This window comes from Pseudonaja textilis, chromosome 3 (assembly GCF_049901715.1).
Source record: "Pseudonaja textilis isolate UNSWEBS1 chromosome 3, rPseTex1.2, whole genome shotgun sequence".
Lineage (NCBI taxonomy): Eukaryota > Metazoa > Chordata > Lepidosauria > Squamata > Elapidae > Pseudonaja > Pseudonaja textilis.
The window spans coordinates 96289693-96433871 of NC_141992.1; the positions used below are offsets into that span (position 1 = coordinate 96289693).

The 144179-nt window shown below is 38.8% G+C and overlaps 4 protein-coding genes and 1 long non-coding RNA gene across 9 annotated transcripts in view; 2 read left to right on the plus strand and 3 right to left on the minus strand.

Annotated features, from left to right (window-relative positions):
* LAMC1 (laminin subunit gamma 1) overlaps positions 1-8617 on the minus strand; it is a 156947-nt gene extending 148330 nt beyond the window's left edge. The window contains exon 1 of the mRNA XM_026703271.2: positions 8242-8617. Within this exon, the coding sequence (XP_026559056.1) occupies positions 8242-8617 (376 nt within the window). The remainder of the gene's footprint in view (positions 1-8241) is intronic.
* LOC148126220 (uncharacterized) lies at positions 8330-14838 on the plus strand. The gene is made up of 2 exons (XR_015742998.1): positions 8330-9164; positions 11637-14838. It is a non-coding gene; the product is annotated as an uncharacterized LOC148126220 (long non-coding RNA).
* A 27420-nt stretch (positions 14839-42258) lies between these two features.
* On the plus strand, positions 42259-59049 carry SHCBP1L (SHC binding and spindle associated 1 like). Of its 2 annotated transcripts, XM_026703206.2 has the most exons (10): positions 42259-42704; positions 43843-43992; positions 44929-45143; positions 46551-46637; positions 47451-47669; positions 49241-49346; positions 52047-52200; positions 53084-53334; positions 55190-55312; positions 58588-59049. In XM_026703206.2, the coding sequence occupies exons 1-10, from the start codon at positions 42444-42446 to the stop codon at positions 58819-58821; spliced, it is 1800 nt and encodes a 599-aa protein (XP_026558991.1). In that variant the 5' UTR covers positions 42259-42443; the 3' UTR covers positions 58822-59049. The 2 variants fall into 2 exon arrangements, with proteins under 2 accessions (XP_026558991.1, XP_087786564.1); XM_087930438.1 differs by lacking the exon at positions 55190-55312.
* Positions 59050-61935: 2886 nt separating this feature from the next.
* Positions 61936-95339, minus strand: DHX9 (DExH-box helicase 9). 3 transcript variants are annotated; one of them, XM_026703274.2, is made up of 28 exons: positions 95214-95339; positions 94167-94305; positions 93388-93528; positions 92632-92746; positions 91451-91572; positions 90794-90942; positions 83871-83917; positions 82495-82631; positions 80302-80391; positions 80053-80214; positions 79823-79900; positions 78193-78384; positions 77495-77636; positions 76814-76896; positions 73763-73919; positions 73180-73280; positions 72488-72701; positions 72155-72249; positions 71498-71571; positions 70578-70730; positions 70071-70231; positions 68805-68916; positions 68374-68535; positions 68140-68267; positions 66574-66803; positions 63930-64045; positions 63338-63541; positions 61936-62770 (listed from the first exon to the last, which is right to left on the minus strand). In XM_026703274.2, exons 2-28 carry the CDS (start codon positions 94275-94277, stop codon positions 62494-62496), a joined length of 3753 nt encoding a protein of 1250 aa, XP_026559059.1. In that variant the 5' UTR covers positions 94278-94305; positions 95214-95339; the 3' UTR covers positions 61936-62493. The 3 variants fall into 3 exon arrangements, with proteins under 3 accessions (XP_026559059.1, XP_087786566.1, XP_026559060.1); XM_087930440.1 differs by lacking the exon at positions 95214-95339 and adding an exon at positions 94807-95036; XM_026703275.2 differs by lacking the exons at positions 90794-90942; positions 91451-91572; positions 92632-92746; ... (1 more) ...; positions 94167-94305; positions 95214-95339 and adding an exon at positions 86216-86347.
* Positions 95340-98667: 3328 nt separating this feature from the next.
* On the minus strand, positions 98668-118785 carry NPL (N-acetylneuraminate pyruvate lyase). Of its 2 annotated transcripts, XR_015742999.1 has the most exons (13): positions 118658-118785; positions 116779-116877; positions 115161-115234; positions 113540-113627; positions 112942-112999; positions 112283-112358; positions 110177-110269; positions 109109-109257; positions 108621-108667; positions 105518-105602; positions 102842-102881; positions 101851-101921; positions 98668-100785 (listed from the first exon to the last, which is right to left on the minus strand). XR_015742999.1 is itself a non-coding variant. In XM_087930441.1 (12 exons), the coding sequence occupies exons 2-12, from the start codon at positions 116841-116843 to the stop codon at positions 100619-100621; spliced, it is 942 nt and encodes a 313-aa protein (XP_087786567.1). In that variant the 5' UTR covers positions 116844-116877; positions 118658-118785; the 3' UTR covers positions 98668-100618. The 2 variants fall into 2 exon arrangements, 1 of the variants encoding a protein (XP_087786567.1); XM_087930441.1 differs by lacking the exon at positions 101851-101921.
* Between the last annotated feature and the right edge of the window lie 25394 nt (positions 118786-144179).

Genomic DNA, 144179 nt, shown 5'->3' on the forward strand with positions numbered 1-144179 from the left:
CAATAACCCTGTTGTTAAGTGAATCTGGCTTCCTCACTGGCTTTGTTTGTCAGATGGTCGCAAAAGGGGATCACATGACCCCCGGGACACTGCAATGGTCATAAATACAAACTAGTTGCCAAGCACCTGAATTTTGATCACATGATCATGGGGATGCTGCAAAGGTTGTAGCAGTGAAAAATGATCATAAGTAACATTTTTCAATGCCGTTGTAACTTTGAACGGTCACTAAATGAAGAGCTGTAAGTCGAGGACTACCCGTACAGCAAAGCAGAATCACAGCAGTTCAATGGAGAACATTTAGGGAGCAACTTCCTCACTGCAGACTAACAAAACAATCTTTTATATTACAGCTTTTCTCTAAGGAGGAGACTAGAAATGGAGTATATTTGAATGAGAGCTACAAATTCAGAAACTATGAGAAACACTAACACCTTCAACAAGGCAGCCGGGGTAGCATAGAGGTTAAAGTGATGGATTAGGTCCATGATGGCGAACCTATGGCACACATGCCACAGGTGGCACCCAGAGGCATTTGTGCCGGCACGCGAGCCACAGGGAAACTTACCTCACTGCACATATGCGCTCCTCACAGCTGATTTTCAGCTTCCCAGAGGCTTGTGGAAAGCCTTTGCAGGCCGAAAAATAAGCCCGTTTCATCACTTCCTGTATTTCCGGAAATACCAAAAGTGACTAATGGGCCCATTTTTCAGCCTGCAAAGGCTGCAGAAGCCTTCCTCAAGCCTCTGGGAGGCTGAAAAAGGCCTCAAACAGGCCGAAAATCAGCTGGGAGGCACAGTGCAGGTAAGGGGGCGGCGGGGGGGGGTGGATTGTGCATGCATGCGCAGGGGGCATGGGTATGTGTGTGTGTATATTGCCTTCTGGGGGCTGGCACGCAAGCACACGTGTGCAAGCTCATACACCATTTTTGGCACAGGAGCCCAAAAAGGTTAGCCACCACTGGATTAGGAATAGGCAGAGCCAGGTTCAAAGTTCATCCTCAACTATAAAAGTTCACTAGATGATTTTGAGTAGTTGTACTCTCTCAGCCCAACCTGCTTCATAAAGTTGTTGAGAGGACAGTAAAGCAGAGGAGGGAGTGCTATGTCTGCTGCCTTGAGTTTCTGGAAAAAAGACGGGATATAAATCTAATAAAAGACATAAGGGAACCTTTGACCTCTCACACCATATCTGAGAGTTCACAGAAAAAACCTTCACGTAAAGGCAGAATATGCTGTTCACAGTGCTAATGTAACCCATCAATAATGCTGCCATACTGTGAAAAGAATCAAACAAGACGCCACACTTTTCCGCCTTACCTGCAGCTTGAGCACGATAACGGTGCAGGCTATGGTAAAGCAATTACTGGCTTTCCTTCCTACTGACCACAGCTCTCATACCATGGATTGTTCTGCCCAAAAGATTGGCTACAATTTCTTGCTCTTGAAATAAGCCAGTGGGGATGGGGAAGAGTGGGTCATGCTCCAAGAAGAGCAAATAAGGGTCAAAAGGTATCATTCGTAAGTGTAATTATAATGGAGAATTCTTGCTTACCATGTCATAGCATCTACTGAATTTTAAAAAGAAACAAACACACCTTTGTCAAACTAACATCTATAATGAAAAAGATTCTTTTTCCTTTTTAATTTTCCCCAACTGTAATAAATTCAGACCCAGCCACACCACTCCTTCCAGACTTGTAATAAATTAATCCAACGAGAATGGCTAAAGAGAGAGATATAACGTGTTGGACTATGGAAAAAGTTTTAATGCTGTCAGTGTCAACAGGTCTCTTTGTATGTCTTTTCTCTACCCACAACTGGGTCATTATCTACATACATATATGCTGACTCTGTAAACTGGTTAGAGAGGGCTGTAAAGCACTATAAAACGGTATATAAGTCTAAGTGCTATTGCTATAAGACACACACACTCCTCTGGAGTCTACTAGAACCTTGGCAACAAAGAAGAGAAAATGGAAGTGAAGCAAGAAGGGGAAAAATAGGTAATGAAACAGACTTCTTATGAGCAATGGGATGGTCCTCACTTAACCATCACTTGGCCAGAGACTATTCAAACTTACCACAGCTCTTGGATGAATGGTATTTAAAAGTGGCCCTCAAAATTCGAGCTGTTGCAGCATCCTTGCAGTCATGTGATCACTATTTGCCACCTGCTTTGTTGGCTTCCTACAAGCAAAGCCAGCGAGGAAGCGGGCAAAAGGATGGCAAACAGAGATCACGTGACCTTCTTGCTTAACAACCCACAAAGATTCACTTAGCAACCAGAAGTGTCAGAATTTCTGACATTAAGCAGTCAGGTAACATCATGCTTTTTGACCATGTTGTTTAACAAAGGAAATTCCGGTCCCAATTACCATTGTTAAATGAGGGCTACCTGAAGTAGTTGGGTGATTTAAATCAGAGGTCTCCAACCTTGGCAACTTTAAGACTTGTGGACTTCAACTCCCAGAATTCTCAACACAATTCTCAACTCAACAAGTTGCCAAGGTTGGAGAGCCCTGAATTAAATTGTCTTTCTTTTTAATCTGGCTTTATAATTACGCTGATAGAAAGCTATTTCCAAACACCACTAAGCTGATTTAAGGCAAATTTACTTTCTCTGCATTTTAACTACAAAAAGATTCATCTGATATACATAGGGCTGTGTTATTTTTGCTCTGATTGTTTATTTAAAGAAAATGAATAAGACTTGCTAATACCGTATATGGCAAATACGACCAAAACACAAAACAGCTCAGTGTTGATGTACTATTTCATTGCTAAAACCAATCCTCATTTATATATCCTTCCATCTTCAATAAAGACAACTTGTCTTGTTTCACTTAATAGGCATGTATAGAAAATACCAAGATCCCTAAACATAATTGCGGAATATTTTTATTAACTTTCTTTTTCTTTTCCAATATCAAAGGTGATGCATAGGACAGGGGGGGAAAGCATGCAAAAAACACATGGAAAATTAAAGTAATAAATAAGGATAACAACATCAATCCATCTGAAGTAGTAAGAACATGTTTTTAATCAGTAAAAATCTCAAGAATTGATAGCTCAATCTTTACTGCCACAAATGACAGAAACTGATGGAATTTGGAATATGGCCTCTCCCTAAGCTGATGCCTTCCAGATATGATGACACAACAATTCTAACAATTCCCAGCCAACACATCAGTAATTATAAGCTGTACAAACAAAAGCTGTGCAGCTATCTGCAACTATATTCATGGTCTCAACTGCATTATTAATATAACTGAAATTTTAAAAATGGAATTGTATGTACTTCAAACCAGTGCTTCACTCCTTTCTTCTGCATGCATTTTAATTACCTGCAGAGCACTTGAAGAGATTACAGGTAGTCCTTGATTTATGATCACAATTGGGACCAGAAGTTGTTACTAAGCAATTACAGCCATTAAATGAGTTATCACATGACTGAGTCTAATTTTACAACATTTTTTTGCTGTGGCCATTATGTGAATCATGCAGCTGTTTAGGAAATCTGGCTTCTCCCACTGACATTGCTTGACAGAAGCCAGCTGGGAAGGTTGCAAAAGGCGTTCTCATGATCCAGGGATGCTGCAACTATCCTAAATACATCCAAGCACCACAGTTGCAATCATGTGACCATGGGGATGTTGCAATGAATCGGTTACAAGTCACTCTTTTCAGTATTGCCATAACGTTGAACAGTTGCAAAACAAATAGTTTTTAAGTCTAGGACTACCTATATAAGAAGATCTCTAGGTTGTGAACTAGACTTTCCGATCCACAAGAAAGCAACAGCAAACCACTATCATATGGTTGCCAAGAAAACTTCTATGTGAATATTCTTGGGGGGGGGGTTCCTTATCAATAGTCCTAGCTTAGTGACAACAACTGGGAATGGCAACTTGGTTGCTAAGTGGCACAGCTGCTAAGTGTCAAATCATCACCAATTTCCTCTTTTCTTATTTCTTCTCTTTTAATTCTGCTTGTCATAAGTTGGCTGCAAAGTCCACAAGTGGCGACCATATGACTGCAGGAAACTGCAACATTCATAAATGTGAGAACTGCAAAGCTACTTTTACACTGTGTAACTTGAAGCTGTTGTTAAAGGCAATCAAGTCAGTAAGCGAGGAATATCTGTACCCCCTTCACTAAGAGCCAGTTTGGTATAGCAGTTAAAGCATTAAGCTAGCAACCAAGCCACTGTGAGTTCAAGTCCTGCCTTATGTACAAATCTAGCTGGCTGATCTTTGGCCAGTCACTTTCTTCAACCCTAGGAAGCAGGCAATGGCAAACAACTTGAAGTCTTGCCAAGAAAACTGCAGAAACTTATGCAGACCACCAACACTGATTCAAAGGTACAAGAAAAAAAACTATTATCTTTTAATTAAAACTCATTAGAGCATTTCTAACTCATGTATTCATTTTATATTGATGGACAAATTCAGAAATATGTTAAGTAGCATTCCAGAGTACATTTCTTTAGGTGTCTGCAAATTTTGTGAGTCAGAAATAACCAATTCTCTCTTAATATTAGAAACGTTTTAGTAATATTGACATTTTAAACAAGTTTTACAATTAACCCAATGCCATCGTTAAACCTGCCCTGAGAAATGGCAACAAAGCAGAAAATAATTTTTAATATAGTCAAATGAATAAGTCACTTTTCCATTCCCCACCGCCCTATTTACCATCCAGATAACAGAAACTCAAACATCCTCCTTCAAAACGTGAAATACATGCAGGCAAAATTCAGGGTAATTGCTAAATGAACAATTGTTCTGTTTTGTTTCTTTCTTCTGGTCATAATATTTTGAATAAAGTCCCTCCAAGAACACTTACTGCACACAGGTGTGCAAACATTGAAATGTTTGCAGTCAGGAAGTGTCAAAAGCATCCTTCCGAAATGATTACTTTGTCGTTAAAAAAAATATATTCATTTTTTAAAGCCTACATTCAAGACTTCAAAATCTTTCTCCACCACACACATTGTTCAAAGCAAATCCAAGAAAGGGTAAATCCAGAATGGAATAAACTGCTAAGATATTGCCTCAACAATTTATTATTTCTTTCAGACAACTCATTTCCTTTGTATTTTGCCTACGATGGGATAAACTGTAGAACTGCTTTGTTACCTATTTTAAATTCCATTTGTGTGCCACAAAGCTACGATTTAACCTTTGAGACAGAACACTGCTTTGAAGTATTTAGTCTATCCAGATGTACAAAGGTGACATAGAAGTGTTCCCCTCCACCAATTTCCCTAAAGCAACAACTCTTTGTGTGGTGATTGTTTTAACTTTTCTACATTTATGTTGCTGCCTCGAGTCAATCTTTAACCTGAAAAATCTCCCCTTACCCCAAATTATCTTCCCAAGGAAGACAGATTTGTAAAACTGTACAAGTAACCATCCAGTATTTTCAAGAAAGCAGAAAGGAATTAGGTTAAGGGACAGGGAATAGCAAGGAATGATGGCGGAAGAGTTAAGAAAAGGAAATTGAGTCCTTGTACAGGAAAATGAAGAATGCGTGTACAACCAGCACAGGAAATGAGAAAAGGAGGAAACTGCCACTTTATAAAAGATACAGGAAAATAAATAAATCTGCCTTCAGACAAAAGTGCTTAGGACTGATGGGAAAGAAACTGTTAGTTAGAAATAATAAATGAGAGGGCAAAAGCTAAAGTAGTTTGTGTAGTTAGGGGAATCCACAATGTCAAAGTTTAGCAACTAAGGTCCAGCTAGCTACATATGGATACAGAACCGCAAAAGAAATCTTGCCAATTGTTTGTCTTTTAGCCAGAGAAAGATGCAAGACTAGTGAGGCCCATTAATGCCTCCCTTCCCGAAGTGAAAGAAAAGACCACAAGTTTCAGAAAGGAATTGATAAAATGACAGAGGGTTAGAGTTCAGAAGGACTATAATGATACACAGCGAGAGTCCCCAGGCAAAAATCGATGGGACACCTGCCTGGCTAGACGTCAGATGTCAGCTTATTTATTTTCAGAATCTTTTAATTAAAATCAATTAAATCCAATATACGCAGAGGACGCCAGGTTGGGAGAGTTCACAGAATTAAATTAAATTCATTAGGATTAGCAGAAGGGAGCACCAATGAAATCACAGAACAGTGGGTCTAACAATAGGTGCTGAATTACTAGTGCTGACTGTCCATGAAATTCACTGGCTAAGGACAAATCGGTAACCAGGTTCAGGTATCATACTCAGCAAAGTGTAGCTTTATTTTTAGCATATTCCACCAAACTGTGATTTAACAAACAATAGTTTGCTAAACATTTGTGTAGACAGAGGTTCCCTGAGGATGGGCTCCAGCGCGAATCCGAAAGCTCAAAAGACTCTGGTCTGGGTGACCAACCCAGATTGGATCTTGGAAGCCATAGTTTAGCTAAATTGTAAACCAAGCTCTGTCTAAGTCCATCCTTCTTTGCAGTTATAAGGATATGATGGGAAAGTTCTTGTGCATGCATTTGACCATGAATCCAGTGGAGAAAGAGTGGGACATCAATATGAATAATAGGGAAGCATCACGGTGTGCCCAACATGCCATCTCAAATGCCAGTGAAGCTCATTTTCAAGTTTCAAGCAAACTTTCTCAATCTGGTATCCCTCATACTTCTGAATCTCAACTGCTTTTTCCTAGCTAGGGTAATGTACTGGAATGCACAAGGCTGGAGAAGACTTAGATGAACAAACAGCAATAATGGAAATTACACTCTAATGCTCATATTAAAGTATAGTAAAGAATGCTCATATTCATGCCTTTAAAAAAACACCTACAAATGGCTTATGACAAGTAACTATTACTTGTGGTACTCCTTCAAATTATATAATTGCTCCCATTCTGAAAGGTATCCAGCAGTTGTGCTTTTCCATAGGTTCCCTCTGCTACTGCCCAAGGCATGGAAATCTAGCAACTTAAAAGTATATTAATTATAAACTATATAATTAGTATGTAAACTATAGCTACTGACTTATACCTGGTAGTTTTCCAGATCTGGCAGTGAACACAATGGCTATTTGCACTACTAATTGCCACCAATGGACAAAACAAGTGAAAGTATATGCCTCTCTTGGGTGTGGCTGCTATTTCAGTACACTTGGATGTCTCTAATTTGTAAAATGAAGTTTCTTTGTCTTCTACACACCTTGTTTTAGTAAGCAACAACCAAGCACAGACTTTCCTTCCATCACCCTTTCGTAAAAAAAAAAAAAAATCCATAAAGAAATCAAGAAAGATGCTGTGCAGACATTCACTCAACAGATGTAATTCGAAAAGTATGCCAAACAACTTCTACACACAATGCACCCAGAGCCCTTATTTTGTGGAAATTCATTTTTTACAGCTGTACTGGGAAAAGCAGAGACACCCCCTCTCCAAAATTAAGATATTTTGGCAGGCTACTGAAAAGAAATAATGTACATGGTTAGAAGAAACTGCCAATTGTGCTATTTGACTCTCTTTCCCACAATATTACTCTGGGCAAGGTGCAGTACAGAGATCCTGCATTTATTCTTTTTTTTCCACTTCATGCTTAAAATCCCATCACAACTTCCTGGTGGCTCAGATATCAAGAAGCAACGGAAGCCGCTCCCCCAAGTCACCCTAAGTTACAAATGGGATCTAAACTATAAATCAGTTAAGAGAGTGGGAGCAGAAAGTCATTTCATTTCCTGTTCCACTGAAAAAAAGAAATCCACCACATCGCAGATCAAAGAGGAAACTATCTTCCAACATCTGCTTACTAAAATCCTTCATAAAACTTCAACAGAGTTCATACAGGATGATCGCTGTTCAGAGGCCTAACCCTTCCCAAATTCCTGCCCAGAAGATGCTACAGAATCCAAGAGTCGAGACATCAAAAAAGAAAGAAAGAAAGAGAGACAGAGAAAGAAAGAAAGAGAGACAGAGAAGAGAGAAAGAAAGAAAGAGAGAGAAAGAAAGAAAGAGAGAAAGAAAGAGAAAGAGAGAGAGAGAAAGAGAGAGAGAGAAAGAGAAAGAGAGAAAGCAAGAGAGAGAGAAAGAAAGAAAGAGACAGAAAGAAAGAAAGAAAGAAAGAAAGAAAGAAAGAAAGAAAGAAAGAAAGAAAGAAAAGGATACCGATGCCTTGCCGACCTTGGTAGCCTGCAATGCGGCAGCTACATTGGCTGGATCAGGAGAAGGGCTCCTCCGAGAGCCTCTAGTCTACCCCGACCCCCACCCGGCGGGTGCCACTCACCGAGATGGAGAGTCAGATTAATGGTGTTGGGGTACTGGACGCCGGCCAGCATGGTCTGGCTCTGCCACCAGGTGGTGTCGGCCTGGTTGTTGTAGTCGGTGAGGAAGGCAGCGCCGTGCTGCAGGTGAGGCTGGGAGGCGTCGCACAGGTGGCAGGACTTGGTGACCCCGGTGACGCCGGTCTGCACGCAGTATTCCTCGGCCGGGCTGCCGCACGTGTTGGTGGCCACCACAGTGGCGTTAAAAGCAGCGTTGACGAACTCGGGCATGCAGCGTTGGGGTCGCCCGCTCTGCTCATCCGCGCACTCGTCCATGGCGCCGCCGCACGGCCCGATCAGCAGCAGCAAGAGCAGCCCAAGGTTCAAGCGGACGTCCATCCCCGCGGTTTTCCCTTCCTTCTCCCAGAAGCCCGCAAAAGCGGCTCGCCTGCCCGCCTGCCCGCCCGCCTGCCCGCCTGCCCGGCCCTTGCTCTCCGCTGTCTCCCGAGGAAAGAGGGGCCCGGCTCGCTCTGCAGCAGCGCTCACATCCACCGAGCCTGCATAGAAAGCTCGTAGCGCCCACACACACACACATACACACGCACGCAGCCTCCCTCCGCTCTCTTGGCTAAAGGGTGGGGGCACCGCGTTGCACGCTGGGATACGCAGCCCTCCAGCAGAGGCGGAGGGTGAGAGGGGAGGCGAAGCTTGGGGGGCGGGGGGGGGGGAAAGAAAGGGCTTGACCGGGATCCTTCCAGGCGCGGCCTCATCCCACACCCCCGCCGCCGCCGCCGCCGCCTCTTGGAATGTCCTGAATGGGGAAGGATTCCCGCGTGGGAACTTTTTGCCAAAGAGAGGGGGGGAAAAAAACAAGAGCCCGCAAGGGGAAGAAAGGAAGAGAGAGCAGCAAAGCCTTCAATTTCCTGCCCTTTCCGCGCCAGGCCAGGTTAATTAATTAATTAATTGGTCGATTTATTTTATTATTTATTGCTTTATTTTTACTGTAGTATTTTTATTTATTTATTTATTTATTCTAAGCGAAGCCCAAATTGTGGGAAGCGCTGCAAAGAGCAGCGGGCGACTTGGGTCCCGGCCCCCCCGCGCTGCAGGAAAGTAACTTCTTGCCTTCCTTGCGCGTTTTTACGCGGAAGGAAATCCTGCAGAATCCCGGGAAACTTGATTTCCAAGTAAGGAAAAGAGCAGCGGTTGAAGTTTGTGGTCTAACTTAGGAAGTACAGGACGGGACGGGACGGGTTCAAGTCGCCGCTGCGTTTGCAAACCCCCGCCGGCTCTGATTTCTCAACTGTACGTTGGTTTTATAAACGGCTTTACTAAAAATAAATAAATAGTTGGACGTCTCGGCGGGCGAAGAGAGATACACAACCGCTCTCTGGGAAGATGTGAACTTATTTATTTATTTTTATTTGTCAATTGCTTACATACAAGATAATAGGTATAAGTAAAAACATAGTTATGAATACATGGATACATATAAGGAAAATTATATATATGTATGTATGTATGTATATGTATGTATAAAAGAAACAATAGGACAGGGATACGCACATTAAGACTTGGCGGAAGTTAAAGCAGAAAAATCCTTTTGATTAAATTTGCTCTCTGAGCATTAATAGTCACAACAAGATTTCCAGTGTTTATTCGGATATGAGTTGATTTGACTTCAATCCCATGTCCCTCAAGTCTATCTACATTTAGCCGGTCTCTGTTAGATAGGAACAGGCTCTTGATTACCTAGCACAAATAAATAAAGCATGAGTACATAGTCGCCAATCTTTTCATGCTTGCATTCAGATTTGAAGGTGAAACAGCCAATAGTTGAATCACACTCTAAGTATCTTGGCTGAGTACAGTAATTTAATCATGCTTTCTTAAATGTGAAAGTCATCCTATTGGGGAAAAAACTGAGATAAATCAGTAGTACTCTAAAAACATTTCAAATCATTCATAATTCAGTCATTTGGAGAAATACTCAGGTGACAAAAGTTCCTATGACATGATCTGCCATTTATTCAAACATACACACAACGGTACATCTTTTAAAACGCATGTTCTTACATTTCAATCTTTTGAGATGTAAATGCTCAAGCTATTTTACATGCATATTAAAAGTACACAGTTTATTAGATTTTTAACTCACTTTTATTACTTTATAAGTAGCTCAAATTAGCAAAGATATCTAACAGCCCTCCTATTTTCCCCACAACAACCCTGTGAGGTGGGCTGGGCTGAGAGAGAAAGGTTAGGTTTCATGCCTAAAGCCGGATTAGAACTCACAGTCTCCCGGTTTCTACCCTGTTTCTCCAACAATACGGCCTCCCCCAATAGCAAGTCCCAGCATGTTTTATAGGCATGAAATGAAATTAAGCCCCTCCCCCCAAATTAAGGCCTATATTAAAGCATGCAAAATGGGGGGAATGGTGGGGGGGGGCTTGTCATTAGGAAGTACTTTTGTTGCACACTCAGATATGGTGCTGCCTGCGTTGACCCCAATACGAAGTGCCCCACCAACGCCGAGGTCAACATCCAAGCCGTCGCCGCCCACCCGAAGATGCAAGGGGGGGGAATTAAGTCACCCCCGAAAAGATGGCCTTTTTTTCGGGGCTCAAAAAAAAAGAAGACCCGGCCTTATTATATGAGAAACACGGTAGCCTGATGTCTTAACCGCCATGCCAAACTAGCTCTGATTTGATATAAAGTTTCAAGAGATTTGAAGGTTCTGGGATCACAGTTAATTATTGTGATACTAAAGTGATTATAGCATATAATATAGGTTTTTGGTGTGGTTGATTAAAACCCCCTTCTGGATCATATAGCTATGCATTCATTGCTGTCAAGTTTGTGTCCTTTGTTTTCTGTCATTTTATTTTTAAAATTATTGTTCCATATGTGTTTAACTGTGAATCTCCAAATCACTGGAGTCAGGCAGCATAAACATTTAATTAATAAATAACCCATATGGCCAGATACATTTTGTATTTACATACATTTTGGATATCGCTTATGTACCACTATTCCAATATTTTAAGACGAATCTGAAGATCTTGTCCCAAATAGCCAACTATTTTTATTTCAACACAGGAGAAAGGAAACAAAGGAAGAAAAGAATAGTCTGGCTAATCATGAGTTAAAATGAACACATGTAATTACCTGCAGTTGTGCTTATATTTACAGTAGTTAGGGAAAACCTTAAATTCAGTTTCATACTTCATATGCAACAATTCAAACTGTAAGTCAACGTTGACTTTTCCCGTGCTTTAAACCTAAAAGGGTACCTATCAATTATTTTAAGTGAACCAAAGTGATCACGGAACTGTAGTTCCTTCTGATTCTGTAGTAGGTATGATTTGATGATATGTATTCTTCCAAGTGGAATTAGTGACAGATTTTATTTTCCTAGGGTCCAAGATCACTGCAGATGGGGACTACAGCCAAGAAATTAAAAGACGCTTGCTGGGAGGAAAGCTATGGCAAATCTAGACAGCATACTAAAAAAACAGAGACATCACCCTGCCAACAAAAGTGTGTATAGTCAAGGCTATGGTATAGTCAAGGCTATGCAATGTACGGCTGTGAAAGTTGGACAATAAGGAAGGCTGAGTGCCAAAGAATTGAGGCCTTTGAACTGTGGTGCTGGAGAAGAGTCCCTTGGATTGCAAAGTGATCAAACGAGTCAGTCCTACAGATCATCAACCCTGACTGCTCTTTAGAAGGCCAGATCCTGATGATGAAACTCTAAAAAACTTTGGCCACCTAATGAGAAGGAAGGACTCTTCACTGGAGAAGAGCCTAATGCTGGGAATGATTGAGGGCAAAAGAAGAAGGGGACAACAGAGAATGAGGTGGCTGGGTGGAGTCACTGAAGCAATCGGCATGAACTTAAATGGACTCTGGAGGATGGTAGTGGACAGGAAGGCCTGGAGGAACATTGTCCATGGGGGTCACGATGGGTCGGACATGACTTTGCAAGTAACAACAACATTCTTCCAAGCATTCACCAGTCACATAAGCACTTCTTCTGTTTCAATGAGCCTTTTCAACAGGAGAGAACATTTATGGGGAACATTACATATAATGATTTAACCCAGGGCCATTTTAAAAATGATAACCAATTATTTAAGAATTATACAATCAAGATTTGACAACATAATTTCGAATAGGTAAAATGAGGATCCAGATTACTAGCGGCAATAGGCTGACTCCGTATAGGTAGTCTTTGATTTACAACAGTTCATTTAGCGACCATTCAAAGTTTACAACAGCATTGAAAAAAGTGCTGTATTATTGTTTTTCGCACTTAAGACCATTGCGGCATCCCCATGGTCATGCGATCAAAATTCAGATGCTTAGCAACTGACTCATATTTCTGACCGGTTACAGAGTACATGATCACCTTTTGTGATCCTCTGACAAGCAAAGTCAATGGGGAAGCCAGATTCACCAAACAACCCATAGGACTAACTTAATAAATTCGATAATTTGAATTGGCAATTCATGATACAGCAAATTTATAATATGAATTTAAGAACAAAATTTGAGCACATAACAACAATATATTCCAATCAGAAGGCAAATATTGTTTTATAGTGAATGGTGAAATTACCCAGAGCTTATTTCTAAGAAAAGGAGTTAGACAAGACTGCCCACTGTCTCTTCTGCTTTTTATATTATCACTCAAGACCCTCCTTAGACGAAATAGGCAAAATTCGAAAATAAAAGGATTAAAAGTCAAAAAAGAATATAGATTACAAGCTTTCACGGACGATATGGTCTTTGTTACTGAAGATCCAATAGAAACAGGAAAGGAGCTAATTAACGAATTAAAAAGATACGGGGAAATAGCAGGTCTGAAAATTAATAGAAAACGAAACTCTTGTCTAAAAACTTAACGAAATTACAACAAATAGAAGTAGAATAACTACAAACAATAAAGAAAATTAAATATCTAGGTATATGGCTGACCATGCAATGTAAAACTATAAAGGAGAATAATTATGAAAAATTATTACAACAAACAAAAAAAGATTTGGAATTATGGGCTAAATTGCAATTATCTTTACTAGAAAGAGTAGCAGCTATTAAAATATCAATCTTACCCAAATTTTTATATTTATTTCAAACGATCCCTATTGGACTAGAGAAATCTTTTTTTAATGAACTTAATAAAATTACACTGAAATTTATTTAGCTAAGCAAAAAACCTAGAATAAAGATAAAATCATTACAGGATGTAAAAAGCAGAGGAGGATTGGGTCTTCTGAATTGGGAGTTATATTATAATGCAACAGCATTAACCTGGACGAAGGATTGGATCAATTTAACGAATAAAAGAATACTAAGTCTAGTAGGCCATGACCTACAAAGAAGATGGCACACCTTTTTGTGGGAAACAGGAATGAAGAAACAACAGTATTTTCATAGACACCTAATTAGAGACACCCTGTTACAAAATTGGACTAAAATCAAGAAGAAACACTATATGAAGATACCAATTTGGTTATCTACGATGGAAGCTACGATCCATCCAAACAATTTAGACTTAGCTAAGATGATAAAATATAAAGATGTACTAGATACAAAGGAAATTTGAAATCAATGCAAGATCTACAAAAACAAGGGATACATATTGACTGGTGGGCATTTCTTCAGCTACAAAATAGATTTAAAAAAGATATTAAAGACTTTGGAATATATTTAAGACCACAACAATTAGATAAAATACTAATAGGCCCAGATAAAAAAAAATTACAAAAATTTATAAGTACCTGCTGGAGGTGGAATTAAAGAAAGAGATTGTAAAAGGATGTATGATAGCCTGAGCCCAAAATATAGGGCATGATATAAATTTGACAGAATGGGAAAGCATGTGGACTTGAAATTATAAGTTAACAAAATCAGCCGCATACAAAGAACGTGTACAAGATGTTTTACAGGTGGTATTTGCCTCCTTCGAGATTAGCGAAGATGTATCCTAACATGAATCTGACATGCTGGAAGTGCAAGAAGAAAGGTACATTTTACCATATGTGGTGGTCTTGTCCAGAGACCGAAAAATATTGGCTAAAAATGAAAAAAATAGTTGCAAGAGATTACTAAAACACAAAAAGAAGTAGAACCGAAATTATTTTTATTGGGGATATTTAAGAAAAAATACAGGAGAAATATAAAATATATAATATTACATATTCTGATGGCAGCTAGAATTGCTTTGGTCCAATGCTGGAAACACCCATCTATACCTTCAGATGAATTGGTTATTCAAAAAATAATGACGTGCTGAGATGGACAAACTAACGATGTTAAAAGTGAAAGAGGAGACTGAATACTATAAAATTTGGGGAAAATGGTATGAGTGGATCAAACAAAGATCATTAAAAGATTGATGAATTAAGGATAAACAATACATAAGTTAAATGTTTATAGTCGTATAGATTGTATATATTTGTAAACAACGCACAAAATAGCAGCATAAGAAAATTGCCACAGTTTGTTGAATTATTGAATTGTCGAATTTAAGAGATTTTTACTTTTTACTTGTTCTATTTATTTTTGTCTTTTTTTAAAGCTATAAAAGATCAATAAAGTCTATTTTTCAAAAGAAAGCTTTAAAGAGTGTTGTAAAACACTATGAAGCATTATATAAGTCTAAGTGCTATTAATCAACATATATTAAAAAGTCAGAGAAAAATGAAGCGCATTTATACTACAAGTTGAATTCCTAAAAAAAAAAATATTTGAAAGTCTGCATCCTTGCCTATTTATGGAGAGGGGAAGGAAACTAATTCTAATGTTCATAAACAATATGGGAGGAACTTATTCTGCAAAACAAAATGGTTTAGGCTGATTTGCTAAAGATGCCTAAAAATCCTAGGCCAGAAGAAAATACACATTTCCACCCACCTCCCCAAAAAACTATGACAAAAACAATAGGGCAAATCCTAATTATGTAGGTTCAACTTCCATTTTCTTAAGCTGCATTTCCAAGTTAAAGAATTGGAGAATGCGTGGCTCTTGAGCAAGATATATAAAAAGTCTAGAGGGCATTTTGAAATAAGCAGCAACAAGCAGCAACAATTACGCTAGTCCTTTAGCAAACAGGACATTTACAGGAAACTGATAAAGGTAGAATTTAGTGATACGATCTTGTTTTGTGATCTTATTTAGAGTGTGACTAGGTTGGTTACTATTAAGTTCAACCAATACAAACATACACACAATAGATATTCTTGATATGGAAACTAAACCTTTGATGATTCCAGGCATTATAAGTCAAGCTTCCCAACTGCATTCCAGATTCTTGATCATAGTGAAGTGTGAAGTGTGATAAGGTGTTATCTGATATTTAGGCATTAATTGCATTTATGACAGGTTATTTTTAATGTTTTCTTATTGTTGCACTGCCTCCGGCAGCTTTTCACACACAAAATTCTTAGTTGTTTTTTAAAGCAATCAATAATAGATATTGCTGCTGATATTATCAACCTATAAACATAAGCAGCCAAATGATAGGACATTTCCCTTTCTCTTGTTTCTGTTTAATTTATCCTAGATCAAATCTGATCTAAATGATAATATTGTCATCTCTGTAGTAGATTGGTCCTGCCAGACAGGGCTAAGGACTAGTTCTGATTTATTGTTCCTAAGTCAGAGACAGTTATCACCATGGAATCTCCATAGCTCTTTTAAGATTCAGGAATGCAAACAAAGATTGAATTAGCTGTTGTGCAAGATCTCTGTTTGCTTTTTAAGGAAGACAGGACTAGGTAGGGAAGGCAAGCTGATTTCTATATACTGATTTACTGTAGAACTGAGGTACAAACTGATGGAGAATGGAATGAAATTCAGTTTGTGCATTGTTTTTTAGTTTTCATTATACAACAACCATCATACAGTGTATTAATGGAATGACAGATTTACTAGTTGTAACCCAAAATAAACATTTCAGAATATGATGCTTAAAAATATATATTTTTTTTACAAGTTTATGTTTTAACATCAGCCTGAAAATGGTTTAGCTAATTGTAACTACAAGGAATTTTATTTTTTTATACAACAAACATTTATTGGTTTTTTTGTGTCATAAATATGGAAAGTGGTGTCCCACTGTTGCTGTTGCTTTAATATGCTTTAATATTATTAAACATGCAAGACATTTGATCCATAGAGGAGATTGTAATTATTTTCATAAATAGGGGATGCAAATCAGACAGCAGAGATGTAACAAATGGACTCATTGCTGTCCATTACCTGCAAGATCTTTGCTCACACTCTCCTGAATAGACTTGTCACTGTGTCACAAAGAAACTTTGCAGAGATGCACTGTGACTTTCAGTCAGAATGAAATATAGCAGACATGCTGTTTGCTCTTAGGCAAGTCGAGGAGAAGTGAATTGAACAGAGCAAGACTTTTTACTCTGTCTTCATTGACCCAACAAAGGTATTTGACATTGTAAACAGGGAGGGTCTCTGGATCATCCTGAGACATTATAGATGCTCGAGGAAATTCACAAAGTTGTTTTAGCTACTCCACAATGGAATGACAAGTCAGGTTCTTTACAATGAATGATATATCACCTGCATTTGCCATTTCCAGTGGTGCAAAAAATGGTTTCCTATTCAATCTGTTCTCATTTGCATGTTGTCACAAGCTGTCCAGGGTCTGAATGTAGAGTGTACATCAGGTGCCAACTGAGGAACTTTTGATGACTCTCTTTTTGATCTTTGCTACTTGAACACCTGGGCGAAATGCCTACATACAGTCATTCAAGAAACCTGATGAGTGTGCACTCCTGGTGCACAAAGAACGTGACTTACAATAAATGCAGAACAAATTCTCAGATGCTGCTATGCTTTTCAGCTTGACTATCAGGCTGAACAAGTCTGAAGTACTTTACCAGCCAAATACCAAGTCCATAGAACCAACAATCACTATTGATAACACCCAGCTGACAAATGCAAAAGCTTCAAATACTTGGGAAGCACCATCTTCTTGAGCAATGTGCTTTTGGACAAAGACACTGATTCCAGGATCAGCAAGGCCAGCCAGACACTGAGACAGCTGCATACTAGAGTGCTCAGTCAACACAACATCCATATCTTCTCAAAGCTGAAAGTCTACAGGGGCCGTGGTTATCCCTTCACCCCTATATGGATGTGAGTCTTGGCTCTTGTCCCAAAAGCACATCAAACAATTGAAGAAATTCCAGGTGCACACACACTGCTCCATCCTATGTCTCCAATCTGGAGATCTTGGATGGTGCAGAGTCCACCAGCATGAAGCCCTTGATCAAAGCCCAGCCAACATGAACGGAGCATATAATCAGAATGGATGATTGCTGTAAGCCTTGCCACTTGCTCTCTATTGACCAATCAAGCACCACAAAGACGCTGTAAAAGAAACCCTATACCACTGTGACATCCAGCCAAGAGAACTAGAAGCTGCTGCTACTGCTGATTATACTGCCAATTCTCTGCTACTACTGACAGAACACACTGATGAGCCCTGCAATATGAACTCTACACTGACTTTGAAAACAGATAGAAAACATTAGGGACATCACAGAATAGCACCCACAGTTATTACAACAATGGATTTCCAGTGCTCCCATTGTGCTAGATTCTGCACTTCCAGAATGGGATGGCAAAGCCACAAGTTGCACAACAGTGTGTCCTCTTCAAATAAGAACAATAATTAAATATCTATGACATCACCTTCTTTAGTCTCATGGCAGGAGATGTAAGAATTAAAGGCAAGAATTAAAACATTCATGGTTTGCTACAACATGGTACAACATATTTATTATTTACAACAATGTAAATAATAAAACATCCATAGTACGCATATAAAACAATTTTGTTCAAAATATGATAAATCAGGATTAGTGACGTGAACCCAGCCACTATCTATGAATAGCAGTAACTATAGTTACAGTATCTACTATGCTAAGCCCTTACATGGGTTGTTCATTTTGGCTTAATTTGAATGTGAATCTAACCAGTTATGGTTTGTTCAATAAAACACAGTTAAGCAATTATTTTTCCTGTGCATATATCCAGCCAGAATGCTTTTGTGTACATAATTTATCATTCACATTTTGACCAGGTCAAGAGAGGTAACTGATGTTAACATCAGTCACCCATTCAGCAAGAAAAAAAATGTAGCAAGCCCTGGGTTTTTATGTAGCACAACAGTGCCCCCAAAGGTTTTGATAATTCAACCTTGTGTTGAGAAACCTGCATGGATGGAATTACTACATTCTGTTTTTTCCATTTCTTAATCTAATAATCCTAGAAGAAAAGTTTCTGGTTTCCATTGTAAATCTCTTTTTAAAATGGTCTGAATTACATAGATCAGGGGTGTCAAACTCATGTCGTCACGGCATCGTCACGTGACATATCGGGATTTTTTTCTGCTTCGCTAAACTGGGCATGGCCATGGCCAGCGCATGATGCATCTGGTCCATGGGCCGGGAGTTTGACAGCCCTGACATAGATAGAATTAGTCTTTGGTTTACTCTCAAATTCCATCTGCGATGCAATCTTTTTCTACAACAGTGAAGGTAATAAAAACTAATTTATAACTACAATTCTCTATAGGGAATTTAGAAAACTGAATTTAATCACTAAAAATAGTATTCTAATTTGTTGTCCTAAGTCAATGATGTCAGAGAAGACCATAGTTGGATTGGGCAAAGCAACAGTTGGGCTTCCTGAGGAGACTAAATTTCACCTATCTTGTACATTCTATAAAGGTGAGGAGAGTGCTAAAAAAATAGGTTTAGCAGGTTTAACAGGTGATTTTCATCTAGTTGTACTTTTGGCAATAATCTAAATGTGTACTGGAACTCAAGATCTTATTTAAGGGTGTAGTGTACTTATTTCAGCTAGTCTTTCAGCTTCCCTTTTCAATTATGGCACAAACAGGTCCAAGTAATCATTTTTATATAAGAGGCACAGAAGATGGACAAAGGAGGAGGAGAAAAGAGTGATGTGGGAAGGAGGGTCTCCAAAGTTCCTCTAAATTTTTCCTCCATTTCTGTGACTTGTCATTTGGGCCAGTTCTCAACATGGGTCTTGTGTTGTTGAAGACGAGGCATAGAATGAAGCGGGGGAGGGGGGTGTCTCCCAATGATTTTTCCTTCAGAAGAATACTACAAGCCATGTACAGAAATTAGCTTAACTGGCGCAGATGCAGATTCTGCAATGTCTTAGTTGGGTAACTTGACAGAAAATTAAATTCATTCTAGTTTTCTGATTTGAGGTACATGTAAGCCAAGTAACTGGATCACTGCAAGAAACCTGATGCATGCTTATAGTTTCATCTGTAACCATAAGAAACTGCAAATGTAGATAATAATTTCAAGTGATGAACCAAATTTTACCAGATGCTTGTATTCATCAGGGGAAGCCAAAGAGTGGCAATATTCTATATTTATCTTTAGCATTGCTATTTTTAAGATAGCAATAGCACTTAGACTTATATACCACTTTACAGTGCTTTACAGCCCTCTCTAAGTGATTTACAGAGTCAGCATATTGCCCCCAAAATCAGGGTCCTAGTTTTACTGATCTTGGAAGGATGGAAGGCTGAGTCAGCCTTGAGCCTGGTAAGACTCGAACTGCCAAACTGCTGGCAACCTGCAGTCAGCAGAATTAGCTACAGTACTACATTCTAACCACTGCACCACTATGGCTTAGATGAACCAAGGAGCAAATTATGTGACAAATTTAAGCTCCACAACCTGAGAACTGAAAGCTAAAATTCAAAATTCAAAAAAAAAATCCTGCAGGGCAGGTGGACATTTTTCTGTTTGTAATACAGCCATCTACAATATAAAGTCTAAAAGATGCAAAGGAGAAGATGTACTCTGGCCAAGAAAATAATAATGTGGTTAATACGTCCTATTAACATAAAATATGCTTCATTTTGCCTGAATTACGCTTTATAATATAGTAACCACTTATCTAGGGGATTCAGATTTTCGTGATTTATCTCTACAATATCCCAAAATTGTAGAAAATGCCACTGTATATTGATTACTATTCAGGGCCTCCACTGTAAGGGACAATTAAACAGCCTATAATTCTGATGCATTTTCAAATTACCAGTAAAAGGGGGGAAACAGGACACTATATTAGCTGCAATTACAATATACATACTCAGTAAGCCAACTGTATATATCTCTCCCCAGGTGACCTCCCACTAATGTCTCAGGCTGAGACCCCTCTCACCTGTCTCCCACTACAAGCAGGGGTCCTCACTTCCTCATCTCAACTCTGAGGGAGGCGTCATCAACTTAATGTCACAGGTGGACCTTGTGCAATTGCAACTTTCTACTTCTGATAAAATCTGCCAAGGATCCTGTGGTTAGTCAACAATCAGGGCTGTAGAATGGCTCAGTAGTATAGGATGGAAGTAAAGCTGCTCCCCGTCCAAACTAAGCCATGATCCCCACCTGCCTGCATTGCTAAGTCTTATAAAATAAACCAATTAAAGAATGTCATTTCTTGACCTATATTGATGGATATGAGTCTTCAACTTCCGAATATTGGTTCTTTTTCCTTTCATTATCTTTTCCAACCATCTTGGGACACCACAGAGCAGATATTAAAGAGTTTGCTGGAAGGGAACTCTACCCTAAGCCATCTTATGTTTTATTAAATTCAAGAATTAAGAAGAAGAGAGTAGAGATTTGATCTGTGGGAGGAAGTAGAAGAGAATTTTCATCAAGAAGACTTACTTCAGGAGCCAAAAATTAGACTTTGGCTAACTAAAATATAGCTTTAAAAGAATATGGACTGATGCAGTCTACAAAGAGAAAAGGCAGAGGAATGGTTGGTATTAAGAGAAACACACATCTCTGCAGACTGAAAAATAAACACCTATTGCTGTGAAAACCGTACTGTTTGTTAGCTAGGAATAGGACTGTTATGTGAGGTGGCAGATAAACACTGCCAAAAAAATCATTCAAGAATTCTGGGCTGCTATTTCTTTCTATAACCCCAACTTTTCTGGATTGTCTTGGAATAGAGAACAACAGGTCCAAGTCACCACCTGCTGTGATAACCTGTTATAGCATGCTACAATTTGGAAGGATTTGCTATAACTATTCCCATATGCTGATATGGCTTGGAGCCCTGGGTAGAGCTTGGAAGAAGAGAGGGCAGAGCACTCAACCTTCTTCTTCTTCTTCAATGAATGACAATCATGAGGAGGAGCTCACATGTTCACAAATCCAGCAGTGCCATTCAAATTGCTTTCCATCTTCTTATACACCCTGTGGCACCATCCTAAAATTAAAAATTGCTTCCACCTGGCCAAAGTGTCATCTCCCTCTTTACAGACCTAGGTAGCCAAGGAAGACAACTGGAGGGACTTCTAGTGTGATAGGAATCATGAGAACCATTAAAAGCAAAGTAACTTTTCCATATTTCTCAAAAATCTATGTATGCGTCCATAATGCAAAAAAGAAAGCCATTTACAAATACAAATTCAGTTCCCTCCTGGCCATGCCCCTTCATTAGGGCTTATTTTTGGGGTGGGGCTTATATAGCAATAGCACAGACTTAGCACCACTTTATAGTGCTTTACTGCCCTCTCATATTGGCCACATGCTTAAAAATCAGACTAGGGTTTATTTTCGGGATAGATCTTATTTTTCAGGGAAACACAGTAAGTACTCCTTGGAGAAAGCCATGGGGTGGGGGGAGTACATCATTCTCCTATCTTGTAAGAAACAAAGTTGGGACCAGAAAGAACGGGTTTACTCTATATAACTTAAGAAAAATAGATTCTCTCAGAAGAATACAGATCTCTCTCTCTCTCTCTCTCTCTCACACACACACACACACACACACCCACCCACACACACACACCTTCTGAAAATCCTCTCATTTGGGAATGGAATTGATTTCATTGATTGAAAAGATTTTCAAATAGAATCCTAAGACTAATTAGAATTCAAATCAAACATAGCTTAGACTTGAAATTGCATTTTTCCGCCTGAAGAGCAGAGGCAGAAAAAAACTAGAATAAATCAAGATTTCTTTTTTCTTTCCAGTTGCACTCAGATGATTTAATCTTGGAAGACTAACAGAAGGAGGAGGAGGAAGAGGAAAAGTGCAACCCGGTGGGTTTCATTGCTCCAGAGGATTCCCACTCAGAGAATAACCTGAAGCTTTGGAGGACAAAAGATGAAATTGCCAGGAATCCATCACTGTTTGATGAATGAAGAACTGGAGGAAGCTCTTCAGGCAACTTCACAAAGAAGTGAAGCCAAATAGAGACAGCTTCTTTCTCTGACCAAGATACAGTAGGAGGTTCCATATCTTATCCAAACACAGTTGACTTTGATATGGAAGACAGAGTTTACCACTATGTCCTCAGAGGGAAGTTTAAAGAAAAGGAAACAACAGGTAAAGATCAGTGCTTTCTAGTACTGATCAGGATCCGTGGAGAAGCTGAGATTTTCCATGAGAAGAATATCTCTCTGAGCCCTAGATCGGATACTTGGAATTCCAGTTTTAAACTAAAAGTGCAATTGATGTTGGCTTTGATTCACTTTGCCATGATCACTATACTTGCCTTTTGTCTCCCTTTGGAGTCTGTTTCTATTGCCTGTTGAATTCATCAACATCTTGGATTTATTTTGGACTTTGTGTCTCCCAGGGCAATGCCTGTCTGTGAAACAGAGTTTAGAATTAGTGGTCTATTGTTAATAGGGTTTTCTTGCAGAACCTTTCTGTGCCAAATGGCTGAATAATTGCTACTGTATTCATTGTCATTCCATCTTACCTTTCCAGCTACTGGTCATTCAGTCAAATTTACTGAGCTTGCCAAATGATTCCCCTCAGACTCAGTTTCTATGTTTTACTGGATGCACCACGCTTGAAAGTGAAGTGTGTTTCTGATGATCCTTTGCCTTTCTGAGAAAGAGAATTCTTCAAAAGAATCTCTTTATGAATAAATAAGACCTTAGTAATATCCAGGACTCTGTCAACTCCAGCTTCATCATGTTTTATATCAAACTGCTGCATATTCATTGTTAGTCGGGGATATCGAACTCAAGGCCCACGGGCCGAATCCGGCCCACAGGGTGCTTAAATCCAGCCCACAGGGCCAGCCTGGAAATATCAAGCAACCGGCCTGTGGTACCTCTGATGACTAAAACGATCCGTGTGTACCACCGGTGCCATGCTTTCACTCTCCATGGCCTCCTGCAGCACTCTGCTGGCTGAAACCGGCCTGAAAACCAGGCTTAACACGGGCTGAAAAACAGGCCCAATAGAAACTGACAATGGGCCAAAAAATGAGCTAAGACCAGGCTGAAAACGGATGAAAAATGGCCCCCAAATGGGTCGCTTGACTGGCAGAGTACTGCAGGAGGCCATGGAGGATAAAAACTAGGCACAGGGCGGATGCACATGGACCTCCTACACACCGTTTTGGCTGGCAGGGTGCTGCAGGAGGCCATGGAGAGCAAAAATGAGGTGCAGAAAGGAGATTTATTTAAGGAACTACATTGTGGAGAAAGGGAAAGCCTAGCACCTAATTAACAATATCTTACTAAGAGACGAGTCAGCATGTATTCCATGCTTATGTATCTGGAAACAAAAACAGGAAGATGTGATCTGAGATTAGATATTATAGACAAAGAGCCGATAGACTAACAGGTAAAGGAAACACAGAATGAATTCCTAGTTCTTACCTACATTCCACTGTTTTTTATGAACAACTCATCATGGCAAACTGAAGAATCAGTGCCATTAAAACCACACTTTAACAAGGGGAATGATGTATACTACCCTGAATAAGACACTAATAAATGCTTGAGCTGCTTTGTTTCAATTGCAGGAGAATCCATAGTATCATTCAGAGGAGAAATTATGATCACTGAAGTAAAAGTAAAATACATGGACTAAATAAAGTAGAGTTTGGATAGAATGCAAACTAGCATTCAGAAACAAGAAAAAAGAACATTTCCTTTTAATGAACAGTAAAACCTTTTCTCATACTGATCCTCATCCAAAAGAGAAGTTAAATTCTGAACTTAGCAATAAGCCCCAAACATGCCATCATGTGTGTGTATGTATCTGTTTCTGAGTGTGAGATCCTGACCACTGCAATTTTTAATGGGTGGGTGACCTTTCTTAGCTGGGAATTTAGATCTTACTCAGAATTAGAAGGGTTTAAGGGTGGATTGGGAGCATTTTACCTTCTAAGGGGAACAGCCACTATTATTTTGCCAGTTTCAATTTGCAAGTTGTTGCTGTTAGACTACTGGAGGAGCTATAAACAGGGATGTTGGGCATCCCATTTAGATTTTTTATTATTACCTTTATTGTCAGAGTACGTGTACAATGAGATTGGCTGAGCCTCCCTTCGTGCACCCACCTCCAACACAACTCACAGTGAGGGCAGAAGTCCCTAATCCAGTCCCAATCTTATTATACTTGCTGCACAACGCGCTGCCCCCACAAGTCTATCATACTATGTTGACATGAAGTTATTTTCCATTCAGAAGTCTGACAGCCCATGGGTAGAAACTGTTCTTCAGCCTGTTTGTGTATGAATATGCTATGCTTCTATATCTCCTACCCAATGGTAGGAGAGTAAAGAAGTGCTGACCGGGATGTGAGTCATCCCTGAGAATTTTCCTCACTCTTCTAAGGCAGTGAGCCCTAGAGATGTCATCTAGTGGTATCAGGGAACAACCCACAATGTTTTGTGCTGTGCTCACCACCCTCTGTAATGTCTTTCTATCCGTGGCTGTCAAGCCAGCATACCACACAGTAATGCAATATGTGAGGAAGCTTTCTATTGTGGACGGGTAAAAAGAGGTCATGAATCATTGTTCCACTTTATTCTTTTGCAAGACCCTAAGGAAATGGAGTCTCTGTTGGGCCTTTCTGGCACCTGGGTCGTGTTGATTTTACAGGTAAGATCTTTGCTGAGGTAGACTCCCAGGAATTTAAATGAGGAAACACTCTCCACACAGCCCCACTCGATGTCAACTGGGGTAGGTTCATCTCTCTTCTTCCAGAAGTCTAACACCATCTCCTTTGTCTTGCTGATGTTCAGGTGCAGGTTGTTTTCTAGGCATCATGAGGATAATTTTTGAACCTCCCCTCTGTACATTGTTTCATCTCCACCTGCAATAAGACCCAATACGGTAGTATCATCTGCAAACTTAATGATCACAGTGGATGGGCCAGATGATACACAGTCATGTGTGTACAGTAAGTTCAGGTAGGGACTGAGCACACAGCCCTGTGGGGAGCCAATGCTAAGCTTCAGGGAGGGGGATGTGACAGACCCAGCCCTCACTGTTTGGGGTTTGTCTCTCAGAAAGTCTTTGATCCAGTCGCAAATGGAAGAGGGAAAATCCAAGTCATTCAGCTTTTCAATAAGAATGCTCAGCAGGATAGTATTGAAGGCCGAGCTGTAGTCAACGAAAAGCATCCGGACATAGTTTCCGGGTTTCTCCAGATGGCTCGCTACAGAATGTAAGGCAGTAGCTATTCCATTGTCTGTTGACCTGTCCCCCCTGTAGGCAAACTGGTGTTTGTCAAAGTCTGGTGGGAGGCATGTCCTAAGGTGTTGGAGAGCCAATCTCTTGAATCATTTCGCCTGTGGTTTATGGTGTGATACAATACCCAATCTCAACCATTTTGACAGCAAAAGGCATGGATTGTGATATCTTAGAACTGAAAGCTGTGAGACTATAATATACAAAACTATCCCAGAACTATAGAAAATACTGTTGACACATAGTTATTACTATTCAGAGCCTCACTCTTAAGGTATTATTAAAAGGTATGTGATTTTGATATGCATTTCAAAATAGTGATGAAACGATGGTGAACAGATCCCTATGTAGAGAATTCAACCTCTACATGCCAGATAGGTAAGGATAATGAATCTTGAGGCAAAATTGACTAGAGTGACTACATAGCAGCATTGATGCTATATTTCAAGCATCAGTGTGGAAGCATTTTACTTTTCCCTTAATCCTTTGTGATTGAATCCATGGAGTTTTTCTTGGAAATGCTGTAGAAGTAGTTTGCTATTACTTTAGGATTTTTGATAAAAAGTCAGGAGATACACACACACACACACACACACACACTTTAGAACATTTTAGAATAGCTCAGGGATACGTCCTGTGAACATATACTTCAAGCCTAGAGGATTTTCACTGCTGCATCTGCTTTTTCCTGAGACAGTATGAACTGGTGGTCCTGTTCCAGGGGATTTGCATGTAATACTGATGCATAACAGTTTAATCCTCCCAGAACAGCATTAACAGCAGCCCTACCACAGACGCATTCCTCTCATTCTTCTTTAAATATCAGCATATGCTAAACAACAGATTGCACCATTTGCCCATTTTGAATGGAAAGATGATGGGCTCTTTGATTGATAACCACATGCATGGTGATTCTGTGCATTGACAGTAGACAAGAATAACGCATATGCTAAATTAGATAGTTGCTAACAATCAGATTAGAATCCTGCATTTATATATATATTTAAAAACTGGCAGCACTAAGCATTAGTAAGAATTATATGTATCAAAGCTTTGTGGAACAGCTGAAACCACTACTAGAAATATTAAGGCACCATGTCTTCCTGAAAGAAGGGCTGCATGTCATCTAGGTGTGTAGGATTCTTCTTGGTTGTTAACTAAAACCTTCTGCATATGGAAATTCACACTAAGGTCACTGAAGTGGTCACACACAAATGGGCACCCTGAGATTGCTGTAGAGGCAGGACAGCCTTTGTCAATGGTTGGGATCATATGTGGGGAGCACATTCACACATCATTCAATCAGACATCAATGTTTCTGGGGTATTGGATAAGCTAATGATTCTCACTAAATAATACATACTACACAAGAACATTTTTATGAATCTCCTAGCTTTATTGATTGCAATATGAGGCTTTGCTTACATACATACACGTACCACCTCTTATATTCACCAAAATTTATCGAAGTAACTGATCAAGAAGCCTGAGAAGAATGGAGAAGATAGATTAAGATTCAAGAGCCATGTCATGTGTGTACACGGAATGTCTTCCAGTCAGTTTTCTATCCATCCTTCTCCTTTCGTAGGCTGCCAGCACCAAATTTACTCTGCAGTTCGGTTTTATGCTTGTTGGTTAGCTAGCTAGATTTTATTGACTGATGTACAATTTTCACTTCATGGCCAGCCTTCAATTCCTGGCTTAGTTTCAGCTGGTTCAAGCTTGCTCATTAATCATGTTATAGAAAACGTCTGAAGAACAAACTGAAGTAGACCCATGATGAATTTTGACTGACCAAGGGAAGAAAAGGAAAGGAAAAACAGCTCAGTAACAGCAAAAGAGAACCTGTGTTGTCTGAGACAAGAATAGGAAGCGGCTTGGCAAGGTGTCTGGAAAGGCTTTGCAGCAGATTTTGAAAACAGTTTAACAACAGACTTCAGCAAAGTAGGGGGTGTACCTAGAGGAAAAGCATGTAATAAGTACATGCCACATTGGAAAATTTACAGGAAAAATTAGGTGTGTAAAAAGAAACACAATGGTGTGGGGGTGTAAAATCAAGCTCACTGGAACAATCAGATGTGATCGTCTTCCTCAAGATCCCAGACCAAAGCCTGGTTGTGGTTGTTGGATGTACAGAATTTCTATATGATTATAGAAACTGCTTAAATGATCTGCTTGATTTTGTGTCAATGGTTTCATATCTATGGTTCCCCAAAACCCTAAGCCTAAACCTTTCAAGTCAAATCAAGTCCATTTAATTATGGTCAATGCCCAGCAAAATAAAAGAGAGCAAATTGTCCTCAGAGACCTTTTGGGTCAACCATATCATTGCCAATTGTTTATTTCTGATATTATGAGGCATTTCTGCTATTAATTATTGAACTATTGAGGGAGGTTTTCTAAACTGTCACCCAGAAACGACCCCCCAGGTTGTCCCAAATTTTTATAATAATGTTATTTTTCAATTAATTTGGTCTTTGCACATTTAGCAAGCATTCTACTACTGGGATTTTTTTGCCAGACAATGGTGGAAGATGGAGAAGGAGGGAGCTCTCTATCCTCCACATTACTAAAAAACAAAAACAAAACTACCTTCCCAAAATATTATCCTCCATTTCCATCTCTCCACTGCCAATACTCCAGATTTAATGAGCATATGACCTGTTGAGTAAGATGGTGATAAACTTGTCATAGTGAAAAAGATTAGTAATATAAAGTTTATATAGTCTAGTTTTAAACCTACCTATATTGATTGTATGGATACTGGTCATTTGTGTGAATATTCTAAAAATACTTCCAGTTTGCAAACACTCCTCTTATAGAGAAAAATGCAACCTTGTTGAAGATATGAGAGATAGTTCGTTATTTTTCTATTTGATAAAGTTACAGAGGAAGTTTATTTTTATTTTAAACTTGGATATAGGCACTGCCAAACATTTCAATAACCATATACTATTGTTTAAAATAGACAGTTTCCATTTCAGGTATAAAAATAAACTTGTTTGCTTTTCAAACACTAGCAGTGGTGCAGGGGTGCTGATATGCAAATTATTAAAGTGCAAGATTGCCCATGATGTAAATTCTCTGGTTCCCTAGAACAGCGGCCCCCAACCTTTTGGGCACCAGGGACAAGTTCCATGGAGAGAGGTTTTTTCACAGACTGGAGACGACGTGGTTTTGTGTGCTGCCTGCATCATGTGGATGGGGCTTTGTTTGGGTAACCCGGTTTCTGGCATGCCATAGCGATGGCGACCCGTACCCTAGAAGATCAAGAAGATCTGCACAAAGCAACGCCAGAGACAATAATCAGTTGCATAGCTGAATTGGACATCCAATTTTTGTATATAATTACAAAAGTTTTGTATATAATTACATGGATGGTATATGTTTATTTCTGTCCTGTTCTCATTATAAGCCAAATAACAATAACTAAGAGGCACTCTACAATGGCAGAGCTAGGCCTCTTTGGGAAAAGGAATCAGCAGCTTTTCTAATTTGTTTTATATCTTCTCAAGGGCATTTTCCTGCAGTGCTGGGATACAGAAAATGGCGGAGCAGGTGGCTGTTGACAGAATCCCAAAGAACTCCTGTAACTAAAAGAGATCTAAGAGGCAGTGCTCAAAATTCTGCAGAAAGGGCAATGTACCAGGGACTGGACACTTCACATTTCCCAAAGAAGAAAAAATAAAATTATTATATAGGTTTTTATATAGGTTATTATATAGGTTTGTATCAGTACATCAGTAACTAAGCAGGCACCTATCTTGCCATCCTGATGATAGAGATGCATAGGACAGCTGCCTTGGTATCTTGAAAGGAAGAGGGAATGCAAGCCTAGATCAACTTCGTTTGAACAGAAATAGCACATCTCTAAGTATCAGGCGCTGGTGAGAATAAAGTTCGAAAGTAACTATAAACTTGCTATATGGACTGTATGATTCACTAGTGTGATTCTAAGAGGCATCATCTTGACTTTGATCTGATCCTATGCCAATTCTTGCTCTTTCGAGGACTTCAGAGACAAAAGCAGTCTCCAAATTAAGGAGAAGAGGAGGATCAAGACTTCCTTCCAATGTTTACCGCTAGTAAGTTTTCTGTTGGAAATCAAAACAACGTTGTTGGAAAAAGGAAGGGCTAACTATCCAAAGATATCAGTCTGGCATTGCTAGGATGTAAAAATTCAGGACCAGGTGATCACTGTTAGTACCCCATAATGCTCAATGGCAAGGAGACCTGGAATCTCTTTGAAAATTCCAGGGCTTTTGTGAATTCCAGGGCTTTTGTGAACATCCATTTATCCCTGGGCTTAACTCTCAGTTACACCCTGTCCTCAATGAGTGAACACTTTTTATGTATTTTATTTATTTATTTTTGTCAATTGCTTAAAAGATAATAGGTATAAGTAAAAAACATAGTTATGAATACATGGATACATATAAGAAAAATAAAAAATAAAAGAAACAATAGGACAGGGACGGTAGGCATGTTGGTGCGCTTATGCACGCCCCCTACAGACCTCTTAGGAAAGGGGTGAGGTCAATAGTAGACAGTCTAAGGTTAAAGTTTTTGGGGTTTGGGAAAGAAATCACAGAGTCAGGTATTGACCCGCAGGTATTGACCCCCAGACATTGACCACTCTGTTGCTGAAGTCGTATTTCCTGCAATCAAGTTTGGTGCGATTAACCTTGAGTTTGTATCTATTGTTTGCTCTTGTGTTGTTATGGTTGAACTGAAGTATTCATTGACAGGTAGGACATTGCAATGTATGATTTTATATACTATATTTAGATCGGACTGAAGGCAGCATAGTTCTAGGTTTTCTAAGTCTAGAATTTCAAGTCTGGAGGCATAAGATATTCTGCAACGAGTAGAAGAGTGGAGAACTCTTCTTGTGAAATATTTCTGGACTTTCTCAATTGTATTAATATCAGATACATGATATGGGTTTCAGACTGATGAGCTATATTCGAGTATAGGTCTAGCAAATGTTTTGGATGCTCTAGTTATTAGTGTAATATTACCAGAGAAAAAGCTACGTAAGATTAGGTTAACAACTCTTAATGCCTTTTTGGCAATGTAGTTACAGTGGGCTCTAGCACTTAGATCATTAGAGATGAGTACTCCAAGGTCCTTGACAGAGTTTGGATCGTCAGCAAGGTCTTGACTATTCAGCCTGTATTTTATTTTCTGATTTTTTTTGCCAATATTTGGCAAAAAGAGCATTTATTTGTTGAGATTTGAAGTTGCCATTTGTTTGACCATTCTGATACATAGTCAAGGTCTTTTTGAAGGGTAGCAGTATTGTCTGTGGTGTTGAATAGCTTTACATCATCAGAGAAGAGAGCGCAGTTGCTCTTAATATGATCACAGAGGTCATTTATGTAGAGTATGAAAAGAGTTGGTCCTAGAACACTGCCTTGGGGGACACCACTGTTGACAGGTACAGAATTTGATAGGACGCTCCCAATTTTGACCATTTGTTGTCTGTTTGACAGGAATGCTTCTATCCAGTTACGCAGGTTTCCAGATACCATAAGATTTTAGTTTTAGGAGTAGTTTGTCGTGTACCACTGAATCAAAGGCTTTACAGAAGTCTATGTAGATTGCATCTATTGCTTTGCCCTGATCGAGTTGTGTAGTCCCTATGTTTTTGCAGTGTAAGAGTTGTAGATTACATGATAGTTTTTTCCTGAATCCAAATTGTTTATTAGTGAGTATGTTTCTAAGTGGAGGATAATGGATTGGTTAATAATTGATTCCATGACTTTACAGGTGATGCAGCATAAAGAGATTGGTCTGTAATTTTCAACTAGGCTGGGGTCTCCCTTTTTGAAGATGGGGATGACCATGGCTTGTGACCATAGTTTTGGCAAGGAGCTGGTCCTGAAACATTTTTCAAAGATTATGCTTAGAGGTTCGGCTATGGCAGTGGATAGCTTTTTTAAGAAGTAGGCACATATGCCATCCAGTCCAATAGATAGAGATGGTTTTAGATTGCATAGTGCTTTTTCAACATTGTCTTCTGTAAAATCGATATGTATTAGATCATTGTAGTTGTCTGTGGTTCGACTAGGAAATACTGGGCATGATCCATTGCTGTTTACAAATACTGAGCCAAAGAATGTGTTAAAGAGGTTGGCTTTAATGGTGTCCTCATTGCAGTCTTTACCATTAGGTCCTTTCTGGGGTGGGATGGACCTTGAGTCTTTTAGTCTGTTGTTTACAAAATTGTAGAAAGCGCAGGGGGAATTGGTATGTAGAAGGTTTTCTTCTTGTTTATTTTTATAATTGGTGCATTCAGTCTTTATCTGGTGGCATAAATTTTTGTATCGGCTTTTGAAGTTGGCAACATGACCAGATTTGTTTTTCTGCCAAAGTGATTTCTTTTTGGATTGAAGCTTCCTTATTGTTATGGGTAATTTGTTTTTTTCTGGTTTTGGGAGTTGTTATTTTTACATGTAGTTTGATGACTCTTTTGACTTCAAGTAAAAATATGTTGTAATGGTCTTCTACAGTATTGCATCCAGTGAATAGAAATTGCCAATCAATGGATGAGAAATCGTTGAAAACTCTTTGAAAACTCCAGGGCTTTTGTGAACTCATCCATTTATCCCTGGGCTTAACTCTCAGTTACACCTTGTCCTCAATGAGTGAAAACTTCCCTTTTAAGATGTCAGTTGAATTTCACAAGAGCTGCTGGGCTCTGGACATTTTCATTCCTTATTGATGTTAAAAGACTGGAATGACCATTTTTCCAATTGATAAAGAAATAGTATTCTTAAATTTCTGAATTAGGTTTCTTAAATTGGATATATTAATGTGGCCATGGAACACACAGATCACGAAAAACCAAATCATGGTTAAAACATCAGCTTTACCCCAAAAGTACCATTTTTCCACTTTGGGTTTTCTCCGTCCTAGAGATTTTGTTACAAGATGTTCATACAAGTATGTTCACATGAGTTAAACTGATTCTGAAAAAGACTCTTCAGTACATTCCTTTTCTTAGATGCCTTCTTCTCTGTTTTAGGGTATTTTAAAACTGTTTTTCCTGTTTTGGAAGAAAATCGAGAAAGGCTAGGACCATAAATGTTCAATTGAAGCAAAGTTATTATGGAAAAAATACTTTAGTCCATTCCTTTCCTTAGGTTCCTTCTGATCTCTTCTGGGAATTTTAAAACTGTTTTTCCTGTTTGGGGAGAAAACCAGGGAAGGCTAGGACTATTAAGTATGGGAAATAAGAGGCTGAACCAGGGCTTAGTGCAACAAGGTTTATTTACAAGGACTGAACGTGCTTGCTCAGCCTGGAACTGGCTCGCAGCGAACAGCGAAAGGGCTGGACCCAGCAGCCTGCTTTTATAGCAGGCTGCTGGGGAAACCCAGCCAATGAGAAGGGGCAGCTGCCCCTGCAGCGTGAACGGACCTGGGTGGGAACTTCTTCAAGGTCCAGGGACATAACACCCCTTCCCCCAGATGCGAACACGCATAGTCCTTGAGGTATACGGGAGGTTTGTGCTGACGTCCAGAGCGGCGCAACTCTGGTGTGCTGTTTGGTGGATCAGAGTCCGTCGGTGACTGTTGGCTTGATGATGAGTCCCAGTACCACCCTCGGTCGGAGCAGGTCCGGGGCTAGAAGGGCTGGACGCTGGGAGTGTCCTCACGCCGTCTGGCTCGGATGGGTTGGACGCTAGGTCGCCGCAGTCAGCATTTGGATTCTCTGGTCCGGCTGAAGGTGTTAGCAGGTCATCGGGGTAGATGTTGCTGTGTGGTAGTTGCAGCGGACTCTCACCGGTCTGTGCCCACGAGTCGCGGCTGACGAGGGTGCCCTGGCGTCTCCGAAGCTGGTCCAGATGTCGTCTCCAGACCCGGCCATCTTCCAGCTTAACCCGGTATGATCTGGGTCCTGTGATGGCTACGATTTCTCCCGGGATCCACAATGGGTCGCCAGCGAAGTTTCTCGCGAACACGGGTTCCTGCAAGACAAAATGCCTACTCCCCGATGTGGAAGCGAGAGGAGAGTCAGGGCAGTAATGTGGGTGAAGCCTGTCCAATACAGTTCGCAGGCGTCTGCCCATCAGAAGCTCGGCCGGGGACTTGTTGGTTACCGTGCAAGGGGTTGAATGCTGGCTTAACAGGAAACAGGATAGTTTGTGGTGCCAGTCATCCTTGTTGAACCTGGCCAGGGCTTCTTTAGTGGTCCTAACAGCTCTCTCTGCCAGCCCGTTACTGGCAGGATGAAAGGGGGCCGTGAAGATGTGACGAATGCCCAGGTTGGCCGTAAAACGACTGAATTCGGTTGGCGCGATGGGGACCATTGTTGGAAACAATGGAGTCTGGTAGACCGTGCGTAACGAACAGGCGAGTCAATGCCTTGATGACTGCTTGTGAAGTGGTCGTGGATAGTTGTGCCACATCAATCCACTTTGAGTAAGAGTCTACGACCAGGAGGAACATTTTGCCATGCAATGGGCCCGCAAGATCGATGTGAATCCTGGACCAGGGTGCGTTGGCACTTTCCCACTTGGTGGGGGTGGCAATTGGAGGGATGGACGGGAAACCTGGCAGGGATGGCAGGAGCTTACCCATTTGTTGATGTCCTCGTCGAGGCCGGGCCACCAAATGTAGCTTCGCGCCAACGCCTTCATTCTGACGATGCCGGGTGGCCCTCGTGCAACGCCTCCAGCACTCGGGTACGCAGAGATGTCGGGATGACCACTCGAGTGCCCCACAGCAGGCAGCCCTGTAAGCTCGACAGTTCCTGTAAGCGGGTCTTAAATGGAGTGAATTTAGCTTCAATGTCACTGCCTGGCCACCCCTCCTCACCCAGTCCAGTACCTGGGCGATCGTTTTGTCCGCTTTGGATTTATTGGCAATATCAAGGGCAGTGATTGGGAGGTCCAGTTGGGTGACTTCAAAAATGGCGTTGACCGGGCAGGGTCTTCAGCTGGGGCAGGCAGGGGCAGCGGCTGAGGGCGTCTGCGTGGGACAATGTTTTACCTGGGCGGTGCAGAATCTATACGAGTATGCTGCTAGGAAAAGGGTCCATCTGGTCATTCTGGGGGACAGAATTTGAGGGGTCTGCTTGTCACCTGCTAGTAACCCTAAGAGCGGTTTGTGGTCCGTGACTAGCTCGAAAAAGTGGCCAAAGAGAAATTCGTGAAATTTCTTCACCGCTGCAACAGCTGCCAAGGCTTCTTTATCGATCTGACTGTAATTGCGCTCTGTTGCAGAGAGCGTCCTGGAAAAAAGCGATAGGGGCCTCGGAGCCGTTGGGGAGCCTGTGGCTTAAGACTGCCCCAATTCCGAAGGGAGATGCGTCTGCTGCCAGTACTAATGGAAGGTTGGGGTCAAACTGGATAAGCACTGCCTCTGATGTGAGTAGCGACTTGACTGTGCGGAAAGCGGAGTCTTCTTTGTGTCCCCAATGCCAAACCGTTTTTATCCAGAAGTCTGTGGAGGTTCTGCCACAGAGGCTTTATGGGGCAGGAACGACGCGTAAAAGTTCAAGAGCCCCAAAAAGGCCTGCAGTTCCGCTTTGGAGGTTGGAGTGGGTGCCTCGTGTATTGCCTTAACCTTGGACTCCAGGGGGTGAATGCCTGAGGCGTCAATTTTATAACCCAGAAAGTCCACCTGTCTAGTGGCAATGGCACATTTTTTTTTTTTTTAACTTGAGGCCATGCTGCCTGAACCTCTCTAGGACTGCTCGAACTCTCTGGAAGAGTTGGGGTCTGTTCCTGGCCGAGACTAAGATGTCATCGAAGTAGGGTACTACTCCAGGAAGGCCCTGTAAAATCCGCTCCATGAGGGATTGAAAAATGCCTGGGGCAACACTTACGCCAAACTGGAGACGCTTGCACCGGAAGGCACCCCTGTGGGTGACAATGGTCTGAAGTTCTGCCGTTTGGTCATCAACAGGGAACTGTTGATATGCTTGAGACATGTCCAATTTGGCAAAGATAGTGCCAGGTTCAAAAGTATGTAATAAATGCTGAATGACGGGTACTGGATAAGCGCTAACTTGCAAGAATTTATTGATTGTGGTCTTGTAGTCTGAGCAAATTCTCAGGCTACCATCTTTTTGAGGGTGTGACGATGGGCGTCTCCCATTTGGCGAAGTCTGTAGGCTCCAGGATCCCTTGTTTTAGTAATTTATCTAATTCAAGGTCTAATTTAGGCCGAATGGCGAATGGAACTCTGCGAGGTTTTAACCGAATTGAGACTGCCTGGGGATCGACTGAAAATGAGATAGGGGTGCCGTTATAACACCCTAACTCATCACTGAATACGTCTGAGTAATCAGCAAACAGGGAGTCCGTGTCAGAGGTTGAGGTAGCATGGACTCCTGTTAGCCCTAAACCGAGGTGGGGAAACCAATCAAGTCCCAAAAGTGTAGGGAGGTTGCCGCTCACTACCACTAGAGGTAGGTGGCCCTTAAAGGTTTTAAAATTAACAAAAAACTTGCCTCTGCCGATTACAGGAATGGTCTTCCCTGGTAGTCCTTTAGGCTAAGCTGGCACTTCTGGAGTCGGTTTCTTGATAGGCTGGGTTGAAGCTCCTTGAGGGTGTTCCAGGAAATAATGGAGAGCGCTGACCCGTGTCAACCTCCATGTTGCAAGGTTTACCTTCTAATAAGACGGAAAGAGAGATTTTACTAATAGAATAGCAAGTGTGATTAGCGCAGAGGTGTGTGCGACAGTTTAATACTTGCCTTTGGGGCCCGGCATGTGCGAATGAAGATGCCCTTTGTGCTACGTTGTGTGAGGCTTGGCATACTCTTGCAATGTGCCCCTTCTTATGGCAGTTGTTGCAAGTGGCTCCTTTGAATTTGCATGTGGTCCTCAGGTGAGGTCCACCACAGGAAAGGCACAGGGTGATGTGCTTGGATGGCCCGGTGTTATCTTGTCTGGTTCCTGCCTGCGGGCGCCTGGCGTTTGTGAGGCGGTGAATGTCGGCCTCGTCACTTGGGTCTTCCTCGTTGACCACCTCTTCTGAGTGGACGGAACTGCTGTTTGCTTGGTGACAGGACCTTGGATCTCGGTGGCTGAATGAGATGCCAGCTCCTCTGCCAGGGCTTCCTCGATGGCTTGAGTGAGGTTAAGGTCTTTTTTGGCGAGCAGCCGTCTTTGTAGGTGCAGGTCCTTGACCCCGCAGACCAGCTGGTCTAGGAGCATGTCATCAAGATAGCTGCCAAACCCACAATGGAGTGCTGCAGTCCTGAGAGCAGCCATGTACTGATTGATGCTCTCTTTGTCCCCCTGCTTCCTCATTCTGAAGGTGAAGCGCCTGGCAATCTGTGAAGGTCTAGGAGAATAGTGGTTAGTAAGGATTTCTAACAGTTCTGTCCAGGGGACATTCTTTAACTCACGTGGAGCCACAAGAGCTGTGGCTGTATCGAAGACGATGGCTCCACAGTAGGTCAGGAAATATGCTTTCTTTCGGTGTTCCCCTGCATCAGCCAATCCAATGGCGTCGATGTAATGATTAAACCGATTCTTGTATGATTCCCACTTCTCCTCATCCGGCTTGAACGCTGGGAAGGCTGGATTGGAGTTCATGTTGTGGGTCTACTGGTTAACCTGTTGGGGAAAATGCTCTCTCTGGGTAGCAGTAGAGGTTTAGTGCCTGTGCTAGGCAAGTGCTCTCTCTCTCTGGGGTAGCAGTAGAGGTTTAGTGCCTGTGCTAGGCAAGTGACTTCAGCTCTGGGGAAATTTCGCAATTCCCTTCTCTCTCTGGGGATCAGAAGGTGTTTAGACTGCAACGTCGTTGGCAGCGTCTTTTGAAATTCGCGCCTGTGTGGGCGTTAGCGATTTCGTAATACAACGCTGTGTTGTATTTGAATGTGCTTCAGCTGACAGCTGTTTGAATTTCGCGCCTAAACGGCACGAGCGGCTGCGGCTCGCAGCGTTACACTTCCTCTGTAGCTTATGCTAACAAGCGGCTACAGGCGCTTCTCACTTTCACTAGCTTGTTTGTTGATCGCTTTCTCTCTGGGTTGCGATCAGCGTTTGCCCTTATTTTGGCTGATCGCTCTCTCTCTGGGCTGCGGATCAGCGTTTTAGTGATTCAGCGTTTGTTCTCATTTCGGGCTGATCGCTCTCTCTGGGTTGCGGTCAGCGTTTGCCCTTATTTTGGCTGACCGCTCTCTCTCTGGGCTGCGGATCAGCGTTTTAGTGATTCAGCGTTGCAGCTTGCCTCTGGTAGCCATCCCATCCTCGTCGCCAGTATTAAGTATGGGAAATAAGAGGCTGAACCAGGGCTTAGTGCAACAAGGTTTATTTACAAGGACTGAACGTGCTTGCTCAGCCTGGAACTGGCTCGCAGCGAATAGCGAAAGGGCTGGACCCAGCAGCCTGCTTTTATAGCAGGCTGCTGGGGAAACCCAGCCAATGAGAAGGGGCAGCTGCCCCTGCAGCGTGAACGGACCTGGGTGGGAACTTCTTCAAGGTCCAGGGACATAACAAGGACCACAAACGATCCAGGAACTGGGTTCAAACTTCTCCAGAAACAACGACATGCCATCAAGAGGACAGTACCAAGTCTCCTCAAAGAAAATAAATGAAATTTATTATTGATATGAACTTTAAAAAAAATGGAGTGGTGCATAAATTTGGGATGGGAGGGAAAGGGAAGGACTTCTCTCAGAGTGGACTTCTCCAGGTAAGGTTATACAGGAGCAAAACGTAATTACCGAACCGGTAGTAACACTGGTTAAATCCCACCCCTGCTTACAATGTGGTCGAAACAGCTCATCTGGTCATGTTTCTGTATCTCTTAAGGGCTGACACAATGACTGGAGGCTGAAGGGCCTGGATTGGGTGCATAGTACCTCTCCTTTATAATATCTTCCCTAAGGTTAGGAGGGCCCCATCCTGTTGGCATTTTGGAAGGCCTTAAAAACTTGGTATGGGCCTGGGTCTAGAGTCCCAAGTGTGTGAAGGACCCCATTTCTTGATTATATGAACAGTTACAGATTGCAATATTAGCTAATTTATGTATGTATTACATGTATGTTTTTCTTTTTATATTGTATTCTTAATTGGTTTATTTTATGATTGTTTGCCACCCAGAGTCACTTGTTTGATATATATACATTGAATAAATAAACAAACTTTGGATTCTATTCCTTCATTTGTTTTCCTAAAGAACCTGTGTTGCTTTTCTATATTTTATTTTTTTTAAATCTGTGTTTGTTTAGTTTTACTATCAGAAAAATAAAACAAAGTTATCCATAAAAAGTAGTGTCAAAGCAAATTTTAAAATTATTTTCACATGGAGCAAAATTAGAAATGTCACATAAAGATGCATAATAGAAGTATTGATGACACAGAGAGCCCCAATCTCAGTGCCAATAGCTACATTATGTGGTATGATACTGCACTGCCATCTAGGGATTAGCTGCAACTGGGCGGAATTCTCTGTTACCTGATTTTAAGCACATTTAGTAAAATAAATAACTGGAGCTTATTTTTATGTGGAATATTCAGGATTTTCCCCTGGAATTTCTCTTTGGTTTGTGGAAAAAATGCATGAAAGGAAAAAATATAAAGCTGTATGATATCAAAGACAATTTGCTTGTCCTTCCTCAGGTGATTTTTGCAAGTCGCAACCTAGATTTTGTGAACTGACATACTGTAGAATATTTGTCAACAACTAGATATAAATTGAATATTGCCCTGCCAGGATGCAGGCTCTGCATGGATCATTTCCTAAAAGCTTTTTATTGGTAATGACTACTTTCTCCCACATTCATTTACTAGCTTGATACTCGTGCTTTGCTATGAAACAATGTAGTCGGGCTTAGTTTTGGGGGAGGAAAATAAGGGAAAAAATTTCTGCCTCTGCCTACCAGCATCAATCGGTATTCATTTGGCTAGCATCCTGTCAGCGTATGAGAGAATTGAGGAAACTGAAACAGTATTTGCTATGTGAGCAAGGAGATAGCAAGGAGCCTGGGTGACTTAGGTCAACTGTTTTGTACTAAAGCTGCCTGGTGCTCTGAAACTGAAACTCCTCTGTGTTTTGCATTTGGAACAGATTTCTTTTCAGGTGGGGAGGTGGAGTAGAACTCCTTAGCATCAGAGCATGTTAATAATAATATATGAAATACTAATGCTCTGATGGTCATTTTGAAAAATCCTTTCTTAGTGAGCACCTAGAAGCCAAGAAGAATAGACGTGCCAAATTTCAAGTTTATAGGCTTTATGGTTCTGAAGATTTAGTGATGATATGTGAGTGGTATTTTGCTTTTATATATATAGATTTTACAATATTTATAAAATATATACATGCTATTTTAAGTACAGTATTTTGGTACTCCTTGAAAAAAATGCAATATAAAAATATCTTTATTTAAGAACTGGTAATTTGAACTCTACAGCTGGACGTATTCAATTTTTTCCAAGGGTTGGGGAGTCATTTTCAGCATCAGAAACTTAAAAAAAACACCATTTGAGTTATTGTACTGAAGTCTACTGAATAATCATAATACTTTAAATGTTATACATAACAGAAGGGTAAGAAATATTTTTAAAAGGTATTACTTTTAAAAAGTTACTTGACTTTCAATACATTTTTATATGTATAAACAAATTTTGTATTTTTATATGTACACAATACATAAACTCTTCAGGCTTATTAAACCCTTCAGACAGTTACTCATGCCCTGCTCACCTCATGACTGGATTATTGAAATGTGCTGTACATGGGATTACCTTTGAAGACCCACTGGAAAATACAGCTGGTTCAAAATGCAACAGGGTGTGTAGTAATAGCAATAGCACTTAGACTTATATACCACTTCACAATGCTTTACAGCCCTCTAAGTGGTTTACAGAGTCAGCATATTGCTCCCAACAATCTGGATCCTCATCTTACCAACCTCAGAAGGATAGAAGGTTGAGTCAACCTTGAGTCTGGTGAGATTCGAATTGCCAAATTGCAGGCAGCCAGCAGTCAGCAGAAGTAGACTGCAGTACTGAATTCTAATCACTGTGCCACCACGGTAATTGTTACCTTAAGTATGCCTATGTCACCACTGCTATTCGAGTGGCATTGGTTGTCAGTTAGCTTCCAAATGCAACTCAAGGTGCTAATTATTGCTTGTCAGATCCTATACATAGAGCCTCGGTATCTCATAGATGACTATTTTCATTCATCTCTGCCTGCCCAGTATATTCTGGCAGTCAGTACCTTTAGGTCCTTTTCATTATACATTTGTCATCTTGTGGGACCGAGAAAATGTGCCTTTTCTATTGCAGATCCCACCCTCTGGAACAGCATCCCTTTAGGATGGTGTCTTTTCTCCTGGAGTTCTAGAAAGCCCTGAAACTTTGGTCCCAGGCCTGGGTTTGATGTTTATTATTTGTGTAGGGCCGTGTTTTGCTTTACTATTTATAAGATTATTTTAAAAATAATGTATTTTATTTAATATCCCACTTTTATTTTTCCAAATAGCTCAGGTGGTGAATATACAGCAACCCTATATGTGTGAAGTTGGGCTTAGAGTGATCAACTGGCCAAAGGTCACCCAACTGGCTTCCACAGTTAAAACAGAACTAGAATTTATGATCTTCTGCTTTCTAGGCAAAAAGTCTTGTTGTTTTAGCTTGGTACCTTAACCACTGGACCAAACTGGATCTCTGTATGAGAATATACATCTCATACTGGCTATAACAAATGGAAAAGAGAATCTCATTGATATTTGTCACCAGAAAAAGATTGTCTAAAATATAAAGGTACTTCAAATTCACGCTGAAAATAAGAACAAAGGACTTTTTATCATGCTTGGTGGACATGTAAAAAAGTTTTTAAAAATGCATTTGTTAATTTAGAAGAATTTAAAGATTTATATTCTGAATCTAGATATATTTATTTTGGGTACTGATTGACAAAAAGTTAGGAAAAAAATACATAGAACTTTAAATGTATACAGTATATGATTAACAGCAGCAAGGTTTTACTTGTGCAACGATGGAAAGATTTGACATTACCCATAATGGAAGAGTAGATGGTAAAAATAATGGAACTTGCCAAGATGGCTTTGATTAGGAAAAAAGGCACAGATTAATTTGGCACTACTTATATTTTTGTCTTTTCTTTTTCTTTTTTTCCTCATCTTTTTTAGTTTCTGTTAATCTTGTTTAAAAAATTAATGGTTATAAAAAACGTAGGTCAGCTCCAGGAAAGACTTGTTAAGGCCTCTGAAAGTTTTCCAAATTGAAACAATATTGGTCAGTTGCTCCATTTTTTTTTTAAATTTCTTTGTTTATATAAGCCTCAACAGTTTCGTTGTATAGCCAGTTTTCAATATGCCTTGCGGATATTCCTTGCAATATCTGGGAAGAAAGACCAAGCTTTTTTCTGGCTTTGATGTTTTTTCCTACTTTTGTAAGTTGCCCAGAATCCACTGGAGTTGGGCAGCGAATAAATTCAAGTTAAAAAGAAATAAATTAAAAGGAATATCCGCTTCGATATGGTGCGGGGAAAGACGGCGGAGCGAATAACCGTTTGTTAGGCAACAGCTAACGGCCCTTCGTGACCGTGGGCACGCGCCTTCCGCCCCTCTGATTGGTTGCGCGCGTCGAAGCGCTTTTGTCCCGCAATAATTAGTTCCCTTCGAGGGAATGGTGTGACATCCTCGTGGCGGTCGCGCGCCCCAAAAGGCGCGAGCCGCTGAAGAAATGGCGTCGAACGTTTTGGATCACCTAGAAAAGGAAAGTGAAGCCAAAGAAGAAAAGGGAGCTGCCGGCACGTCTCCTGACTTTTTGGAGAGCCCACCTCGAAAGGCGAAGAGCCACCGTCTCCTTCGTCTCGGCGGGGAGGAAGACCACGGGGAGGAGGAAGCTGGGCCGCTGCCGAGGGAATTCCCGTCCTACCTGGGAGCGCTGACCGGCCGGGAGAAAGTGGCGCTGTATTGCGACGACCTCTTGAAGGGTTGCAAGGTGGGTCGGAAGCGGTGAGAGCGCGGGCGGTGCCGGTGAAACCCCGGCCTCGTGTGACAGTGCGAGCTTTCTGTGCTTCTTCGAAGGGATCCATTGAAGTGTACACATTATGCTTGCCTACTTTTATCTTACTGTATGTAAGGGATTTTTTTTTTTAATGTTCGTTTTCTGAACGTGTGTGTGAGAGAGAGAAAGAGAGAGAAACCATTGGTTGTGGTGAGGCTTAGAGAGACTGTGTGTGCATTAGATAGGAAGGCAAAAACATCTCTGAATTCATTCCAGAAATTAAATGGGAGATAACATCAGTAATTGGCATGTTTGAAATTAACTGCCTAGTCCCAGTAAAGTTTCTTGCATATTTTTATTGCATATTTTGCAATAAAGTTATGGCTTCTGAATATTAAAACATATCCCGTGTGTTATGGTTAGAATATGGATGCTATAGATAAAACTATTTTTTTCCCAGATAAGACATACCAGATATATCAGTATAAGGTAGTTAAAAAGTGTTCTGTATCAGAGAGTCCCTTAAGCCTTTGGGACATGTTTGAGTCTGATTCTCAAAAAGAGATGCAGTCTACTCCTCTGTCATTACTATATTTAATATATGGAATCAGTAATACCAAACACGAGATGGGCTTATTATCCACAGGATTTTCTCAATGTTAAAAAGTTCTGACTTCAGATTCCAGTAAACTCAGTAGCATGAAATGACTTGCTCCTATTGCCGATCCTTATCCTGGTGACATTGCTTCTGCTCTCACTCACTGCTGACTGATTTTCTATACTCAGTAATTGATAAGGAAAATGATTGGTTTCAGTGCATCAGCAGCTGATGGTAGAAGCATTTACCCATCATGTCACTGATTGGGGCATTTCTGAATGCATCACTTCAACTGTCTTCTTAAGCTCTTACACTTATTCTGGGGTAAGAAAACCATAAGAATATAAAGGACAGAATGATGAAAAGAGCACATAAGTGAAGACTTTGCATCCCTTTCTTTTCTTTGTTTATATAAGCTGCCTTTTGCAACTGACTGATGGTGAATTTGTCAATGCGATGTTCTTTTTAATAAATTTATTTTCTGCCCATCTTGCAGTTTTGAGGCAACTGACAATTATTTCTGTTATTTAAAAGGCAGAGGATGCCAATGAAGCTGTGAGTAAGTATCTTGTAGAAAAATTGAAGATGAAGGAAAATTGGCTTGGAATTTGGAAAACCAACCCAGAACTTTTTTTTGTCAATTCTGAAGAGATTCCCATACCTTTTATTGGAGTGCTTGTTGAGGTAATTAAATGTATTTTAATATTATTTTAAAGCCTTCTAATAAAACTATAGCTATGATCAAAAAGATTGTCAATAGTTTACACCATCATTGGAGGCCATCCAAGCCATAGATATTGACTGGATCTGACATAGTGAATTTTGATTATAGCACATTTTAAAAAGTTTTTGTGGCTTAAATAATTATGTGTAGAATGGCTTAAATGTTATTGAATACCAGTACAATGGGTAGAGCTTTTCCAAGCATAAGACATTCCACCTATAAATTAGATATATTCTCTGGGCTTCACGTCTATTCTGCTAGCTGTATTTCCATTTTTTCTTCCCAGAGAGCCAAGTTGTCTCAGATAAGTTGTTGATTGGATATAAAGGGTTTTCTGGGTCCCATATTGCAATATCCAAACCAATTTATTGATACTAACGAGGCTTTTTAAATAGCAAACTGCAGTATGTAAGGATATTTAAAAGTAACAACCTCTTCCTCTTCTTATGCTTCAGTCTTTTAAAAAAGTTGCTCCTTATGCTTCAGATTAGAAAAATCATTCCTCCTACCCTAAAGATTGATACATGCTGCAGTTACATGCTAAGTGTACAATATTTTTGGCAGTATTGTATACATGTGAATGAGATTTGTTTACGAAAGCAGACCTTGGAAAACTTGGAATAGTGAGCTTCTGTTCCACAGACATGAATTGTTTTCACCCAGGATAAGAGGCCCCAATAAATTCTGTATCCGTGCTATTTTCAGTTATGCATGGGAGAGGTGGGCAGGGCAGATTCATATTTCTTTAGCAGTGATATAAAATAATGAAAGAACTACTACCATATATACTTCAAATATATGAGGTTTCTATATTATACAAATCAAAAATTATGAAGTATAAAAGTTTTAATATCACCTATATTTTATAATTGTTTTATTTGTGTTTTACATTCTAGGTTACTTGTAAACTGCCCAGCAATCCTTCAGCTAATTTCAATGTTTCTGTATCTATAGCTGAACCTTTTTCCTCTAATATTGCAAATATTCCAAAACAGTTAGTTGATGAAATATTAGAAGAAATGGACTATTGTGTGCCTCTTTTAGAAGTATATCCTGTTGAAGGACAGGATAGTGTAGTGTTTGATATAGCCAAGGCTTTAGAAATCGTGAGGTATGTTTTTTTCAAACTGAATTATGAATGTTTGCTTTAACATTTTAATATGTTTCTTACTATATTAAGATGATATTAAGTTGATGTTAATCTGTATTTATAATTAATATGTTGATTATAAATCTAAAATATTTCATTAAGATTCAGATATTTTGAACATTTATTTCATAACTCCTAAAGATGGGGAAGAAATCAGTAACCCCCATAGCGCACATAAAGTTGGCCCTTCCATAATTCTAGTATTGTAGCCCATTTGCCTATTTAGAAACTACATTACACTGTGGTTCATGTTTAACTAGTGATTTTACTAGGACATCCATCTCCCTTTCACATGTGCTGCTTCCAGACCTGGTTTCTCTTCCTATACCTACACTTTACATTTTCATACCTAGATGCAGAACTTCACGTTTCCCAATATCGGCTCTGAAATGTAAATCACACCAAGAAATCACTTCCATACTAAGACTGCCTTTTTAAAGATTGGTTGTGGTAATACAATTGTGCAAGTCTGGTTATGTTTACCCATTCCCTGATATAAATTGGTGTGTGTATATTGTCTGTGTATATACCTGCTTCATTGTTGGATTTAACCAATATTTCCTCTTTCATTGCTTTGGTATTAAGGATTTTCTCTCGCTCTATCCATGGCATTCTCTTTACATTAAAATCCATCCTGTTCATTTCATCCTATTGCTTAGATCTTTTTGAATCATTTCTGATCTAAAATATTAATGCCCCTTTCAGCTTTATGTCATCTGTATACTGTATAAGTATCTCTGAAATATCTTGAAGGTATCTTGAAGGTATCTTGAAGGTATTGATAAAATAAATAAAGTTGAATAGGACAGACCCTTTAGCAATCCACTCAGTTTTGCCTTTCAGCTAAAGTGGAACTTTTAATGAGATCTCTTTGGCTTTGGACATTTGGCCAACTATATGTCTATAGTCATCTCATTTAGACTTTATTTTACCATTTTATTAAACAGGTACGAGGTACTCTAAAAGATTCTGCTGAGGTCCAAATAAACTACAGTGTGTTGATGTTATCTCCCAATTTAAAATAATTAAGAATATTTTAAGAATAATTCAAAACAGAACTTTAGTGTATATATTTATATATAGAGATCCACATTTAGTGAAGTAGCTTGTAAGGTAAAAGAAGAAACTGATTATAAAATGATGATTCAGTTAAATTAATAGAGTAATATGCACCATCTACTATTGCATAAATATTGAGGTAACTGAAAGGGGTCGGTGTATAAATACTGTACTAAAAATATTAAAACAAAGAAAATAAAATATTACAACAAAGACTACTGTCTATATTTTGAAATACCTTTTCACTCCCTGCATCCTTTTTATGGAACATTAAAATATAAATATAGTATCACTATTATTTTTACTTAGATTTTTCTATGACTTTCTTTGGAGAGATTGGGATGATGATGAAAATAGTGAGACCTATGCTGCATTAATGGAAGAGAGAATTAAAATGTAAGTAGAACATGCTTAATTCTCACAACAGGTAATAAAGTATTAAGCCAGAATTTTAACAATCATACTTGAAGTAGTGCTAGAAGCTTTCATATTAAAATGTTTCCCTACCAAAATATACATATTCTCTGACATCCACATTAATGATTAACCTTTTTCAGAGTAAAGCAGCCTGTGTGAACAATGTCTTCAGTTTATTTGTATTTGTTTTCTAAACGTATATGTTACTTCAGTTACTGACAACATTTAGAATTATCCAACATTGATAAATCTGGTTAAAATATAACATTATGATACCAAAGTCAAACTACCTGTACATATATAAACACAGAATCATCAATTTATATTTGACAAATAATCCAAAATGTGAGAGAACATTAAAACATTGGTGGTGTTGCAGTAATTAGAATGTTCATTGCCAGGAGTTCGATTCTGACCAGTTGAAGATTAACTTAGCCTTCCATCTTTCCAAAGTCATTAAAATGATGATCCAGATTGTTGGGGGCAATGTACTGATCTGTAAACCACTCAAAGGTTACTGTAAAGCACCATGAAGCAGTATATAAGTAAGTGCTTTGCTATTGCTATCCCAACCTGCAGGACCTACTGGAACAACATCCTCTTCAAGTTGAAATTATACAGTTTTCCTCTCAGACACATGGGGTTCAAACTTACACTTGGGGGTTAGACTGGGAATTGCTCTATAGCATTCCAACCCATAGTCATCACCTTATTTGCAGTTATAAGAATAAAAATGGATTTTATGATATGCATTTTCAAAAGTTGAATTTCTGTTTGTCTTGATTTTTTTAGTTGGTGTGATATTCAGAATGGAATTATTCCAGCTCCAATTGCCCATCGCTTTAGAAGAAATTTGGAAAAATACAAGACTATGCATTTGGAATTAATTCAATACCAAAGTAACATCAAAGAGGAGCCCACAGCAGAAGAAGCTGTTGAATGTTGGAAAAAATACTATGAACTAATAATGCTGTGTGGCTTGTTGAAAATATGGGAAGATTTACGTTTAAGGTAATTTCATTTGTTGTGATCTAATTTTTTATTTGATTGTCAACATGATTTTATTTTTATTAGTTATTACATGATGGTTTAGTCATAAATTTACTAATTCTTAAATGTTGTTCTTGACATGTTTTTTTCTTCAAAAATAAGTTCCATTGAATTAAGTGTTTATTATTCCCATTTATGCTAATGGAGGATTGATTCAGTGTATTGTAATTTTCATTTATTTAATGAAATTTCCATTAAAATCAGTCAGAAACACATTTAGGCTTTTCTCAGGAAAGCTTGAGATAAACAGGAATGCAACAATATAAGAACTTCTGATTTATTATAGAAATGCTAAGAGTGTCATTATGAAATAATTCCACTGTAAGCTGTGTATCTAATGCTAGTTCTCTTTTTGCTACATCAATGTTAAATTCTAATCATTTGCATCTCTTCTTTGTTTGATAAAGATCACACAATGTCTGCTTGCTTTTGTCCATTTGAGAACTAGTTTGACAAAATAAATTAAAAAGAAACAAAAAAACCCCAAATAGCTCCCATGCTATAAATAAACGTCAGAAAGATGCAACATCCTAACAAACAATGGTATCTGTTAATACACTTTCAAAATACTAGTATTTTCATAAGTAATAAGAGACCATATTTTGATAAGTGCAAATTTAAATGGAATATATTAAAATATTGTTCCAGGAGTTTTTGCCCTTATTTGCTCAAATTAAGCATTAGAAAATACGAGTCATATAAAATTAAATATATTTAATTCTGCAGATTAAAAAACTATCCTGTTTAATGTTATTCAGTCCTAGTTCAATTTATTTTGTAGAATTTTATTTCCCTGAATTTCACACTGCTTTTTAAGCTGTAAAAATTAAACTCATTTAATATATTAAGCTAATTTAACTTGGAAATTAATAATAGCAGATTCTGTTTTTCATAATTTTTTTAAAAGCAAAGATTTTATACTTAAATGAATTGTGTAAAATTGATTACATATTTTTTTAAAAAACCTCTTGTTAGATGTATCCCCAGTTCAATAATTCATAATTCTGTCAGCTTTCCATTTAAATAATAATAATTTGCCCTTCAGAATATCTTATACAAATAAGGTATTGACTAATAATTTGAAAGGGTTTTAGAATAGTTAAGTGTTTTCAAATATTATTTAAGCCACAGTTTAAATTTTGAGTATTAAAAATACATATTTTATTTCTTCAGAAGAGATATGTCAGGATTTGTGGCTTACTTTTTAATGTGGTCCATTCCTTATTTAAATTATAGGTAAACCCCATCAAATAGCAAAAATCCTAGAAATTTAATTTCTTTACACATATTTGGGATGTGTTTTCTGAAGCAGATTTCTCTGCCTTTCAGTATATCAAAGAATTTCAGATTACAGTCTTTTTTTCCTCAAGTGGGGCATATTTATATTTAAAACATTATCTTATTATATTTATTTAAAAGAGCCAATTAAAGCCTTATTCTGTATTCTACCTGTGCTGTCTAACCCAGGATATGGATGGGTGGGGTCCCACAGGTCTAAAATTAATTGTGATAGAATTCATTGTCAATTTCAGAGCTCATGGACCCCTGGCCCCAAGAATACTGAAGCGTAGAAAAGGGCACAGGCAGGATGGGGAAACTGTAACCTACATTGTTGCAAAAACAGTAACAGCAGAAGTGGTAAGAAATTTTCAAGTGGATGATAGTTATTCGTTAATGCTGCATGCACTAATGTGTGTAAATATGCAAAGAAGTATAATTTGGCATTAAGATGATTCTTTTGGGTCATTGGGAAGACATTTGCTCTGTTTTAATATATTTTTCAGTACCATAATAAAAAGATGATAGTTGCGGACTTGGTGCAGTTATACAAAAATCTGTACAACAGGATTAATGCTATTATATAAATCAGGGGTGTTAAACTCAAAGTTTGACACCCCTGATTTAGATATTTCATGAACCTTAGCAGGAGAGTTCTTGCATGGGAAAACTGTCTTAGTAAAAATTTGCAAGCACTAGTTCAGAATAGTAATTTACATTCTAAAATTGCTAATCAATTAAAATTGTATATGTTTTATAAAAGTCTGTAGAAAATATTTTTATGTTCCATTAAGTTCCATTACATACACTGGGGTTTGTTCCCAGGAACTATTTATATAACTGAAATGTAAGAACTATTGCAACATTATTTGAATTTTGTGTTAAACTTCAACATTTTATACTAAGGTGATTCTAAAAGAGTAAATAGCAATAACAGTAGTACTTATATACTGCTTCATAGAGTTTTACAGCACTCTTAAAGTGGCTTACAGAGTAAGCATATTGGCCCCAACAATCTGGGTCCTCATTTTACCAACCTTGGAAGGATGAATATATATGTGTGTGTGTGTGTGTTTTCATAGATTTTCACGGGTACAGGTATGCAGGTCTAAGTGTGTTCAGGTCTTTTCCCGTGTAAGATTAAGAGTATCTGGGTGATGTTTCGGTGAGGTCCCACTCACCATCCTCAGGCTGGTGCTTTCAGCTTTGTGCCAGTGCAAGCAGTGTGTGATCGGAGCTGCCCTCTCTATAAATACTGGTGGTGGGGGCTGGTGTGCTGGGCTGGTTGCCTGCGCTGCTTGGCTGCGCTGCTGCCTCTTGATTGGTTGATGGAGTTGATGTTGGTATAATGGGCTGTGTGATGGCCTTGTGAGTTTTGTTGTGGAGATATCCTGGGTCTTGTGCTGTAATCTCCTGGGTCATTTGTTTTGTAGTGATCTTTTTTCCATCAGCCTCTCATGTTTTAACAGCTTGGGTAATGGGTTGTGTGATGGGCTTGCAAGTTTTTTTGTTGTGGTATCCTGGGTCCTGTGTTGTAATCTCCTGGGTCGTTTGTGTTTTGATCTCTTTTCCATTAGCCTCCTGTGTTGTAATGGCTTGGGTAATGGGTTGTGTGATGACCTTGTGAGATTTATTGCTGTGGTTTCCTTGGTCTTGTGCTGTGATATCCTGGGTCATTTGAAACTTCTTGAGTTCTTGTGATGTAATTTCCTGAATTTTCTGATGTGATATCCTGAGCTGGTGGCTGTGATGTAGCATTCTGGGTTTTAATCTGGCTTCGAGTTTGGGGTCTGGGTCTGTGTTCTTGGCGTGTGTCAGCTTGTTTGGTTTTGGGGTTGGGGGGTGCGACAGCTGGTGAATTGCCCAGCCCATTGAACAAACCAACAGGAGAATACATGCATGAATTGCAGAACACAAAAACGCAGTCAGAAGAGAAGAAAATACTTCCTCCCTCTTCCAGCAACTTAAAGCCACAGGACATGAAATTAATTTCGAAGGAACCAAATTAATATCCAACACTGAACACTCAAGCAAGAGAATAATCAGGGAAGCCATTGGGATAGAGAAACACCCCCATAACATGAATAGATGGGACGATACCTCCCACCTACCAGACATCTAGAAGCTAGCCCTCACCAACAAACGAGTCCCAGCCACGAAAACCAACACCAGACCCAAAACAACATGGGATACCACCACCAATCCCCCTTATCAGACCCAGGACCAAGCCCATCCTATAAACGAAGGACATCCACTATCCAGAAAACAGACCACGGCTGCTTCGCCAGCTGTCGCACCCCCCGACCCCCAAACCAAACAAGCTGACACACGCCAAGAACACAGACCCAGACCCCAAACTCGAAGCCAGACTAAAACCCACAATGCTACATCACAGCTCAGGACATCACATCAGAAAACTCAGGAAATTACACCACAAGAACTCAAGAAGTTGCAACACAGCAAATGACCCAGGATATCACAGCACAAGACCAAGGATACCACAGCAATAAATCTCACAAGGTCATCACACAACCCCATTACCCAAGCCGTTACTACACAGGAGGCTAATGGAAAAGAGATAAAAACACAAACGACCCAGGAGATTACAGCACAAGATCCAGGATATCTCCAGAACAAAACTCACAAGGCCATCACACAGCCCATTACACCAACATCAACTCCATCAACCAATCAAGAGGCAGCAGCGCAGCCAAGCAGCACAGCCATGCAGCGCAGCACACCAGTCCCCACCCCCAGTATTTATAGAGAGACGGCAGCTCCGATCACACACTGCTTGCACTGATACGAAGCCGAAAGCACCAGCCTGAGGATGGCGAGTGGGACCTCGCCGAAACATTGCCAAGATACGCTTAATCTTACACGGGAAAAGACCCGAACACACTTAGACCTACATACATACATACACACACACACACACACACACACACACACATATGCAATGTTATTTTTCTTTTGTTAGTTAAATAATTTGGTTTTAAAAGACTGATGTTTAAAGATTCACTTAATTCCCAATGTTATTTTTTTTTCTCTTTCATATAGGCTAAAGAATTATCCTCTGATACAGTTGTTCAACAGAATGAGAACCTAAACATAGCTTTGGACCGCTGTTACAGTGGTGATAATGTGCTTATTTTCCCTGGAGAATATAAAGCAGCAAACCTGTCCATGTTAACTGAAGATATTATTATTAAAGGTATTAGTATACTTTCTCTTTTTTTGTGTATTTAAAGTTGCCAAATTGAAAGAACATTGTAATTTTCTGTTGAGGTGAAAGAAAATATTGGACAGAACAATTTCCCTTGGTTTGTATGTCAAGCCCGAAATTAAATTTTTCAGACCTTTAAATATGAAAATTTTAAATATGTAAATTTTTCAGAGACTTGTTTAAATATGAAAACTTTTCTCATTTTAATCTGCTACAGCTTCTTAATACATGCATAAAGTAATTGCGTATATGTGTGTGTGTGTATGTGCGTGCACACACATACACACAATAAAATCATTTGAATAACTAAAATTATTGAGGGAACTATTCTGTCATCCCACAAGTTCAACCTCAACTTCCCCAATATCACTACTTTCAGTCTGGCTTAAATTAGTTTAAAGTGTCATGACTATTCCTGCTGTTTATATTTGATCAGCATATGTGCACCTTGGACTGTTAAATGAGGCAAGCAATTGCCTGTTGGATTAATCTGTGCGTGTTCTCATAAGATTGCATTAATTTTTTTAACTGTACCACTTTAGCACTACCATATACTTCATATTTGGTATTTGTGAAATATGGTATTAGAGTACTTAAAAAACTTAGAAACAGTCCTTAATCCTATCTCTGTCTGTCTGGAAATCTCTCATCTATATCATCTATCCATCTATCATCTATTTGATGGTATTAGATTTCTTTGCTGTCCAATCTTGCCTCAAGGCAACCCTAGACGGCTTACTTATAAAAACTGTAAAACCGTAAAACATATATATTTCTGAAAACAATAAAATAGAATTATAATTTTTCTTTCACTGTTAGATGAATTAAAATATTAAGTTGCTTTCTAATATAGTTTTCTGTTTTTCTTCAGGAGTTGGAAAACCAGAGGAAATTGTGATAGTTTCAGAACCTGCTAATGAGAGTTTTGTAGTATCTAGGGCTAAAAATGTCAAATTCATGAATATTACATTGCTTCAGCAAGGGACTGTTGATGGGATTATTGTAGTTGAATCTGGACACACAGTTGTGGAGAATTGTATATTGAAGTGTGAAGGAACTGGTATTTGTGTACTCATCGGGGCTTCATTGACAATTACAAATAGTGAAATTACTGGAGCACAGGTATATTCTCTTTCAGTTCATTCAAGGTACAGCATGTATGCACGAATGTAAAATTTTTATTTAAGTTGAGTAATAAGTACCTGTACATTAGAAGGGAGACAGGGAAAACACAAACATTTAATTTTTGCTGCCATCTACTAATAATGATTTTTGCAGTCCCAATCTGATAGCCCTGAGATTTCAGTTACTTAACCAGCCAATTTTTTTAATGTAATCTTTTGGCTGTTCTCAAATTCTTTCAAAAACATGGAAGAATGAAGTTAATAAGGTGCAAGTCAGGTTCCAAAGGCAATCTTAACTGATACTTCTTTTCTAGATTTGGTTTAATGTAAATGTTGATTGTTGATTGACCTCCAATTTTCTAATGCAATGAGCTAGTCACTTTATCCCTAATTATTAAATATTTTACTCATCACTAGATGGCAGTAAAAATGATATTATACCTATGTGAACTAAGCATTTTTTCCTTTTTTTTTGTATCTTCTGGTTCCTTTTCCTCTAGGCTGCAATATTTTTTTTCTCTTTTTAAAAAGGAAATCATTTATTTACACTATTGCCAATAAATAATTTGAACAATAGGCAGTAAAATTAATTATATGAGTGGTGATTGAATTCATTCTCTGGGCTGAGCCGTTAGAGCCTATAGAAAGGTAGGCCCATCCATTTATTCAACATCTAAGTTTGTACTCTAGTTTGGAGAATGGCTCTGCGGTATTTCTGCAAAAATTCAAATTGTGGAAATTCTTGCTGTCCCTCTACAGTTTTGCCAACATCCCAGCACAGGGAAATTACATTTCATTTTCCATTATATTCTTATCTTTAGAGATCTTGAAAATGATTATTAGAAAGATGTTTAGCAGTTATATTTCTCCCACTCCTGTTGAGAAGAGAGACATAAATTGGTTCTTAATGCTTAGAAACAGTAGATGCTTCAAGGAAACCCTTATTGTAGATTTGCTGTTGACTGTAGTCCCTAAGAATAGGGGATATACAGCAGTTGAAAACATTTTCAGTCTAGATGTTTAAAGATGGGTAGTCCTTGACTTACAAACACTATTGAGACAGAAAATTATGTCATAAATCACTCCAATTGTAAGTCAAGTTGGATCTTATAACAATTTTTACTGCAGTCATTAAATAAATCAATGGTTGTTAAGTGAATCCAGTTTCCCAGTGGCCATGTTTTGCCACTGGGGAATCATAACCACAAGATTCTGCAGCTGATCAAAAATGTGAGCTGGTTTCCAAGTACCAGAACTGTGGTCAGATGACCATGGCGGCATTTAGTATTTTTTGTACAGAAAAGAGTAGGGCAATAATGAAAGTAGTTGTAATCCTAATACACTTGAGAGCAGACATTTGTGAGTAAGTTTGGAGGTTTTATTTGCTTTTTAAGCAAGGTAAAACTCAGTAGGGATTATGTAATTTGTTACCACATAATGATTGGAAATTGCTACTGATTTTCATTACCTGGGAGTTTAAACCTGAGGGGACATTAAAGGTAATAGGAGTTCTTGTATTTTGCATTGTGGTCTGTAAATAATTAATTATGACATAGGATGATTCAAGTATGATTCAGCCAGCTCTCAAAAAGATATTCGTGAACTAAATATATAAGATAAAGAGCACGAGTTATGGACATTTTGTATCTATGATTTATTTAGTTTCTTTTGCTACTGCAAAAGAAATACCTATTTTGACTTCCTTTTGTTTTACTCATGACTATTTTGGGTTTTATTAAAGGACAAGTTTATCCTCATTTTCTTTCTTCTGACTAACCAGATCTCATTTTCCTTTGCAATGAACTACTAGAATTGTTATTCATCAATGCTACATTAAAAAAAATTATATCTAGGGAGCTGGTGTTGAGTTATATCCAGGAAGTGTGGCTATCTTGGAGGATAACAAAATTCACCATTGCAATAACTTCAGAACGAGTGACTCTTCACGGGGTAGTCTTGGTGGAATTAACATAAAGGTAAATCATTGCTGACAGTGGATTGTCACTCATAAACTGATGCTCGCGTAATAGAATCAGCCATTTATTTAAACTTTTAATTTGCTTTTACTAAAGTTCATTTGCATATTTCAATGTTGAGGGTTTTTCATAGTTGCTTTCTGCCTTAGGCACATTGCTAATGTGAAGAACAAATAAGGCAATTTTTTTTTAGACTTGCGTGAGGTAGCTGGTTTAATGTACCTATTTTCTTCCTTCACACTCCCCCTTGTTCACAAAAATCAGAATAGAGTTGGTAGGGACCTTGGAGGTTTTCTAATCCAATCCCACACCAGGCAGGAGCCTATAATATTCTAGACAAATGGCTGCCCAGTTTCTTAATAACCTCCAATGAGGGAACATCCACAACTTCTGAAGGCAAACTGATTAATTATTCTCATTGTCAGAAAATGTGTCCTTAGTTGGATCTCTCCTTGACTAGTTCCTACCTGTTACCTGTCCTGCTCTCAGGTGCTTTGGAGAATAGGTTGATCCCCTATTCTCTGAGACAACCCCTCAAATATTGGAAGACTGCTGTAATGTCACTTCCGAATTCTTATCTTCGTTAGACTACATATCCAGTGCCTGCAACATTCATTGTAGGTTTTGGCCTCCAGCCTCCTAATCATCTTCGTTCTTCTTTGTACTCTTTCTAGAATCTCAATCTTATTTTTTTAAAAAGTTTTTTATTTTTATAACATACAAAATAACAAATAAAACTATCTTTCAGTTATACAGTGTATCGGTATGGTATATATATCATGTGCACAATATCTATAATCCTTTCCTCTTAACTTTACATTTGTATTATATTCTAAACATTCCATATCATATTATCTCATTATACTATTATTTAAATTTTAATTTCATTTCCAGACTATCTTTAAAATCAAAACTCAATTCTTACTAAATTATATTCATAGTATAACTTATTTAAAAATAATCAATTATAATATATCATTACTATTGCAACATACTTCAGTTTCTTACTCTTCTATCTAGCCATTGATAAAATAAATCCCAAATCTTCTAATATTCTTTTTCTTCTTGTTCTCTAATTGCTAATGTTAGTCATTTCATTTCTGCACATTCCATTATTTTCTTAACCACCTCCTCTTCTATTGGAATTTTCTCATTTTTCCATTTTTGAGCAAATACAATTCTAGCCGCAGTTAAAACATTAATCAAATATGTTATTTCTTTACTATAACCTTCAGATAAAATCCCCAATAAATATATGTCTGGTTTTAAATCTCTATGCTGTTTTATCATTATTCCAACCATGTGTGTATTTTATCTTTTAGCTTGTGCACATGTCCACCACATATGGTAATATGATCCAGGTAGCTGATGACAATTCCAACATTTTGCCAATTTGTCCTTGAACATCTTTACTATTCTTGCCAGGGATAAAGGCCACCATTTCCCCCCCAAAGAAATTGTTTCTTTAACTTGTTCTTCTAATTTCACTCCTATTAAATAACCATAATTTTTTTTAATCATCTTCTCTTCAGTACCTGTTAAAATTTTATCTAATTCAGTCAATTCTTTGTAAAACCTATCTATCTTACTATCTTTTCCATATCTGGAATGTATTTGCATATATGAATACCAATTCATCTTTATCCCTTGTTCATCTAGTTCTTGCTTTGTTTTGCATTCATCCTTTTCATTTAAAATTTCAGTATATTTAACATTATTTTCCATTTTAAATACATTTGGATACGCATATGCTTCTATTGTTGATAACCAAACTGGTATTTTCAAATAATGTTGTTCCCTTGTTTGCTTCCATCTCGAATATGTCTCCGAAAGTATCCATTCACTTTACTTTCCTTATACCATAAAAATGCATGCCACCCTGAATCTCAATTTTTTTGTATCATGACCAAAACTGGACACAGTATTCCAAACAGTGTAAGCACTTTTTATACTAACATTTCACCTGACCTTGATACTCTCATCTGTTGATGCAGCTTAGAACTGCATTTATATATATATATATATATATATATATATATATATATATATATATATATATATATATATGGATCTTTGGTTGTTGGGTTTTCTCCCGCGTAAGATTCAAAGTGTCTAGGCAGCGTTTGATGAAGTCTCATTCATCATCATCAGGCCTCTGTCTTTGGCTCTTGCTTTTCACTTTTCACTTTTTCACTCTGAAAAGCAAGAGCCAAAGACAGAGGCCTGATGATGATGAATGAGACTTCATCAAACGCTGCTCAGACACTTTGAATCTTACGCGAGAAAACCCGAACAACCAAAGATCCACATACAAATACCCGCGAGAACCTCAGAAAACACAATATATATATATTGGCAGCTGTACCACACTGCTGGCTCTATTTAAGTTGTCCACTTGGACTCCTAAATCCCTCTAGGTTGCTGTTGAGCCACATGTCACCTATCCTACACTTGTGCATTTGGCTTTTCTTGGCTAAGTATAAAATCTTTTTTTTTCCTCACCACTGAATTACATTTTGTAATTGTGTTCAAGTCTATCAAAATCCTTCTAGATCTTGAGTTTTCTAAAGTGTTGGCTATTCTCCTCCCCAGCTTAGTGTCATCTGCAAAGTTGAAGAGTTCCTCTTCTATTCCCTCATTTAAATTGTTTATGAAGATATTGAAGAGTACTGTGCCTAAAACAGAACTTTGGGATTTCCCACTGCATACTTGACCTCCATGTAAATGTAGTTCCATTAAAGACTGTACATTGAGTGCAGTTGTTCTGTAAGTTACAAATCTATCTGGTGGTGATGCTGTCTAACCCATATTTATCTATCTTGACAAGTAGTAAGTTATGGTCTATTTTATCAAATGCCTTATTGAGGTCCATGTAAATTATGTCCACAGCATTTTCCTGGTCCAATAATTTAGTCACTTTGCCAAAGAATTTAAAACAAAAGTAAAATGATTGAGTCTGCCTACTTGGGAGGGCACAGGGGTTGTAAAGAGGTTTGCAGCGCCACACTTGAACTGTAAATTAAATTACTCCTGTCCTAAACCATGTGTAATGGTCTACTTTTTGCAATTGGCTGGACTCAAATTACATGCTAAACTAATAGCCTCCCACCACCAAAAAAAGTACATCACAACTAAGCCTAGCTTATGAACTCAGTGGCACTCTGCATCAAATATCAGTGACAGCAACTGGGAAATCTGAAATGATCTCCATGTTTAAATAGACAATTAAGAAAAAGAAAAAAAATGAAATTATTGAAATGTTAATTCCTTAACAGGTCCTCCCTGCTCCTAAAGTAAAGATGAAAAATAACCATATTTACAGTAACAATGGTTACGGAGTGACAATTATGAAGCCTTCTGAACAGCTGGGCACTACAGCAGAAGAAACAATGGAAAGTGCTGCGGCAGGAGATGGAGAAGATTCTGTTTCTAAACTGATGCAGGACCTGACCCTTCAGATAAATGCAAATACACTGGAAGACATTAAAGGCGTCAGCATGGTTAACTGAAGCTGCAGGGTCTCATGGTTAAGCTATGTCCAGTAGCACAAGATAAAAGTTTATATTAAAAAACATTACTGTATAACAAATACTGTTAAAACAGCGGCTTTATAAACATTTCATAGGTAAAGAGAAAGCTGAAAAGTGGTATGAATGCATTTATTTTTTATCTACTAACTTCCTGTATCAGTCATTTAATAAAGGATTGAATTTTATATGTACCCTTCCATCATATTCATATATGTTGTTACTTGTAATCTTTCAAAACTAGGATAGATAGGCTTTAGGAAAAAGTTAAAATTAATTCATCATTGAATCTACTATGCTTATCAATTTTATTTTTACGACATTAGAATTAGCAATATTAGATACCAGGACAAATAGAAATTTTCTTTTACCAGTCTCCATAAAACTTCATATTAATTTTAAAAAATAAGGGAGAAACTACATCATTAGAAATATGCAAATAATTTGTAAAGCTGCAACAAGGCCTTCTCTATATTATAGACTAGGGTATCGTCCATTGTAGATACAAAGGTAGCTCAAAAAATCAGACTTAAAATCTGTCATTTTTTACCAAATTGGAGAGGAATTGAATGGGATCTTATTTTTAATATTATTTTGAAGGAAGAGAGGATGCTTAACAGATTTATAGATGACACAATATTTAGTGGGATAGCTAATGTCTTAGTTCTTAAAAATCTACAATACTGTAACATTAAAAAAAGATTATATATTCTAGTAAATCTTAACTTCCTACACAGCTGCAGTTCTTTGAGCTTTACATAGCAATACTGGTAGGTTTGGAACCATTCTCAGGTATAATAAGGTAGAAGTTGATGGCAATAAATTCAATCTTTGTGCTGTCACATGTTACATCAAATAAATTCAATTTGTGAGGGCCCTAAAGGCCAAACCCTAATAAACATGCAGCAGATGCATTTTACTGTTTTTACTGCTGGATTTTTCTCTACCCATTTTCATTTTTGCTAACCACTCTGAATGCTCATCTGAGAAGAAAACTAATGTATAAATTAAATCTCTACCTACCTCTAATACTTATTAGCCATAGTATGAGTTAATTAGTTCAATCACTTTGCTATAAAAGGGAGATAGAAATCAAATAAATATGGCATGTAATTACATATATAGGATCACAAAATAGTGGCTATTTGAGGAAAAATATGCCATTTTCAGAGATGAGGAAATGAAATTTCGGGAAGTCAGTGGCACTTCAGTGCTACTAGCTGCTGCTGTGGTCACATGATCTTCATTTACAATGTTTCAGGACTTTCCAAACCAGTCTTGCAATCTCATTTCTCCCCACCCCCCAGCAGAAGCCATTCACCTAAGGAAGGGAAGGGGTGGAGGAACAGCGGGAGAAAGAAACTCCATACACCTTTACTGTCTCATTTCCCCCCCGCCATGTTCTAACCCGAGCTCACCATCCGTGTGCTTTCCCCAATACATGCAGCACCTTTTCTGCGCCCCATGCATCCTTCCTGACTTGTGTTGCCCCATACCTGACCCACACCTCTTGCAGGTGTGGGTCCTGCACACTTTCCCCAACCCCTGAAGCTTGGGCACCGTCACATTCTTCCTGACCTGCGCTCCCCCTGCCCAATACCATCCCTGACTTGCACTGCACCTCTTTATACACCCTTCCCAGCCTGCCCACCCACCCCCATACATCAAGAAAAGGGGAAACACCCCAATGGCGCATGGATTATCTAGTCCAGCCTACCACATTGAATAATGATCTGGAATCCTGGAAAACACTTCAAAGACATTCAGCAATTTTTGTTGGTCCACATAGCCACAGACTGATTTAAAGCAGTACTACTATTCTTGAGGCTTCTCACGCTGGCTATTGGAAAGTTTGGATAACCTGTCTAAGGACTTTTTCAATCAGATAGGACTGATTCCATGACAATTTTCACATCATGTCCTATCATTCTATTTAGTAATGGGTATAGTATCAGCAAGTTTCTAATCAATTGGGACCCACTTTTTTTCTATTCTTTTGGGAATAGCCAGTAAATACAATCATTACAGTGCTTGCAAATTAACCATTAAATGACTGGAATTAGGCAAGAATGTAACTAAACTAAGGGTCTTCAGGCTACTTCTGCCGATTGCTGGCAGTTTGCAGTTTGGCAGTTCAAATCTCATCAGGCTCAAGATTGACTCACCCTTCCATCCTTCCGAGGTCGGTTAAACGAGGACCCAGATTGTTGGGGGCAATAGGCTGACTCTGTAAACCACTTGGAGAGGGCTGTAAAGCAGCGTGAAGTGGTATATAAATCTAAATGCTACGGCTGAACAGTAGTAGTATACTCCAAAACCTTACAAAGTGTTTTAGTCGTGCCTATTTGGATGTAGTGGTTAAGGCATCAAGTTAGAAACTAGAAGACTCTGCAAGAGGTGCTGCTTGGGTCTGAAAGGGTGTACAAACGGTCAGTACAAGCGCAGCGGGGCAAGAGGAGGGTGTGCAGGTGTGGGGGCCACATCCCAGTGACTTGTGATCTTCCCGGCCACTTACCCTGTTGACTTTCTGAGGAAACCAGCATGGGAGGTGATCAATGGCAATCAAAGGGTCATAAAGCACTTGGCAGTAGTTATTATAAATGCAAACAGGTCGCCAAGCATCCAGACTGCAATCCCATGACCATGGGGGTACTGGGATGCCAGGAACTCCAAGGGCTGTCATACCCGCCCTTCATTCAGTATTGTAACTTCAGTTGCTGAACAAATGGTCCTAAGCCAAAGAATGTCCGTAGCTGACGCTAAACTCTCCAGTTAGAAAAGGATACATAATTACAGTGGAACCTCAGGTCACAAACGCTTCTGTTTGTGACCAAATTGGGTGGCGATCAAAAATTTGGGGAAATTGTTATTTCTGGTTGTGAACAGATCCTTGGATGGCGATCAAATACACCCACAGCAATTTCCCCTTCCGCACATGCGCAGAATTGTAGGCACATGCGTAGTCAGTCTCACTTCTGTTCACCACCAAATCCTGGAACGGATTATGGTTGTGACCCAAGGTTCCACCGTATATACTGAGTTGGCAGTTTAACTACATGGAAGGTATTCAAAAAATGACATCTATATTTTATGACATTTTTGGATTTGTATTATTTTTATTTTAGAAGTTGCTGTATGTGACAAACATTTGAACAGATAAAGAACTTTAAGCTGGAAATCCTAGTACCAAAGGCATCAATCAATTCAGTTTTTGATGATACAACTAACAAACAAAAATTCAAGCCTATATCTATGACTAATCCATTAAAAATTAACAACTTCATTTGGACCAAAATAAACATACAAAATTAAAGTAATGTGAATACTGCATATAAATATAATTTGAAATTAATATTCCAAAGTATGATGAACTCCTAAATCAGAAAGAGATCTGTATAACAAATAAAGAAATGTATGGAATAAAACAAGTTCATGCATACTTTTATTCTGGAATTACTAACATTTAAGGATGCCTATGTTTTGAATGTAGCCAAAATGATGCTTTAGAGTAGAACAGGCTATTGGCAACACCTTGACCCTAAACTTATTTTCCAGAGATCAGGTGCTTACCATGGAATCCAGGAAGGACTAAACTTCTTTACGCTCCTTTTCAGCTTTAGATTCAATGTGCAACACACCTTCACTAGTATCTTGTCAGTAACCACTCCACCCTCCTCGAAATCCACCACCTCTGTTTCTTCCAGTTTGGTATCCTCCTCCTGAACCTTGAAAACCACTACCTCGAAATCCACCTCCACCCCCTGAATATCCTCTTCCCCCAGAAGCACCACGATAAGAATTATATCCACCACGATATCCGCCTCCATATCCACCTTGGTAGCCCCCCCTGTGGCCAGTTCCACTTCTTCCTCTGTAGCCACCTCCACTGTCATATCGAGCCATTTTAGGTGGACGAGGTCCGTCGCCAAACCTAGGAGTAAAAATTAAAATTCTTTGTGGTTGTCTAGAAAGATGAATAAGTGCAATCCTCCAAATATACCATTGTGTATGTATATTACCAAGAAACACTTACTTTACCTAAATAATTAGAAGTGTGAGAAAACTGCCTGTGTCTTCAAGACATCATTTTGATCATTTTAACTGTCAAAAATTCCTTATACTACTTGTATTTTAAAAAAGATATTTTATCCATGTGTACCTGAATAGTGTCCCATAATCACCCTATTTTAAAATTCACAATAAAGAAAAAAGAAACTAAAGACTGCTGCCAACTTATTTTAAACCCTTTTTGTTACACTTCTTTGTCAAAGCTAATATGGATTCCTGTGGATCCCATGTTTAATCATTATGTATCTGTCTATTTCAATTTTACACTCACTATAAAATGTGTTCAGTTGCAGGATCACAATGTACTTGTAAAATATATATTGTAAAATATATATTGTAAAATTAAAGGAGACTTCTTTCAAACCTCAGGAGAACATTATTAAAAGATAAGCATTCCATTATGATTCTAAGATAACAGCTCGAAACTAACCTCATATTGCCACCTGCTGCAAGGTTAATCCCAGCAGCCAAGGGTTTGGAGATTTCAGAAATTACGTTCAGCATCTGTTTGTTCACATGGTCTAACTCACTGATAATTTCTGGATTTTTTGTTACTTCTACTACAAGAGCTTCCATTGCTGCACGCAAAGAAATAATACAGGCAGCTGCATTGTGTGGCATCCTCAGTTTGATCCTAAAGCAAAGAAAGCAATTTAGCAAATGAAAATTACTTTTCCTATCTACTAAGTATCTTAGACTTCTATAAAGAGAATCCTAAAAGATACATCACAAGAGAACTTGGATGTCTTATACCAAAAACCGCACTACCCTGCATAAACAGTAGTTTCAATTGCAATGAAGAAAGGAAAAGAAACCAGAGCATAGTAGTGTATCTCTTTTTCAAGCAATAAAAAGTACATGTATTTAACAAGAACTACTAAATAAGGTATTATCCTACTTAAAACAAGAAAATTCTGAGTTCATTTTTCCTTATGAATTTCTTTTAAGTTATGAAACCAACTATTAAGTTTTGCAATCCCCACCTTGCCCACTCATAACACCTTTATTATGTAACGTCATACCAGTCATCTAGTGTAATAATCTCTCCATCAGATACCACTTTCTTTGAGCCAAAGAGAAGCAGCTGTAAAGGGCTCACTAAGGTCATTGCTTTGGCCGAGATAGCCCGTGTCCGGATCTGCAGAAAAATGTATACATAATCTATTGTATAATACAAAATATAACAGTTTTCTATTATTTACCCAACTGCTCAGAAGTATTGGACTCCCACACACTGGATGTCCTCAAGTACTTTTAAGTCCACCATCAATGTGATGCTTTAACTTATTTGAATGTGCTGTCCCAGCAGATGATGGCAGTCACATGACCTTCACAGATCTTTAAAAAGTGAAGTTGGCTTGAATCTGCTTAATATCTGAATGGGAGAACTGTACTGTTCCCACTCTTCTGACTTTCCATAATCTATTTAAGATCTGGTTGTTCTCCCAAACACTGGGCTAGAAGGGAGGCCCAAGCTTCTTTGGATGGTTTCTATTTTACTTTCAAGGTTTTAGTCACTGTCTTTTTTTTCCTTGATAAATTTTGTTTTCTTTGAATGTTTAATCTGTAGATCACCCAGAGTAACTATGGAGGAGAGTAATTGAAATATTAAACAAATACATAAGCAGGAAACAAGATCCCAATTTCTTCAAAGTCCATAAAGCACAAGTCAATAAAGTCCATTTCACAAATTTGGAATTATTAAAAAATAATTATTAATAAAAATATGTGCTGATCAAACTGATAGAAAATTAGGTTTTATACAGGTGAAACTCGAAAAATTAGAATATCGTGCAAACGTTCATTTATTTCAGTAATGCAATTTAAAAGGTGAAACTAATATATGAGATAGACTCATTACATGCAAAGCAAGATAGTTCAAGCTGTGATTTGTCATAATTGTGATGATGATGGCTTACAGCTCATGAAAACCCCAAATCCACAATCTCAGAAAATTAGAATATTACATGCAATCAATAAAACAAGGATTGTACATAGAACAATATCGGACCTCTGAAAGGTATAAGCATGCATATCAGTACTTGGTTTGGGCCCCTTTTGCAGCAATTACTACCTCAATGCGGTGTGGCATGGAAGCTATCAGCCTGTGGCACTGCTGAGGTGTTATGGAAGACCAGGATGCTTCAATAGCGGCCTTCAGATCTTCTGTTCGGTCTCATGTCTCTCATCTTTCTCTTGGCAATGCCCCATAGATTCTCTATGGGGTTCACACTAGACTTCAAGCATCTTGCAGTGTGTGCCTCTCCATTCTTCCTCCAGACTCTGGGTCCTTGGTTTCCAAATGAGATGCAAAAGTTGCTCTCATCAGAAAAGGAGGACTTTGGACCATTGACCAACAGACCAGTTCTGTTTTTCTTCAGCCCAGGTAAGACGCTTCTGACATTGTTTGTTGTTCAGGAGTGGCTTGACAAAAGGAATACAACATTTGAAGCCCATGTCCAGGATCCGTCTGTGTGTGGTGGCTCTTGATGCACTGACTCCAGCCTCAGTCTACTCCTTGGGAAAGTCCCCAACACTTTTGAATGGCCTTTTCCTGACAATCCTCTCCAGGCTGCGGTCATCCCTGCTGCTTGTGCACCTTTTTCTTCCACCCTTTTCCCTTTCACATAACTTTCTATTAATGTGCTTTGATACAGCACTTTGGGAACATCCAACTTCTTTTGTGCGATTACCTTTTGAGGCTTTCCCTCCTCATGGAGGGTGTCAATGATGGTTTTCTGCACAACTGTCAGGTCAGCAGTCTTTCCCATGATTGTGCTTCCTACTGAACCAGACTGAGAGACCATTTAAAGGCTCAGGAACCCTTTGCGGGTGTTATGACTTAATTAGCTGATTAGAGTGGGACACTTTGAGCCTAGAATATTGAACCTTTTCACAATATTCTAATTTTCTGAGATTGTGGATTTGGGGTTTTCATGAGCTGTAAGCCATAATCATCTCAATTATGACACATCACAGCTTGAACTATCTTGCTTTGCATATAATGAGTCTATCTCATATATTAGTTTCACCTTTTAAGTTGCATTCCTGAAATAAATGAACTTTTGCATAATATTCTAATTTTTTGAGTTTTACCACTACGCTAATTATAAACAGGAAATCCCCACATGCAGATGGAAACATTTTATTAGGAAAACAAATGAATATCACCAAGAGTGTGAATGATTTGAGAAAAATAAATTGTTTTGAAATCTGTAGCAAACCAGCATGTTCCAGAGGTTCTGCTAATGCATTTCAAAACAGCCAGTTTGACAAAATGTAAATGCTGACTTCTTGTTCTCGGTTCTGAATGAAACAAAATCCAGGTGGGGCAAACCTGTTATATATCTCTCCCTCTCTGGTTAACAATTTCCAATGGAGCATATTCTTCCAATCCTATTTTTGGAGCAGTGTCCCTTCCTTCTCCCTGCACCTTTCCCTCTTCCCCTGATATTTTTTTCTCCTTCCTTCCCTGCCTAGTCCATAAAAAAGAGGTCCATTTTGTTCCACACAAAGTCTAATGCCTGCATATTTAGGCTAGGCACTGATCAGTCAAAACCAGCTGTTCTGCATACAAAATGATTTATGAGTGGCATGTAACCTAATGTTCCAATAGTCAAATAGACATTTGGCAGTCCAAGGGCTCCCTCCCCCATTTTTTTTTACCTTTTCTCCAAAAACAAAGAAAGGAGAAGGATACTTCATATCCTGGCTGCTGAATGGGCAGTTAACAGAGGATTTATGAATGAGAGCATTACGTCCTTCGGTAGTGAGAATCTTCCTCTTTTCTTTGTGAAAGCAGACATTGGGATACAGGCCAAAAGCCAGCAGAGAAATCACAACATCCAGGTTGTTATCTGGTCCAGTGTTGTTGAACACCTGAGTCATTAAACTCTCTAGAAAGAGACAAAAATGGGCTTTTCTCAACATCCTACCAACAATGCATAAAACTAATATAAATTGAATATTATTTCAATGTTTGAAACTTTTCAAGCCATGCCTGTTATTCAGGAATGCATGAACTCAAAGCACATATGTACTCTATTTAATAGTTTGTTTGCAATGAATAAATTAAAGATTAGTTATTATTTTAACACAATGTACACCGTGGAAAGTTTATTTTCTCCTCAGTGACAAAAAACTTCAAATATACTTTGCATAATAGTTAAGGTATGTATTGAACATAAATTCTTCTCATATTCTTCTCACAATCCAGATTGTGTTTATGTAAATTATTTCAAAATGAGATTAAAAGTAACAGGAAAGCAAACGATAGAAATTATTTCTGCAGAGAAATCATAAGACTTTGAACAAGTTATAAAACTATTTACTATCTATGTATCTGTATGCTTATGGGGGGGATACACACACAGATACAGACACACAAACACTTTCTATAGCCTCCACATCCAAAAACCTTAAATATGAAGAATGATCAACTTATGTGTAATAAAAAATACAGCTTAGTCTTATCAGGTTCAGAATATACAAAAGTGCTATCACAAAGAGCTACACGTATTCCAGCAATTCCACTGCTAAACTAAGTGATCATTAACTGGAAGACATGGGCATGCTATACAAACATTTGATACTCTTGAAATCTCTTCCTCTCTGATCTTTCTGCTCTGCAAGGGGAGAGGAGGAGGAAAAAAGTAGCAATCTCTCTTTTGCCTGACCCTTACTGCTGACTTAATTGCATTGCTTTTGATGTATAGAATAGTAAACAACTTATTCTCTTGCAATTCCTTCCTCTCTAATCTCTTTGCCAAGTGATGGGGGTGGGGTGGGGGAAAGGACATTTGTGGAAGGATTAGGCAAAGAAGACTGTCTTACAGAAATTGCTTGCCCTATTTTTTCCTCCCTACCACCCTTGCAGAGTGGAAAGATTGGAGAGAAAGTAACATATTTCTGTAGTGTGCCTCTGGCTCCTAATCCTCAGTTGCTGGCATGATTGCACTGCTTTTGATGTGTAGAAGAGCAATCAGTTTATTCTCCAGAAATCACACTCCATACTTTCTACTCTGCAAGTGAGGGAAAAAAGAAAAAAACCCAAGGCACAGACACAGGACAATGCATACTGATTGTAATGTTGATCACGTAATGGAGGGACACTGCAAAGATCCTGAATGGGCCATAAAGTTATTTTTTCGTATCTTTGAATGGTTGCAAAACTAATGGTCCATAAACAGGGACTTCCCTTATATTCATACCAAGTTTTTCTTTTATTTTTACCTTCTGGGAATCCAGAGTTAACCAGAATTTCTTTCAGCTGTACTTTGGCTTCCCAGGTCATTCTGAGTGTTGCCATATTGAGTCTCTTAAACTCACAGAAACGACTTTCAGCATTTTCTCCACCCATCCTGCAAGGAAAATGGGTAAAAGTCAGCCAAACCACTCCATTTCAGTGTAACATGCTGAGTTTTTTTTTATATAAAGTGTCTTGTGTATTGCCCTAACTCAAATTACCTTGCATTATCCCAGGCTTGGAAGACTGAGAGCAGGGCCACATGATCAGAGAACCGGTTTCCAGCAAAATTCCTATGGACATAACCCAGCCTTTTACCCTCACTAATGAATGGCTCAGGGAAGCAGGTGGCAGCAGAGATAGTACATACAGCATCACCAACACTGAAAGAAAAAGCACAGTAGCTGAGCTACACTGCAATATAACAAATGGCAGCGTCGAGCAGAAGAAATGAATGGCCTTTTTTGTGAACAGAGTGCTATGTAATCGATAACACTCGATTACGTCATGTGACATATTGTGACGTATCAGACTGCTGGTGGAATTCACTTTACTGTTCCTGGGTAAACATGACTTTATCAAAAAAATAATTCTCTTCGTCCTGAGCCCCCTCCTTTTCTCTCCAGTTACTTTTGAAGTTATTATCACTTACTAAAATATACACCCCATTATCATCATTTTGCCCAGTCGAGGTTCAATGGGGAGCCTTGCTAAAATTCTCCCAAGGGGGGTCAGTTCATCATTGGTATCCAGGGCATCAAGCTCTGAAATAAAAGCAAAAGTAAAATCTAATAGAATTTTCAACTGATTTTTTTCCCCCATTATTGCAATTGGTGAATTATTTAAATCATGAAGATGGAAATGAAATGAAGAGCTGATATATTTGCTGCAGTCCTGCTCATTAATTTTTCAAAAGGGAAGGAGGGCCGATTACTGTTGAAATTTTTTTTGCATATTATCTGTGTTCCAATGTGGATCTCTGACTGAAGTTATAATTTATTTATTTATTTTGTCAAGCGATTATAAGATAACAGGTGTAAGTATAAACATAGTTACGAATACATGAAATGGGTACATATAAGAAAAAGAAACAATAGGACAGGAACAGTAGGCACATTGGTGCGCTTATGCATGCCCCCTACAGACCTCTTAGGAAAGGGGTGAGGTCAATAGTAACCTAGTAGATTAGACTTTTAGTTTTGCTACTCTGAAATGGACATAAAACAGCATGAATGAGTGGTTTTCAAATCTATACTTTCAAGTGATTCAACTCTTTCTCTCTTTTCAACTCAAGTTTACTGTGTAGACCAATACAAGCAGTGTCAAGTGATTCAGATAAAGAAAAAATTGTGTTGTTCAATGGATAACAATTTTGGTAATTATAAGATTCAGAGTTGATCAAACCCCTAAGAGAGGATTAGTTAGGAAGAAGAAAACCATCCTGTAGTAGGAATTTTGTTGTGAACAGAGTGCTATGTAATTGGTAACACTCGATCGCGTCATGTGACATTGTGACGTATCAGAACTTTTTTTTTCCCTTTGCAGGACCAGGGTGGGCGTTGCGCCTATGGGCCGCCATTTTGGCAGGCCTCTGCTATGCAATAGCAAAGCCTCAAGCAGACTGAAAAGCACAACTTAAAAGATTTTTGAAAGAGATCTGTGTGAATGTGTGAATGCCACTTCAGAAAGGGACCTAGAAATTACAGGACCTGGGAATACAAAAGGCAACAAAATTTTAAACAAAGGAAGAATTAAATCTGTTCTGGGATTTTGCAAAGATCTTGGCTGCCCAGGTTCTTAACTAGATGGTCAACAATATAAATTCAAAAAATAAATAAACTGGATTTCATTTCACCAATGAATGGGAGCTATGAAAATATACACCATATTTTCATTGACAAAACAATTCAACAGATACCTCGGAGTGTATGCTCTGCTTCAATCACTGCATCCAAAGGGGGCGGCTCTATAGCTTTGGCCAGAAATTGTCCAATCCCACCTAATCTTAGCAGCTTGATGCTCAAAGCAATTTCATGCAGTGGTGTTCGAAACATTTCAGGGGTCATATGAGTCTCAAGTCTGGAAGAGAGTGGACATTTTGGATATATTGATCTCTTACAGCTCATTACAATCTAATAATGACCTCCAAATTGCTTTTATATTTATCTTCTCATCCCACAACTCTTCATAAAAACTACTGTTATATCATACAACAAATATATAAACGTGCCTTGTAGGTTATTAATGCTGTAAGAAATCTGTTGTTGGTTCACACAGTATCCATGAATGCATACGTGTGTGTGTGTGCGCGCGCGCGCGCACACACACACACACACAATTCCTATTCTCTAATCTGGTTTTCAATTTGATTTTTCACATCAATTAAAGACCCCAGAATATCTAGAAGTGCAGAATATGAGCCTACCTGTCAAAACGTGCTCTGCTGCAAAGGTGAAAGCAGAATCCAGGACGGACACGACCTGCCCGTCCTTTCCGTTGCTCCAGATTTGTTTTTGAGGCCCACACAGTGGCATAATTGGTCATGTTGTTATGAGCAGTGAATAGTTTAACTTTCTGTCTGTGGGATTGGAAGAAATACCAAATTAACTCCTTAACATTGGAAAAATGTTGTAATGCATGGGATAATACTCTGGAGTGCATGGCAAGATCAATTATGTTAGATACAATTTTGTGAACCCAACTAGCCTTAACAGGTGACAGCACCTAGATGACCATGGTAGATTTGGAAAAAAAAACCTAAGGATGAAATCAATTAGTATGTGGGTAATTCAGAGAATTCTAAGGCTACACTAGGAAGTCCTTCCCTATCCATTCATCCATTTCTTCCCCAGAGGTTAGCAATGGCACTCATGACTGTATTGCAGCCAAGGAAATGGACCTATTTACAGAGGCATGAGAAGTTGAGCTTTTCAAACTGAAATTAAACTTAATCTATTTGATCTTCATTTAAAGGTAATAGAGCTCTGAGGGCTACAATTTCCTCTAAATCCCAACTCTTCTATCTTCTACATTTGCTACTTTACTACAGATCTCCTTCCCCATTTTCAGTGGTTTCTTTTATTTCCTTGTGGAAAGGAAACAGGGGTTCAATTATACAACGAGAAGCCTGAACAAAAAGGAGACGAACCAAATTGATATAAAAAATGTGAGTCTGAACCTTTAGCATAGCCTAAACTTAAACAAAAATTAGTAATTACTGTATAATGTTTTCTTGTAAGAGAACTACAACAGTACCAATGCTCAAGTGCAGGTTCAAGAGGACTACAATTAAATGCAAAGCAGATAGCAAACACAAGCATAGGAAGCAGCTTCAGGACAACTCACTTGCAAGAATCAATAACGTAGACCACATCATTGATGGTTATGCTGGTCTCTGCAATGTTGGTTGATAAGATCACCTAGGGAGACAAACAATACCGTATGCTTGAATACAAGGCTATATTCACAAATGCACTCACACATCTGAACTCTCTAAACGTACTCTCTAAACATACCTTCCCAATGCTATGCTGTACAGATAGTCCTTGAGTTACAACAGTTTGTTTAGTGACTGTTCAGTTACTTATGTAACTTATGATAATTTTTCACAGTTACGACATTTGCAGCGTTCCCATCATCATGTAATCAAAATTCAGATGCTTGGCAATTGGTTCATATTTATGAAAGCTGCTGTGTCCCAAGGTCATGTGATCATCTTTTATGACCTTCTCACAAGCAAAGTCAACAGAGAAGCCAGCTTCACTTAATTGTGTTCCTAACTTATCAACTGCAGTGATTCACTTAATAACTGCTGCAAGAAAGATCGTAAAATGAGGCAAAACTCATTTAACAAATGTTTCCCTTAACAACAGAAGTGTTGGCCTCAATTGAAATCATAAGTTGAGGACTGTCTGTATATAAATTCCAGGAATAGAAATTATACAACCACTGAAAAGCTGCAAGCTGGAAATGGTTGAGCTACACCTATTCCAAGAGGTTCACCTTGGTTATTCCAGGGGCCACTGGATCAAACACTTTGCGTTGCTCTTCTCGGGGTATCTGGGAATGCAGAGGAAGAACTCGGTATCTCTGGGTTCCTACAGTAAGAGTAGAGGTAGGAAATTATTTTAAGCAAGCTTATTTCATTTGTATATCTCCTATTTTAAATATTACATATTCTTTTCAACCCAGAATTGCTAAACAGTGAGGTGGGTGGCATATAGATTTAATAAATACATAAAATTCACTCCTCCATAAGGAAGCTCTATCAGTTTTATGATCACCTCAGGGGGGAAAAAGTAAAAAAAAAAAAATACAGCTGAAAATTGCTTGTACCGAAGTGTGGATTCATTTCCAGGTATTTCTGCATAGTGTATATCAGATTCCAGCCAGGCAAGAAGACAAGGACTGCTCCTACGACATTCAAGGTCTCAATATATTTCAACAAAGCCTCAATGAGTTCAAAAGGAGTTTCCTTCTCGTTCATCTGAGCCATACGGTTTTTTGTTTCTAGGCCATATTCATCACCACAGATAAGGTTGCAGTTTGCCTAGAAGAAAATTGAAATGATGGATGAAATGTCTGCATGAAAATAACTAGGTTCAGAGCGCGCAAATGATTCTACCATTCAACTCAGTCATACATATCCTCTACTATTAGAAAATTTTATATATAAGCATATGGCAGACTTCTCACTAATAACAGTACTAGTATGCAGGTCATTACTGGGAGATTGAAAAAGCAGAAAGACATATAAGCACTCCAAATCAAAACTACTGCAATGATTGACTCAAAACAATCATCCTAAATCCCATATTAGTTCAATATACTGTCCTATTTTCAAACAGAAACATTATGTATTTTATGTTGCTTAGCATAAGAAGGCCCAATAAAGCTCAAAGTACTATACAAAGACATATGCCATTATAAAATATGTATCCCTATGCATGCTTTGTCATTATAATTCTAGCTTTTATAAGCAATATTGTAATTGTATTTGGACTAAAAATCCTTAACAACATACTTACATCATCATCTTCAGTACCTTCTTCATCCTTATCTTTCTTTTTCTTATCCTTCGGTGGAGGAATAAATTTAGTCATTTGAATACAGTCTTCCAAAAAGTATTCTATAAGTAAAAGAGTAAAATTATTGTAGAAATCATCTGATCAGCTAAATGCCAGTTTCTGTTACGATTTCCAAAAAAAACATATTTATTTGCTGGATTTATATTTTGCATTTCTCCCTGGAATATTTTTTTGTACTCTCAACAACTTTTTCCCCTCAGCAACAAAATTGTCTGTAGATAACCCTCAAAGTCTTCAAGTTGAAGATTCATAACACAGTCACATGCAAAAAATAAACATATTTTTGAAGCCTATTTTTTCCTTCATGAATCAAGAAAAATGCTTTTAATGGTTTTTTCTCTATATAGTATCAAATCATATTTTCCATTCCTCCATGATTTTTGGCATTCAAAATATAACCATATCAGCCATTAGGAAATGGCTCAAAATCATGCAAATAGCTCAAGCTTCTCTAATATCCCCAATCAAAAGAAAAATAGAAATAGAAAACTTGTTTTGAATGTTCTACTAGGCAGGTGTTTACCTTGAACTGGATAGGTTCTACCAAAGACTTCAATAATAGGGCAATTAAAAAAATATTCACAGAACATGCTGGTATCAATAGTAGCAGACATGAGAATAACCCGGATTTCAGGATAGGCTTGAACAACATCCCGCAGAACCACCAAAAGAAAATCAGTCTGTAAAAGAAAAAGAAAAAGGCTGTCCTTTATTAGATTTTTAAAAATGGAGGTAATTATCATATTTAAGGTTATCAACTTCATCTCGCTTTATATATCACCATTCAGTGGTATATAACTAATTGAAGTATTTTCCAACTGTCTGAACTATTTTCATAGCCTAGTACAGTTCTGCATATATACACAAATAATTCGAAGCGGTTTGTACAATTTTCTGGCAATCTCAATGTATTTGTCACACTGTGATGAGACTCTTTTGAACTAGAGCTGTATTGTTTTGTAAGGGTGATACAAAAAAACAAGTGGAAGCGATTTTTAACTATATACTACTGTGTTTCTCCAACAATACGCCTCCCCCATAGAAAGACTCAGCATATTTTCTAGGCATAAAATGAAAATAAGCCCCTCCCCCCAAATCTAGGCCTATTTTAAAACATGCAAAATGGGGGGGGGGGGGAAGAAGGGGGGAAAGACTTGCCGTTAGGAGCGCCCTGCGGGCAGCCATGCCTCGCCACCAGCCGCTCCTAACGGGCGATCATGATGGAGCGCGGAGAGCTCCCTACTCCTGCCAAGCACCTTTGTTGCAGACCCGAGACCTTCGGCGCCTGCCGCCGCTGCTTTCTCCGCCGCCATTGCTTTCCCTTCTGCCCGTGCCGCTGCCGCATTTGGAGGTGCTGCTTCCGCGTTTGGAGCGCCACTATCTGGAGCACTGCAGTGGCACTCCAAACATGGCAGCAGCTCCAAATGTGGAAGTGGCAGCTCCAAACAGGGCGGTGGTGCTCCAAACGCATTCCAAACAGTGGCAGCACTCCAAACATGAAAGCGGCAGCTCCAAACACGGCGGCAGCGCTTCAAACGCAGCAGCGGCATGGGCAGAAGGGAAAGCAACAGCAGCAGAGGAAACAGCAGTGGCGGAAGCCGAAGCTCTCGGGTCTGCAACAAAGGTGCTTGGAAGAAGTAGGAAGCTCTCTGCACTCCGCCATAATTGTTCCGTTAGGAGCGGCTGGTGGCAAGGCATGGCTGCCCGCGGGGTGCTCTAAGCAAGGATGCAAGGGGGGAATTAAGTCACCCCCGAAAAGACAGCCTAGCTGTTTTTTCGGGGATCAAAAAAAATAAATAAGACCCAGCTTTATTTTATGAGAAACATGGTATGACTCTATTTAGAGCAAGTATTTCCAATATGTTTCCAATGTTCAGTTTCTTCCTGAGCCTCCATTTCAGAGACTATCCCGCTTTCTCTTCTGCTTCCTCTCCCATTCTCTCCATTTCTTTCCTGTTTCTGGGATTCACAAGAAAGAGACTGAAAAGAATGGTCTGGAATGTACTCTCATGTGCTCATCAAAGAACTGCTCAGCCAAACACTTACTACTATTACCTTGGAGGAAGAACCACTTATTTCAGGGTTTTCTGTCTAGTCCTTCCCCACAGACCAGAGCTTCTCTACTGACAGCCAGTCTCCTCCTTCCACTCTGAGGTCTTGGGTGAAGCCACTATCCTCCTTCCTATTCTTGGGTCCTGACCGGAGCTCTAATCCCTCTGGATCTTGGCTTTCCTTCTTCCAGGGAAATCACCCTGGACCTTTATTCCCCCTTTCTGATCATGAACCCAAAAATTTCTACACATTTAAACTTCTTATGCCAGTCATTCCATATTCATACATTTTCTCTCCTCTCCTTCTCTCTCTTTCACTCTAATGTTAGGTCATATCAGCAGCGGGTCTCCCAGCAACTGAGGAGCTGTTGGTGTCCCTCACAGAGCTCTAGTATCCAACACTTATATGTCAGACTGGACTCCTGTCTCACAATCTCCCTACAGCAACCCTGGCTAGCAGCCAGATCAGTTAATCAAACCTAGTGACAGTACAGCTGTCAGATCAGCATTGAGCTGTTTTCCCCCCTTTTACTTACTACAATGGCTAAGTCACAACAGCAGTCAGCAGCCATGCCAAATCACAAACCCATGTGCCACAATATTTTTCCTATAATGCAGGCTAAGTAATAATGCTTTGTGGATGTAACCTATAAGGGTTATTTTTTAACCATCACATTAGAAGTATGAGTGCACTGCAATCCAAACTCCCCAGATTATGTTGTTACTTCTAAATATTTATTGTATAATAAATACTAGAATTGTGCAATGCTCCTGTTTCAAAATAAAAAAAAAAGGTGTTTTCAAAGACACAGGGACACTGAAGTCATATCTGGTGGCAGCTCTTTTAGAAAAGGAGCTTGTGCAGCTCCTGCTTATGATTCCAGGAAAAGATGTGGTCAATTTAAGCAGGAGTCAGCATGTATAACTTGAGCGAATCTATATGTCTGAGTCATCTTTTCCCCTTTGAATCTGGATCACTGTACTTTTCTAATAATTATTGATACTGGATGCAATAGATGGTATTTTTCAGATTTGTTCAAGAGTATTAGATTTTTATCTTGACCTTTTAATATATAACTCCAAGTAGCAAACATAATACTCCTGCCTCTTATTCCCAATAAAATCCTGTGAGGTGGGTTGGGCTGAAAGAGAGTGAATGAGTCACCCGGAGAGCTTTCATGCTTAAGGCAGGGCTAGAATTCAGTGTCCTGGTTTCAAAGCCTGGTTTCACTTTAACCTCTACACTGGGGTTAAACTGGCTAGATGTACAATGTTATTTTACTTATATTTTTCCTCCTACAAGGGAGTAACTTTTATTATAGATAACTCTAAGAAGCTATATGTGAGCAAAGCAACTATTTAAAAAATGCTCACTTTTAATATAAAAATGTGTGCAGTACTTGGGTAGAATTCAATTACATGATGACAGAAAGTGTGTTCGCTTTCATATGGCACAATAGCAGGAACACTTACATAATTTAGAGCAAATAAACTCTGCTTGGATAAATTAAAAGCTTACTCACATTAATGTCTCTCTCATGAATTTCATCCACTATGACATGACTGATTCCACGAATGCCAGCTTCCAGCTTTCTCAGGAGGACACCTTAAAAACAGGTCTTTATTAATGAGAATGGCTTAATTAGGATAGATGATTCCTTTACAGAACAGGTTAGGGAAGACACTGTAATGCAACACAGTTACTGATTATGAACTTATCATGGAAATCCATTTTAATCGTGGTTTGTTAAACTAGCCAAATACCAAACTGAATCATATAAGCAAGCAATCATGCTGAAGTCTGCCAATTCCTCATTTATTTTTCTTCTTAGCACTTTGAACTGTGGAAAGCTTGTAAGATAAAAATGATTTACAACCCAGGAACTAAATAAAAACCTTGTTAAATCAGTGATTTCAATTCATTATGGATAGTAATAAGAAACGGCAGAAACGAAACACCCCACAACTTACAATTGCTATCTGTTTGGCAATTATTTACTACTCAGACAAGCCCAGTCCCAATACACAACAAAGCGCTTTCGTTTTCAACCACCTCTGAATGGACAATAGGAAGCACACATACATGTTGCTAGCATCAGCCATTTCATATTGTCCAAGACAAGTATGAGAAAAGATTCTTTATTTTTGTCAAATTCTATTAACCACTCTATCATAGCCTATGCATTTTAACAAGCAACACCCACCTACAGTGCAGAACATCACACTGGCATGTGGCCGGGGAAGCATTGATTCAAAGCGAACACTATAGCCACAACTATTTCCAGGTTCTTCTCCTCTTTCATAAGCAACTCTTTCTGCTACAGAGACAGCACTGATCCTCCTAGGCTGTGTAGAAAAGTTATCACAGGTTGAGTAAGAATCCCAGATCACCTCATCAAAAAGAACAAGTCCATCAAGAAAAATCACAGAACTGAACAAAGTTATACAAAACATGCAAGATTTTTATAGATGTCCTGAGAATTTGAAATTAAAATATTACCTGCTGGAAATCTAAATATTTGCAGTTATTTGTGTATTAAGGTGCTTAAACATTCCTACTAGTAATTCACAATATGAATATGAGGTATTGCCTTTATAAATAGTTAATCCCAAATTAATTAGGAGATATAAAAAAACTATGGATATGAAGTACTTCAGATTAAAAATAGAAAGTAGTACTTCAGTCTGTTTACTCTATGAATTCAAGAAAAAAATATGGCATCTTAACAAGGGGACACTATGCATGATGTACACACTCATGTCTGCTACAAAGCACCTTTTCAGCTTTGTATCTAAAAAGCCCCTATTCAAAAAGTAATGTAAAATTGTAAAATTTTATCAATGTAAAATCAATGTAAAATTGTAGGCTAACTGGAAATATTGGCTTGAATAGATTTTTCACCTGAGTGACAACAATATTACATTCTGCAGCTCTTCCATTGTGGATGCATTCATCTAAAATGTACTGTGGAACCTGTGTGGTTTTGCCACAACCTGTAGCTCCACGGATGATCACAACAGAGTTGTGACGTACGGCATCTAGGATTCCTCGCTCAAAGTTCTTCACAGGCAGGGTTTCCCTCTCTTGAAGAATCTGAGACAGGAAAAAGTTCAGTTAGTATTCTGCAATTATGATCCATTAATGTCCCCAAAGTGCTTTTTCAAGGGACAACTGGACTTTCTGCTTTTTCTTTGAAGGTATTTCGCTTCTCATCTAAAAAACTTCTTTAGCTCTGATCCATTAAGTACTGTATTTTTCACACTATAAGATGCACTCCCTCCCCCCCTTGTGCATCTTATAGAGCAAATATTGCGCCGGGGGAGAGGAGTTGGTGCCTGTCACACCGTTGGGGAATGCTGGAGCCTTTGCTGCCAAGCAGCTGCTTAGAGGTTGGATTGGCCTCCCGGAATATCGCTGATCAGCTGTTCTACGTGGTGGGGATTGCCACCGCCTATCCCTGCTGCCTAGAACAGCTGATTGGCAGTATTCTGAGAGGCCGATCCAACCACCTATCAGCTGCTTGGCAGCGAAGGCTGCAGTGTTCCTTGGCAGCGACGGCAGCTCAGCTCAGTTGAACAGTAGTGGGTGCAAAAGAGTGAAGCCCTGACAAGCCATGGGCTACGATAATGTGCTGAAGCTGACCAGGCTGTTTGCTACAAGGATGCTAGCCAGATGAATATTAGATGGAGGCAAAGGCAGATTTTTTTTTCTTGTTTTCCTTCCCAAGACCTAGGTGCATCTTATGTTCCAGAGTGTCTTATAGTGCAAGAAATATGGTAATTATTCTTTTGTAAGTTATTCTGAGTATATCTTTTTAGCAAACTGCTGTCCTTCAAGTTCTGTAACTGAGTTTTTAAAAGGAGCTTTAAACAGGCTCTTCAGCTTATTAATGTAAAAAATAAACATATTGTTAGGAAAACCTGATAAAATGCTAGATAACTTGTGTCCATTTGTGTTATCATTTCAGAGATATCTCTTTATCTAAGCAGAGAAACAAAATAACCAGCTTTTTTTTTTTTGCTTCTTTTGTGGGTGATAGGGGTGGAAGCAGGAAAGACTGCACTTCCTGCCAGCTTCCCAGTTGACTTTCCTTGTGTAAATCTGGCAGGGGGCATCAGAAATCTTCCTTACTTCTGTTTCCAGCAGCAGGTAAGTGAGTGCTGCTGAGGGAAGGAGGGAGCAATGGCAGCAGCCCAACAGCAGCCAGTAGTACTGAAGCAGCCACTACTTCCCCAAATTTCATTCTCTTGGGAATTTATAGGTCCCAGATTTTCGACACATTTTGTAACTTAGTCCATTTGAGGTATCTTGGTTCAAAACTGCTGCCCTATGATGCACTGTTTTATCCAATTAAAGGTTATGACAACAAGAGATTTTTAGAAGCAAATAGATAGAAATATATACTCTTCTTTTCAGAAATGCTGAAGACTGGATAAAGATATACAAATATATATTTTAAAAGTTTAGCTCTCTATCTTAAGGTATAGCATACCCTTAAGGAATCTACAAATTCAAGTGTCTGCACACTTACTTTCTGTAATTCCTGGTCATTTTCCAGCTGATACAAGAGGTTGCTCTTTATGTCAATGCTTATCTGTTCTGGTGTAGCCTGGAAACAGAAGATAATTAAATGCATAGTTCATCTATTTCTAAGGACACTTTATTTATGCTTCAGAATGGTGCATGTACAGTATAAGATGAGCTTTTTATATGAATATAAATAAACAGGAAAAATAGAAAATAGTGATAAACAAGACTTACATATGCCAGAGGACCCTCATCAATATTGCTGCTAGTCCATGGATTCCAGTTTGACTGAGGTGGGGACCATGGCACAACTCCTGATTGATTCTGCTTCTGGGATGGTTCAAAGTGAGCTAACTTTCCAATGCTAAGCAGAGCAGGTGAACTGGGATCTTCAGGCTGCCAAGTAAAAAACAACAACAATGGCTGTTAAATTAACAAAATTATAGAAAAGGAAACACAACACTCTCTTGAACACATACTCACTGGTGGAATGACTTCAAGACACATATCATCTACAATTCTCTTCAACTGGTTTTCCAAATTAGAAGTGAGGTTGACATCATAAGGCTCTACCTATTGAATTAAAATAAATATACAAAATAATCATATAAAATTAATCTCAGACAATAAAAGAAATTAAATATCTTGAATAATTTACTAACACTGAAACAGCTGCACAGAAAAAGTTATGGAATATTTGTGGCCCATAACACAATCACCTAAAACCATCAACATAGTTTTTGAAAAAACCACTATTATGGACCATGTTTAAATCCACACATATGAAGAACCTAAACAAGAAACAATAAGAATGGAAACAAGAAACATAAACATATTTCTAAGTATCACAAAGGGACATCATAGCAGGAAAACACTTCTAATGTATTTTAATACTTCATTTTCCAAATGTCTTCTTGGTTGATGTCTATTTGGGAATATCTTATTATCCACTATATGCATTAATTTAATTTTATTCTTTCTTTAGCTTAATCATCCCACTATTGATATACTGTTATAATCCTAGGAAAATGGCATTGCAATATCATAGTTATTTATATAAGGGAAACTTTACATTTGCTCTCTAAATTTCGAAATCATACACCGTATTTTTCAGACTATAAGATGCTCCAAAGTTTAAGATGGACCTAGCTTTTGAGGAGGAAAACAAGAAAAAAAAATCATCCTCTGCCTCCCAGCAATTTGCCTCCTTGCAGCAAACAGCAAGGTCAGCTTCAGCACAGCCTGATTTAGCACAAGCAGCTGATTGTGATTGAATCTGCCTCTCGACAATCAGCTGTTTCAGGGTACAGGGATACCGCCTCTGTATGCCCCATTTTCGGCCTCCACCTGCCACATTTTCGGCCCATTCCAGACGACAGGGATCAGAACGGGCCAAAAATGGGGTGGGCAGAGGCCAAAAATGGGGTGCACAGAGGCAGCAGATGGTGATCCCTGTAGCCTGAAACAGCTGATTGCCTCCTGACTTGTGCTAAGTCAGGCTGTGCTGAATCTGACCAGGCTCTTTGCAGTAAGGAGGCAAATTGCTGGGAGGCAGAGGCTGAAGGGTAGGGGCCGGCAGGTGGGCGGGGCTTCGGCAACATTCACTGTATAAGGCAGTGGTTCCAAACCTTTTTTGTGCCACGGCCCGATACTGGCATCACAAAATGATCCGCAGCCCGGTACCGGCATCAGCGCGCATGGCAAGACGAGCTGAGCGACCGGCCGGCCAGCCGTGCCCCGCTTCTCCCCGCCACCTTCAACTCCTCCTTTGTACCTTTGTCGATGGGCTTCGCTTCGGGACGGTCGCTCGGCTCGCCTTGCCTTGGGTGCTGAAAGAATCCTTGTGCCTTAGTTTCGTTCAAAGCTCCCCCCCCTCTTCGATGAAACTAAGGCGCGAGGATTCCTTCAGGACCCAAATGCCGCTTTCCAACTGGAAAAGCTCACCCGGAAGCACTTTCTCGTCAAACAAGATGGCGGCGCCCAGCAAACCGGCGGCCCGGTAGGAAATGTTCCACGGACCGGTACCAGTCCGTGGCCCAGTGGTTGGGGACCCCTGGTATAAGACGCATAGACTTTTCAATCCACTTTTGGGGGGAGAGTGCGTCTTATACACCAAAAATACGATATAGACAGTCCTTATTTCTCCATTTTCCAGCAACCATTCAAAATTATAGCAGCACTCTAAAAATGACTGGTCCTGTTGGAACACCCCTGTGGTCATGTGACTGTTATGTGGGTATCCAGCTCACAACGCAGCAGTAGCAGTCACATGATCATTGTATGCAACATTCTTCTCTGCCAGCTTCCCACAAGCAAAGTTAATGGGAAGCCAGCAGGGAAAGTTATATAGTAAGTTGCTCTTGCTCTTTTTTCTCCCAAGGAACCTGTTACGGAGGAGCTGATCTCATACTCTATGGCGCCCACCATATTCTGTAGTATGCACCTTCCTCAATCTGCATGTAATCTGCCCTGTACCCCCCCCTGAGCTTCAGTTGGTGCACCCATGCACTGTAACATCTGTCTACAGCACATCCTTTCTCCTTGCCCAAAGGCTACTTGTGTGAATTTTTCTTTGTATCCTGCTTTCCAGACTACATTATTCCCAAATTGGATCACGAGCAAGTCAAGCAATATGTACTAATGAATCAGTTACAGAATATTATCTGCAGAACTCACCGATTCACCTTCCTTCTTCTTGGTTTGTCCAGAATAAGCCTCAATGATGCTCAAATGATAGAGCTGTCTGACCAAAGAAAGAGCACAGGATTGTGCTGCCAGCTTTTTATTTGAGCCATGCTCACGAGCAAAGATTCCTGAAATAGAGGAATGCTACCTCTGAGAAAGATTAACCAAAGGCCATCTTTTTATTCCTTTGCTTTAGAAATCTGTTTTCCAACTCTGGCAACTTTCAGGTACGTAGACTTCAGCTCTCATCAATGGCTATGCTGGCCATGATATTTTGGGATTTGAAGTCCACATATCTAGAAAATACCAAGCTTAAGAAACTGCTTTAGAATGAAAAAATTAAAACACAACCATAATCACAACTGCCTAAAAATTTATTTGTAATGTGATTTATTGGGAACGCTATCCAATTTCACAAGTGACTTGGATAAATAGCTGGAAAGTTAATGCTGATAGATTGGTGGGAAAATTCCATGAAAAATATCCACACAAGCCTAAGGCGAATTCTGCGGGTGGCAGAGGAGGTTAAAATGCACATTGTATGAATGTGTTTAACCTAATTTCAATCTTTATGTATTCTATGTTGTTGCAGGGGTTTCTTTTCAAATGAGGGAGTGCAGCCTGTCAAGCCCGAAATTGAAATATGTGTAGCCATTTTAGCTAGGCTTAGTATATATTCTTTTTCTTACTTTCTCTTTGGCGGTTATGGGGGAAGGGTTTCGGGCTTGCCATATTTCTAAGGAGGGAGGAGTGGAGATAGAGAGAGTTGTTTAGGCTAGGTGATTCTTCTTCCCATGGGAACACGAGCTACTATGCTAAGGCCCCTTGAAGTACAGATTTATGGCATCAAGCAATGTTGAATTACTTCTATTGGAGAATGTGACTTTTGGGGGTTGTTTCTAACTTCTAAGATTGTGGGGTAATTCCAGGCTGTATCAGATCCAGAATTACCATGGACTTTGCCAATTTGATGCTTTCCTAAATAAAAGAAATTGTTTTAGAAGATGGACTTTGCTCTTTTCTTTTTAAATGGATTTCATCACTTGGAAACCTGACATTCATTGTATAAGACGCACAGGCATTTCCACCCACCTTTCGGGGTGGAAAAAGTGTGTCTTATACTCCGAAAAGTACGGTATATAGACAGGAATTCTGTCAGCTGTGTATAACGACAACTCCAGGTAATGGGGATGCGAGGAAAGGGTATTTCACAGTCTGAAAGTTCTTTGCTTGCCAACTCCTAATCAATATGAAGCATTCTAGTATACTGAATCAATTCAGGCTCACTAATTTCTCTAAATGGAAAAGAATTCTTTTAAATTGGATTGCTATATTATGTCATGATGTTCACTTCAGTAAGGACTTACTTCTGCCCAGCTGTTTGACATAAATAGTCATTTCTGCAATGAAGCTCCTGCAACACATTCAAAGAAGGCAGCATTAGTACTTTAGTTCTGGGGAACCAAACAAGGGATTTCCAACATAGCTGTGTAACAAAATGTTATGATAAAACCCATTAATATTAAAAATGGATGAATTAGAATTGATTTAGAATTCACATTTTAAAATAATTCTACCCTGAAGCAACATTAGAGAGTAGTTTTTCCAAACAAGTACAATTCCCATCATGCCTTAGGGGTTAATATACTGCTGAAAGAATTTAGAATCTGTATTTCTTGGGAGCAATGATAAAGTTTAACAGATGAACCATGAAGCTCTTAAATGAATATGTAACTAGGATTAAAGAATTCATGCAAAATAAATTGTTATATTGGATCCTTTCTGCAGACTAAAAAAACTAGAAAGTCTCCAAAGACCCAGATCACATTACAAATGCTTGACTAGAATTTTGCTTGCCTCTGCCTAAGAGGAGCCAATATATGATTAGATTGGTTAGATACTATATATACCTTTCTTTCTATAAAGGCAATACATCGCTAACAAGATATCCAAGGAATATATGCTGAAGCTTGGGACTTTCCTCCAATAAAACAATTATAACAAATAGCCCTATGTAATTATTTCAGTCATTTTTAGGATCTGATCAGAGTTAGGAATATTTGGTAAAATAAATTTGTACTGTGATAATTTACCTCAATGTTTTAGTGAACAAGAAATGCTTATTTTGAACATGCATTAATTTATCCACAGATAATTTAATCCTCAAATGTTTAACCAAAATACCATAAAAATCAGCCATCTGCAAATGAATCAACCCTTTAAATTTTTGTAATGTTTTAATTTTCACGAATGGCTTATCTTTGGGTAGCATGTTTTTCATGGTATATATGTGAATTAAACATTCAAGGGGTTTATTTATCTACAAATGGGCTTAGCATGACTATACACGGAATATGAAGATAGTCCTGGACTGGGTGGCACTACCCCGGATGGACCTGGTCCATAATCTGGGGGGTCCTCTTGTACTCCCAGCTCCTGTGAGAACATCAGGAGTTAACAATGGCCAAGAAGGCGTTTGCACAGCTTAGAGTTGTGTGCCAGTTGCACCCATTCCTGGATTGGGAGTCTTTACTCATACTCATGCCCTTGTGATCTCTCTCCTGGATTGTTGCATGAGTTCTACATAGGGCTGCCCTTGAAAAACATTCAGAGGCTTCAAATAGTGCAGAATGCAGCTGCAAAGATAGTAAATTGTGTCAAATATTCAACACATGTAACACCAGTATGCCTCTGGATATAATTCAAAGTGCTTATCACCTTTAAAGCCTTCCATGGCTTGGAGGTGGGTTACCTAAGGGACTGTCATCTTCCAGGCCTTTCTACATGTCGATCTGGCAGATTGGGAGTGTTATGGGTCCCATCAGCTAATAAATACCAGCTGTCAGGGACCAGGCAACATGCCTTCTGTACCGTAGCCCCTGCCCACTGAAACATTATCCCTTCAGAGATCAGGAAGACCCAGACCTTACTGGCCTTTTGTAAGGTCATGAAGACTTGGTTGTATGCCCCAAGTGTGTTAAGGCCCCATTTCTTGGTTGCATTAGCATCCATGGCTATAGTTCTATTTGGTGCCATCTATTTTTGTATTGTTTAAATTATTTTAAATTTGTTTTTATATTCTATGCCACCCAGTGTCATTTGTTGAGATGGACAGCTATAGAAATCAAATCAAACCAATCAATTAATCAAATGCATACTTTTAAAAAGCATTACTGTATATATTCATTCATAAGCCCATCCACTGATAAACTGAACTGAGATTTTGCACCTAAAACTCTCAGCTTATCTACAAGTATTTACAGCGTATGCTTTTTAAATCATTTGCTCAGCATTTACTCAGCAGATATCTCTAGCTACATAAGCATGCATACAAACAGGCTGTTGGTTTTAATAAGGAAATACATTTAATTTTAAACATTCTAGGAGTGCTATAGAAACTTGAGATCAGATACTCAATATTACAGGAGCAAGACTGATCATTCTGAGCATTTCTTCTGGAAAGTGATAGCAATTTAGCCAGGTTTTGTAAAGAATGACTCTTTTTAAAATCTTGCAGAGACAATCGCCACAGATTTTTTTTTAAAGATAAAATAATAATTGTAATGCATCAAGTATTCCTATTATACTGTAGGAAAAGTAAGTTATATGTAAAACTATGTCAACATATTAATTATTTCACTGCAGACAAAAAAACAAACTAGATGATACTAAGTTCATTCTTAGCTCCTTCCTAAACCACCAATGAACTGACCTTCAGGCACAGCGGCTTCATGAATCAGAAGACCACTGGCTCTCAGGGACAAACAGCCACCCTTTCATTAATGACACCGATGTCAGTATGTTTCTCAGCCAGGCTTAAATTCAGCACTCAATTCATTTCCTCCACCTGGGGGGGAACAACGACACCAGAAATCAGTTTACAATAGAGTCCCATGTGATTGCTTAGTACAGCCTAAGCAGCAGCACATGTGTGAACAAGCAAAAATCTCTGGTGTCGCAGTTGCCACCCATTCAGCATAGAATTTACATTGAACTACTATTGAAGTCCTTTTCCTGATGGAAAATCAATTTTGTACAACAGGAAAATGTGTTTAGGTTTTTTAAAAATGCCTTAATAGTAACTTCCAGTCAGATTTACACATTCATCAATATAATTATGTAATTAAGTACCTACTCTGTTCCATTACAGGTGAAACTTGAAAAATTAGAATATGTGCAAAAGTTCAATTATTTCAGTAATGCAATTTAAAAGGTGAAACTAATATATGAGATAGACTCAATACACGCAAAGCAAGATAGTTCAAGCTGTGATTTGTCATAATTGTGATGATGATGGCTTACAGCTCATGAAAACCCCAAATCCACAATCTCAGAAAATTAGAATATTACATGCAATCAATAAAACAAGGATTGTACATAGAACAATATCGGACCTCTGAAAAGTATAAGCATGCATATGTACTCAGTACTTGGTTTGGGCCCCTTCTGCAGCAATTACTGCCTCAATGCAGTGTGGCATGGAAGCTATCAGCCTGTGGCACTGCTGAGGTGGTATGGAAGACCAGGATGCTTCAATAGCGGCCTTCAGTTCTTCTGCATTGTTCAGTCTCATGTCTCTCATCTTTCTCTTGGCAATGCCCCATAGATTTTCTATGGGGTTCAGGTCAGGTGAGTTTGCTGGCCAATCAAGCACAGTAATCCCACAGTCATTGAACCAGGTTTTGGTGCTTTTGGCAGTGTGGGCAGGTGCCAAGTCCTGCTGGAAAATGAAGTCAGCATCCCCATAAAGGTCGTCTGCGGAAGGAAGCATGAAGTGTTCCAAAATCTCCTGGTAGATGGCTGCGTTGACCCTGGACTTAATGAAGCACAGTGGACCAACACCGGCAGATGACATGGTTCCCCTAATCAACACAGACTGTGGAAACTTCACACTGGACTTCAAGCATCTTGCAGTGTGCCTCTCCATTCTTCCTCCAGAATTTGGGTCTTTGGTTTCCAAATGAGATGCAAAAGTTGCTCTCATCAGAAAAGAGGACTTTGGACCACTGAGCAACAGACCAGGTCTGTTTTTCTTCAGCCCAGGGAAGACATTTGTTGTTGTTGTTCAGGAGCGGCTTGACAAGAGGAATACGACATTTGAAGCCCATGTCCAGGATCCGTCTGTGTGTGGTGGCTCTTGATGCACTGACTCCAGCCTCAGTCCACTCCTTGGGAAAGTCCCCAACACTTTTGAATGGCCTTTTCCTGACAATCCTCTCCAGGCTGCGGTCATCCCTGCTGCTTGTGCACCTTTTTCTTCCACACTTTTCCCTTCCACATAACTTTCTATTCATGTGCTTTGATACAGCACTTTGGGAACATTCAACTTCTTTTGCAATTACCTTTTGAGGCTTTCCCTCCTTATGGAGGGTGTCAGTGATGGTTTTCTGCACAACTGTCAGGTCAGCAGTCTTTCCCATGATTGTGCTTCCTACTGAACCAGACTGAGAGACCATTTAAAGGCTCAGGAACTCTTTGCAGGTATTATGGTTTAATTTGCTGATTAGAGTGGGACACTTTGAGCCTAGAATATTGAACCTTTTCACAATATTCTAATTTTCTGAGATTGTGGATTTGGGGTTTTCATGAGTTGTAAGCCATAATCATCTCAATTATGACACATCACGCTTTGAACTATCTTGCTTTGCATGTAATGAGTCTATCTCATATATTAGTTTCACCTTTTTAAATTGCATTACTGAAATAAATGAACTTTTGCACGATATTCTAATTTTTCGAGTTTCACCTGTATGTGGACAGGAAAATCTCCATGATTGTATTTCTACAAAACATTTCCCATTTCATGAAATAAACTAATTAATAAGTTAGTAATTAATACAATACTAATCAAATTTTAAAAATTATTGCACAACCAACCTACTGGAAGCCTTGAGCATATAGGCCCTTCCCTCCTTCGCATGCATATAGGAAGAAATTCAAAGTACTAACTACCAGTTTTCAATTAACCAGTTATTCATTAATGTAAATTTCTGTCAGTTTGAATTGTGATTAATGGAAAAAAATAGGACTGAAGAATTATTTTTGTTTGTTTGTTAGAATCACAAAGCCATCAATTTAAGGTAAACAGACTTTGATTCTGGGAATAACAGAGAATTCTAGTTAATTGGGAAATAGAGTCTTACAATCTCATGTATGGCACCTGAAAGAACAGAAAAGATGAAAAGAAGCATAAGAGCCCAAGGCTTAAGAAGGTTGTATTGAATCTAGATCCAAAAGCAACAAAATAAAGTTTGGGTGTGTTTAGTAGTATTTAATCCTAAACATATGTACCAATTTTGTAGCTTCGATATAAGTTCTGAAGCTGAAAAGGTCCAATGCTATTGAATTCTTATATCAATATTTAAATGTATTGAAATATTAATATTCTAATATTACTAATTTCCAAATTAAAAAATTTATTTGTATAAATATACCATATTAATGTACCACCTCCTTCACTCCCCCTTCCCCCATAACTAATGAACCCATTTCAACTACTGTCAGTTACTAGGAAAGACATTGAAAGAATGTTTTGAAAAAATTTGTTTGGTTATTTTAAAAACCTCACATCATTACTTTAAAAAGAAAATTGGGAAAAAGGGACACAGTATTTAGCAGGATACATTAAACATTACAATTCCATGGGAATTTGTCTTCTAAGAGCTTTTATATCCCAGACAAAATTACAGAGGTTTGTTATAACTGACAGTATTATTCTTTTTAAAGCTATGCCAATTTATGCCTAAAAAACTGGGTACCCCATAGTGTGTTTATTTATTTAGATGTTTTTAACACAATTTTCTTCTTAGAGATGTAAGAAATCCATCTAAGCCTTCCTGGGAGGAACAAATTCTACACCCTGGAATGCTCTTGGGAAAACAGCAAACAGACCGAGAAACATACTGTCATCCATGCCTCCATCTTCACCAAGTATTAAATAAAACTTGTACTTGGAAAAAAATAACATAACAGCAGAACTCCAAGAGCTATAAAGGAGAAAGTCTAAAATGGTAATTTTATGAAGAAATAAAGGAAGAGCATTTTTCTGGGCAAACTGTCAGAATGGGAAAAGTCTCAGCTATTTCACTTCTGAATGTCAGAATGATGATAAACATAAAGCAACACTACTATTATTAAATATGGTAACCCTAATAGTATACAACAACTGCACAAAGAACTATCTTTTATGGAAGCTGAAAGGGAAATGATATGAAGTATTTCAAATCAGAAATTGAATCTAACTTCTGAATTCACGTATCAAACTAGATCAGGCATCATCTATCATTTGTTGGAGTCAACTAGGAAGGCGTTAGAAGCCTTGGTAGCTTTCCCCCTTATTTCTTTTCCCTTTTGAATATTGAATCCAAAACTATGTACAGCTCTATTTTCTTGTTCAGTATTCACAGACCTATATATTTCATTTTTAGAAGGTATGTATCATGTAAAAGCAAATGTTTTCATGAAAAAAAAATACGATTGAAATACCAACAAAACCAAGACTAATTTATGAAGTTATCAGAAGGTGAATAGCTTCACCTTAGTTAATTTTGGATGTTTGAAGGACAGGTAGGAACAGGTAAACAACTGAAGGCAGAGACAGAGGGGAGAGAATTATTTCTTTATCAGCCTAATATATATATTTACTCAATTATATATTTATATACTTCAGCTTTAATATTATAAGAAATTTTGCAATAACAAGTAGATGTCAAACATACTGCAAGTGACTGGCAAGCCACTTTACATTATAAACCTCTTCTGGGATTACATGAAAGTAGCTGCATCTCCAAACAAATGGGATTAAAATAAACATCAGGCATGTAAAACAAATGCAAATTCCAACTATTTTGATGTGCATACACTGGCTTTCTACATGTATTTTTTTTATCTTCCCTACTCCTTTAAGAGCCCAGTAATATTCTGCCAATATTCTGAGTTTTTGTTCAAATTGTAATTCAGATTTTAAGAACAGGCATGATACTGATTTTTTTTTCCACACATCATCACATTAACAAACACTGTTCCCAGGAATTTCTGCTTTTCCAATTTAATAAGATACTGTATGACTATTATATAGATTGTGAGACAAAACTAAGTATATTTTATAAATCTTACTACTAAAGGTTCAAAAACTATTTCCAAATTCAATGGAACAGCCCATGCTTAATTACTCTGCCAAACCATTAAGGTATCTCTCCATTTATAGAAGAAAAGCATACAACCAGCTATTAGCAAATAAAATGTTTTTCAATAACATCATCAGCTTTATGGGGAAAAAAAGCTACCAAACCTGTTGTGATCAGGTCCCACTTGAGTATATTTATATTCGCCTTGGATTTTCTCCTTTTGGAAAAACTGATTCAAACGGGCTTTAGCATTCTCCAAAGTCCAATTTCCATGAAGGCCAGCATTTAAATCAATTTCTTCTGACTCCAAGGTCTAGTAGCAAGAAACAATTGACTTTTAATTGCCACAAACACTATTCTTAATTTGTTTACATGCTACTGTAAAAATATATTTTAACACTGAATTATATTCTCTGATAACCAAGTGGACTACTCCCGGAAAACGTAAGATTTAATGCTCCAAAAAGTTATGTTCTTACCTGGAGAACTCTGAACAGATAGCAATAGGAACCCTTGAAATCTAATTTCCTAGAATGTACAGCGTTATTGTACTGTAATTCAGACACATTACTATGTATTTAGTTAGCAAAATAACTCAACTTTATTTGTACTATCAGTTAATCAAAGTAAAATTGTCAAAATGTTAGCATGATTATATATAGCATTATAACTATTATAGAATTATATCCATGCTAAAGTATGTTAGTCTTGCATCACTATCTTGTTTTACTTAAACAAGAAAATCATAGCTCTGTTGACAAACAAAATCTTTATAATGAAAACTGAGCTTGGTTAATAAGTCTTCAAGAAAAAAACCTTACAGCCTGGACTTCCTGTTCTTCCTTCCGGGAATAATAATCGTTCAAGTTAGCTCCACGGTCCCACTGAGCTCCACCATAGCTAGAATTTCCGAATGCTGTTTCAGTAGAATTGGCAGCAGCACCTAGCAATGGGAGGGGAAAAAAACATGGTTATTCAGAGCATTAACATCTGTGATGCAGATAGTTTTAATATAAATGTCTGAACCTCACAAATCCTGTCTTTGTCCTGCCAGAAAAAGCTTCATTTGAAACTGTGACAATATAGCACTGTTATTAGTAAACAGAGTAATAGACACTCCTTTTCTGAGCAGCTTTCAAGATTTATTATAATTTATGATTATTACATCAAATTCAACAGATGCGAGGACAGCGTCAACTAGAAAATCTTTGTTCATTTATTTATGACTCCTAATAAAGAAACAGGAATTGTAGCTTGGGTCTGGGGAAAGGAAAAAGAGGATTCATCCCCTCAATTTCCAATGCATTTAAAATTGGCCAACTCTAAGTTTTGAAATTACTTGCTTTAAGTGTAAAAGAATAAATGCAAAATGTAAATAGATGTTTTGATTTTTTTTCTGATTATAATTTCCAACTTTTTTCTAATTCCAAGAACACATTTTTCAGGAATTTAGATTAGGAAAAACATGAAGAGAAAAAGAATTATTTTGGCGTTTTCTATAAATTTTGTTTACCATACTTCCTGATATTTGGAGAGCTGTAAAGTAGGATATAAAAAACTTAAAAATAAAATAAACCATAGAAATATCATACAAAATTAAACTAAAACCATCAACAGTTCTTGTTAATTTTAATCTATTTGTCTCACTGTTTTAATCTTTTATACTATAGTTTTATGTATTATAAGATGCTCAGAGTTGTAACAGTGAGATGGATGGCGAATAAATGTAATAAAAACAAAAACAAAAAAAATGCAGAATATTTGACATTTGAATCTACATGAAACAAGTTTTTATTAAGGAAAACACAAGTTTTACAAATACAGAAAAATATTTTGTCAACAACTCTTGAGGTGAATCTAGATTAAGTATAAAAAAGCAAATATGTCAGTCAATTATGTTGGAACATTGTTGGATCGGACTGAACTTCCATTGCCTAATAAGCAGTTTTAATTTGTTTGGTAATATACAACGTATTGAGCACGCAGAGGTTGAATGACTTACCTGTTTCTGATTTGAGCGCCAAATGGGGAGGAACTGGCCCACCCAAAGGAGCATCAAGTCCGTCTCCAGCATCTGCTCCGAAGGCACCCTCAGTAGAAGTACCCACCGCTCCTGCCTAAGCATGATCAAAAACTCTGTAAAATTGCAATCTGTAAGTATATTTTTAAGTCAGATGCACCCTCAAGTAGAATTACTATATACATCAGGTTTACTGCTACAAAACAAAGGTGCATGTACAACTGCATTTCTCTGCATGACTGTGTTACAATCTGTTGTCCCCCCGCCAAGAAAGAATGTACCCTTTAACTTGAATAATTAAAAAAAAGTTTAAATGTTTAAAATGTGCTTCGTGAAATCTCAGCATCTAATCCTGAATGCATATATAAAGAATACATTCCATAGAACTCTAGACAAAAATATTTCTGAATAAATGTCTGTCTCCCTCCCAGTGGTGTCTTCCCTTTCCCTTTTCAAAATAAATTGTTATAAATCAAAATATTCAGCATCTGAAATGAAGGATATAAAGCAAATTCTATATACAGATGCAAAGAAAAAAATGTGACTTCCAAATATGGTTCCTCTTAAAACACTTTTTGAAAAAAAGGTTTCAAGCACTGTTACAATATAACTAAAAATACTACTTTATACTGTCTCTCTTCCCCAGACAGCAAAATAGCGTGCAAAAAAACCAACAACAGATAAGCACCATGCACTATAAAATATAATATACATTCCGCAGGTGGTAGTATCACTTACTCCAAAAGCTGGAATTTCTTCACTTTTGATTTCATTCACTCGAACAAGATAATTAAGGAAGTCTCTTGCAGCATTGGTCTGAGCATCTTTCTTGTTGGTGGAATTGCCCATACCAATATAGTTGAAACCTGTCACACGAACCTATTATATACATACATATATTACTAAATAACTTCAGCAACATACATGCTTCCTGTATAAAGTTCAGAACAAGATACAATTAACATAGCTGTACAAGTCTTCTTAAAACGACCCTGGTCAAATAGCAAATCCTACAGCAGGATTTGTATTTGCAGCTGCCATGGTTTATTTGACATGAAAAGTATAATTCAAATGAGAGTAGTAGCAAAATGTGTTGCTCTTATCCAGCAATGCTTCCATGCTTGCCCAATTCACTCTATGATCAATTATTTGGATTAGTCAAATGATCAATACAGGTTCTGATTGTTTTCCATTATGATCCAAGTCTCTACCTCTGCTTTCTTTCGAGCTTTGTTTCATTTTGCAAGCCACCTTACGGAGCAATAGGATCTGAATTAAGTAATAGGGGCATAATTTATGTAGGCAAATAATTTTTAGCATTAATTTAACTAAGAAGGCTAAACGCATGCTTAAGTCTCCCTGAAATACAGGAATCAAACAAGGGTTTAACCTGGATTCCATTGTATCTAAATATAACACTTCATTTATAAATCTTTATTTCTGGCTAAGGCATATATTGTAGCTCTCTATGCAATACAAATTTAGAAAATTTAGATAAATGGGGAGTCATTAAATACCTCACACACAAATTTCTGCCTGTTCTTGTTGCCCACAGCACGGATCTCATAAGCAATGGTGATTTTTCGCTTGCCACACCAAGCATATAGGAAGTTCTTCACATCCCCCATGGCAGAAGCAGCCTGAGGTAGACAGAATCTATGGAATAAAAGCACAAAGCATTAGATTGCCAATGTATTTGTACGGAGACAAGCCTTCTCACAAATGGAATAAACAATAATAACTGGTCACGTGACAAATCCAGTTGTTGTACTTGAAAATAATTAGTTTTTATTCTCACATGCATACACATTCAATTCCAAGTAAAAGTAAATATAGGAAATCATAGCATTTTGGTTCTTATATGTATTATTTATTAATAATATATATTTCCTGTTACCAACAGAGCCAACAAATATCTTTACAACCTTATAGCTCCCTTTTATATCAGAATTTTTTTTGAAATGGAGCAATAAAAAAGCCTTACCCACCCACATTACCAAGCCCATTTTGTTAGCTGCTATTTCAGATACTAGGAGAGGGTCCCTGTAATCTCAGGAAAACAATATTTTCATATTCGATTAAAAAAAACACAACCCCTCTATATTCCCGCTATTTGCTTAACTCAAACCTTGTGCTCAATCGAACAGAGACGCGCACCTTGTAGTGAAATGAGGCTTGTTTTTCTTTTAACGCAGCAAGCGAGGTTTGTTAAACCTCAAATGGATTAATTGACCTCTTCCCACCCAGTTTCAGAGATGCTGAACCCAAAACGGTATTACACCACCACATTCAAGGCAAGTTTTGGCTAACGCATCTGAAGAGTGGCAGCTGCTATTATCCCCACCTCCGTGGAAAAAGGGCTGCGTTTCCCTACCAAGCAGCTCTACTGCGCATGCTCTTCGCCGTTAGCCTTTTTCTCTCTTCCCTCCGCTCATGCGGATTCTGCTCTCGCTTGTCGAGTCTGCGCACTCCTTCCCCAAATTTCATGCCGTTTATATCCGGAAACCCACGGCCCCATTGCGCAAAAATACATAGATTTTTTTTTTTTGCTAAATAGACACAACCTGGTCTGGTTTGATGCGGAAAACTTTGTCTCGAGGAAGGCGCGGAAGGTTGTTCGCTCCCCTCAGCCCCTCTCACAGACTCCCGTTCTCAGCACATCCTCAAGATGGCGGCGGCTTTACGCTTGCGCAGGACTGCACGACTAACGGCCTAGTTTCGAAGAATGTCTCTGCGGGAGAGCGCTGAGGAAAGCGCCTCCAGTGGGAGGACGTAAAATTGCAAGGAACGGCGGAATAGTGGAACAGCGTTTATAGGCTTTCCGAATGGGACTTGTGTAATGTGTTCGTGGAAATCACATAAAAATGAGAAAAAGCCTATAGAACTTGCCCTTGGGGTAATGAACAGATAGATTATAGACTAAGAGGTCATCATAGAAGCCTATTGATAATACTCTTTAAAGTGGGAATCTACCGGAAGTGAATTCATTTGTTTTAGCAATACTTGAGACACCATACATGAATAACAGTAAAGCCTTAAGAGGTCAAATATTATTTCACAGGTTCATGAAGTAATTGCTCCATACATGACTGCAGGTTGGGGAATAGGAACCATAGAGGTAGCTTAAATTATAATGAAAACTGAGGATACAGGCTTAGCATCAGTGGTGGGATTCAAAATTTTTTTACTACCAGTTCTGTGGGCGTGGCAGGGGAAGGTTACTGCAAAATCCCATTCCCTCCCCACCCCACTAACCTGCTTTCCAGCTCTGTTCTCCTGTGCAGGGCAACAAAAAAGACTCAACCAATCAGCTGGGACTCGGGAGGCAGAGAATAGATGAGGACGGGACCAGTCAGAGGTGGTATTTGCTGGTTCTCCAAACTACTTAAAATTTCTGCTACCGGTTCTCCAGAACTGGTCAGAACCTGCTGAATACCACCTCTGCTTAGCATAGAAGCTTGCATGTATATAAAAGCAGCATGGTGATTGTTTTAGGTGGCAACATAAAATCCTCATGTTGGTAAATAACTCCTTCAAGGGTATAGAATACTATTAATGTTGCCCAAGCCCAGATATAATTATTGGTTTAATTCAGCTATATCCATGATGGTGAACCTATGGCATGCGTGCTGGAAGTAGCACATAGAGCCATCTCTTTGGGCACTCCAGCTATCGTCTGTTGCTCTTCTGGGTTTCAGCACGTGCATGCATGCCGACCAGCTGATCTTCGCATGTGTGGGAGCATCGGAAATCGGAAGAGCAGCTCTCTGGCATACATGCACATATGCGTTAGAAACCGAAAGACCAGGTGGCCGGCATGCTTGCTCCCGTTTCTCGGTGACGAAAAGGTTAACCACCACTGAGCTATATATTGGAGCCCTTATAGAAATTTCTCCTCGAAGAGGATATCATCTTTCAAATCTGCAGTAGACTCATTTCAAGTGCATTTAAATCTTCACCAGAATTTTCTTGTTCATTGATTCTATAAACATTTTCATAGCAAAGTGCTCTCTTTAAACATTTTGAAAGCAGAGAACCTTGCCAAATTAGAAAAATATGCATCAATGAACAAGTTTCGTTTTTATGGAAGACTGATCCATTGTCGTCAGTGGTGGGATTCAATTTTTTTTACTACCGGTTCTGTGGTTATTGTGGTTTGGTGGGCATAGCAGGGGAAGGATACTGTAAAATCTCTAGTCAGAGGTGGTATTTGCCAGTTCTCCGAACTACTCAAAATTTTCACTACCAGTTCCCCAGAACTGGTCAGAACCTGCAGAATTCCACCTCTGATTGAAGTGCCATCAAGTCACCAAGTGTCTATGGAGATTCTCAGTCATCCAGTCCTGAAGGTGCTTTTTCAAGAGGCAACTGGACTGTCTTGTTTTTCTTTGAAGATGTTTTCCTTCTCATCCAAGCAGCTTCTTCAGTTCTGTGGGGATGGTGGGGAATGGACTGATTTATACTCCTTGCAGACAGCTGATCATTTGCATTCTTTTAGAGAGTAGTTGAGGCTACTTGGAGGCTTGTTTGCATCCTCAGGGTCACCCGAGTAGAGTAAAAGGGTGTGGAGACTTCTTGGAACTGCTGAAAAGACTGTTTTGTGAAGCTGTGCCCCCTGCAGAATGTTCTCAGAGTTGACTTTTAGGGATCACACACTTCTCCAGAGGTATGTTAGAAAATTAGTAGTTATGGGGATATGTCAGAGTTAATTAAATCTTCTGCATCAATTGTGATTGATGAGCAACATTTCTAGATGCTTATAAAAGTAATAGCAAATACTTTAAGTGAATGCCCATGAAACTAAATAGGCACTGCCTTGGGAGGTGGCTATAATTCAATGAAGATACACTGCAACAGTTTGCTAGGGAATATAGTAACAATGAATGCTACCATGGTCTGAGTCTGTATAATTTAACAGATGCTAGTCTCCTCTTCTCACTTAATTTCTCTGGGTGCAAACGATATCCTATTCAACAAAATGGAACAAATATATGATTGGCCTGGTGTTTGGGTGGCTGTTAAGATCTGTTGGTTTTCTTGTTCTGGTGTTGGGCATGTTTTCATGCATGTCTCATTTCTCTTTTTAGTTTTTACTTTAAGCCACCTAAAGCCAACAGGGAATTGGACACCCTTTAAATCCAATAAAATAAATCAATCTTGATTAATTTCGTGTTCTTGTAAAGGAAAGTTCTGTGCATTTTTTCGTGCATACTCAATCACAACCACTACTTTCTGAGAATGCTCATACTATCAGAGTTGAAAGGATGCTCATTCACTTTGCTGCAGGATCCGTTACAGCATCTCTGACAGGTTCTATTCTGTTCAGCTTCTATTCAAAGAACTCCCTTATAGCTCTGCTGACTTACAACTCATACCATAGGAAATTACTTTATCTTTGGCCTGGCACTGGATCTGTTCTGCCCCCTGGGTCAATAAAAAGTAAGCCAACCCATTCTCTTTAAGTATTTGAAAACACTAATATATGTTCCCTTCACTTGCCTTTCCTGTAGTCTAATCATTTAACTATACCTCAGAGCAGTGGTGGGATTCAATTTTTTTTTACCACCGGTTCTGTGGGCGTGGCTTGGTGGGTGTGGCAGGGGAAAGTTACTGTAAAATTCCCATTCCTCCCCACCCCACTAACCTGCATTCTAGCTCCGTTCTCCTGTGCAGGGCAACAAAAGAAGACCCAGCCGATCAGCTGAGACTCGGGAGGCAGAGAATAGATGGGGTGGGGCCAGTCAGAGGTGGCATTTGCCGGTTCTCCAAACTACTCAAAATTTCCATTACCGGTTCTCCAGAACTAGTCAGAACCTGCTGAATATCACCTCTGCCTCAGAGGGTTTGGTTTCCAAATCCTTCACCACTTTGGTAACCCTCTCTGAACTTGTTCTAAAGTTTGAGTATAGAGTACTCCAAATGGATCTGACCAGGGCAAAGTAAAATGAAACAATTACTTCCCATCTACCTCAAAATGGTAGTCAAAAGCAATACTCCAAATGGACACATTGCAGAGTCACTTGGGAAACAATCTTTACTCAACCAATAGCATTTAGCAAACAATTATCAGTAGTTAGAAATGTCATCAGCAGGCAACCAGTTACAACAATTAGTGGTTTCTCCTTTGTTTTCCTGTTCTGCCGACCTTCCATATTTATTAACAGAATCAGAAATACATTTGATATTAGCTTTGAAAGTGCACCTACTCAACCAACTCAAGTGTATGTCTCAGGCAGTAATAGTATTCCTAGGCAGAGGACTCCCATTTGTAACTATCAAAAGGCATGATAAAGCTCTTGTGTGTTTTTCTCACTAATGGAATGTTGCGAGCAAGACAATTAATGGTAGTTATAGAAGGGGAAAAAAGCAAGTGTAAACGATGGGTGGGCGATTATTCATTAAAGCCCTACCTGGAAGCACATTATAATTAAGATATAAAGAAAGAATATGATTGGATTTTGAAGTTCCTGGTTTTCTATAAGACCAAAAACTAATGGATTATAATAGTATTTTAATAGACAGTCTTCATTAAGAAATACAGGGCTGAACAATTTCCCATGAAGAATATCTTGCCCATCTTCTAATGCAACAGGCAAGATGTTCAACACATTTTAAGATACATTTTCAGGGGTGTAAAATCTTAATCCCAATTACTATCATAATCCAAGGAATACCTGCATGCTAAATATACAATGGTCAGGATGTATTTGACACATAATCATTATTTGTAAAGAGCTTTCATTTTTCCTATTTGATCAGCAAAAGGGAAAATCTGCCAATAGCAGCATGGGTTAAAAAATATAACAAGTTAGCTTAATTGAGTGTTGTTTTAAATTCAAGATCTTACTGCCTCTTGAAGTTCTTTTAAAGAAGAACTCTACACTGTTTCTAGATAGCTGTTTGGTGACAAAATGATTGTATCTGCTACTGTTTCATCCATTTATTTGAACTACAACTCCCATAATCAGGATAGATTTGATAGCTTGGAGGTGGGTTAGTTTAACACACTCAGGATATTATCAGATGGAAAGGAATTTCTTTTCATGATGTCTCCTTTATCATTCCTGAGCCCAGTAAACTAGTAATTCTAATAGTTAGAATTTCAATTTGATCAAGGAAATGCCAGCTTTACTCATTTTCACATCAAAACAGTGTCATCCAAGGTTAGTATAACAATCCTCCCCTTTTCCTGCAATATTATAATATACTTTGAGGCTAATACTTATCTCATAGGCTGCCTATGGTTGAAAACTTGGTTGTAAACAAAAACATAAGGCTCAAAAACATCATGCTGAGAATAAGTTCCATTTCATGATTTACTTCTTTGTAAAGGTGAATGCGTGTATCCTAGATAAGTTGAGATGAAATCCCAGGTTATTTTTTTTAAAAAATAATACTTTTTTGTTTAGCCTTCTAGGCAAGGAGTGTATAATTAGCTTTATTCCTTTTTTTATTACTCTTTCATTATTTTAAAAAATGGCACTTGTTTTTTTTAAAGCTAGAAAACATTTGTTAATTACAATTCATTATTCCAATTGGAATGTTCCTATTAAAAGTTTTCAACTATGTAAATTTCAAGAGTAAACATAAAAGACTTCCAGAGTTTGGGTTCTATAAATGCAGAGCTTTGAGCACTACATTATTGTTCATCCAGATATGAAAATAATAAGAAATAAATCAGTTGCTTAAATTGTGCTACGCTCTCTAATGTTGTAGATAAGACTTCAGGAGATAAGACTTCTTTATTTGTTGGAAACAAAATCCTCCTGTTTCAAAGTTAGTTTCTTTCCCCTGTAAAACTTCAGTATTGGCAGACTATAAGCAGGTATCATCTTCCACACAAACAAGGCCAGATCATTCTGTATAGGAAGTAGTCCAGGCCAAATTCCTGAAACCTCATGAAAATGGTGCAATCCGCAAGTATTTCAAATCCTACATTTCAAGTTACCTGTTTATCAAATTATAGGGACTATTTTTTTAAGACTGGACCAGAGAGACAGTTATTCAGGCTTTCCAGTTTGGTTTTTACTTTAACAATGTAGTCATCAGAGACAGGTGAAAGTGGAAGTCGCGGTGGGCCCATCGGGATCCCGGAAAATAATGTCATGACCGCTTTGATTTGTGGAACACCAAAGCCTGCCCAAAGTGCAAAAATAATTCAGTTAATAAACTATAGCATACCAATTGATAGGGGTTTTTTTAGTGATGTGTTAATGTAATGCAGATAATGGCTAAGCAATGCAGTTATAAAATGCAATCATGTTGCTTAGCAACAGTAATCCTTGCAACTCTGCTTGCTTTCGTTATCCAAATCACAGGGTTGCTTGGTGAGGCAACTTCCCACAAGCTATTCATGACCAAAGTCGGGGGTGGGGGGAAAGTTGGCAGAAATCTGCAAGTCTTCAGCCAGCAGGAATGGTGGGTCAGTGCAGGGTGGGGAGGGTGCGTGAAGGGAAGCATGAGAGGTATTACATGGATCAGAGTATTGTGGTTAGCTAGCAGCAATGAGGAGGACGTTCCTGAGGAGCCTGTGCTATGTGCGAGTGAGAGCAGGATGATTCATGGAAGAGCAGCACAGGTGACTCGGGAGTAAGAATGCTAATTAATGGTCCCTCCCTCCAGGGAATATAAGCCTGGTTTCAAACAGTTTTTGTCTTTGCAAAAGGCAAAAATGTTCAAATGATTAAAGACTCTGATTTATTTGAAGACCTCTATCAAGGTTTTTCTAATTGGACTAATTGGCTGCAAGCCATCTGTTATCTACAAAGAGGTTTATTTTTAGATTAAAGCCTTGAAAGTTTGAGTTACTGAGTTTATCTGTGTTTGCTCTCGGGGAACCCGGCTGGGTCAGAACACAGACAGGGTACGTGAAAGGTGCAGTCTGGGTTGGGGAGGGTACATGAGGGTGGCGCAATGGGGGTTGTGGAGGATGTGCAAGAGAGGAGGTGCAGTGAAGTTTCAGGGAGGATGTGGGGGAGTGCATGAGGCTGGCGTGATTCAGGCACACAGAAACTAGGGGAAGGTGCACGGTGGGAGATACCCTGGTGATCTGTGACCTTCCCTGCCAGCTTTGTAAGGAAGTCAGCAAGGAAGATTACAGATAGCGATCATAACTAGTCATAAGTTGCAGCCTAAGTTACTGATAACAATCATGTGACTTGTGAGGGTACTGGGATAGCCAGAACTCTGGTTGTAACCTACCATTCATTCAGTGCTGATGTGAAGTTTGAATGGTTGCTGAATGAAAGGTTGTAGGTCAAGGAGTAGCTATACTAAAATGAGAAAGATAGGGATTCAGATTCAAAGTAGAAGAGATGTTTCAAATCCGGGATGGGTGCAATCATTGTCCCTGTCAGTGGCTCCTAAAAAAGGCACACTTTTTTTCCTGGGCTAGAGTTAAGGAGGTGGGAACAGGTACAACTTTTGTCTTTACTGCCTCCTTAATTCCTGGAAGTGAATGGCTACTACTGGTATGTGGTACTAGCAAAACATATGGCTTCTTTAAGGATCACAGTTGTACCTGCTTCAGATTGCAATAGCTACACAATCCTTAAAAATGCATTTGAAAAAGGAAAGTCTGAATAAACAGAAAACAAGAAATCTAGAAATGCAGTGAACCTTGGTTAATGACCACTCGTTTAGTGACTGATTAAACTTATGATAGTACTGAATGAATGGTACTTAACAACCAGCCATCACAGTCTGCCCCCCTCCCCCTTGATCTGGGTGTGATCCTGCCCAGATTTCTAACCTTTACAATGCCCCACAGTCATGTGATTGTGATTTGTGACCTTCTCTGTCAGTTTCCCACAAGCAAAGTCAACGGGGAAGCCAGAAGGAAGTCAAAAGATGTGGTCACATGAGGTCCTTGCTGAACAACATAGTGATTTGCTTTACAACAGTAATTGGGGACTGCTGGAATTGTTGCTAAGCAGCACTGTTATGTGGTATTGCATTTCAAGACTGCACTGCTTAACAATGGAGTTGCCGGGCCCAATTACCATTAAGAGAGGACCACCAGTAGAAGAAAATATGGAGAGCAATTTATAAAAGAAATGAACGAACCATGCTTGAATAGAATTCTACAGAACTGAACTTCTGGGAGATGGAAACTATTTAGGGAAAACTGAGAAGCATTCAGTCCATTCTAGCGAGCTATTTAGCAAATGGGTTAAATTACTGAAGTACTTACCTAGTGAAATGAGAAAGCCAAAGAACTCCTGAATACAGAACTAAGAGAAACAAAGTATTGTTACTATTCATCTAATGCAGTCAGTATTATATATTGTCTTGATGGAAACAACCAGGAAACAGTTTCTGAAGTAAATGTAATAGCTAACGGTTATTTACATATATTTCTTTGTAACAAGGCAGTTGGATTGAGTAGTTCCTATATAAATTCTTCACACAATGCACACTGAAGTCTATGGCCTATATATTTCTTATCATAGAAATAGCTGTCAACTTGGAAATTGTCCAAATTATTTAAAATAATTCATAAAGTGTTAATGGGGGTACAAGAGGGAAAGTATTGTATCTCTCTTGTCTCTGTTGGCCACTATGAATGAAAAGAATATAACAACAGTTCTGGGATTCAAAAGACCTATATAGCAGGGGTGGGATTCTACCATTTCGCACCTATTCGCTAGAACCAGTTGTTAACATTCTAAGCAGTTCAGAGAACTGGTTGTTAAAAGAAATTACTAGCCTAATCCTGTAAGGAAGGCAGGAAGGAAACATTCTGGTGTTGTTTACAGAAACTGCTTCTCAGTTAACCCTTATTACATTCTTGGTAGGACTAGACTTCCTGTCTCAGGAACTACTCTGGAGTTTTTTTCCCCTCCTTTGCTGGTACTTTGCTTGTGTGGAGTGACCTTTAAAGTTACAATGGCACTGTGACTTATGACCATTTTTCACACTTACGACTGTTGTAGCATCCCCACAGTCATGAGAGGCCAAGAAAGGAGATGCGTGCCTCGATGTGATATTGAGTTGGCCACACCCAGCCAATAACATGACCACCAAGCCATGTCCACCCAGTCACATGACCATCAAGCCACACCCACAGAACCGCTTGTTAAAATTTTTGAATCCCACCCCTGCTATATAGGCTAACATTTATTTGATTCATTACACAGAACTGTTGTTATATTCCAGATCTCTTTTAAGAGACTAATTATCTGTTCTATTTTAATCTGCTTTTAGGTATGGTTTTGAAATGGACGCTGATTGGATCACCTTCTAGAACAGGGGTCGCCAACCTTTTGGACCTCAGGGACCACCAAACTCATAATTTTAAATCCCAGGGACCACTAACTACGTGGCCTAATTTGTGGGTGTGGCTTGGTGGGCATGTGATTGGCTGGGCATGCGTGTATGTAAATATTATAAAGATTTATATAAATATTGATTTTTTTTATAAAAAAAGAGCAACTTTTACCCAAAATCAGGCAAAGCAGGCAGGCAGATTGAGTTGCTCACAGAATCATTCAGTGATCTATCTATCTGCCATCGGCTAGCTCAGTTCTGTCACATAAAATTTGTTTGCTGTCAGTCTGCACTGAATAATAGAACCTTCAGTCCTAAGGGAGGTTTGGCTGTGCTGAGGTGAAGATCTAAAGACAAGCTAGAAAGCAAGAAATCCAACCATTTCCTGCTTCCTAGCTAATCTAAATTTCCTGGCACAGCAGAACAGCTGATGTTGGGGGAAAAAAGGAAAAATAGCAATTTAGCTGGTAAGTTTGCCGGGTAAGGAGTGAATAGGCAGGAAGGGTTCCTGCAGGCCATGTGGGCGGTGCAGCCTTGTGTTTCTGCGCAGCCTGGATTAATTGCTTTGGGGGGTGTTCTGGGGGTGACATTTCTCTGTGGCCCACCAAAATTTTCTCGCGGACCACCAGTGGGCTGTGGCCCACCGGTTGGCAACTGCTGTTTTAGAAGACCTTATCAAGAGCAAATATGACTGTTAATTCTGGAATTTTCTGTTACTTTTGAGGCTATTAGTCATGAAAGCCTTCTGGGGAAGATAATAAGTATATAATCATTATATTGCACTCTAGTTCCTGTTTGGACATATTGTTTCACAAAGTAACAGCAAAAGATTAATGATCTACATGAGCATACTAAGCAAGATATCATTACACAGATGACATTCCAATTTTTTAAAAATTTTCACTTCAGACAAAGTTATCCAGGATTTGTATTGACACGTTGAATCCCAGAGGATTAATGGGGCTGAATTAATTACATTCTATTATGACATTTCGCACTAATTTGTATAAATGAGAAATGGGGGACTCTTTAGAGCAGTTTTCTTTTCAGATCCAGACCTCCTATGGATCACAACCATCAGCAGTAATCTACTTGTTTAAGAATGCTTGAAGTCTGTTGCTATTGTCTTGTCATTTTCTAACTCTTTCTGTTTATTTATCCAAACACTGTTCCACTCTCTTCTAATATGTATAATACTTCTGAATCAATTCCACACTTTCAATTTCATAATACTTTCATAGGACTGTAATACATGCTATGGCTTAATATTTAATTTAGTTTAATTTATTAAATTTACCATGATGCCTGAATCCTAGTGGTAATTATTGCAAGTAACAAGCAATTTGCAATTGGCTTTAGTCAGACACACATTCACACACAGGGATCTAATTATGTGACCTGTTAAGTTTACTACTTGGGTAGGAGATCAAAGGAAGATCCCAGGTTCTAAGCTAGAGTGAAAAGTAACAACAACAAAAATCCAGAAGGCAGCAATGGCAAACCACTTCCATATTAGTAAACAAAACTAATATGAATAGGTCCATGTAATTCATCAGAGGTTGAATTTGACCTTAAGACTTACTTTTCAGCAGAAACATACCTCATATTTTTGTGCTGTACACAAATCTCCAGAGGCAAAAGCTTCCAATATTAAGTTATGTATCCAGCCCAGGTAGTTATATGTACTGTTAAAAAAAGAGAGAGATACCAATAGTGACAAAGTAAATTAAAGCATTCAAAACTTGTCTGCACAAAGCTGGCTTTGTAACAACAGTATTTGGAACCAGAATTTCCATTGCTAAGTGCTATGATCATATAATGCAACATGTGATTGCACTGCTTAGTGACCATAATCCCAGCAGTCCATTGCCATTGTTAACCAAATCTCACTGACTAGTAAGTGAGGATGTACCCTAATCCAAATCATTTTCCCAGCTTGGTTCCTTACAGCTCCAAGCCTTGGTTAGGTAAGGTACTGCCTCCTCTGCCAACTCTTGAACTTCACCCATCTGCTGTTCACTTACCAGCTGCCATCTTTGACCCCTGCCTGGAGCACTAGGCATCACTCTTGTACTAGCTGGGGGGCTTCTTTCATGCTGCTTTCTTTCTTTCTTTTTTTTTTACATTGGTGCAGCCTTTGCTTCTCTTGCACTGTGCCCAGGACCTCCTTTCGTGCCTCACCCAGGCCTTCTTTCACAAAAGAAGCCAAGCATGTGAAGGAAGGTTGATCCTTTTGTGCCAGGGCAGTTGGGGGGGTCTTCTTTCACATGCCAAGCTTCTCTCATGAAGGAAGACCCTGACTAGGGTGCAAATAGAAAGCCCTGGCTAGCCTGGGAATGGATGCCCTTGGCAAGGCACAAGAAAAACCACATATGTACTTGCATGAAAGAAGGCCCTGGCCAGCACAATAATGGTGCACAATGCAGCGGGAGGTGTAGCGGGATCAGGCCATGGGGACAGCTGGTAGCAGTGGGTAGGCAGTCAGTCAAAAGACAGTCATAAATGTGGATGGGCCCAGATTTTATTCATGTGCCGGCAGCGGTACTGCAAAGACTGGTAGAAAGTCCTTTCATTCAGCACTGTCAAAATTTCAAATGGTCACTGAATGAATGGACATTAAGCAAGAACTACCTACAATTGCAATTAGAGCAAAGCAAACAGTGTAGCGGTATTATTCCGTGCAGATGCAGAAGGATATGCAACTGTACAGAAGATACCAGATTTCAGAAATTATCTGAAGTCTAAATTTTCATGGAATTGGTATTATTGGTATTCCTTCCATGCAAGGAAAAGTATGTCTCTTCAACCTTCCTGTTTAAAAACAATATTCCTTCCAACTGCCTAATCAATTTTAATGGTACATTGTTCCATTCACACTGCAGTTTGGTAAAGCATTTCCCTCCAAATTTTAAAATTGTGCATACATGCATATTCCAGAGTGAAACAGTCCAACAATCAAGAAAAGAAGAAAATTAGCTGGTTCACAAGTACTTGGGGTGGGAAGAGAGGAGGAAAGCCTTGTTATCAGTGGTGCGTTTCAAAATAGTTTACCACCGGTTTGGTGGGTGGGGCTTGGTGGGCGCACTTTGTGTGTGTGTACACACTTTGCACGCACATCAAGCACGCACTTTGCGCAGGCACAGAGACTTTCCAACTCACCTTCTGCAATCCTGCATTCTCCCTGTCGCTTCAACAGCTGACATGCGACACAGCAAAGCAACTGCACTTTAAAAGCAGGGTATATAGGAGCAGGTCAGTATTGGAGCCCAGAAGGGCGATCCCAACAGCAGCTCCTCAAAGAGAACCGGTTTGGTCTCTGCTGATCTTAGGTGCTACCGGTACGCCAGAAACGGTCCAAACCGGTAGAACAGCACCACTGCTTGTTACTTATTATTTTTCTATTTAAAACTGGCTTCACACATAAGGAAGCAGATATAAACAGGAAAGAACAGAGATTCTTCAGCTAGGAAGGACAAAGGGTCACCCACCACTCATCCCTAATAGCCTAGATATTTATCCAATGGATTCCTGGGACATTTGTGCAGTTATACAAAATGAACAAAGATATTCATATTTCAATTGCAAGTTAAATGATCCAATTCAAAGTACAGAAAAGAGATGAGCAATGAGTTTTCCATGTGTGTTTTAACTAAAAAAAGTCTAATGTAGAATGGCTCAAATTAAAAATATTGTCTTAGCTTATATAGGAAAGAGTAATTCTGATTGTAAAAATTATTTAAAAACTACAGGCATGGTTAAATGCCATGCAGTTCTGCAATTCTACTTAAATCACATCCCCACCCCCATTGCTGACATGATCCAATCAATAGGCATACCACAATCTACCAACACTCACTGGTAGAGAAACTAGGAATTTTGTTTATAAGTTTAGTATCTATATGTGAAAACTGAATGTGTAGAAATGGAAACATTCAAGAAACAGAAGATTGGCTCGAGCGCTTCAAACCCTGCCTGAACAGCTTAGACTTCAAAAGTTAATGTTTAGACCCTGTGCAAAAATATAATTAACTTTAAGCTGGTTCTCACATTTATACATATGTCTCAGTGATAAGCACAGTAATAATCCACAGGCCATTATTATTTATTACAGCAATGCAATATTATTCACCATCAGTTGTATCAACCGGCCCTTAAATGTATCAGAATTGTAACGAGACTTGGGGTTTGTCTAATAGGACTCACCAAGATTTTTCTTAACATTTAATTCTCAAGGGCTAAACAATTCTGAGAAAATACAACTCTCAAGATGGGTGCTTTTAGTTAATGTTTCCAAAGATCTGGGAAAAATGCAGGCTGAGAATTAGAATAAAGTTAACCGGGAAGTTTTAAGTGCAGTTCAAGCACACTTTAATAAGCATTCATTTGGGAAAGACTGTTCTACCGAAGGGAATGGAACAACTTACCACATCCAACTTGCCATGGCCAACTCACCATGGGATAATTTAAAAATTCTATTTAATTATTTAAAATAAATAAAAAAATATTTCCATTGTTGCGTTTCACATTTCATTCTGTCCCTTCTTTTGCATCCTTTCTTTAAAGTTTCTATTCCGCCATTTCTTTGATATTAACTCTTGTCCCGCAGTGAGTTGGACTCAGCAAGTTGGCTGTGGCGACCCTCTACAAGAGATACAGCACCCAATTCATAAAGGCCCTTCGGTCATGTACAAAAGACAACTTACCTTCCAACTGCCCCACTTGCTCCTATCACCAGTGCACTCAGGAGTTGCTACTTAGTAAGAAAGAAAAATGGTATTTACACGTTTTATTTACATATCACTGCAGCCAACAGAAGTGTTCCCATAAAACCAGTTGTAATTGACATAGTTCAGTCATAATAATGCTATTTTTGGCAAGATGGCAATCATTTCCCAAACCCGTCTATTTTCCTGGACAGCCCCTCCAGCTATTCATTCCCTCCTCCTGTTGATTTTCCATTCTTTCTTGGGATTGTCCTACTCCACAGATTTTAGCTTTTACACCCAAACCAGTCAAAGACAAAGGCTCTTGCCATGTAGAGATTTGCATCTTCATTAAAATGTATTACATTTTGCTCAAGGAAAGCACTAAGAATATTCAGCATTCAGAATACAACTCTACTTAGTCATATTCTCAGAGGAAGCCACCCGGTGTCTACTGTAGTTAACAACTTTGTATATAAAACCCTTACCTCATCCACACCATACATAAACACAAAATGGTCTTGTTCACTTTTTTGCACGCATTGCCTCAGATCCAGGAGGTCTCTGTCACTGAACTTCACCCCCTTAAAGGTGGGAATCTGCTCTTTCATACTATCTAGTAATTCTTCAGCACGAACTGTACAAAAAAAGATTTGCAGTAAACCAAGTGTTCATGTCTGATCAAGGAAGAGTCATTATCACTGTTGCATCATTGCAATAATAAGCTAAAGATAAAATTGTTTATTGCACATGTATACCGTGTTGCAATTCTACTCAACAAAGCCGAGAGTGGTTATTAAAAGTGGGAATCTTTTCCTACAGCAGCTTTTTGCAATGTGGCATCTTCCAGAATCCAGATTTTTTTTAAAAAAACCACTCCCAATTCAGGTACTTGGGCCTTATCCAACTACAGGTAGTCCTTGACTTACGACTACAATTGAGTCCAAAATTTCTATTGTTAAATGAGACATTTGTTAAGTGACTTTTGTCCCATGTTACACCTTTCCTGCCACAGTTGAATCTCTGCAGTTGTTAGGTTAGTAACGTGGTTGTTAAGTGAATTTGGCTTCCCCACTGATTTTGCTCATCAGAAGGTCACAAAAGGTGATCCCATGACCCTGGGACACCGCAGCGGTCATAAATATGAGTCAATTGCCAAGCATCTGAATTTTGATCATGTAACTATGGGGGTGCCGCAACGGTCGTAAGTATGAAAAACAGTCCTAAGTCCCTTTTTTCAGTGCCTTTGTAAGTTTGAACAGTCATTAAACAGTCATGAACTGTTGTAAGTCGAGGATTACCTATACTACATTATTTTGAGGTATCTTATTCTCTATCTTTGCCAATAAATCAATTCTACTGTGTTCAAGAAAGTTTCCTTAGAAGAAAACAAGCATAGAATAGTGGTCTTAAAGGAACATTACTTAGACATGGTTTAAAAATTCAAGAAAAATGAATTACAGAAATTTAAAATGTAAACTGAATAATTAAAACAGAACTGCTTATCACTCAAGTTATTTTGAAATATACTGGATTTCTGCATTTGTATCACTTACATTTAATGCCAGTGATAGGAGGAATGTGATAATAATAGAATGGGATATTAGGAGCTTCAGATGCAACATCCCGGAAGAAGGCAACCAATTCATCTAAAGTAGGACAAGGGAAGCAATGTGGAACATAGAATAATTGTAAATATACAGCTGAAAATGGAGAAAGCATTATTTTGGGCTTTCATTCTAGGGCTATGTTCTTCAACTTTACACATTTTGGTTATTTCATCATCATCCAGGCCGAACTGGAAAAGATTGATGGAACCTCAGTTCAGCCCTTTTGGAAGGCACAGCGTTGTCAAAGTTGAAGATTTTAGCTGCTGAATTCATATTAATTACTTTAAACAGTGGTTCCTTGATTAACCACAACTGCAGGGTCTGGTTTTTTTTTTTTTTTTCAGATCAAAAGTTGACCCATTAGTTGTGATAGGAATTGACTAACTGGGTTGACGTTTGAGCCTGATGTTATGGGCTGAGAGACTGAGTGACTGGCCCAAAGTCATGCAGCCAACTTTCATGCTAAAGTCTAGAACTCATAGTTGGCTTCTGGTCTGTTACCTTAACCATGAGACCAGGTGTGTCCAACCCATGGCCCACAGGCCCCATGAGGTCCTGGGACATCTAGTAATGCAACCCCACAAGATCATAAACCTAAAACATTATTATATGATTTTATGTTATAAAACTCAACTGAAAACCACAGTTGAGCCCGAAATTTCTGTTCCTAAGTGAGACAGTTATTGAGTTTCTCCCCATTTTACAACCCTTTTTGCCATGGTTAAGTGAATCTCAGCAGATAGGTTAGTAACATGGCTGTTAAGTGAATCTGGCTTCCCCATTGTCTTTGCTTGTCAGGTCGCAACAGGTGATCAAGTGACCCTGGGACACTGCAACAATTATATATATGAACCAGTTGCCAAGAGTCTGAATTTTGATCCTGTGATCACAGGAAGGCTGCAACAGTCATAAGTGTGAAAAATGGCCATAAACCATTTTTTCCCAATGTCTTTGTAACTTTGAACAGTCATTAAATGAATAGTTGTAAATTGAGAACTATCTGTGTATTATATATTTTATATGTAGCCCAAGATAATTCCTCTTCGCTCAATTTGGCCCATGGAAGCCAAAAGGTTGGACACCCATGAATTAAAAATCAAATGTATCTTCACTGCTTGTAAATATTCAGGCATCTGTCCAGAATGAATAAGAACAGAAAAACGTTCAGCTTTTTCTTGAATGTTCGTTCCTTGGCAGGCTCTTTAGTAGATGCCTGGAACAAAAAGTAATTATTTCCAAGCAAGGACCTCATAGAATCTTCATTAGCCAGTTTGAAATGAAAGGGATAGAATTATAAAAGCGGGACTTTTCTGTGTAAAGCACTCTGACAACTATAAAACGTGCATACAAAATGTTTTATGAGTTGACAGTGAATTACGTGTCTCAGAGTTGGCTATGCCCAAGGCTAGTGCCAGAATGTCAACTTCAAATACAGCTTTTTTAGTTTTGGGAGTGTGGCTTGAGGCTCATGATTTAATTGGAGTAACTGCCGGAATCCTGACATACTCTAATTTGCAGAATGCTCAGCTTACCCTTTGTCATCAAGGAAGCAACAAGGACTCCAAAAATCTCTTTTCTGCAAACCTCATCTGGCTGCTGAGATTTCACAAGATATAAGGGCTGCTCATATACCATCTGCATGCAATGCTATATTCATCTTTTTTTTTCTACACTCTCACCAAAAAAAAACCCCCACACAGCTCTGCCTGTATGCATTTTGAGGAACCTGGAGAGAAAATTATAGGCTGGAAACAGCAGTCAGCTAAAGAGCTGGTTTTGCAAAAACTGCCTTCATTTCCAATATTTTATCACAGCTGTGAGCAGCTTATGACTTCCCCAAACAGCTTTCTCTACAGAGCTTGGAGCTTCCACTGAATAATGGTGCAGTTTTCTATTCAAAACATTTGCAGAATCTTTAATATCAGCCCAAACCTCTAACCAAAAGATTGCCCATCTTTACTATAATTTACATGTTTATGTATTTATGAAACCTGTTTAAGAAGGGGCTGACAAGGGGGAAAACAATTTGGTGAAATGTAATGATCTATTCACCTTTATTCATCTGTTTGAAGAAAAAGGGGGAAATGACAGATATGCCATCCGCTCCTATCTGGGCTGCATGCTTGGCCTGGAAACAAAGAAAGGAAATGAACTGAAAGGAGATATTTATATGACTATTGTTAAATAAATAATGCTGAAAAAAATGAGAAATGTTAAGCAGTTAATATGGCAATAGGATCTGCTGATGTCAGACTATAAAAGATCCCCAGTGGCTTAACAGCAGGGGAGGTTAAACTCAAATCGTCACGTGGCATATTTGGACTTTTTTCCCCTTCACTAAACTGGGATGGGGTGGGGCCCACAGGCTGTGAGTTTCACACCCTTGCTTAACAGTCAGAAGAAGAAATTTAGGAAGAACACATCCTGATTGATGAAGCAGTTAAAAGTGATATGGGAGTATTGTACCTTTAAACTTGGAAAATTCTGTTAATGAAGCCTTAGGGAGAACTAGTTAATCTAATCATGTTTCCTGTATGGTTTTACCTGGAAAATTACCTATGGCGATAATGAAATTGGCTCCCTTTTTGATCGCTCAGACCATATTTGGGAATAATGCCTCCTTTTTGGAAAAGTTTTCTCCTTGCTCTCAGTATTCTGCTGTGTAAAATCAAAGCACGGCCAGAGAAAAGTGCACAAACAAACACACTCACCAGATCCTTGGATTCAGGCAAGCTCAGTGATCCAACATGAATTATTACATGATCCAGCCTGCAGGGAAAGAAATTTTAAAAAAAGATTATCAAAATATAGGAGTGTGATAATTAAACCGATGATTAATTATTTCTCAATATTATCTTGCTTTATGTGTTATACGACCCTGCTGTCTATCACTGATAAGCTCACATTTTATTGATCAGCAGCATGTAAAGTCCCACTTCTGCCTGAGACAAAATAAGGCAGATATAACTAATTTAATATATCTAACCAGTATATCTTCCAGATGTGTTGAACTTAATTGACAGTTGCATAGTGAACCATCAGGAATTCTAAACAGTGAAGTCCAGCAGCTTTGAAATAAATTAGGTTGAGGAAACTGTCACAGTAATTGCTTCCTATTTTCCCTCTTTGCTCAACAGGAAGAAGCAAGAGAATTTTCAAATAACAATTAACTTATTATAAATGACCAATTCTGCAAAATTCTGTGAAAACAATCTCATTCACTCATCCCCCCCACCCCCAAGCAACAGCATCAATCTGAGAATGCAGATTTCACAATCTACTGCAACCTCTGCCACAAAGATTACTCACTTATTCTTGCCTTGAGTCACCCATTCCTCTGCCAGCTGTTTTCTCTCCTGAATGCTTAGGGATAGACCTTCTCCTGTTGTTCCATTCACTATTGTTAAAATATATATATTTGACATATAAAAAGAATAGAATATAAAGTGATTTAACAAAGAAAGTTAAAAGACACATTACATTACATTGCCTTCAAGGCATCTAATGCGATTGTAAATATCAAAACCTAATGAGGACACTTCCCCTAGAGTTCACTTGGCCACATCTCTCAAAACTTCAGGGGGCAGGTTAAAATAGCTTTATTTGGAAACATTCACAACAGACTTATTTGGAAATAAAAATAAAGCAAAATTATTCAGAACTGTCATTCAAACCAACAGAAGCAATTAAAATTAAACTAACTAGAAAAATGGAAATGAAAAAACCAAGCAAGGATGGCAGACATTTTCTTATTACTGAGAAAACTGAAAAAAATCAGTTTAGTACTTATTAAACTTACATGCATTTATTTCTTATTTCTGATGGTTTTACTATTTACTCCCAAGTTTTCTTAGTTGTGCAGGAAGGTTTTCTCATCTAATGCCCATCAAATGTGTCAGATACTTGGAAGTTCCTAGTCACATCTCAGCATGAGGGGTCCTTGGTGCTCTCTGCGCTTGTTTTCTTGCAGACATTTCAGTACCCTGACTAGGTAACATCATCAGTGGTAGTAAGCAGTGCTGTTTGCTGTCAAGTTTATATTCTGCTGACTTGCTTGTCTATGTGGGTGGGGGTGGTTTTAGAGGTTCTCTGATTGGTCTATTTACTGCTAACTTTGGCAGTTTCTTTATTGGGGTATTGCTTACTTGATTGTTGGGTCTGAAGTTAACCTTGGAGTTAATTTATGCTGATCTGGTGGTTGATTACTGGTGGAGAGATGCTGGCAACCAGATCAGCATAGATTAACTTCAAGGCTAACTTCAGGCCCAACAATTAAGTAAGCAATACCCCGATATAGAAACTGCCAAAGTTAGCAGTAAACAGACCAACCAAGGAACCTCTAAAATTGATTTTGGGTAAAAGTTGCTCTATTTTTTTAATTAAAAAATCAATATTTACATACATTGTGTGTTGTGAGTTAATTTTGTGATTTTTGCTTGCTAGCAAATTTTATGTGACAGACTGTGCTAGCCGATGGCAGATAGATAGATCTCTGAATGAATCTCTGATTCTGAGCAACTCAATCTGCCTGCCTGCTTTGCCTGATTTGGGGTAAAAGTTGCTCTTTTTTTATAAAAAAAATCAATATTTATATAAATATTTATAATATTTACATACAAGCCATGTCCAGCCAGTCACATGACCACCAAGCCACACCCACAAATTAGGCCATGTCCACAGAACTGGTTAGTGGTCCCTGGGATTTAAAATTACGAGTTCTGTGGTCCCTGAGGACCTACAAAGACTCTTCCAACTCTGTTAATTTGTTAAATGGACTGTATTTGTGTTCAGTTTAGTTATACGCTGGATAAGTCACCATTCATCTCTTCTTGGTTATCCATATTTGATACTGTATCTGTTTCTGAACCAGAAGCTGTTCTTTTTATTCAAAAGAAAAATTTCCTTGGAATACATCTTATCTATATCTTACCAAATACATTCTTGACACCTTGCTGATTTATTAGGTAATCCACATACTGTTTGATCAGAGAGAGATTGATGTTTCTAAAAAGGAAAAGGAACATAACAGAGCAGATGGAACTAGTTATAAAAAACTTTTTACAAGTAACATCTTACAAAGTAAAGCTCTTAAAGAGTTGGAGCTTCAGATTCCCCCCCCTCCCCGCCCCTTCTGTCATTGGCACAAAATAGTGAATAAGATTGAATAAGCAGCTTCTACTACTTCCCTCAAAGTACATTTTTTGAAGGGGGGAAATTATAAAAGCAAGCAGAAAGTGGTTCAAACAGAATAATCTGTTAAGAGTTGAATTTCGGCTTGACTTTCAAGATTTTGCTTTGGAACAAGTTTTAGCACACATAGAAAGACATTTTCACCATCACCTTTCCTATTAAAATCCAGGGAGGATCAATGAAGGATAAAAGGTCTCAAATATTCCCAGCTAGAGACAGCTTTCGTCCCAGAAATATGAAAGTAACCAAAGGCATTGTCCCCTGTGCTATACATTCTCATTCCAAATTTACTACGTTTTGCTCAAAACTATTCTTCACATAAATAAAGCTGATAGTCACATTATCTCCAATAGCCTGAGAAAGCCAAGCTAATTTTGGATGCCTTCATCCTTGCACAATATCAGCAGCAGCCTCATAGTTCACTAACTGCTCTTAAGTTTACCAAACAAGAGTTACCGCCGAGTGATCTACAGTTGGATAAAGTCTCTGACAGGTGTATTTGTTATAGAGAAAATTGATGTACCACCAAGTCAATGTCAACTTTCAGCAACCACATAGAATTTCTCCAGGATAATCAATGCCTAACCTGGCCCTTCAAGTCTTCCAATGATGTGTACCCATTGCTATTGTAATCATGTCTGCTGCTGATCATACTCCTCTGTTTCATTCCACCTTTCCCAGTACCATGGACTTTACATGGGAGCTGGATGTACCTACAATGTCTCCAAAATATTAACAAAAGACTGCTTACAATATCAGACACAAGTCTGTTACAGCATTTTCTTCTTCCAAATTGACTACCGTAGTGCCAAATGATACTGGTAGTATATTTTCGAAAAACCTTGGTTTATTCTATATTGCAGTGACATGACTCTGCATTAGGCCCTCCTACATCTGATGAGAGAATCTATATAGACTAGAAACTGAAAAACTACTTCAGACACACCTAACGATTTGAAAGCCAGCTATATTGAAAACTGTCATACAGAGAGATACATGCACAATATAAGTCTCAAGAATTACTTTCCAAAGTAATTATTAAGTACAGGGAAGATAAAAGCCAAGTGCAGAATAAAAATGGATTTTAGCAAATGTAGAAGACAGGAAGGGAAACTTGCAAAGTATACATTCCATTTGTATAGTTGAATAAAGGTATTTCAGGCAATTCAGGTGTGTTAAATACTTCTAAAAACAAAAAAAAATCTAAATATGATAAGACTCAAGGCACTAGTTAATTATTTCTATGTGGAAGGCCATTGCACCTATATTTGAAAATGTTTGAAAATAGAACATTTAAATTAATTTCTGAGCCCACCCAACTGATCTAATACAGCCTTTAGCATCAATAAAACATTTACCCATCTTCAGTCATTGGGGTAATGGTGGCAGCAACCAGCCCCTGTAGCTTCTTCTGGAACGCCATGAAACAAGCCGAGTCAGATATAGAAGAAATCTGTCTGGAATAAGAAAAAAAAAATACTGAGCAGTGAGTGATTTCTGTTAATACTAAAACTTTAAGGCAAAGTTCAGGACCAAAACTATGTAAACATCTTCCAAGAACATTGCTTACTATTTCTGGTATAGGACTCTGGTCATAAATCCTGTGGTAGCATTAGACTCAAACAGCTTTGTGGAGTTTCATCAACAACATATAACAAATAGTGCAATATGTTGAGGCCATCAACAATATAATGTTGAGGCTATACGTTGACTACATCTGACTGGCCCTAAGTGACCAGGGCCAGATAAATATTCTTGGAAATCAATGGAAGATATTCAACAGTCTTATTACTGATGAACAGAGGTTTTAGTTTGGACCCCAGTTTAGTTTGGAAAACAGGTTTCTTAATTGGTGCTGGTCCAGAGACCTATCAACTCTTCTAAGATCACAATTATCTTTCATTGGATAGCATTGGAATTAATAATCTAAAAAAAACCCAAAATTTCAGGAATAGTAATTTCATTAAGAGGATATGAAGAGGATATGAAATCTGCTAACTTTCAGCTCAACAGGTTGATGAATTTTGTTATGTGTTGTTACATTTTAATTTGTCCTAATTCAAAACACAGCCTATGCTTTTTCTCCAGCTTACATAGCAATAATTCCCCACCACTCCCATCACATGAAGTGACTGGAGAGTATTCTTTTCTGCATTTACCCAATATTACTATCAGATTTGGCATTTGTGGACTCAGTGCCTAATTTATTTTGGTTAATACTATAGAGCTATTTTATTTGTATAAAGGAGTGCTAGGAGTGTTCCTGTTAATTGTCGAGAACAAAGGTAATTCAAAATGTAATCTCTTACTTTGTTTTCAGACAAAGAGGAATCATTGCTTTCTATCTACAGTAAACTAATTTAATTAGGCTTTTTTCAGAACACCTAACAGGCAGCAACATGTGATAGGTGGAACTTCCGGCACAGCTTTAAGGATTGCATAAACACAATCATCCAGTCTGAGTAAGAATTATGTAAAACTCATTGCTAGCTCTAATATTTGGTAAGTTTCATCCAAAAGCATTGGACAAGTAATGTTTCACATGGACACAAGTACACCCAATTTCCTTGGCAGAAGCCAAACTTTTTCATTTTATGAAAAAAATAATAATCCCAAAACCCAGTTCCTTAACTTCTCAAAGCTCATGTGAAAACCTACTTTCAGACCGTTGCTACCTTCCCTGAACACTGCTTTTGCATACTCAGCCTCACGTGCTTCTTGTAAAGGGACATCAAAAGTAGATGAGCCACTATTTAAACTTAAAGAGTTTACATTATTATTTAAATAGTCATATAATTATTTTTAAATAATTTAAAAACAAAATTTTAATTTAATTTAAATAGTGCTTTAACTTCTTTAATATATTTAAAACAATTTATTGAAATCATTATTATCGAAGGTCACTACTATAACAGCTCTTTGATGTATTTTTTTTCTTGTCACTTTTAATTTGTCCCGATTTCCCCTTTTTCCTTTTATGTTAGTTTGCATTTTAATGTTTGATTTTGAAATTTAATAAAACTATATCAAAAGAAAAAGATCAGCTACAGCACAGATGTTTAGCCAGTCACGAGCTTCGCTTCCTCAATCTCAGTTGTTTTTTTCCCTTGTTTTTGTTTTCTTTTATGGGTGTTATGAGATCTTTTTACACCCAAAGGAGGGCTCTATCCTCATACTCTCCTTTCCAATCCAAGTTAAGCCAATGCTTCCCAAAGATGCAATACACAATAAACTTACCACTCCGCTATTCGGGATCAATGAAGTCCAACGCCGGTTTCAAAATCACACTAAGCAGAAGAGACGTCTCCTCCCTCCGCCCTTCTCTCTGTTTTCACCCCTCCGCCTCTTTCCCCTCCCACTTTTTTGGAAATACTGAGCATGCCCGGAAGCAATACTTAAATCCGCTGCCTTGAAATTAACTCTTCACAGTATCCGAGGTTGGTAGATTGTCCGCCGAGAAGTGTCAAAAGGGATTCATAGCGGAGTGAAATTCAAACGCTTATATCCTACAGAAACTGCGAAGGGCTTTGTACTGAAGAAGTTCGTCCCCGTTTTGTTTTTGTTTTGTTTGAGCAATAGTTATTTTTAAGACCTGTAGCTCCGCGTTTGGAAAGAACACGCCTAAAGTATAAACGGACGCAACAGTCAGTTCCATCAAATCCAGAAAGATTTGCCTTCGGATAGATAGATGTAGGATTTTATACATTTATGTAAGGATTATTACATTACACCCGTTTCTGTCTTTGGTACTTCAGTGTGGTAAATGTACTTCTCCCTTTCTATCTTTTTTTTCTTTCTTTACAACAATCCGGAAGAAATTTAGCCTGGTGCTAAACCAGGCATTAATTGCATTAATCTTTCATAATTGTGGCATCTTTAGTTAGTCTTTCATAGTTGTGGCATCGTTAGTTTCCACGTTTTTTGTTGATGCAACTAAGTTTTAAAGATTTGTCTGTGCCTTATTAAAATGATACTGTCAGAAATGTTAGGGTCTCTTGCTTGAACAGGGGGTTGGACTAGATTACCCACAGGGTCCCTTTCAACTCTGTAATTCTATTATAAAAGAAAGAAAACGAAAATGTTGGCTCTAGTGGAGAGGGAAACCATAGCAGGATGGAGAAATGACAGTAGAATGAGGAGATAGAAGCCAAGCTGTAGAAATGCTTTATGTAATCCTGGTGACATGTTTTATACTTCTGAAATGCTGGCTGGAATTGCAGTAAAATACTTGTGTTAACTACAAATTAAAAAAAATCCAAAACCACCAAATTAAGGTAATAATGTTTATTAGACCAGCCAAGGATTTATTGGAATTAATTCAGCATCTGGCTGAACTTGTCCAGTCTCAAAAGGTAACAGGCTCCTGATGTTTAATTGGATGGGAATCTACTGGGCAATTTCAGAGAAGATGAAAAAATATACTGGAAGAAGACAATTGGAATCCCCTTCTGTACCATTGCAAAATTAAATTGTAGGGACATGTCTTCATATTTATCAGGGGTCAAGCTGGACTCAAGTGTGTCTGTATATTTTTTTAAAAAAATCTTAACTATTGTTTTAATCAGTTGGAGGTGTTGTGGGTCTCAAACTTTTCAGATAAAGTGGCTAAATGCTGGGGGTGGGAGTATAATTGGAACAATTGAGACTATAATTATTTTTTAAATAGAAAGTTTAAAATGTGTTCTTTTCCTTCTTTTTCCTTCAGTTTCAGAGTCTCTAACTGCAGTTTGCAATCTCTCCCTACTAGAAAATCTGCATACCTGAAGGGTCCATCTATCACTCTAAGAAAACTACTTGGTACAGAAATGATTTAACTATTAGCAGACATTTTCCAGGGTCAACCTTCTTGTTTATTTCTCACTTTATTTTTAAAAGTTACAAGGAGAATACAGATGCTTGTATTCTCCATAGCAAGCTTGGCATGGCGATAGTAGTATTTAATTTTTCCAGATAAAATAATTAGCCTAGAAATTATCATGTCTGAGTGAAGACACTGCAATTCCATTGTTCCAGCTCCTATAATATAATAAGTATTGTTCAACTTCAGGTTCTTCCTAATGCTTATTGACCAAGCTAAATCTTTATAGGTTTATAAGCTTCTTTTGTTAACCATATATTTTTTCCTGACTAAATGGCATGACCCATACTAGCTCAGACAGTTGTGTTCTTTGGTGTGTGGCTATAATTGGTAACTTGCATCTGAAGGCTCTAGGTCAGGTGTGTCAAACTCATGTTGTCACAGCTGCATCACATGACTTTTCCCCCCTTTGCTAAACCGGGCATGGCCAGCATGTGACGTATCCAGCACGCAGGCTGGGAGTTTGACAGCTTTGCTCTAGGTCTATCACTTGTTCCTAACATGCTTATGCTGGGTTAACATGGGAGGCAGCTAAAGGAAGAACCAAGAATTAAGAAAACCTGTGTGCTAGAAAAAGCATACTGTGAAATAATTAAGTTGTGGAAGGGGATTCCTTTTAAGAGGAAGGCTTGCTTCTGTGGGGAGGGGGTTGTGTGCATGGCCAGAAAACCAAGAACCAAAGGCTGTGCAGAAGCATTTTAATGCAAATAAATAATTTGAGGGTTTGGGAGTTGGGGTAGGAGAGGTTTGCAATGGGGAATTGAGATTTTTGTTTTGTTTTTCACGTGGAAAGAACAAAGATATTATCTAATGAGGTTGGTGGTTCATGTGAACTGGAATGGAAGAAAGTTAGATCTCTCTCCTTCCTCATCCCCTTACACACATACACACACTGCTCCTTTGGCTTCAGTTTGTGACTTCTTATTCAGCCTAATGCTGTGTTTCTCAACCTTAGCAACTTGAATATATGGAGACTTCAACTCCCAGAATTCCCCAGCCAGCCCGAAGTTGAAGTTCACAGAACTTCAAGTTGCCAAAGTTGAGAAATACTGGCTTAAGGTTATTATATTTTGTGCAGTGCAAAGGAGCCCACAGGAGTTAAAATCAAGCCCTCACAAAAGGCTAAATTATGTCAGTCCCTTTGCTCTCAAAAGTTGAAAAAGAGTTGTTTCTTCCTTGGAATGCAATTAATAAGCTTTCCACTAATGGACATCACAGAAAAGCTAATTATTTTTCAGACCAAGCAAGTTAAACTACTTCTCTGGTTGTCAGTGCATGTAAAACAACCTGTTTGGGAATGAATAAAGATATTTCAGGCAAAAAATAAGGAAATCCTTTAGAAATAAAGGGTTCTCTTTATTTCTCTCCCAAACAAACTTGCTTAAATTAGTAACAAAAACAAATAAAATAGAATGATGAAAGGTTGCAATACAAAAAGATGTGGCAAAATTCAGTTGTCTTTAGAATAAGTTCCTAACTTCAGTAATTTGATCTTTGCTCATGCATCCAGTCAGAAAGGTGTGCACTGTTTAATACACTTGTACATCTGATTACTGTTTCTCAATTTTTGCTCTTGTTGAGAGACAGAAACAAATAAGACGGAGTATCTGTAAGAATGGTCAGGATTTCATATATGCAGACTGTAGCTAAGACAGGGTAGAGTTAGGATTGCTTAATTTTAAAATTTCATAAATTTATATTCAATGCTATTAAAGTAGATTTAAATTAAACTCACAAGAGCCAGTTTGCTGTATTGGTTAAGGTGCTGGCCTAGAAAGCAGGAGACTGAATTCTAAGGCTTCCCTTAAGGCAAGAAAGCCATTTGGGTGACTGGGCTGGTCAGTCTCTCTCTCTCATTCTAAGCCAACTGTCAAGGTTGTTGTTGGGTGGCAAACAGGAGTATTAAGTATTTTTACCAATTTGAGTTATCTATCTAAATACTACTAAAACTCTTGTTATGATTCTTACCTGGGTGAATTGGTATATTCATAGGGGCAACAGTTTTTGAACCAAGGTTCCTCAAATGGGCTAACTTACAGAATGTATCCAAAATTCAGGTGGTTCTTTATTTTCAAGGTTCCCTGACAATTTTCCAGTCAGTCTTGCAATCCCTCACTCCCCACCACCCTTTGGTAGGTAGGTAGGTAGGTAGGTAGGTAGGTAGGAAGGAAGGAAGGAAGGAAGGAAGGAAGGAAGGAAGGAAGGAAGGAAGGAAGGAAGGAAGGAAATAATAAAATGGCAGGGAGGAAGGGATAATGTCTGATGTTTCCTGCCAGTTTCCCACAAAAATACTCACTAGAGAAGTTGGCAACAATTGGACATTGTTCTCATCCTCTTTGCTATTTTGCCTGCCTATAGTCATATTATTTCTCAGTTTACATAAAGAAATACCTCTGACATGATGACCCAGTGCGGCCCATAACCTTTAACTGGGCAAAAAAAAGCAAAAGGCCACACTGCTTCAATCTACAGATATACTACACTGATACATTAGGACATCGTAGGTTCTTGGGAAGAACTTGATCCATATGAAGACCAACTTTAGCTGAAGACCTGGCAGCTGTGATTTCAAATTGTTGGGTATGTAATAAGAATTCTATGTTATTCTTATTTTCTTCATTTTTGGCTTCCTTAGAGGTTCATGTATCATTTTATCAAAGAGACTTCAGAATTACTTGCATGACAGTGCTGCAAATAAGAGAAATATGTGCAATGGTCTGAATGAAATGAACACATTGCATTGACATAACGGCATATCCAGTACTAGCAGTTCTTATGCTAGGCTGTAGATGAAATGCTGCCTGGTAGCCAAAGGGGAGGTAGCATGCCTGTATTTATATGAAATTCCCAAGAAACACTTAGGATGGAAGATTTGCCCACTGGCAAGATTGTATATGTTATGTATATACCCAAAGGCAGAATAGGAACCCAGCCTATGAACAAGCCAGTTAAAGTGGCTAATAGGAACTGGGCCAATCCATCTCACGGAAGATTCAGTGAAGCACATCAGCAACAACCACAGATTGGGATAGGCCCTGGAAAACAGCTAAGGGCAATCTAAGGCTTTATGGATTATGTGCCATCAAATCAATGCTGACTGTGTAATCACACAGATTTTCTACATTAGAGGCAATTACAGAATTTGATGAGGGTAGAGTGATGATTACATGGCAGGAACATTGTGGGAGCCTGTTTGTGTCAAGGTACACGTGAGAAAAAGCTCAGGGGAGGGGAGAATTTGGCAGAAAACAGAATCAAAGTGAGATTAAGATGAGCACATACTTCAAAGGGATTGAGAGGGAAGTGTGAAGAAGCTCCTGTTCTAAGAGACAAATTGTGCCGAGACCCAGAGGAGAGGGATTCAAATATTACTTTTTTGGAAGGATTAGTTTATAAAGTATGGTAACTGGAAAGCAGAGGTTGGACAATATTTAGTCCAAAAAATACAGAATATGCTGAATATTAGATAGCCCTGATATTACAATGTTGTTGTTGTTTCTTCCATGAGCTCTTGATAAACTCAATTTTATCCTATCAGCCATTCTTATTTTCTTCAAATCTGATACCCTTCAAAACACCTTGTGCATTGTTTAAGGCGTGGGTTACCAAGCTCAACAAACAGCAAAATCCCAGAAATAGGAAAGAGTCTGTCTGGTCTACAGTAATATTTGAATAACTATAACCATCCATACTCCTATTAAGACAGAAGTATACTACTTAACAGAATAACAGAGTTGGAAGAGACCTGTGAGATCTTCTGATCCAACCCCCTCCTCAGGCAGGAAATTCTAAATATGATATCAGATAAATGGTTATCCAATTTCTTCTTTAAAACCTCCAGTGTTGGAGAGGTTTTGTGATGACCCGGAGTGTCCCACAAATGTAACAAAAACCAAAACGTAAATAAATGTTCTTTAATGCCTTCAACTTGGCTTCACTGTTCAATTGTTCACAGTTGGAGATTAAACTCTTTCCAAAATAACATTGCAAACGAAAGAAATACAGTCCAACTCAAAGAGCAGATAGCGAAGCAATAAAAAAACCAAAAACAAACCGCACTGAAGAAAGTTCCACAACAGACCAGGATAATTAATTACAAACTTCAAGAAGATAACCAGGTATATATAGTCCATTGGAAGAACGCCAACCAAGATAAACCTCATCCAGGAATAAAACACTCTTTGTCTCCAGCGTTTGCCAGCACGCAGGTCCAAACTCTTATGCAGTTCTCACACCTGCATCCCATGAAGAGGATCAAGGCTCTCTCCTCCTGAGTAGACCATGTCTTTCCCTTATCCTCTCCTCCCTGTGTGCCCTAGGATGGAGAGGGGATGGGCCTGGGTCCGCTGCCTGCTCAGCTGGCCTCTGCCCTTCCCCAGCCTCCTCCACAACCTCTGGAGTCACCCTTCCACTCCCTGTTGGCTGTTCCTCCTCTCCCTCAGAGTCAGTTGCCACCAGGGGCATGACAGGCTTGAAATTTGCAGATAGGGCAAAAGGCAAAGATACTTTATTTTAAATTTCAGGACTGGGAGAATTATAACCCAGACATCACTTTCTTTGAATTGCTACCACCCTTCAACATACCAGTATATCTATATATATTTATAGATTTCTTGTACACAAATTTTAATCAACAGGGTAAGAGAAAGGAGGTAAAATCATAGAAACAATGACAGGGGGAACTGTCCTGTTGAGATTTACTGGTGAAGAGTTGACTTGATTAAGAAGAATGCTAGAGCAATCATTGATTACACTAACTGAGATACAGGGATTCAACAAGAATCTTGATGAGGATAAACAGGGAGAATTTTAAACAAGGTATTATCCCAGTCATTTAAAGGTCACTCTTAGTTGTGCTCCATTTGAGATTTCTTGTTTACTTCAGGAAAAGATTATGTGCAGGTAGCCCTTGACCACAATTGAGCTCAAAATTTCCATTGCTAAGCAACATATTTGTTAAATGACTTTTGCCCCATTTTACAAACTTTCTTGTCACACTTGTTAAGTGAATCACTGCAGTTGTTAAGTTAACAGGGTTGTTAAGTGAATCTGGCTTATCTGTTGACTTTGCTTGTCAGAAGACCACAAAAGGGGATTCCAGGACACTGCAACTGCCATAAATATGAGTCAGCTGCCAAGCATCCAAATTTTGATCATATGGCCATGGGAATGTTGCAAGAGTCATTAGTGCAAAAAAATGTTCGTAAGTCATTTTTTCAGTGCTGTTGCAACTTCAAATGGTCACTAAATAAACTTGTAAATTGAAAACTACCTGTAATGCTGAAGATGATTGGAATAACAAAGGAAAAAGCTGGTAGGGATATTTAATATTAATATCGGTAGATATTCAATATTCAAGGAAAAGGGAGCTTGCCTTGCCTTTTCTATAGCTCAAGATGGTCATGAATAAAATAAGAGCTTAAGGCTACAGCAGCATAAAAGCAAGAAAAATAACAGAAAAGATAACAGGAATATAAAATTTCCACAACATGACCATCCTAGGCTTACAATCTCCCTGTCTCTATAAAGATGGGGTGTATGTGTGTGAAGGGGCTGAATTCACTTCCACTTTGCTGGGAAAGTAAAGCTGTGTGAATGATCAGCTGCTTGTCTTTGAGATACTGCAATTAGAGATCTTATAACAGAGGAAGCAAAGACTGGAACACGTATCCAGCTAAAAACATATTGGAAGGATGAAGTCACTACAGGTGAAGTGAAAATATATTCAAAAAGTAATTGACCGTAATTGGATCAATCCATTTGCTGGGAAATTCGCTTTTGGCTGGATTAGCTAATATTCAAGAGAAAATGCTAAAACTCATCACCAGGTGTCTCCCTGGAGCTATGCCTGTCACACCCGCGAATTCGACAACTTGCCCAGATTCAATTAATGCTCAGGTTCATGTTTTCCCTTCCCAGAAATAACATTTTAACGTTTCTTGAGAAATAAGATTAACAGCTGAACATCATTACAAGAAAGCACATCTCTGACACTTCAGTCAAAGGAACATTTCGATTTGCCCTTTTCTGGTGTCAGGAAGGGAGAAAATCACTTTTTAAAGACGAGTGTTACAGTAAAGACCAATATTTTGTACCCATACACAATACAAGCCTCAGAAAGTGAGCTCTCTGCAATGAATGCAAGCTGTTGTGAAAATTGCCTTTAATTTTTCCTTAATAGCATCAGCAGCTAGCAATTCTGGGAAGTCCATTATAGCAAGAAACAGTCAGAGAGAATAGGATCTCAGTAACAGAAATGTGCTTATGCTCAATATTTCTCTATTTTCATGGAGCTCTTTTAATTTGTTCTTGATTTCTTCCATTACTGTGCTTCCTCATTGCCATTCTTCAACAAGAATGTTGTTCACCTGTATCTCTTTTCCCTAGAAAGCTTTTCCAAAGGTATTTTCTAATGGTGCTCACCTGCAGCCATAGTATTTCTGAAGAACAAAGAATATTATGGCAAAAACCAACACATTTATTATGGCAACATTTTTCCTGAACTTTGGCCTACTTTATTAAATGTAGGGAGCATTCTCCTGAAAAGGGAGTATATCGAGGTAGTTTTTGCTTATCAACTGCCTCATTTAATGACTGTTCACGTTATGATCATGTAAAAAAACAGTTTTGCAGTCCTCTTATTTATAACTGTTGTAGTGCCTTGCAGTTATGAGATCGCTATTTGCTTGCTTCCCAACTGATTTGTGACAAACAGAGTTGGAGGATGGAGGTCTCAAAGTGTTGTGGTTCGCCGGCAGCAGGTGTAGATGGCTGAGGCCTCGGAGAGCGAGGACTCCGATGAGGGGCCTGTGTGTGATGAAGGGATGGGGCCAGGACCATCAGGGAGTAGAATGCTGCCTTCAGAGATTGTGGAGGGTGGCAGCAGGGATGAAGAAGTCCCAGAGGAGCCTGTGCCCAGTGCGCATGCACGCAGGGCTGCTTGAAGGAAAGAGCAGCTGCAGCAGCACGGGTGACTCGGGAGTAAGGCTGCAAGGTAATGGCTCCTCCCTTAAGAGATAAAAGCCAGCTGAGAAACTGGAGTTCTTTGCAGGAAGCAAAGAAGTTTTTGCACTCAAGCCTTGTGGATGTTCGGAGTATCTTGGTTGGTGTTTGGAGTCTCTTTGTGTTTAAAATATTTCTTAGTAACTTTATCTAGTTTATGGCAGCCTTGCACAACCTTGTCAAAGCTCGTTCTTATCAGAGATAATTAATTTGAAACAGCCTTTTATCCGTGAAGGAACGGAATTTGTAAAGAATCATTAAAAGGTTTTTCTGTTACCTCTGTTTCGTGTTTGTTTCCTTGGAACATGGTTTAGGTCAGAACACAAAGTTGCTTTTTCAAAAGGCGACTGGACTGTTTGAGGCAACTGTGACTGACTGACTGACTGTTTCTTGGATGAGAAGCAAAATGTTGTCTTCTTCCTCAAGGAAAAAACAGTCCAGTTGCCTTTTGTTGAGGCAACTATGACCTGGTTGACTGAGAATCTCCACAGAGTTCATGGTGAATGTGGAATTAAAATTCTACATTGCAGTCACATGATGTTCTCTTTTCATGACTGTAGTGCATTGTTTAACAACCAATTGGGAATTAATGTTGTTAAGTCCATGACAGTCATGTCATTTTCCACTTAGCAATGGAGTTGCTGGTTCCAGTTGTGGTTACTAAGCAAGGACTACCTGTGTTATAAGCAGTGGTGGGATTCAAATAATTTAACAACCGGCTCTCTGCCCTAATGATTTCTTCCAACAACCAGTTCACCAAACTGCTCAGAATGTTAACAACCGGTTCTCCCAAACTGGTGCGAACTGGCTGAATCCCACCACTGGTTATAAGGTATACAGTCAGAGGGAAATGAAATGCAAAAGGCACAAGCTATGATAGTTTACCAATAGAGAGCAGTTATTGAGCCTGTTCAGGGTAACAAATGTAGCTTTGGTGAATTGAGTCAACAAAGTATAATAAGCTGTCATCCTTCCTTGTCTTTGAGGAAAATATTCATTAAATTCTAGTTTAATTTCACAAGGCACCATTTATTTTTGTAGCCATAGCGAAGTGGACGTGTGTGTGTGTGGGGGGGATGATTATGTATGTCACATTAAAAGATGAGCAAAAGTATGAAGACCTGGTGCTGAGTATGTCGAAAGTATGCACTTTGTGGACAATGGGGTTTCATAACACCTGCTCAATTAAAACATCAATTCTGCCTCCTATGTAAAGCAACATAATACTCAATCAAATTTAATCTCAAAGAACTGAGCCTCTTAACCCATATTCTCAGAAATGGTAAATCTGTTTTCCAGGACACAAAAGGATTCTGTCTCCTCTCATTTACATCCCTACCAATTGATGTTACACAATTAAAATATTCAAGTCATTTAAACCACTGGTTCTTGAGGCCATATGGCCCCATGGGGGGCCTTGAATCTTCCAAATGGGCCACTGGTAACACCCATCACACATATGCTGAGGGAGATACAGAGAAGCAAAGTCTATTACACTGCAAAATGTTGCCTTGTTGACACCAAAGAAGGCATCAGTTACTGTCCTGAGGGTTACATTAATTGACTAATAAATTATGTTAAGAGTAACATGTTGCATGTAATTGTGTATTGTAAACTGCATTATTAAAATTACCATAAATAAAAGCATATATTCTGTTTACAAGCCCAGTATGTATCTAGTAATCTTTGACAGCAGTAATGGGACCATGATGGGGGATGGAAGGGTCTACCGGAGAAAAACAAGGTCAGGAGGGGGCCATGGGCAAAAAGTGATTGAGAAACACTGGTCTAAGCCAGGGGTTGCCAACCTTTTGGACCTCAGAGACCACCAAACTCATAATTTTAAATCCCGCGGACAAGAGACCCTGAGAAAATCCCCCCAAAAAGTCTGCAGGAAAATTCCCCACCCCATTTTCCTACCAATGGATCATTCTTTATTTGGGATCGCAGGATACCATCTCCAGCTCTGTTCTTGGGTGTGGGGAGAGAGAGACTTTTGGCTTCATGCAAGGAAAGCAGCAGAAGCAGCAGAAGTATTTGTTTTTCTCCCCCAAATTCCCCCAGAAATGAGTCTTTGTGAGACATGTTGCACCGTCGCAGCCTCTTGGACAGGATGCCGTGCAGGATCCCAAAGACTCATTTCTGGCAGAGTTTGGGGGAGAGAAAGAAAGACTTTTACTGCTTTCCTTGTATGCAGCCAAAAGCAGAAGAAGAAAGAAGAGGAAAGAAGCAGCCTGGTGGCCAGGCGAGGCGCATGGGGCAAGTGGGGCAAGTTCCCCGCCTCTGCCCTTTCCCCCCTCCCCTCACTACCTTGTGTTATATGTAAGTGATGCAAGCCTTGTATTCCCGTGGGCCATGTGGGCAGCGCAGCCTTGTGTTCCCGTGCAGCCTGGATTAATTACTTTGGGGGGTGCTCTGGATGTCACATTTCTCTGCAGACCACCAAACTTTTCTTGCAGACCACCAGTGGTCCCCAGCCCACTGGTTGGCAACCACTGGTCTAAACAACAATTTTGCTATTTAGAGAAAGAGCAATACAAAGTTAAAGCCTCTTGCTTGGTTTTTTGCTCTCTTTTCTGTGGTCTTTTCATATTTCTATGGCTACTTAGTGAGACAGGGCAGTAATTGGGCCCCTGACTGTAGTTATGCACAAACATTTGCTGACACTTTGGGTGTTGGAAAAGTTAATGATGATTTAAATTAATGCTAGGCATGTGATCTTTGTGACAAAGAGGTGGGTTAATTACTATTTTTACACTAATATGTTGTGCTAATTAATTAGTGGGAGCCAGTCACTGACTGAAATGAATGAAAAACCTGGTGGCAGTATTACCACGTACCCAAAATAAACATCACAAGTGAAGGTCCAAGTGAAAAGGTGAAAGATGACACATTTATTTGAATTAAAGATGCAAAAAAAGCACTTTTAATATCACAAGCGTGAAAATGTCCTAAGACCTGAAATAACATCCACACAAAAAAAGAACATCAGCTGAATATATTAGGCTAATTGGGAAGCTTGAGAAGAAATTCAATTTTTTTCTAGCCAAACGGAAACGTAAATTTCTATATCCTGATCTTGGATTTACATATCTTTACAATTCAAATAAGACAATTTAACAGCTTCACTTGAATTGGTAGCAGTGAGCAGGCCCCTCTTCTGAACTTGCTTGTGTATATTCAGCTACAGCTTTTAAGACAGTCATCTATAGACATGCTTTTTTGGTGCAGCACTGGCTGACCTTTTTGATTTCAAATTTGCAATATCAGCCCAAGTTAGTAGCTAAGATATGCCAGACCTCTAGGCTAGACTGGGCAGTTGAAAAAAATACCACCCCCACCCCCCCAAAAAAAAGTAAAAGAGCAAATCACTTCTCTAAGGCTGACAAGAAAATGGCATAGATGCTCCATGTTGTGATCAAAATGAACTTTGGGAAATATTAACTTTATAATAAAAGAGGTCCCATGAAATGTAATTTATTTCTGAATAAGGGTGCATAGCTTTGTACTAAAATCACTTGAGAGTAGTTGCACAGAGGGTTTCCCATAGTTTATATGTTTCTTTGATACTACTACTGCTTCTGATAAACAGATTTTGTAGGGTTTGGGCAATACAATGTTCTGCAAAGGCATTTTATTTCACACACACACACACACACACACACACACACACACACACACACACCTTCAATTGGATCCTATGCAGTTTGCAACATATATAATAAAATATATTAAAATGAAATAAAGTAATGAAGTAATATAAAATATAAACAATATATAATTTCAATAAAGATTAAAACCTAGATTTACATTGATGGCTCTGGAATCAATCTTGAAAGAGCCTTAAAAAAAAAGGTCTTTCTAGAAGGCTCAGAGGTATGAACTGTTCAATGGGAGGAAAAGCTCATATAGACAATGCCCACATCCTCCCACTGTACTTCCTTAGTAGGTTCTTTAATTGGACTGGATAGGAGGATTTGATTAAAGAAATTTCTTATATATCCAAGCTGTAATCTATTTAGAGGCAGTGACCAGCACTTTGAATTACACTCCAGAACATGCTGATAGGCAATGCAACTCCTACAGCATTAATATAATATGGGAGAACCAAGATTGATGAGTAAGGCTGTGTTTCATACTAGTGGAAGTTTCCAAGTGGCCATCAAGGACAAATTCGTGCAGCATGAATTACAGTAATCTAAAAGGAAAGATGACAAGGACCTGAATAATTGTGCTTTTCTTTCCAGTTAAAACCACAATTGTTGCAGCAGCTCAAGATGAGCAAATGCTCTCCTAGTCAAGGTCTCCACCTACTTCTCTTGTAGGAACATTAGTTGGGGGAGAGGGAGACTTCAGATTGCAAGCCCATTATGATTGACTGATGGACAACTCACATTTATAAAGCTTCTCAATAGCTCCGGATAAACTAACAGTATAAAACAACATCAGACATAGAAAAAGGACGTAAGTCTGCCTGATCAGATCTAGGAACCTCTGAGAGAGGAAACCACATCTCACCTTAGCCCAAAGCTTGGAGAAAGAGCCAAGTTTTCGGGGCTCATTTAAAGGAGAGGCAGAGGCCAGGCTCCTATGTGGAGAAGGCGTGTTTCCAGGTCCCATCAGATGACATTGTTTAATAAATGGGACTCGGGGCATGTCAGTTGTATCTGATCTTACCTGATGGACAGAAACAATGGAAGAGATGCGGTCTCTCAAATAACTAGCCCTGTGCCATGTAGCGCCCTGTAAGAAATAACTGGCTTCAATTGCCCCTGGAAAACTACTAGTAACCACTTCAGCTCCCAAGTTGAGGTATTCCATGGACGTACCACAGCACGCCCATAACTTAGACTAACTTTATTGTCACCTTAAATATACACTAATAGGCATACATTAAAATGAAATATCGTTGCATACAGCTCTCAAAGGGTCACAACCTCCAGTGTACACTACATAAACATGACAAAAATATAAATAAATAAAAAAATATGCATATATTACATAACAAAGAGAAACAACAGTCTGGTTTGGATGTATGGTGATAAAAATGAATCTTGCGAGTTCATAGCTGGCATAGGAAACAAAGCTGTTACAGAATTGGGCAGTCCCACTCGAAATATTTTGAAACCTCCTGCCTATGCTGCTGCATTCTGCTTCAGCTGAAGTTTCTCAGTGGCCCTATGTAGGGTGCTGTTGCCCACATCCAAGGTCACTAAGACATGAATAAACTGACAGAAGAATAATCCAGTACAAAACAGTTAACAAATGATACACAGTACAAATCTGTGCAAATGCCTTCCTCACCACAACTGCCATTTGCCCTTTGAGAAGGAACTGAGATTCTGAAAGATCCCAAAATTGAAGTCTGTTCTATCTGGGAAAAGGCAATTCCATTCAGAACCAGACATGGCAAGTCTCTGGATCCAGAAGGTCCGGTCACTCATACCCACCCAGCTTTGCTTACCTTTGGTCCTTCTCATCTAGACTCCCACAATCTCCATTCATTGGGACAATATCGTCACTCAGTCATCCAGTACCAAGCTATATTGCTAAATACTGTCAGCATACTGATGATACCATATCCTGCACCAATAGGTGTTTTCATTCAGCAACTGTAGGTAGATATTAAACGTAAGGGTGAGGTGTTGAATGTTGTGACACCTCCAGATGAGAAATGGATTTCTCTACCTGAGAAAGCCATAGAGAAAGGAGAACTCCTACAACATTCTGTCCCCACCCCCAATTCCAATCCCCACACATAGTCCAGAAAGATATAATAACTGATGGTATTGAAAAACCAGGAGAGAACAAGGAAAATCAGGATTGTAGATTCCTGGAATCAACAAACTTCTGTATTAGCTACCATACTATATTGTTTGGGTTAAGTCCTAATCCTGCTTATTTTACCATTCAGGTCCTCCAGTCATTGGTTTAGGACATTTATGGCATCTCCAATTTGCTCCAGGTTGGAGGTTTACAATTGGGAATCGTCAATGTATTTGTCAGGGTTCCGATGGATGCTCTAATTAATTCATGAGCCTCGAGCCAAGTTTCAAAAGAAATCCAATTATTAGGAGCAACATGGCAGCACTTTTCCCAAGTGCAGTTGGCTCTGTCCTACATAATTTACTGTTCACCTATGACCCTGTTTCCCCTCACCTCCCAGGGTGTGTCATAAATCACATTCTCCAACTGAAACACTTTTGTGGGCTGTGAAAACATACCTCTCCCGACTGGGCTTCGGAACTTGAGACACAATCTGGAGAAAGGTATGCATGGAATGTGCGTCTGATCATAGCAACGAACTGCTCCATCAGATCTGCCCCCTCCTTATGGCAACTTGAGAGCAAGCCAGGAATGCTTTACGAGATGACAGTATTATTAATTAATTAATTTTTCACATGTTTCAACTGTGACTCATTTTTACTTTAATATTTTATTTCCCTTGGACTGGAAATCTTTTCCAGTCATTGGTGAATACTGAAGATTTCCAAATGGAGCTTCAGGATTACCAGCAATCTGGAAGGCAGTTCAGTTGAACATTTTGCTGGAACTGAGAGGTAATCAGAGTGCTAGATCGAATTGCTGCTGTGTGGTGTCTCCTTGTCCATTGACCCCAACCATCTTCTTGCTTGGATTTCTGAAGAACTCCTGGAAAATAGGTTGAAGAGATGCTTGGAGCAATGCTTGTGGGAAACGAAGTCAAATTTCATCTGCTCTAAGGTTAAAATCAGATCAGTATATCAGAAGTGAAAGGATGAAGAACTATAAACAAAAGGGATTTGTTTTCTTAGCAATGAAAATGCAATAGTTTAGGTATTAAACTGAAGGTGCAATAGTTCAAGTATTACAATCTTGCCACACAGAGAAGACTTTATTAGCAGCTATAAAAATAAGTGCTATATTACATAATGTTATTAGCAAAGTTGTTTTAAAAAGCCAGGAATCTGATTGTCTATATTTTAAGGGGGAAAAGTAACATTACTGTCCTGATGCAGTTTGGCAACACATTGCATGAATTTCAATAATTTTTCTTCCAACTAACACTATATAATTTAAGCCCTCCCCCACCTCTTTAATTACTGTTTTCTTCTTGTTCTGCACATTAGTCTTTTTTATCTGTCACTGCCTCCTGATGGAAGAAGTGACAACCTATAATTTTATTTTCTGTTTGAAACTCCGGTTCTCAACTGGCAGAGAAGACTTCATTCCAAAGATTATTCAGGATTATAGGATGACTCATTTGTAATTCTCCTATACAAAAAAGAAGCAATGAAGTAATATTTCCAATAAATATTTTGGAGACATTTGAAACTTTATACTCTTTGGAAAGGTGGGATATTGGGGCATCTAATCATTGTCCTCAGGACTATAATTGAAAAGATCCTGTCTTTCTTTTACATAGGTGTTTAACAGTATGTTTAAATTCTTCTCACAAAGATCATCCGTACTATAGGATCAAATTTCCTTCTGGGTAGTGATGCAGATACAGATCAACCCTTTGACATACATACTGTGTTTTTATTAAGAAGATTGTCTTTGTGCATAGAAGGTTATAGGTATTCATAATTTGGACTGAATTATGAAATCCCCTAGTTGCAGTGTTCTTTCTTCCTGTCTTCTTCTCCCATCTTACTTCCTGTCTTCCATAACAAAACCTTTGAGCTTAAAATTGAAACCATAAGCAATGAAAAGATCCAGAATCATTATGCTTGTGGACCTAGTAGCAAAATGAGTTCTAAAAACAAATCCCCATCCAGGCACCTCAATTGGTCTCTGTGACTGAAATCTAAATGGGTAGGCTGTGTTGAGAGTGTATACATCTTCCTAAGAGTTTTGGAATTTTTCATCAAAGAATTTCACCAACTGGTACAAAAACCCACTACACCTATATTTCAACAAATTCTGAGCCAGGAATCTATTCTGAGTGTCAAATCTAATTACAGTTGTATTTCCAAACCCAACTCCTAATTTCTATAAGAAAGAGAAGGAGGAGGCAGAGTTGGCCTCTGTATTGTTTGCAGCTCCCAAGACCTTCCAAGCCAGCAGGCTGAGGTCAGGCGGAGACCATATTTTAAACTGTTTTCCTGTCCTTTTCTTCCTACACAGACTCATGTAGCTATTTGGTACTAATATGATTCAATGAACAAGGAAACAGTTAGGGGAAGGAAACACTTGAGGCCCATACATTTTCTCAAGTGCCCTACACCATACATTGATATATTCTAGCTAGGTATGTTGTTAACACATACTCTTGGGATATGGCTTCCATGAATTCCTTGAGGATTCAAAACAATTCTACCTTGTGGAAGAAGAACCCAACCAGAGGTGGTATTCAGCAGGTTCCGACCAGTTCTGGAGAACTGGTAGCGGAAATTTTGAGTAGTTCGGAGAACCGGCAAATGCCACCTCTGACTGGCCCCGCCCCCATCTATTCTCTGCCTCCCGAGTCCCAGCTGATCAGCTGGGTCTTCTTTGGTTGCTCTACACAGGAGAACGGAGCTGGAAAGCAGGTTAGTGGGGTGGGGAGGGAATGGGGATTCCCCTGCCACACCCACCAAGCCACGCCCACCAAACTGGTAGTAAAAAAATCCCACCAGTGAACCCAACCTTGTGAATTGAATCATCCTTTAATTTTCTGGCCAGAGAAATGTCATAAAACCAAGACATCACTTGTTTGGCTTTTTTTGTTTTTGTTTTTTGAAATTATGCTATGTGTCCCATGGAGATTCTGCTAGGGTTGTATAACTTTAGCATGGAGCATGAGGTAAGAAAAGTACACCTGCCTAGCCAGCCAGCTTAACCCTGGTGAGCAGTAGGGTGATAGATGTCACAGTCAAATCCAGTACAAATCCCACATATCCAATATTAGACTTTTTAAGACCTAGCATTGCTCCAAAGGATACTGCTCAACTTGCTCTCTGGGACACTGTCATCTACAATTTTTTTAAATGACATTAGTATTATTTTAGGATTAGTAGATCTCTGCTACAAAAATCTAAATGATCATAAGAAGGCAAAAGGAAGTTACTAAAAACTATCCTTTTGCTGCTTTCTACTGATTATCATTAATCAGATTTTTGCAGCCTGCATCTGATATCCCTAAGTAGCAATAGCAATTAAACTTATATACTGCTTTACAGGCCCTCTACAGAGTCAGCATATTGCCCCCCAACAATCTGGATCCTCATTTTACCCACCTTGGAAGGATGGAAGGCTGAGTCAACCTTGAGCCTGCTGAGATTCGATCTGCCAAATTGCAGGCAGCTGGCTGCAGCAGAAGTAGCCAGCAGTACTGCACTCTAACCACTGCGTCACCGAGGCTCTAATGTATCTCTAAGTATCTGGATATCTGAAGATAATAACAGTTTCTTACGTGACCAGGATAAATCTGGTATTTGTCTAAATAAAAAAATGCAGAATGAAGTTAAATTTAATTTAAAATTAAGTTCAATTAAATTGAATATTAAATTAAACTTAAAATCAAAATTAAAGTGATGGAAAGGAGGCCTGACAGTGAATTTGTTAATTTTATTTGCATTAAATATAATTTAGAAAAAGATAGAGGAAGCACACAGAATATGGCTGTGCAATTCTTCCCAACCCTTAATAGCGCCTTTCTTCTAGGTCATGTGATCAGGAGGGTCAGGAAGGGGATTTTAAGAGTGAAGCAATGGCAGCATTCCAAAACCCTACCCAGAGGAATATATTGTATATTTTTTCTCTCTCTATCCTCCTGTCACATCTGGTCCATTTTCAAAACCAAGTCTTTCTTTTGCCAGTTTTTCCTATTATGTGGAACTTGATTCTATTCTCTTTTCAAAGAGTTATCCTGCTTGTAAGGTTTCAGCCTCCTTCCATAATTTCTTTGCAATATTCCTTTGCGTTGGAAAGAATTAAAAAGAGGGGGCACACGCATGCACGCACACACAGAGAGAATCACTTCGTTAAAACCAAACATTAATTCTCACAAATTTATGTAAAACTAAAAGATCATATTTGTGAACACTAAACCAAACCTGGTAACTATATGTTAAAAAATGGAAAAGTCTCATCATATACTTCTGATTAGAATTTACCCTGTCCTAACAATCAATAAAGAAGAATATTTGTAGCTCAGGGTTGAAATGAGGGGCCCTTGGTGCTCATAATGGACTGATGATGTTACCTAGTTTTGGTAATGGAAATGTCTGCAAGAAATCAGCGAGATGACTTTGTGGGAAATAGGCAAGAGGGTTGAAACCTTGCTTAAATGCTCAGAAACAGGATAGCAACTGGAAAAAACACTCCTCTCTGGATCACTGGGTGCAAGAGGAAAGGGATGTAAAGGGATGTTTTAGCCAGCTGGTCTACAGTAACTCTAGCCTTCCTGTGCAATCTGTTTCCTCATCTGATCCACCCTGAAGGGCTGATAGTAACATGGCTCCTGGTTGTTTAGTAATCCTGTCAGGGTTTCCATGTTATATATTTTACTGCTTCTTTAGGTAATAATATACCACTTGCATCGCTGTATAAGCCATTTTTTGGAAACCTATTTTATGCACTCTAAATCAATCACACTGGCTCAGAATTCTGGGAAAGATAGCCCAACCTACCTCAGCATCCGATGCCTTATATAAAGAGCCAGGTAACCATAGAGCACCTTCATTTTCTAGTCCCGTCACATTCTTAAATGAGGCCAGGTGCTTCTGTTTTCAAGTTCACGAGCCTATTAAAATAGTTTTCAGTTGAGAAAAGTCTCAGACTGACACCACATTGTGAGCACTGCAGGCTAGAGACAATTTAAGCTACTTACAGATGTAAATGACATCTGCATTTCTTCCTTCTGCAGTGCAGCCACACACCAGTAATGTTTCCTCAGCTCATTAGTTAGGAGAATCATTAAGGTATCTATATTTGCAGAGAGATGTCATGCCTGTTTCTTGGACTACTCCTTTCTGTTTCCATAGGGACTCTGAAAATCAAAGCGGTTCCATTTTTAAAAAGAGACATCTCTCAATATTTCAACACAAATCATGCTGTGATGTGCCTTATAATTCAAGTATTTCCTATCCCTGGAGGATGTCTAATGTAGATGTAATTTGTAATGAACTATAATGTAATTATGGTTGTGGTTTCATGGATACACCTTCTTAAAATCCTTAATATTTCCCCTTGATCCAGCAAGGGAAATGCATACCTAACAGGGTGATTTTTTTTTGTTCATTTGCCAGCTACACCTATCAAAGAGATGGAAGCTTACTATCACATTTACAGAGGAAAACTGGGGGGGGGGGGAGGAGGAGGAGATAAATACTTGAGAAAGAAAGCCACGACTAAAACCAAAAATCTTCAATGACAAAGAATGGGGGGAATCCTCCTTCTTTGAGCAGCCCGAGCCACACATTTTAACAACTGCAGCAACAACAAACATTTGGGGCAGAAAAATGGAGAGGGCAATATAATCCTCTGTACCAATGAGCCTGCTTGTGCCTCTAAGACAGGGGTGTCAAACTCAAGGCCCGAGGGCTGAATCCAGCCTGCCAGGTGCTTAGATCTGGCCCTCAGGACTGTCCTGGAAACAGTGAAGGACTGCCCCACAGTGCCTCTGTCAGCAAAAACGGAGCTCAGGAGCAGTGCATGCAGCCCTCCCAAGTTCCATTTTCACTAGCAGAGCGCTGGAGGAGGCCATCACCGCAAAAAACGAAGCCTGGGAGGGGTGTTCCTGCCATTAGAGACCATGCCTACCCTGGCCATGCCCACTCAGCCTCCTGAGGTCAAACACAACCCTGATGCGGCCCACAATGAAAACGCCTGCTCTGCACCTCTGCTCTAAGAAGCCATCTTAGTGTCACATTTTTAATGAAATGTTATAGAAGTTTTCGTCTTGTTAGAGAAATTGAATGAAAGGGTCTCTTCTCTGAAGAAGAAATGGTGTTCTTCTCTGTCCAAAAGAACATTTTAGGATTAATGGATCTGAAACAAGAAACTTGGAAAACTGAGCTGGGATCTGCAGTCATCTTTTACAAACACACACTTCTTAATAAATACATAATTTGAATGACTGATAATTATTATATCAATAATAGCATGAATTATATAATTCATAATAATTATATAATTCATGCTATTTCTCACTCTATACATATGCACACATATTTGATTATAATAATAAAATCTAACTAAATTTAAAGATAGAAAAAGAATTCAAAAACAGTAAAAATAATCAAGAAAAAAAGAACAAAATAATAATGTGACGTTCAACCTTCATCACAACAAATATAAACAAATTTAGTGACTCTTTACCCCCCTCTAAAGTTACAAGCATTTATCTCTTTATTCCCTATTCCATCTCTTATCTATAACAAATCAATAAAACATAATCTTCAGCCCTGGTTTCAGCAGAAAGTCCATAAAAAGTTGCCAGAAGTGACAACATACCTCAAATAAACCATCTTTACTGATCTTCTTTTACTTTTAACAGTCTTAACCTTTAGTTCAATATTGTCAGAATATTTCATTTCTCTTCCTTTCTTCTTTATCCTATTGCACATAATTCTTCAAGGCTTTAACAACCTCTTTGGTAGATCCAATTGGAAAAAATTATCTGAGTCACTCTTGGTTTATCATTTATATTTCTTTTTACATTTTAAAACCTCAACCAATTTTGTTTGTAATCAAGGGAAAAATCTTTTCTAAGTCATTCTCTTGATTTGTCAGTTGGAAATTCACTTTCAATACCATCTCTATCTTGTCAGATAAAATTTGTTCTACATTTGTCATTACTTCAATAATATCTTTGGACATAGTCTGTCCATAGAAGCAGACATCATTAGGGAAATTGTTGATGTTATGGCTACCATTTGCTGATCCCATTGTTCAAAAGTGTCCTTCAGGATTTTTGTTGTTATGTTTTGCATCATATTGTAGCCTTGCATATATTTCCTCTACCTAGAAGTCTTTATTCCCCTCTAATGTCCAGTTTCCAAAATTGTGAAATTGTTTATCTTAGTTATGTGTTATAAAAACCAAAACAGGATCTATTTCTCATGAAAAACTGCATGTTCTTTACAGGTAATCCTTGACTTACAACCAGGGTGGGATTCAAAAATCCCAGCAACCGGTTCTCTGCCTGATTGCTGGGTGGGCGTGGTAGGTGTGGTGTGGTGGGTGTGGCCTACTGGAACTTCCTGTTCTGCCATTTTTCACCTTCCCCAGAGTCTGGAGGCTTCCTTCGGGCCTCTGGGAGGGTGAAAATGGCTTCCCCTGGGCTCCGGAGGGCCTACAGAAGCCGGAAACAGGCCTGTTCCTGGATTTCTGGAAGTTCTGGTTTGGCCCATTTTTCGGCCTCCCAAGCCTCTGCACAGACCCTGCACTGCTTGGAGACTCCTGGGAGGGGTGGGGTGGGCATGGCTAGCCGGTTGGTTCAACTATCAGTTCAGTAAGTTTAACATCTGGTTCACCTGAACTGGGCCAAACCGGCTGAATCCCTTCCCTGCTTACAACTATTTATTCACATCTGCAAGTCCAACTACTTGTAACTTTCCCTGCCAGCTTTCCCAGGAAGCCAATGGAGAAACTGTCAGGAAAAGTTGCAAGTAGCTGAGATACTAGTTGCTTTGTGCTGTTAATTGTAGTCATAAGTCAAGGACTGCCTGTATAATTAATTCCAAAATCTTAATGTAAAAGATTCAATATACCAATTTTATCTGGGTCCTCTGTCCATTTACCATTTTTTAAAATAAAAAATAGTATTTCGTTTTTGCTGATTTCAGATTCTGTCTCTCCCTACCCCACCCCCTCTCTGTCTCTCTCTCTCTCTCTGTCTCTCTGTCTATCTCTCTGTCATACACATGCACACATATATGTACACACACAAACACACATTTTACTGCTTCACAATGTTTTACCGCCTTCTCTCTACAAATAGATATATTGTTCAGTTTGAAGGCAGGATTATTTGGTGCTTTTAAATTTGTCTTTCCTAAGATCTCAAATAGCTTACAAGCAGTTAATGAGCAATTTCTGAAAGTGTATAGTAAGTGTGGCTGGTGGTCTTTTCATGAGGAGTAGCTGTCTGGAGAACATGAGGGCAAATCTCCCATCCTCTCTTTATCTGAGAGCTTCCAAGGAACCGGAATACTTACCTGTAACTTCACTTTCAAAGAACCATCTTCAATTCACCATATTTTACCTGGAACTCCTGCAGTCATCTTAAACTGCAACTTTTTAAGTGATTTAAGTATCCCCAAAATTTATTCTTTCTCTATAAAATAAAAACCCTGAACACTCAGAAAATGGTGGTTTCTTTAAGTAATGTATAGCTCTCTTGCTATTTAAAGAACATTCCCCAGGAGATGAATCATAAGCAGCTTCCAATCTGCTGCTCAGTTGATCTTAGTTCCTACTTGTCATGAACCAGGCTTGCATAGATACCATTAAATCTATGGATGCATTTGGAGAAAGAAGCCTTCCTACGAACTTCAAGATATGATATTCACTTAGTTGGACTTCACTGTTCCTGCCAAAAATCTCATCTTGATATAAGGGGGAGGCAAAGAGGAAAAGATTCACGTGGACAATATGGAAGCCTCACATTTCACATCTCTCTTTTTTGTTTTAAAGAAAGAAAAAAGTACACATGATTCTATGTTCAATTCTGGGTGTTGATTTTGTTTTTACAGTGGGGGACACTTGTGTCAATAGCTCTGATTTGATTATCTTGGTTTTGAATTAAAAAGACCAATGGTATGATTCACTATGAACACTCTTATGTCTTTTAGGACTGGTGCTGATTCCAATGCCTTTTAGCCTGGGGCTTATTAATTAAAAATAATAAAGAGCCAAGTCCTTAATATTGATGCCTTTGATGCTGAGAAAATGAAGCAAAAACTGAGGATGCTTGCAATTTAATCAAAATTTTCCCCTTTTTATTAAATAATTTTTAAAAATTTAATAGCAACTTTCAATTCTAATTTAATAGAACTCATGAAGCCTAACAAACAAGTATGATCTTAACATTTCACCTTGCCAATTAAAATCAGCACTCTGTTAAATTAATCTTTCAGATTTGATTAAGCCAGCAATTAGCCATTTAACCTTGCAGTCTGAATGATTACCCTTGTCATCAAAGTAACTGTTGTTAAGTTAACTGTTAGAAAAGAGTTCAACATGGATTCATAACTGTGGTAGCCACGGCCAGGAGGACCTTTGCACAGCTTCCAGTTGTGTGCCAGTTGTGCCTCTTCCTGGAATGGGATGCTTTGCACTATCATTCATGCTCCTGTCATCTTTCAAATGGATTACTATAATGCAGTCTTCCTGGAGCTGCTCTCAAAGACCATCTGGAACCAAATGCAGTAGTAGCATGGGCAATTATGTGAGGGATACTTTAGGGACCACCCCTTCCCAGTTTCATCTATGTATCCCATCAGGTGTGATAGGAGAAGCATACAGTGGGTCCCATCCAGTGGTGGTATTCAATTTTTTTTACTACCAGTTCTGTGGGTGTGGCTTGATGGGTGTGGCATGGCTTGGTGGATGTGGCTTGGTGGGCATGGCAGGGGAAGGATACTGTAAAATCCCCCTTCCCTCCCCACCCCACCAACCTGTTTTCCAGCTCCATTCTCCTGTGCAGGGCAACAAAAGAAGACCCAGCCGATCAGCTGGGACTCTGATCAGCTGGGACTCAGGAGGCAGCGAATAGATGGGGCCGGGGCCAACCAGAGGTGGTATTTACTGGTTGTCCGAACTACTTAAAATTTCCACTACCGGTTCTCCAGAACCTATCAGAACTGGCTGAATACCACTTCTGGTCCCAACAAATTCTTATCTGGCAGGCCCAGAAATATACCCTTTCTGCTGTGGTAGTTGCCCTTTGAAACATTATTGTCCTAAAGTTTAAATTAGCAGTGTGGCAGCATGAAGTAGCCACAATTTTGCCAAATATCAATCCCGTGAGAACCATGGGTTCTGGATTTTAAACTCATCATCCCACTTGAGGTACGTGCAGTATTGCACGTATGATGCACCATTTCGCCCAATCAAACAGCCATGAGAATTTTAGTAATAGATTACTTGCTATTCTGGCTGAGTACTTGAACGGCACTTAGCAAAGATCATGACCCTGGTTTAGATTAAAGCCTGTTCACATTGCTCCCAGGTTTTGTTTCAAAGCCACCAATCTCAGAGCAATCTTTTTCTCCAATGGGAATTGTCCCTGGTCCTGAATATCATGGAAGAACTACACAGAATACACCAGGAGTCATAATATATGGGAAAGGGAATATGGTCTACACAGAAAGTGCACAGCAATCCAAACTAAAGACCATGTTTTATTGAAACTTCATCAACAATTTAAAATAAAATTATTCTCCCTCATCCACTCTCCCCCATTCTTTCTCCATTCTTTCAATTTACTGAAAATCTGTGGCTGCTTTAAAAAAAAGCAGATCATACTTACACATATAAGCCTAGGACAGCATGATCCCTGGCCATAGGCTGTTTACTCATTATGCACACAATTTTCCCCACCTGTCTTTATTTGATCAAGATCAATCCACTTCAGTCTTTGCTCAGGTCTGGCAGGTTTCAAGCCTGATACGAAACATTGTATTAAATCCAATAAAACAAAAACTTGATTGAATACTAGTAAATGGTGCTCTTTAAATATATCCTGTTTGCCACTTGATGTCTCTCCGTTTCCTTGGAACATCTTGTACTCCCCCCCTCCCCATTGATAATGTTGATCCCTCTGGGTAGCTGCTGCCCTGGTTTCCAAAATAAATTCACAGATATAATTAAGCCGGCACATAACGATGCTCACTTAGAAAACATTCCCGTCTCTTCTCTTCCTCTTAAACACCATGTTCTTTTCAGTCTGTGGCTGTCACTTTGACATGTTACTGTTTTCGAATGAGA

Coding starts and splice junctions, on each gene's coding strand:
- SHCBP1L (XM_026703206.2), top strand. CDS start 42,444: ATGGCGTCGAACGTTTTGGATCACCTAGAAAAGGAAAGTGAAGCCAAA. Junction 42,705..43,842: donor ACCTCTTGAAGGGTTGCAAG/GTGGGTCGGAAG, acceptor GTTATTTAAAAG/GCAGAGGATGCCAATGAAGC. Junction 52,201..53,083: donor TGAAGATATTATTATTAAAG/GTATTAGTATAC, acceptor GTTTTTCTTCAG/GAGTTGGAAAACCAGAGGAA.
- DHX9 (XM_026703274.2), bottom strand. CDS start 94,277: ATGGGGGATGTGAAGAACTTCCTATATGCTTGGTGTGGCAAGCGAAAA. Junction 77,637..78,192: donor GTAATATTGTTGTCACTCAG/GTGAAAAATCTA, acceptor TTTTCTACACAG/CCTAGGAGGATCAGTGCTGT. Junction 73,281..73,762: donor TAGAACCTATCCAGTTCAAG/GTAAACACCTGC, acceptor TTTTACTTATAG/AATACTTTTTGGAAGACTGT.
- NPL (XM_087930441.1), bottom strand. CDS start 116,843: ATGGCGTTCCAGAAGAAGCTACAGGGGCTGGTTGCTGCCACCATTACC. Junction 113,000..113,539: donor GTGACTCAAGGCAAGAATAA/GTGAGTAATCTT, acceptor CTTTCCCTGCAG/GCTGGATCATGTAATAATTC. Junction 112,359..112,941: donor TGCCTGAATCCAAGGATCTG/GTGAGTGTGTTT, acceptor CTTTGTTTCCAG/GCCAAGCATGCAGCCCAGAT.